Genomic DNA, 144,179 nt, shown 5'->3' with positions numbered 1-144,179 from the left:
TCATTTAGTGATTGTGTACACTTCTTCTTTCATAACCTAAGGAAATTAACTTTTAATATCATATTAAACAATCAGCTTTCATTCTAGTGTTCAATAGCAACTTATTCTAGATTATTATTTATCAATAATATTGCTGAAGCAAATGTTAATTTCCAAAGAAGCCTTTGGTAATTTTTCTGTAGAAAAAAGTCATCCAGCTAAAAGAAACTGTAGTCATTTTCAGATTGATCTGGACTGTGAAAAAATTATTAATGCACATCATAAGAACATTTGTATAAATTTTTTCTAAATGACCTACTATTTCACAAGTATTTATAGCTGTTCAGTTTCAACAAGCAGCAAAAACCATCATTCAGATCTTCACAGGTTCCAGAATTGATGACACTGCCTTTCAGGACTGCATCTACTAAAAGTACAGAATAGGAGTATTCACTTCTCTATGAACAGGGGCTTAGAAATGAGAAATAATAGGATATTCTTGTGGTTTCATAACATCAGTGATTGCTATAAGGTAGAAGAAATAGAACATTTTAAGCATCTAGTCTGCAGTGCCATCTTCTGTGCTTTAATGCAACATAACTATTGATTTCCATTTCCCCTTTTTAATAAATTATTACTATCTGTGACAAGTCACCTTCTCTCAGTGTTAATACTTGTTTGCAGTCTTCATTTCAGATAATATCTTTAGATTTCTGTGTCATTTGTAGAAACAAGTCTGCTGCAAGTTTACTCCCGTGTGATCCAATGTAGTACAAGCTACACTATTTCAAAAAGTCTTGTTGCTGATTTGATCTCTGACTAAAATCTTCCATGGTGTTCAACACACTCCTCTTGAAATCAACCAATTATTTCACCAGTTTTGGTGCATTGGCAATAGTTGATGGCATATAAGCATCCCACTCCACTGATGGGCAAATCACCCTTTCAGAAGTCCTGTAGGGAGGCCTCTCTGCTGAAGTGTTAATTATCCATTAGAATGCTAACATTACCCTAGAATTGTAGGTTCACAATGTTTGACAACAATATTCAACAACAAGTAGAGTCAGATGCTATATATGGGCTAGAATGATAACTGTGCCTTTCAAGACTATTTTCACAGCCTCAAATTTGTACCTAAACTACTCCACTAAAAGGGAAAATTCACTGAGAAGTATGGATGCTCAGCCATAAAAGACAAAACAGAACTCTATTTTGAAATAGAAAAGGAAACTCAGAAAGGAAATGGAAGATCCAGGCCCATGCAATGGATCCTGGGCTTGAAAGCAAAGTGGGAAAAATATGAGACTTGACTCTAAATATGTTTGAAGATGTACATGGTGAGGAAATTCTTTCTACTGTCTGGTTTTAGACACTTTCAGCACTAAGGCAAGCTAGATGGGCATAATGGAGAGCAAAGTACATGACCAAGATGCCTAATTTCAGCTCTGTGCAACATATATGGGAACAAATTTGTTTGTTTCCAAATTTCAGCAACTGTGTTTGGAAATTATTATTACAGACTCCACATAAGAATGGATACACTGTAAGGGAATTATAAGCACCTGGTGATGAAGAAGAAATTTCATACAGCTGACATGGTCACAATTTGTTGAGATGCATCACATAAATGGCACATGAAACTCACACAATTTGTTTTCTAATGGTATAATGGATGATGGGATTATAGAAGCTGAACTCCCCATTAAAAGTACTGCTATGTGTTTAAATGTTATTGGTGATTCAAAACCCAGGGATCACGCAGGCACATAGATCAATGTTCCACTTAACATATCTTACAAAGAGAACCTGCCACTGACTTAACTGGCCTCTGAATTATGAGAATGTGTTTGTTCCTAAGTATCTGCTGATTATGTGCAAGAAAAATCAAGCTGTTACAGGAACTTGAAATTGAAAAATGAAGTCTGGTGATTTCATATAGCTGGTGGTAAAACTTCTAAACAATCCCTAGAAATATGCATGGTGATTTTATAATGCACAAGAAATTACAGAAAAAGAAAAGAATGATAACTTTGGACTTAATTCTGACAGATAAAGCAGAATAACCGTGGTATTGGAAGTTAGCAGTTGCCTAGAAACTGCAGATCATGACCTTACATTAAATAAGACCGAACACTGCCCCATACATAGATATATAAAGAAAATGCATAATACTCCAAACTAGCTTATATTCAGAATCTGAATAAACTAATGAAAATACTGATTATAAGGAAAAATGCTGACAGGCAAAGAAATTAATAAAAACCCCTGGAATTTCCAAGTGTTGCTGCTAAGAATGGGAATGAATTAGCTAGAATCTTGTCTTCATTCACTGGCAAGGACAAAAGTACAACATTTTAAGGAAAATATGTGGAAAAAATGTGAAATCATGAACAAAATAGGAGCTATGAATTGCCAAAAGTAGCTTAGAGCAGCAGTTATACAAACTATCAGAATTAAAGACATTCTAAAAAAATATTGAAAGTGTACTACGAACAAAATAAATTACAGAAAGGTCTATTAACAAATGCAGATTGTAAAATTGTCAATAATGACATAGAAAGAACAGAAGTTTTTAATAAGTACTATGTCTCTATATTTGGAAAGAAACAGAGTGCTGCATTCATACCATATGAGGACAGGGAGGCAATTTCTAGGCTATTAATAAGCCTTAGGAAGAAGTTAGACAACATGTACTTAGGATAAACATTTTTGAATCAGGAGGCCTAAACATTTGCATCAAAAGGTCATAAAATGGTTGGTTAAGAAAATTTGTGGCTCATTGATATTAAATTATAATAAAGATTGCATATATTATCTATTCATACCTACATTTATAAAATGCTAAGAAGCCTCAAAATAGCTAAGACAATTATAAAAAAAATAATAAAGAAGAGTGATATAACTAAAACCTGATTAAGTGGTTGGTCTTAAGTCTCAGCAGATATCCTAAAATATCTGACTGAGGATTTAACAAATTAAAATGACTGTGTGAAAAAAAAAATCTGTTTGCAATTCATCCAACTTTCAAAATGTTAACATTTGATTGATAAAGGCCACGTGCAGAGATTACATCCTTACCTATCCCTAATTGCCAATGAGTCAGTAATGCCCCACCTTAACGTGTTCAAGTACCAGAGTTGCAGGAATGCACCTGTACAGTTCCCCAGCCATGCTGACCAGCTTCCCTCCCAGCAAGGCTAACCAGCCAAGGCACAGCACCATTCTGCCTTGTTTCCCTGAGGCCAGCTTGCTGGATTAAGGAGGTCCTTACCCCATCACACCACATTATTGCTCACTTAGCTTCTGTAGCCATATTGAAGTGTATGTCACTCAGCCAAAATATTAACATGATGCAGAACAACACCAGCAACACCTGCTAAATTAATTAATATTAAGTTCATTTAGGATTAATTGTTGACAAGTGTCAGTGCACAGTTGCTGGCAAGAAAAAGCCATCAAAGGCTTTTATTTCATCAAGGCTCCACCTGGAGTGTGGAGGACATTAGGGATCCTCTTCAGTAAAGGTCTCAAAGACACTGAAAGACTTGGTTATAAAAATACGTTGACAATTTCCATACAATGTTTCAAATTTCTGTAAATGAGATGGCAAGATGCTAAAGTAAGAGCTAGCTGAATTTCTTGGGGAATTACCTTCATAACTATTTTCTTTATTTTATTTTTTTTTAATAGAATTCAAAGTTGAAAAGCAACTGGGAAAAAAACATACACTTATAGAATAAGGGGCTCCAACCTATATCTCATGAGAGAGAAAATAATTGAGATTAACAATCCAATGCAAATTCTCCTTAAAATGTTATTATAAATAGATGATATGACTCAGGAAAAATAGAAATTATGAACACTTTATTTCTGTGAGTGAGATATTTAAGCTCTGCAAAAACAGTGTGTGGAGTAAAACTGGTAGTAGATACAATCACTAGATAAGATAATCTCATATTCATAATCACAGGATTTTTAAAGCTGAAGAGTGTTCAAAAAAGCTATGAATATTTTTGAGAACTGTAGAAATAGTCACTTATTGAAAGATTCAAGGAAAGAAGATTGAGAAAATACTTGAGGACCAAGCTTTAGAAGACAATTATGAATGTTACCAGGCTCTTAATTTTAACAAAGAAAGATGTAAAAGAATTGATGTGGTAAACTTAGGCAAAATGAAATTGGAGGGTGAAGAGTGGATGATATAAATTAGGATGGATAACAGGCCAACCATTGTGATGGATTTTATTAATACTTTTCTTAATATTTTCAATTAAATATAAGATGCCGTTCTTAAATAAATAAATAAATAAATAAATAAATAAATAAATAAATAAATAAATGAGAAATAATGTAAACTAAAAAACCCAAACAAATTAGGTGAGGAAAACTGCCAGTAGCAGTTCAAAATACTTGATCTGATGGCTCACTCTGGCCTTAAATCTTTGCAAACACATGAAATTATTCACTGATTCTCAGGACTTACATAACAGCAACCATCAGTAAAAAGCTTTCTTTCCAGCTGGCTAAAAGAGTGTTTCCTGGAAGGCAGTGACCTGGCCTCGCTTATTCATGCTTTTGTCATTTCTCATTTAGACTGCAGTGATTCAGCGTTCAATATAAATGGTCATACTGTTCCAGTGCTTACAGAAATTCAGCTCTTGAAGAGGGCTACATTTCAACAGTGCAGTCCACTGGCAACAGGTCATGTGTATCTGCCAGGCTTTTTCTTACCTTTCCATAGACTACCCAAGGAAGTTCAAGGTCCTGATTCCTTTCCTTAGGATACACCATAGCTGAAGCTCAGAAATGAGAAGATCTTCATAAAGTTTTATGATGAAAACAAATTTTCTCTAATATAATGGACTCTCTACCCCTTGCCCATAACTATATCTAATTAACATTTTATGGGCCAGACCAAGCTGCTTCTGTACATGCTCCTACCCTGTAAAGACTGCAGCCCATTGTGATCCACCTTATTATTATGTTTGGATATTGTTGTATTTATGTTTGTAGAATGGTTTAAGCTAGAAGGTACCTGAGAAGGTCGTCTAGTACAACTTCAAGTCAAATTTTATCCAGGCTGAAATTTGTGTCCACGGTTCACCTCTTGCCCAGCCAAATTCTGTGTCTCTCCAAGGACAAATATTGCAAAACCCTTCTGTGCTACCTAGTTGAGTCTTTGACCACTCATGGTGATTTCTTATCACTAGATAGTACTTAACTTTTTGAAATTTTTAACTGCTGAGTCTCATAATTTCATTGTATAAGCCTCTGAGAAAATTTACTCCACCTTCTCTGTACCCACGCAATTAGTTTAGCTAAACACAGCACAGTTACATTTTCCCCACAGTCTTCTCTAAGTGGGTCAAACCCAGCCTCCTCACCCTCTTCAGCATCTAATGATAGGCAGCCCCAAATCAGACAAAGTAATTCAGGTGCAACCTGATAAAGGCTGGATAGATAACAGGGAATAATCACCTTCCTGGACTGTATTCTCTCTAGTGCAGCCCATGCACTGTCTGCCTTAAGTTCTACAACGCTCACCCTTGACTTATGTTCCACTTCTTGCCCACAGCTCCTTTTCTACAAGATTTCTTTATTTAATGTATCCCATCTGATCTGGGGGATCCCACTCATACCTGGTCTCAATTTATTATGCAGGCAATTCTGTGTCAGAGTCAAGTTTTCTTGGGAAGGGAGTAATCTGAGAAGATGGCATATAGGGCCAAAGTCTGGGCTTTTATAAACCTAGCTGCTGTATTCAGCATGTGAAGCATAAGCCTCAAACTATCATTACACCAGTGTGAAGAAACATCAATGCTAACAGAGAATCAAAAAGCCCTCAAAACACCTCCTCACTAAGAAACTTCCCCTTTCTCCCCCCTTCCACTAAAAAAAATTACTTAACAAAACAAGCCTCTGAACACACTTTCCCTGATGCAGAGTAAATATAAACTGCTCAGAACAGATGTTCAAAGGCTGACAGCCATGTTTTTCACTGCACTGGAAAATATATGAATACTTTAGTGCTGAGCCCACAGCAACAAAGAAAATGAGAAGGAAAGAGTATTCTTGCTACTTACCTTTTTTTTTTTTTTTCTTTTTGGCAACTTACATTATTACGAAGGTAAAAAAGTATGATTATCGTTATGACAAATGATCTAAATATGACTAATGTTATCAGCCAGATTATGAAAAAAGCTTACTCTCAGAGTGTTACAGTTAAGGGCAAAAAGCACAACAGGATCTGTCATTCTGAGTAAAACAATCCATAAAACCTCATTCAGTAATTTCCATGTTCAGTGCCAGCTATATGCAACTTGAATTAGCATGCGTGTTTGGACATGTGCCACCTTACTTGACAACATGAAGAAAGAAAAAATCTACATGTCCATTGGCAAGCTGCCCTGATAGTTAAGCACATTCTCGATTTAAAAATATGCACATTATTTTCAGCCTACATTACTTTACCTTTAATTTTCATCTGTTTAGAGTACATTTACTGTCTGTGACTGCAGGGTCAAACAGCCTCCTACTAACTGATACCCTATCCTCATGGAGGCACTTTGTATTTGTAATTAACTGCCTCTTAAATACCTCTTGTGCAAGCTAAATAAATGGAGGGATTTTTACTATAAAATATTTTTGTAAGTCTTTTATTGAGAACATGAATTACCTTTAAAAATATATTTTCTTTAGAGCAATGAATTGAAAGCAGGATGTAACAGCAATATATTACACTCATAAATATTTTGCTTAGCTCCTGTTATTTTATCACCTCAGGACCCTTAGTTAAAACTTTCTCACTGTGCATCCAAGGATAATACTAATAAAAACAAAAAACTAAGAAAAAATAATAACAATAGGCCCCCCACCCCCTCAAAACCCAAACAAAAATCCCAAACAAACAAACAAAAAAAAATCCCAATTCTCACTGTGCTGCTAGAGTTGTCATGTTCTCCAGATCCACTGAAAAACATGCATGCACACCACCCCTTTAGAGTGTTACAGCATGACTTCATTCATATGCTCCAGCTGAACTTCATAGTGCTGTAGAAATCACCAATACTTTTAATTTTGGGTGAGATTAAGAAATTAGGTTGTTCTCCATACCCTCATTACATTGTCCCCAGTGTCTGGACTTGAGAGCCTTCTGAGAGGGACCAAAAGTGTCAACGTAGTTAAACAGTAACACAGCAGGCATAAAAACAACCATGGAGCCACATTCAGATAGATCTAGTATTTCTTGACATTAGTGGGAATATTTCCATTGGCTTCAATGAGTACAGAATTGCCAAAAACCAATAGATTTTTTGTGGTTGTTTTTGCATTTCAACAAGCTGGATTTAAATTCATTAACATTCCAAATGAGATCGATAATGAATAGTTCAGTAATAATTACCAGGACTGCACAGAAAACTCTATAAATTATGTCATGAGCTGTACACTGCATGTGCCAATTTTCCATAAACAAGGGATTATTGCACTCTCTGTTTTCTAACAATAAGCACATTTGGTAATTGTAACTAGAACTGTACATTATTCATCTGAATTTAAAGCTTTGCTCATTTATCCCCTTGCCCAAATTATCCTTCCACTCCAATAACAGGTCTGTAAGAAACAGATTCTACTGAGGTTTCCTCCAAGGCAGAGATGTTCTCCTGAACATCTGAATTTGAGCTGAAAATTCATGTTCTAATAAATTTGCCGAGGTTAAATGCGTGTGATCCACCAATGCCTAAACCAAGTTACTGCAAGATAACTGGGCTGCAGAATAGAACAATTTCTTTGCATATCTCATAGTGCTGTAGTGTTTATCCTAAGAGTCAAGCTCCTAGAGTAAAGTGACTATCTAAAAATCTCCTTTAAATAAATAAATAAAAATAAATAAATTATTAGACTTTCTGGTCATGGAGAATGCTTCAAATCTGAGGGTAGAGAAGGCCATGGTAAAGGCTTTGATTTTAGAAATTACTTTTCATCCCATTTCATTAATGCATAATGCTTGGCTACAATATTTGTCTGCATTGCAAATTAAAATCAATGATTAAGTCAGAAATCAAAACTGAAAAGGAAGAGATTTTTAGAAAGATACTTTTAAATTGTGTAGAGAAATTGCCAATTGTGAATTTATTGGTGTGTTTTACTTGGTGAACACTGAATTCTCAGCAGTTAGTAAAACACGGAAAGAATTTACTGTTAAGCACAATTAAAAAATCATATTTACAGAGGTTGTAACTGTATTTCCAAAATAATTACATGGAACTATAAACTTTACTGTAGAAACTGGTGGTTTGAGTCTAAATGTGGAAGATTATTCAACATATTCCCTCACAATTTAGCCTTAAAATATTCATATGCTGACCAATTGTTTTAATATCCAATACCATGGAGCTGAAAACTGAAAGAACTCATTCAGTCAACTTAATCCAGACATGTTTGCAGGTACCAATCTTAACTGTGTTATCCTAGACATTATTTCACCATTTTAAACCCAATGTTTACCTTCTGTCCAGTACTCCAAATGGATATCTGCTTCATACGGACATTCATTCTAGTAGAGAGTAGAAAAAAACCTCTTAGAATTTTCACCTTTTGTGAAAATTATGTTCATGGCCACTATCTGAACTTAATTGTTTTTATACCAATACCATTCTTCACTGAATATACATCTTTTACTTCTCTGATGTGCATTATTTTGGGCAAACCTCTTGTGAACTTAAATGACCAAACCTCCTTTAATCTTTTTTTTTTCCTAACTAAATTCTGAAGTTCCTTGGTTATCCCAGTGTGTCTTACTTGCAGAGTCTATGAATGTGACTTTCCTGACTATAGCGACCAGAAGCATTTAATTTAAATTAATGAATTAATTTCCCTGATATGGCCATCTGTACTGGTAAATAAGCTGTATGTGAGGGACATTCGTTGATGTGGCATGCCTCACATCTTCACAGACAAGCACTCCCCTGGCTTTCAGTGCCATCCTGAGAATGGTTCCCAGGCCACATCCTTCCCTGGGCTGTGCTCAGGCACTGCCTGCAAATTCCTAAAGGGCCTAAACCAAAACCAGGCAAGGGCTGCACTAACACTTTAAAGTAGGGATGGCCATGCACTGCTGATTGGCCCATGTCTAGGTCCTGTTTGATTTATTTGCATAATTGCAGTATGTGATTAATACTACATTGGTAAAAATGTTTCTCAGTTATTCCTGGAATTACTTTTCCCAGCATATCCTAGATCTGACTTTGCACACCTGACCCTCATAGATCACATCCTCCCTGAAGTCAGTTTCTGTACTTGCATTTTTCTCAATCTAATTACAGTAATCTTCCAGGATTTTACCAAGGCAAAATATTTGGGATTGTCTAACTCTGACATTTACAATTTTGTTCAATTCTCCAAAGGGTCTCCAAGATTTTCAAGACTGAAAATATTGCATGTCTACACTGTAAGCTAGTAAATCAGACAAATTGTAATGGACATGGAAAAAGGAAATTAACAACATGATATAGTGAAAAAGGGGGATTTTGCATACAAAAGATTACAGGATTTACTTGATTAGAGAGTGCATGAGTCACCAAAATAAACACAAACATTGGGGTTTTTTTCAGGTACTGCTATTCACTGATAGTCATATGACAATAAATTCCCCCATTTTCTAAATCTCATTCCAAGGTTGCATCTATTAATAGAACATCCTGAGAGATTTCATGTGAATCTGTGAAAACAATACCCAGGGAAATTTCATGTGCATTATATGACATTAAAATCTCAGTCTATGCATGTTTATCTAGCTTTCATTTGGAGAGTAAATGTGAACACTCATATTCCTCATCCCCAGGAAGTATATAACCAAATCAGCTTTAGTACTCCCTTCACTCAAATCCTTGATAAAAACCCCAAAGCATTCTGGTAAAATTCAAATGCAACACAAATAAAAGCAACACAGACTTTGACTTTTTATTTCTTAAATGTCTTATCTCTTAGCCACCAGAGGAAACTTATTGAGGCTATGAATAGTTGAAATAAGTGATTGATAATGAAGAGGGGGAAAAGTTAATTAAAGATTTAAAATGAGAATTTTGATACCCTATGTGTTCAAACAAAGTGCCTTTCTTAGATCCTACAAAGCCTTACCCATATGTTAATTTCATGGAAATGAGGTTTATTATACTCTGTGGATTTTTCATTAAACAAGCAGAGACATAACCATATATACTCTTCTCTTCCTACCCCAAGCTCTCACACATTCTGTGAAAGGTGTGATAGCTACTTTCTTTTTATCAGTTTTTATCCCTTGTCAACTTGTCTTTGTTGAATCAACATAAAAGAGACCATTCCTCAAACTGTATAAGATGGATCCCCAGCCTGCCTGAACTCAGCATTTCTAATGATCTACCCCAGCTCTGTGCATTTCCCCTGATCTGTAAATTGCAAACTTTCCACATACAAACTGCTTGCTTGGAACAGTGTCCATCTCAGAATATCTATTAGACCATGCCAGGCACTGGGCTTAATATTGAGTTCAAAACAATCCAATTCCCAAGGCTGCTGTTTTGCAGATATTTTCATCCTGTATCCACACTTCAGATTCAGAAGATTTTCTCAGATCTTTCTCTGTTTCTCTGGGCTCTTTTCCTGAAAAAATTGCCTCCTCTTTCCTCCTTCAGAGGCTTCCACCAGGCCCAGAGTGCATCCACCAGGACAGGAATATGCAGATAGTTCTTTCTTTTTTCCCCTCCTAACCACAGCCCTATTAACAGTGTATATCACATACTGTATTTATGCATGTAGTCTTTGCTAAAGGGGAAAAAGAGCCAGCTCAAATTTTAGTTGTCAGGAATAAACACCATCTCAAGCCCATCCACAGACCTCAGAAAGTTAAATTAAACTACCTCAAAAATCTTTCAGACTTAATGGTGATTACAATTGCTTGGGCAACACCTTCATACTATTTTCTGAAGTAGCCTTCTATTCATAGCTATTCATAATACCATGCCTCTGAACACACTTTACATCTGAAAGAAAAAAAATGTTGCTCAAATTCTCCAGTCTTCTCTGCTGCATTTACTCTCTCCAATCTTTGCCCAAAAGATTAATAGCTTAGCTGGCTTTTCTACATGTCATCCAATACTTAGATCTCACCAACATCACAGGGAAGGTTAAATTCTGAATATCCAGCATCAATGTCATGCAAAAAAATCACATTGTTAAAAGCATGTATCGTTAGCTAAATAAAATTATGGGGTTTTTTTGGTGAATATTCTGCACGGTTAAAGAAGGCTAGAGAACCATTTATGCTACTTATTATTTGTTCAATCATGTTAGAGGCTAAGTTTCTTTTGAAATCTGAGGAAGTCATTCTACTTGTTCCAGCCATGGGTCTGTAAAGATATATAATTCTTTCATATCTGTATGTTTTCTGTTTTCCTCATTTTACCAACAGGTATAGCAGGACACAAAGGACTCAATTACATTTTTCAGTTATACTTAGTATGGTGTGTATAGATAGATAGATAGGATATAATTACCCTAAATGTAACTTAATATCTATTATATGTCATTTGTAGTGTCCTACATATCCTCCAGTTCCTGGTTGAGAAGCGTTTCCTGGTTTCATCTATGTTTCTGCCACTTGTGCAGAGCCCATATGTATTTTCTATATCCCAAGGTTTCTTGTCTTGGTTTGGAAAGACAGGTATCTGTCAGGGAAAACTGGAGTTTCCCTTGGATTGGAGAATGTAAAGCCCCCTCACTCCAAATTATTATAATTTTGCAGTTAGGAGCTTTCAGGCAAAAATATGGGAAAAGAAGTAACAGTTCTTTACTAGGAATATTAAAAAAAACAAATGCCGTAATACAAAAACAAACCCAAGCAAGCAAACAAAAGTCCTAGAAAACCCTGACGGCGTCAGGAATATGACCTGACATCCTGTTGGGCAGGGTGTTGGAAACAGTCCAAATAAGTCCTCCTGGAGTGACAGATGTTCAGTGGTGGTGAGATGGGTCCAGACTTCCTCTGGGAATCCAGTGGAAAAGAGCATGTCTGGGGTTCCTGTGTCCCCATTTTTATCTTGGTAGGAATGGTTGGTTCCTCCCCACTGGGTGGAGCATCTCACAATGGGATGGTGTCATGTGTCATGTCACTGGTGAGCCTCAATGGCCCATTAACAGAAGATATCCCCCGGAGGGTGGACAGTTGGTGAAAGAGATAAGAAACACTGCCCCACCTGGTTTTAACAGCTATTATCAGAAGGCATCCACGACCCTCCCCCCTGGAGTTACAAGAGATAAAGAAAAAAGAAACCATCCCCCAACTGCTTTCTACAGATGAAATAGAATACACTTTTTTTCTGGTTACATAACCCAAGAGACTTCTGAAGAAACAGACATTTATGTTTAGGCACCTTAATCCAGCTCAAAGTGTTGTAATATAGGCATTTAACTCTTTTGGAGAATTCTTTGACTAAAAATTCTCATTCAACAACAACATGACTATTTTTCATGCTACTTCTTTCCACCAAACTCAGGCTCTCTAAAAATTATATAAAGAATGCAAATTTCAGGAATTCAGCAATTCCTTGATATCAGAGATTTTCATCCTCTTTTTTGTGCTCTTTGTCAGATATTTTATAGTTAAGGGGTTTGGTTTTTCTATTCAAGAAATGTGTTGAATTTCAGAGGAGTTTTGTGGTCTAGACACCTCTTGGATATCCTGTTGTGATGTTCTAGTAGGTTGGAGATTGGAGATTTTTCTAACCTAGACATTTAGTATGTTGTTATATGGGAACTGGTGAAGTGTGTGCTTCCTTTCAATGATATTCTTGTTTAAAAAAAAATGCCTTGTCGGCTTTTAAAAATTATTTTCATGAGAAATAAAGATTTTGAAACCAATGTTCAGTTTTGTTTGCTCTGAAACTTAAAAGATTCTCCCTACATGCTTCTTGAGGCATGTAAGGTGTAAGCTGTAGCACTGTAAGCAAAATAAATTATCAACAGTAAGAATGAAATGTGGGATCTCTGCATCCAAACACACATATTTCTACTGACAGTGCAGAGGGGCTCTATTCCACAGCAAGGGGCTGTGGCAAGGTCATCAACTTTTCTTTGCACAAAAGAGGGATACAATGCTGCCTTCAAATGATGAAAAAAAAAGTTTCATTGTTTCCTGCTGAAGTGCACTTGTTTTGATCTCATTTCTTAGAATCAAAAAATGTGACTACTTTTAGCAGCATTACAGTGAAAGCTTTACATATTCTACTGAGGTCAGGAATTTCCTTTGTAACTATATCAATTTAAATTACAGTGGGATGCATAGAAAGCTAATTAAGAAGCAACACTTGGCTTCCCAGAACAAATAATTATGCCAGCTAATAATTCAAAAATAACGGGCAAATTATTAACCTCACTACATGGCACCCCATCTAGTAATAAGATATATGTTCATTTTTCCAAGTTTAGAACTTGGAAACGTAAAGGCTTATGACTAGTTAAAGGACTCCTGAGAAGAAAAGATAGCATCCTCCTCAGAACAGGGTTAGGGAAACAGACTGAAGGGTTAAGTAGAGGAAGAAAGAAACAGATTCTATAGAAAGAGTCTAAGATGTTGGTGCCTTTCCAGAACAAGGGAATAGCAAGCTGTAAGAGGGAAGCTTCATATAAATATCTGCTACATTTAGTGGTTTAACTGTTTAATGTTTTCTTTGATGCTTTACTTCTAAATAAATTACACTTCTAGAAGGCTTTCAGTCAGCTTTTTGTGTGAATACCACTTTGAGGGAGCTGATGCTGCCCCTCTATTCTGCTCTAGCAAGATCCTACCTGGAATTCTGAGTGCAGCCCTGAGTTCTCAGTACAGGAAGGACCTTGACATAACAGAGTGAGTCCAGAGGAGGGCCATCAAGTTATTTAGAGAGATACAGCACCTCTCCTATGAGGATAGTCTGAGAGAATTGGGATTGTTGAGCCCAGAGAGGAGAAGACTTTGGGGTGACTTAACTGTAACCTTCCAGTTCCTGGAGAGAGCCTACAAGAAAAATGAAAAGGGACATTTTACAAGGACACATAGTGACAGGACAAGGGAGAGTAGCTTCAAACTGAAAGAGAATAAGTTTAGATAAGATATTATTGAAAATTGTTTACTGTGAGGGTGGTGAGGCATTGGCACAGGTTGTCCAGAGAAGCTGTGGATGGTCCATCTCTAAAAGTGTCCAAGGCCATGTTGGATGGGGCTCTGAGCAACCTGGTCTCGTGAAAGAGGGATTGGAATGAGATGATCTTTAAGGTTCCTTCTGAACCAGGCCACTCTAAGATTCTATCATGTATTACCTTGGTATGCTGCAGGCAAAAGGAGCATCAGGGTCCGATGTTATTTGAGATCCAGCACCTGCCTGGGAGGACTGCAAGCCAGGCTACAGTGAATGACCCAGAAACAACTACATTCATTCAGCCTACAGGGGCCACAGCATTTTGCCTTTGCCAAAATAAGAAAAAATCCCTAAGCTCTGTGTTTTGTTTTAGCTAATATTTTACATTCTAACTGTCCTCATCTTTACTTTTCCTAATATACATCTTTCAGGAATAATTCTCAAGAGCAAATCTTCTTTTTCCTGTTGATAAGGGAACTCTTTCTTCCTTATACCATCCAGCTCTTCCTCTGCTTGTGGATCACCTTTAGCTGTGTTTTGACCCATTTTGGTCAGAGTGGAACTGTGCTACTGTTCTAAGACAATGCATGAAGAGGATGTGACAGCTTTATGACTTGGGTGATAGCACAGTGAACAGGCACATTACAAAAATGGCAGTTACTGTAGTCTTTGTGATGTTATTTACCATACTTACTTTGCTAATATGTGTAGCATTGTAAAAATGTTAGTTGTTAACACTGCTAAAATGTAATGCCAGAGTTTCCTGCAGCACAAGAGGCTGGTATGCTGATAAATGACACTGCATGAAATGGTGGCCATGAAAAGCAAATTCACAGTGAATCACCCTCAACACCAGATTGGAGTAAGGGCATTGCAAAGCTGATTTGTGGGTTGATGTTGCCATTTAATGTGGTTTCCATCAAACTGTTCATAAAATTCATAGCTGCAGCTAACCTCCATTACTGTGTCCTTGCACATTCTTCTTGAAAATAACTTGTTTATGAAGCTTCAGCAATGCAGAAGGACATTGTATGATCTGAAGGAAATGGAGAAGTTTCATGTAAACATCACCCCAAGCATGGGCCAGAAGACACTTTCCTTTTATGGGCTTCAGATTCTTACTTGCATGTTATGATTCTGTCCAGCAGTCTTTGCAATTATCTCTGCCATGTGTGTTGAGGCCAGTTTACACCCAGATTCAGGTCCACAGCCCATAGATACCTATGGAGATACCTAATTTATGACTCTGAATCTGGATCTGAACTGCACCCACTGTCGCTTCAGCAACTCTCCGTTATTCTCACAGACCAAAGGTGTGATCCTGAAGAAACATGAGCACTGTTCAAGAACCATGGAGATGTCCAGAATGTTACTGCCTTCAGCTCCCTGGAGAATCCCTGATATAGATGCCAAAAAGATGTAGCACCTAAACAATTTTCTATTAACATCAAAACAATTTTGATGAAAACATTCTATTTTTATCTTTAAATTGATGACTTCATGCAATGTTTTCCCCTGTGTTGATAAATCTCACCAATTTCATGATCAGCTTTGTGTGATTCAATGTTCCATTTCTCCAGCCCTTTTAAATTACTTAGATTTGTGATAGAAAATATCAATGTCATAAGTGTAGAAAATATGACAATAAGATTGAAAATCAACCTGTCTGTTGAAATTCTGAGAGGTAATTTTTTGTTTTCCCTGCTTATAGTAATATAATTTTTCTTTGTTACAGTGTTTTTGTTGTTTTGTGGAGGGGTTTTGTTTGGTTGGTTGGTTTTTTACTGTGGAGTATACATAATTTATATAGAAAATATTGTGATTTTTAAGCTGTGGAACAAACAAGATTCAAATTTATTTTTAAAATGTCACTATAGCAAAGATAAGGCATATATCCTTTGATGCCAGAATCAGGGAAAGGTTTGTAAAAAGAACATCTATTGTCAAGGTGTACACTTCAGCAGTTTTTGGTTCATATTTCAAGTACAGATTTACACCATAGGTTCAGTATTTGGAGGAGAGTTTTTAACAGCCCAAGAACAACTTAACCCTTCCTCTGATTTTCTATAGAAAAGAGCTTTAAATGCTTTTCAAATCTGATTGTATGACTTGTGTAAAGGAAAATCAAACTGGAAAGTGGAGTTGCCTTAAAGCTGAATAGGATTTTAACAAAGCAAGCCCTGGAATGACTGTGTCTACTATGATACTTTTGATGATAGATCATGCAGTCAGTAGCACCCTAGTACGTGAATTCTGAAAATCTCAGTAGTTTTTCCATGTTCGGTAAAAGCAAAAATTAAATATTACTTGTATTGTTAGTGCCCAATGAGAACTGATTATAATGCTGAAGTTATAATATATGTTCATAAATATCCTAGGCTTAGTCAGACAGGAAAGTATTTGGAATGTTTCAATGAGATCCAAGCTTGCACTTCCCTGGCAAAAATGCTCAGCCTATTAGCTTGAAAAGGCAAAATACAAAGGGCAAGATTTCAACCACTGATTAGAGAAGTGAGAGAGTCATTTTGCATTTCCTTAAAAGGGGCCTGATTTTCATAAAATACAGAGAAGCCTTGAACCACCTAAAGCTGAGCACCCCAAGCTAAACCAGCTAAATTTACAAGTCATTTTTGCCTGTCTCCAGCAAGTGGTATATTTAAATTCAGTCTCATGAAAAGAAAATATCAAAGAGACAAATCCAATTTGATCATGAGAATCAAGTCCTACTAACTTCAGTTATTGATAAAATAGATCAAACCCAGGAAGGATGCAAACACTGCTGACATCTCTCACTTTCGCTCCTTGTTTGGGCTACCAGGGAAGCAGCCTGAACCAGCTCACAACATCGTGTTGCACTCTGAAACTGAAAACAAACAACAGCCTCTGCTCTGCAAAGTCCTCACCCGCAGCCAGAACTACAACAGCTAATTGGATTAAGAAATGGATTATGACACCCAGCATAGTTTGAATTGGTTAATTGGATTAAAATAGATTGAACTGGCCATTTGGATTAAGGCATAATCAAACTTCTCCACAGACAAAAGATCTGAGCAGCATGTTAAGGGGAAAAAAAAAAAAAAAGAGAAAGAAAAAGAAAAGATAAGGGACAAGAAATGCTTGTTAAGGGGGGTATGCTACTCTTCTCTTCCTAGCTATTTTTAATGAAGGGCACATTATCTCCTTGCCTAGCAGCTGAAATAACATTGTGTAATGGAAATGGGCTCAGCAAAAGGGCTGTACTCATTATAAAAGATAAAAATCCCTAGAAGTCTGTTTAAATGTTAATAAATATTAAAGGATAAAATAAGAAATTAAACATTTTAATACAATGTTACCCCCTATGCAAAACCTCCCGGTCTGCATTCATTGTCCACCACATTATTGATTTTTAAATTACATTGTCTTTTTATTTCTTTTCTCTAAATCTGTCACTGTAAGAACTGACACAAAATCTAATCAAACCATAAGGAAACCATCAATTTTATCTAGTTATTCAGCTGGCTTCTGAATAACATCACAGCCTCTGGTCCTGCTCATAGTAATGAAATCAAGTCCTGACCTGTGCTTTCTTATTTTAAAGGTTTTTCCTTGGAAAAACTACACAACTAAGAGGAACACCTCCTTGGGAATGATGTGGCACAGCCTAAGAGTACAGACTGTCACAAGCCATTGGCCAAAATATTTCTGTATCTTTCACTGACAGATATATAGAGATAGACATGCTTTTTAATACTTTCTCACTGATGTGCAAGCCTTGCAAATTTTTTTTCAGAAGTTTGTAGAGCAAAAGACACCATTCTATCAGTGCCATCCCACTGAACATCACATGGGCACACACAAGAAAATTAGCTGCTGCAAAGATCCTTGAGCCATTGCCACTAAAAATAAGTTTCAAATCAAGAGCAGCAATTCATTCCCATTCAGGGGCTGCAGAAAGCCCATGGTGCTGGCAGCAGCATCTGCTTAACTTCTGAGCCCTTTGGGAGAGCCATGGACTTGCAGAGGCTCCAGCAGGGTTGAGTCTCTGCTTTATCATCCAGGTCTCCATTTCAAAGCCAGTGCTAGCCTACGCTGGTGGGAGGAAGGGACAGGGAGAGACACGAGGGAAAAAAAGTGAGGGAGACAATCAGCTAGATCACAGCAGTCATTGGGCTCCTCTTTAGTTTTCCCCTATAGTCCCTGTGATGTCTTAAGTTTTAGCTTTCATATTTTCCAGATTCTGTACTGCACTGGTGTGTAACTCTGAACTTCATATGAAGTGTTAGCAAGTTCTCCTCACAGTTTGGACAAAACAATCCTTTCCCAGCCTGAGAACCAAGGACACCTTTTCAGCTTCAGGCCCAAAAATTGAGGAGAATTGAGGAGAGAAATCTGGGAGGATGGGACTTCATAACCTGAAGCTGTAATTGGACAATTAACCCCAATATGGAAAAGGACCAAAACTTATAAAAGTGTGAAAACTTGTGATCCTTGGTCCATCTTGGGTGTAGCCGTGGCCAGACTCTTGCACTGCCCAAGGTGAATCCTTTGAAGGCCTTTTAATAAACACCTACTCTATTCCTTTAACACTGTCTAGCTCTGTTCCAGTTAGCCTCCCAAAGCACCACCTGTGACCCATGCAAGCAGCAGGGAAATGAGTAAGTGAGTCTTTGCACTTCCAGCTCGTGTTGTCCTCTGTGCCAAGCAAGAGAGGACAGTTGTTTCTTTTCAGGTCTTCTTGCCCAGAGCTCAATCACTCTGACATTGCTCAAGTGCACTGAGTGCACCCTTCAGTAAACAACAGTACAGAAAGGGTTGTGAAAACAGACAATGCTTGAGGTCAGAGATGGAGTTAAATGTCATAGAAGTTCAAGACTATGTGAGAAATTTTCCCAGATGTGAAGAAAAAGAATCTATATTCAGCAGCAACACGATATGTGCTAACTTAGTGTGAAAATTCTACCTTCAATCTCAACCTTTGCAGCCCCATCAAAGCCCAAGTAACATTGCTGAATAATACATGACTTAAATTAGCAGATTACTGGAGACAAGAAATAACCATAAACTGTAGTCATAATTCAGTGGGCATTAAACTTTCCAATCACTCTCTCTAAATCACTTTGGTTCTGTCCACATTTTCTTCTTTCTCTAGAAATGAACAGGAAATAATAAAATCCTGGTAATTTATTAACGTAAGAAAAAAATCTGAGGATGGGATGATATACATTCATTGAAAGTCTCATTTCCCTCCATCATTCAGAAAATAAATTTCCTGGTCTTGGTTTGCTTTGGTTTGGTTTCAATCAGAGAGCACACTAGGGATATTTGCAAAATTACAACAGGACTTTTACTTTAATATCAAATAGAAGACACCTATACTGCCCTGTAAAAAATTATAAAACAAAATTTTTTCAAGTATTACAGAAGTATAGGCACAATGCTGCTTCATGATCTGGAGTTGGTCAGATCATGCCTTGAATGCTGTTTTTTGCGTATAACTATCTTTGTCCTATTTGTTGAACAGCCAGGACTTCTTTTCTGTATCAACATGATCATCACATGGAGGAGCAAAGACCCTTTATAGACAACTGTGGAAAGCTTGTACCTTCATCCAAAATCCAGAACCAACGTGCCTGGGGCCTTGGGATTCAACCAGTACAATTATCTGCTGCTTACAGTGATGGCAATCTAGGGGATCTAGAGCATATGAACCTTAGGACACAGATCCCACTGAGTCATCTATATTAACAAATTTCTTAATCAGCTCAAGAGCTTGAAAGTTTTGCTGGGGGGTCTGTTATCAGGGAGAACCTAAATCCCAGAAGCTGTGACCCAGCTGCACTCAGCTGTGCTGGTCTAGCTAGGAGCATCACAGCTGGGCCAACATTACCAAACTAAATGAGATAAGGTTCCTCTAGCAGCAGAGTGATTTCCAAGCCAGTGCCCCAAGAAGTAATTCATAGAGGAATATCAGCTTTGACACACCCTCTCTTGCCTCCTCTCCTCATCAGTGAACCTGTCTGTCAATCTGCAGCTTCAAGGTGTCAGAAATATGCTTCTTCATGCTGAAGTAACCAATTAAGTTTTATTGCTTTATTGATGCCAGATATATAAAATGACTATGTAGAGCATCTGTCATAAAATGCTTGCTTAAGAATCTGTTGCTGGAGACATCAGTACTGCAGTAGAAAGATGAAAGGAAGATTTAAAAAGCGTGATGTGGATATGTGTTAGAAGCTAATTACATGCAGTGGGAACAGATACAAGGGTGGCTTGCCATCAGCTGTGGATTGCATTGAAGATGTGGTTATCAGTGCTAAAATGTTTTCATAAAACAATCTTATGTGCTGTTGAGCTAGTCATTTTTCTATCATGAATTGTTCCTTCTAGTGATTTTTTTTTCCTAAGAATAGGAAAACAGTATTGGTTTTTTCTTCTACTGTACAAAGTGGATTCTTTTACGAGGAGCTCACAAGTACACACAAAACATTAAATGCTGGCCCTGAACAGTGAAGTCTATTGTCAGGAGCTGTCTCTTATAGCAATGGCACTAATTTATAGAAATATAAAGAATAAATTCAGCATGAAGAATCTATGACCATATAAATCTATCGTGCATCAGTTCAGATGAAAGCTGTTGAAAGGAACTGGACTGCCAGTATATTCATGTAACTGCCTGTGACAGAGGAAGTTTACAAAAGAAAAAAAGAAATGCAAGCAATAAAAATGGAAAGGTGTCTTTCTTCTACCATATCCTTTTATCCTTGATATATGCCCTGCTTCTGCATTTTTCATATGAAAGCTTAAGAGAGTATTGAAATTCTTTAAGAAAGAAAGGAAAAGGAGAAGCAGTGCCTATTGCCTATCAGATATAGTCACGGAGGCAGTTGACTCAGATATACAGATTAGGGAATCTTTTATGCTTTGGCAGCATTGGCCCCTGCTTTGTTCTGTGTAGCCCATAGCAAAATTATCTTCTTGATTTGTTATTTTATAAATATTTTGAGCACCGAAACCTTTAAAAGCCCCAGAACAAAATAAAAAAAAAAGAAAAAAAGCCAAACAGCATCACTATTGTCAGTTTTAAAATGGCAAACTCAAATTCCTAGCAGGTTCCTTTGAAAAGGGAAATTGTGTATGAGGATCATGTGCATAGGGACGTTATCAATTCTGAACGATTTTCAAGATGTAGTCTTGCCTGCTGCTAACATATTATACAGTGCTGCAAATCGCATGTACCCTTAAGAAAGGTCAAAAGAAAGAGATTTTAAATACCAAGGGATTCTTTCTCTTTTTATACAAAAGGCCATGCTTTATTGAAGAGGTTAGGAAATCTGGTATTGTAAAATCCACAGTGGAGATCAATTTTGTGGCACCGAAATAGGAGGCTATGTTATTTACTACATATGTAAATGTTAAAGAATTGAAAACCTGTTCTCACTTAACATTAAAACACATTTTTCAGTGGTCTGGGCATGTATCTAATAAATTCACCATCTTATTCAGGAAAATAAGGAGATAGAAGCAAGTATTAAACCTGTCCAATGAAATATTCACTGGTTGTTTTCATTCCCTATTCCGTTTCCACCCTAATTTCCTTTCTGCCTTTTTTTCCTTTTCTTGGCTATATAAATAGATATTTTTTCAGGGTCAGGAAGGATGTTTTGTGGCTTGAGGAGGAAAGATTCCTTTAAAAAAAAAATACTCCTGTTTGTTTCATTCATGTATCAAGACAGAAATAGTATTAAATAACCTCTAGAATATTGAAATTCAAGATAATGAGAAAATTTCAATATTTTTGACCTGACTTGATCAACTGTCATTGCAGCACCACCCAAGCATTCAACATTTCTTTCAGTCAAGCTATATGGCTAAAAGATTGATGAAGAAATATTTGTTTTGCTACTTGACCAAGTCCTAAAATCATTGTAAGATTAATAATTTTTTTGTGTTTATTTATTGGTCCTGACACAAATCCCATCTCTTATTGATTCAGTGAGCTTTGTGACCATTACACATCTTCAAAAGTGAGAAGGAGGAAACCAAAGCACTGCTTCTTTACAGAATGTGTTTCCTGCCTTGACATTTCAAGAGTCAAATGCAGATGATATATGTCTGCATGTGGTTTAACCCCATCCTGTCAGATAAGATCAGGTAAATCAAGATGTACCAGGACCAGTCTTTGTAGCAGTAATAGAAAAAGATAACTGTTATGGGAAAGTGCACAGAAATGCTGCAATGTCACCATCCCCCACTCCCCTCTGTCCAAGACCATATCACTCACCATTACCAGACATGCCTGTGTGCGCTCTCTCTGCAGTTACACTAACTTGGAGACAAAAACCTAATTATACATGAACCTCTGCTTGAAAAAATGCCTCTGTTGAAATATCCAATGGTCTCAAAAGTTATCAAATAATTTGCAATTATTTGTTTATGCATAGTCGCTGCTATAGAATTATTTTTGTATTGCAGATTTTATTCAAATTAAAATGATCCATAAAAATGGAAAGTCTTCTTTCATTAGTGTTTTACACTCTCTAAATCATAAGATTCAAGTCACAGCAGAGAAATAGAGTGTCCATTATAAATATTTCACGTACAAGATGTCTGGTCCTGAGATAGCTTCCATCCAGGATCTATGTCATCATTATTAGAGTGTGTTAGTCAGGTTGCACACATGCAGGCTGAATTCCTAGGCCAATCAAAGGAGACATTGGAAAGATAAGTTAATCCACCCTGTTCCATCGTTCCTTATCTCAAAAACGTGAAAAATTATTTTCTCTCCCAAAGGAGTAGAGGAAGTACAAATCTATTAATGGTTGGGTAAGCTTGGATATTACAGTGCTGAGGACCATAGCAAGAAACCTTTGTAACTATATTTTCTTCCAACTTCTTAATGTTCCTTAGTCCCCACCCTCTGGGAATTCCTACAAATACTCCTTCATCTCATCTTGCCCCTTTGTATAGCATATGCTGGTCCACCACCATGGAATCCAGCAGTAGCTAGGGTCAGGCTGTCAAGCTATGAAACTTGGAGTGTAATCACATGGTTTTAATATGGATCAACCACCTCCTGAACCCTTCCTGTAATGGTAGTCTATCTTAAGACATGCATTAGTGAAGAAAATCAATTAAATTACCACTACTTAATGAACTATTGCTTGTTGGCCAGTCAAATACGTGACTATGTTACCACAATTGAAAAAAATAGGCCATAAAAGACATAAAGTAGATGCATTTCATATCTGAGTGAAGCACATATTCAGATAGCAATGAAAAGTATTGATTCATTTTCTTTGTAGTGAGTCTTCTCCTGTGGCCAAACAACAAGTCACAAACTACAACTGATAACAAAATCCCTTCTTTGGCATCTCCCTGCAGCAAAGACCTAATCTTCTCCCATTGCTCTTCCCATCTCTGAACTACATGTCTTGCTTTGGACTACACCTTAGCAGGAATTCTTGGCAGAATGTTTAAGACAAGGAATTGAATCCCTGCATGAATACAGGTACAGTCAATTGTTTATTCAGTTCAGGTTAAGCTACACAGTGTATTTCTCAGTCCATTAAGGATGATCCGGTGTTTATACTCATGCAAGGATTAGCATTTAGCTTGGAAACTTCTGGGCTTTTAACTTCACAATTTTTAGTACATGCAAGGTTTCAAGCCCTAAGATATTTGCAATCATGCAGTTGTTTGTAGCTCACACTGCAGTGTCAGCAGTGAGTGTCTTGCACAGCTTTACACAGGAAATGGCCATAAATGATCTGGACCAAATTTCCCCTATTCCCTCAAGAGGACTTCCAGGGTCAGAGTTAAGGTCATTAACAGGATGGTGTGGGGAAACTCACACTGCAGCTATCTCTCATGTTTGCAGCTCATGGATAAACAACGGACCTCACTCTAAAATATTTCAGTCCATTAATCTTCAAAAATACAAATATTTATAATGCAGTAAGAATGTATTAGCCCAGTGCACAGTGTCTGCCTGATTTTCCTCCCTTTGTGCAGTTCATTAGCTGTTTTAATACAGGCTTCAGTTCTAAGGTGTGTTGTGCTCACTCTTCATCCATCCGTCCATGCACAGACTATCTGGGAATGTAGGGGTCATCTTCCTGCTTGTGCATTTTGTTATGGTGTTCAGGAGAACTTAATCTTTCCAACTCTACTCTCTCCCTCTGAGGCTGACAAGGCCATGAGAAAGGAGGCACTTCCTCCAATTGCTTTGAAACTGTAAGCAATTTCACAAAGCATTGAAAAAGCAATCCCATTAAAGTGGTTTTTATAGTTTGTTCCCAAATTGTGCCAAGCACTCTTCAAAAAAAGGTGCTGTTCCAGAAGAATAGTATTTTCAGAATAGTCTTTCTTTCTTTGGTTATTTTAATTTTATAATATTTAATTAGATAAATAAATGTTTCATTCTGCTCCATCAATGCAAATGGGTCTCAGTACAGCAATATACTTCCACCCCCCCATAATGAGATCTATGCTTTGTGTCCTGCACTTACCTTTCAAAAACAGGTTCAGCACTTAGACCTGCAAAGGAAGATTTTCACAATACAGTGCAGTAATAACAAGACAGTTTCTCTTGTAGAGCTACTAGGACTGACATAATATCATATCTAATGGGCCACTGTCAACAATGAATGGTCCATAAAAGAGCACATTCAGTGCTGCCACTTTCTAGGTAATTAGTTTCACCATTTAAATTATTACACTTCCAGTAATATTATGGCAGTGACATATACACATCAAGAAAAAAATTGTATTCTGGCCATCCTTCACCCATGCTAATTGCTTGCAGACCTGTGGAAAAGACAATAAAAGGCAATAGAATGAAAAGGGAAAAAAAAAAAAAAAAAAAAGAGAGAGACAGAGAGAGAGAAGAAGTCAAAACAACTCTGACAAGTTATGAGTCCCTCATGAAAATGACTTATCAACATTAATTGTACATTATATGTTGTCAATTTATGGCTACATAGGTGTTGTTTTCGTTGTTTTCACAATTACTTGCTTAGTTAGATTCCTAGTTTCAAAGCACGAGCTCTAATGGGTCAAAATCACTTAGTACATCTTTTTTCTTTCATATTTCAAACATAGAAAAATAGTTCTGTTTACTGGCTCATTTTACTAACAGAATGCAGTGTCTATACAGAGCTAAGCTTTGCATTTTGCTATGCCCAGGCACCAGTGCAAATCAGCAGGACCATACACCTCATGCTTTAGTACAGGATTTTTCCAATAAACAGTTAGATTTTTGCTCCAGCCAGTTATATGAACTGGGTAGAGTGTGAGTGCACTCCAGACCATCTAGCAAAAACACAATGCAACTCAGTCTTCTTCTCCAAGTACAGGCTAAAATGGGAACATGAAATGACTAAACTGGAAAAGAATTCAAAATATTGGCACCATGTCTCTTTTTTGATACAGGTGAAAAAGTGCTGTAAGGATCATTTGTAAATATATACCTCTTTGTCAAATGGGGATTTGTGCTGTCATAGCAGAAGTAATTTCTTATATTTCAAGGCAAATGGAATAGAATATGTAATCTTACTGATGATTGATGCCTCTACAGAAGTGGATTAAAAAGCAAAGTAATTTCTTAAGTGTAGGCTTCTGCTTTAACCTTACTTGAAAGCACCAACTGAGGCAAAAACCAAGTGTATCCTGAGAACCAGGATGGTTTTAACAGTGATTTATTTACTGGCCATAGAGAAGCCACCTCATCCTGGTTTTCAGTGACTTCATATGCACAATGGAAAAAATAATTATTTTAAAGGATTGTCGAGAAAATAAATCATTGCACAATTACTGGTTGTTCTGAAAGCATGACCAAAGCTGAAGCAACTATTTCCTTCCTATTAATACTATAATAAGGCAGCTTCCAGACAGAAGCTTAAACTTTTAAAGAGAAATGAAGAACCAAAACCTGGAAAGAAGAAAAAAAAATGTTATTATATTAGTGAGAGAAGCTCTGCTGGTTTTGCTTTACCTTGGGTAAGAAGGTGAGCTCCTCAGATGGTATAAATTACACTCCTTTTATGCTTCCCTCAAATGATGCCCTTTCACACTGACTGTGTTTTCTAGCAGTTCTGACCTTGAAAATCCCTTTGCTTGGAGAAGTTTTATGGAAGCTCGCCTTCAAAACATTTATTTTTGAAAAACAGAGGCACTCAAAGAAGTTTTTTCATTAAATGACAAATAATTGCTAACTTTGCTATGTAGCATTAGAATCACAGAATCGCAGAATCACAGAATCGCAGAATCACCAAATCACAGAATAAACTGAGTTGGAAGCATCCACAAGGATCAAATCCAACCCTGCACAGCACCATCCCCATGAGTCACACCCTGTGCCTTACAAAATTGTCCAAATGTTTCTTGCCCTCTGTCAAGCTTGGTGCTGTGACCACTTCCCTGGGGAGTCCATTCCAGTGCCCAGCCACCCTTTGGGTGAAGAACCTTTTTCCTGGTAGCCAACCCAAACCTCCCTGACACAACTTCAAGCCATAACACAATTAGCCTGACTTTATAAATTCTGTTGTCTGGGTTCATGTTTTAATTTTCTTCTCATCAAATGACTTGTTCTTTTCTATCATCTCATCAGTGCAATCTTGCTTGTAATTTCTGAAAGATTTTGGGGATGGTTTATAAGACTTCCTCGGTAATCTGGTAATTTTTGGAGTGATTTTTAAGTGTCTGTAAACTTGAGAGGATCAAGGAAACATTATAAGCAAGTGGTTTGAATCTAAAAATATTAAAACTGTTATTTCAGACATAATTCAATAAATATATTGCCCTGGTTTATTAAAGCACAATGTTTACTTTTCAAGTGGTCTTTTTATTGCTTTTCTCCCTTTACCTGAAAGAAGGAATTTCTTTAAATGTCTGCTTAAGTCTCATACTATCCTCTCTTTTCCAAGCAATTCTTGTTTCTTTCCATCATATCTTCTATAAAAAAGCTAACTTTTGGAATACCTACTCTTAAACCTGAAAGCAATTAAATTCTCTCCACTACTTTACTAATTCATTTGTATACCATTATATAATACCTGTGAAACACTGACAGAAGAGACCACATTTCTGATTTTTCAACCTCTCCAAAGACACACAGGCAACTTCCAGGTCTGAGGGATTTTCTCTTCCTGGCTTCTCTTAGTCCCCGTAATATTCAGGCTAAATGTTTCCATCTGCAGGGTGTAACCTCAAAATATAGAGCTCTCAGCTGATTCCTGGGCCAACACATAGCTTGATAGAGATGTATACCCCACACCAGGTTGCCAGTGAGGAATGCACATCCATACTCTGCCTCCCAGGCAAACACAGCCTCAGCAGGGCTCCCTCCAGCACCGGGTTCTTCCCAGGGGTGGCATGTCCCCACAGCCACTCCCTCCCCAAGGACTCTGAGCCCAAGCACACCTAATGGAATTCTCATTCCAGGTCCCACTAGGGAGCCGTGTGGACACCACAGAGCTTGGGCCCACGAACAAACCACAGCAGAAGGGGAGCAGTGCAACCCACAGGACAGGACTGTGCTCCTGCCACCCCTGCATGGACTGATGGGAGGACTTGACCTAGAACCTCAAGGAGACCCACAGTGTCAGTCAATTACAGGCACACTGTTTTACTCAAATGTACTTTTAAGAGCAGTGTTTGGAAATATTTTTACATCTGACTGCATACGTTATTTAGCCACCTGCATTGGCTATTCCATACATAAGGACAAATTTCTGTTGGCTTCCTGACATGAGTTTAAAATATGTTTGTGAACACAGCAATGTGGGAAATTATTTGAAACTGGGCCTTCTTCCATTCTGCTGGAGCAATCCCTATGGCTTCAGGGTAAACCAAATGGAAGGCATTTTATTTGGGATCTGGCAAGTGTCCATACTTAAATTTTTCACAAAATCGTGATGCGCTTATGCTGAAAAAGTTGATACTTATGAAACCTTTGTGCAGCAAAATGTCATACTAACAATAAAGCAAATGGACTAAGGTTTAGGCGTAGTTTTTTTTTATCGTGCCAAATTCCCCCACAGGATGAACTGCAGAGAAATTATCTCTTGAAAAACAGACTGATTATTCCTGGTCTCATTAACAAGCTGTCAGTGTCTCCCTCTAAAAGACCCACATATGCAAATACTGGTCTTCTTATATTTAGATTTTTCTCTATCACCTTAAAACTATCCTATCTCACTGCAGCTGTGTCCTTTCCAAGCTGTCAGATTCGCATATTAACTGATATTTCATCAATTTGGCCTGAGCTGCATTTGTAACTGAGTCCCAAGAGGAAAAGCTAATGCATTAAACAGAACATTAGCCTCCTGGATGTCGTATTTCCTTCAGAAGCAAAGAAGCCTTCCTCAGCTGAGCTGTACAAACCAGAAGTATCAAGATGGCGTGGAGAAACTCATATTGTTCCTCGTGAATTTTTCATGAGGTTTCTGCCCATGCATCTCTAACATCCAGCTATACATCACCGACCTCTACTTATCCTCATCCTCATAGTAAAGATGGGAAAGGTAAAAATGACCTGGGCCTCCACACTTTTGGGTATATTTGATACAGAATTGAGGATATCAGGGAGTATTTGGAGCTGGGGATGGGAATCAGGTTGGATGAATGTTAGCTTGCTAGTCCATAGCCCAATGTCTACAGAATCATGCAGTGCCAGAGGTAGTTAGTTTGTAGCTGTACAGATGGTCATGGATGATAAGATTTGCCTCAGGCAGGAGAGCTGTTCTTGCTTATTCCACTGTAATGCAGCCTTAGATATTTGTAGCTAAATTGCTTTGATTTTTTTTTTTATTGTAAACTCCTCGAGTTAAAAGGGTGAAGCTCAATTTATGAACAAGATATCAGAAGGCAAAGTTTAAAATGCAAGCATCCCTTAACCTAGCTTAAATACAAATTTCAGAAACAATTTCATTTGAAATACATTAACTTGCAAGCTTACCAATCGCATCATTTCCCATACAGTTCAAATCAAGGCTCGGCAGAACTTTCTCATTAATGCATCAAATAATGCAGATGTCCTTTTCTTGCCCCCTTTGAAGTGACATATGCTTCAATTTATTTTTAATCTTCTTAGTGATGTTGTAAGTAAAGCTGCCCTGTGTGACATATGAAGTTACTATTTTCTTCATTGCTATGAATCTGGAGAACTCAGGCAGCAGTGGCTAAATGCAGATTGAATCAGGCTGTTTAACCTAAACGCCAAGGAATGAAAGCCAGCATTTAATTGTGAGGACATACAAAAAGGCAAATGCAATGAATTTGCCCCTTGCACTAAGACAGAGAATACACTAAACACTTAAAACCCCACATCTGCACTTCTCCTTTCAAGGACCATTTCCAGAGCCAGATGGAGTTTTTTGGCCGTAGCTGTGTGGAACAACAGTGGCATCCAGTGGTCACTTGGCTAACCACATGCTGCCCTTCCCTCCGGGCTGCCCAAAGCCTGCATGCCAAGCTTGCCGCATTGCTCCAAAGACGGCAGCCTGAAAAGGAGCTGGCATGAGCAGCCCCCGGCACCACCCCTGGAAGGAATATTCCTTGTACCAGAACTGCCCTCTGCACCCTCCGTGCCGGGAAAGATCAGGTTCCATCAGGAGCCTGCCCTCTGGGGACAAAGCAGAACAAGCATCTGCTATGGACAAGGCCATTTCCATGTATGATTTTAGAATCTGACTCTGGGATGCTTTTAAGAAGAGCACACAGCCAAAGGAAGCCCAGATAATGAAACACTTGGCTACCCTCCCCTGGCTTCTGGCATTCACAGTCCGGGAGCCTCCCGAACCAGAGGCAGCGCCTCCGTGCCCTGAGCCTGACAGGCAGTTTGTCCAGTTGCTCAGTAAAGGTTTGACCCTTCTGTGTGCAAGGTTATATGTACTTTGCAGGGAAAAAATATCTCTTGCCTACATTGATTCCACCAACAGTCTTTTTCATTCTTTCACTGGCAGAGGAAATGAATAATCTATTTTGATACACTTTTTCCAGGCCACCACAAAGCCAGATCTTCCTTCATCCCCCTTTCCAGTTGCCAGACTTGTGTTTGATCACAAGAGCCACTCTACATCTTTGAGTTTCTTTGACCTTCTCTGTGCTGCTACAAGCTCTGAAATTTCCTTTTTGAGACAGAGAGTCATGTCTGAAGATAATATTCAAGAGTAAAGATGGCATTTTTGGCAAAGCTGAAACTTTCACTCTCAATAAAAGAAAGTCAAAATTACTAATAGATTTTTCTTTCATTTAAATAACATAAAGATCTTTGCTGGTACTAAAATAAATTGATTTGGCTTTATTGTTTTCATCTATTTTCCTCTGACCTAAGGATTAAATATTAATATTATCCTCTATATAACATATCTAGAGTATTTAATATTTTATACTATGATTTGCCATGGTCTAAATGAAATCTTCTAATATTACTGAACTGAAACTTTCTGACAGTCTCAAAATAAAATGCAATAAGTGCTCTGATGTTTCCAAACTGAGGAAAATAATTAAAAATAAAGGATTCAGTCTGTCATAAAATTCAAATTTTCCATTTTAGGTTGGCATGAGATGTTTTAAAGAAAATATAATGGGAAAACAGTTTTATCTTCCCAAGTTTAGCTGCAAGAGTTCTCCAGATGGGAAATGATGCAGCTTCTCATGGGAATGTAATGCTTTCTGTGTATTTTGTTAAAGAATTGCATATGATCACTTTGGAAAAGATACATTAAACTTAAGATTTATGCTTTGTTTACAAGAAAAATATGATGCTAGGGAAAAATAAAACAAAGTACATCTTAGAAGATGTTATCTTTTTGACTAAAAAGATTTTTTTCTGATATTCTATTCTTTTTCAAAGCTTAATTTTCCTTTCTCTTGAACAATATATTTAAAAGAAATTGAATAGTTTCAGAGTCCAAGACCCCTCTGCCTCCTTTTGTCCATGCAGACTCATTATTTTACTGCAGGAGAGCACTGGAGATAAGGAATTTCATAAAAGAACATAAGTGATTTAAGCACAATTAGATATGTGCTCTTAAACCTGCTAGGTGCATTTAAAAGTCTCCCTAGACAGGTTATGACCAGTTATATCCTCATTTATATGGCCTGCCAGGGCTACTTCTTTAAATTAGCTTGAAACAGGCCAGATAAACCCAGAAGGAAGTCAGTTGTCTTTTCTTTTGGCATATAGATAGCCATTGCTCTGCTTTCAAGGCTAACAACCAATAAGATGAGGGTAGAGATAAAGAGGACAAAGACTAAACCATCTTCTTCCTTAAGAGTTCACCATGCAAGCACCAAAATGTCAAGACAGGATGAAACAGTAAACCCCAACAGGAACAATACATCTTTTGAAAAGAAAGGCTGCCAGATAGCCTGAAAACTTTCCTTGGCTAGATTACCTCTTCCCCAGCAAAGCTCATGAAATCATAATGCTAAGCAATCACGGATAAAATGATGGGGCAATTATGAAGGTTTAAGCAATAATACTTGGACTTGGCAAAAAAGCAAGGTAAAAGCTCTCTGTTCATTAGTGTTATTAGGCTTCAGTTTGTGCTGAAAATCTGTGATACTTTAAGGAACCTGGGTGCATACCTCAGCTTCAAGAGTAGTTTCTGAAAGAGCCTAGTATTAAAGAAGAGGGAAGCAAGCACGATAGCATCTCTGCCCGTCTGAGTGGAACGGGGTGCTGGGGGCTAGGAGGAGGCCAGAGGAGGTAGTAAAATGCTCCTCAAAAGGTAGCACTGCTGAGGAAGTTTTGGGCAACATGTGTTGAGAATCTGAAGGAAGAAGGCAGGTTTTATTTGAAAGTAACCTTCAGAAATCACAAGCAGAATATGATCACTGACCTCTGCCTACAGCAGGAAGAGAAAGTTGAATGTTCCTGAGGGGAGAATGGGGTCACATCTACAGATGCAGCCCATATGTCTTTTTATTCTGATTTTAGTGAAACTATCTAACACTGATGTCGTTTTTTATTTAACATACTGTTTTGTTTGGGGTTTTTTGCTGTTTCTGGGCTTGGGGTTTTTTGTTTCTTTACAATTTGGCAGGGCTTGCATAGGTGCGTATAGCTGCAACTGTCTCATGGTAGAGTATATATATACACATATGTTCAAGTTTCATCTGAAATAAGTTTCTTAGCTTCTGAGGAGAAAGAAGTAGAAGAGGGACAGTAAAGTATTTAGCTACCTGAACAGTGGTGTACAAAAAATTCCTACTGTGGATGGGGAGAGAAAAAGAAAGTTTATTCACAGCAAGTGAGAGGCTGAAACAGACAATGACCAACCTCAGCTTCAAAGAATCTTGAAAAAATATTGCCAGTATATATATAACAAAGTATGTATGTATACATAGAGGGTTAAATCCAATGTCTGAAGTGATGGAGTGAATTTAACCTCTGGTTCGCAATGCACAGTTCCTGTCAACACAACTCTCTGCCAGTCCTTCACAGCCAAACCACAGCTTGCCCAGGCTGCAGGCTGCTGGGTGGAGGTCCCCTAATTCTCTTGGGCTTACCTAAGAACCTGAGGAGACCCCTCCACTGCCTCTGAGGGGTAGCAGATGTATCCCCTCCTCGCCCCTCCACGCTGCTCCGAAGGTTCAATACAACCACGCTTCCGAGAGCAGAGAGGCAGCTGAGTGATAACACTTTATTCCCATCCTGTGGAAAGTGAAATACTCCAGACCCCCACAATTGCAGCTGTAATTCCATTGAGGTTTTCTGGTGACATTAGCCAAATCCTCAAGTCTTTCTCTTGATGGAATTAGAGACCTTCTCTGGTCTGTGGGATAGACATCAATGCTGATGTCATTAGCATCAGCAGTGGCTCTGCCTGAACAGGCTGAAGCACTGAAAAGCAGCTTCTGAAAGTAAGAGCCATTTGAAATATTGTTTTAATGGGAAGACAAAGAGCTCATGTAGCAGAGCTCAATGTAGCTTTCAAAATAACAATAGGTAAAAGATTTAACAATATACAGAGAAATCTAATGTGCTATTTACATTATATATTTTAGTACAGTACCTCCTTGTTTTTCACCTTGCTTGTACCAATATCAACTGAAATAGCATAACTGAAGGCAGTGGGATCACATTGCATAAACCCATCTGATGTGAAGTCATGATCAAGCTTTAAATATAAATCTATTATTAATTCTAGGATTGCAACGAGACAATGGTGCAAATCCTCATTACCTAAGGGGCAGTTTTGTGCCTGGAGCTCTGTTTGCACAGGGCTTCACCTTCTATAGAAGGCTGCCTAACTGGTTTCTGCACTTTGTCATCTAAGTGGCCTAAAAATATGCTGACAATAAAAGCTTTTTTTGACAGCTGTGTAGAGGCCTCTAGTGGGGAGATAAACAGAGAGTGGAGGTTATTCATCCTTGTCCCTCCCCCACCCAGCCTAACTCTCCACCCAAGTTAGCAGAGCCAAAAATGTGTCCACCGCAGAAGCTTTCTGTTATTTTTGAAAGTTAATCTCCTCCAGAACTGGATTACCACTGGCTAATCCCTTTAACCACAGGCACATAATGCTGGAAATGGATAACTTGCTTAGAAACCTGCTCAGAGCGCAGATGTTTCAGACAGGTCCAGAGCCTTTGGCTGCTTGGCATCTCGGCTGTTAGAGCAGAGCCTGCCGCTGCTCTGTGCTGGCTCCTGCCTTGCTCAAGAGCCTGTCACTCCCTTCCTCCACACATCACCTGGGAGGGGGTTTTACTGAGCTGCTGTGCACTACCCTCCACATTATGCTGGAGCTCTGCTATTCCACCTCTTGCTTCCTCAGAATGTGTTTTATATTTTAGCCAGGGAGCTGTAGTAAGGATTTTAAATGAGTGGTTTCTGCTCATTACACAAGCTTGCTGCCCTATTAAACAGATAGATGTTGTGCTTCTCATTCTGCCAGAGTGTTCTGCAGCAGTTTGTGTACTGAGTCCCACACTACACTGCTTTTTATTTACATTTCAAAACACCTGTCTAGAGACGTGCATGCAGCACAAAAATTAAAATTACAGCCTAGTGCTGGAAATATGCTAAATATTTCTGCCTGGTTGGTACTGCATTGGAATGTGGGAGAGGGAAAATGGAAAAAAAAAAGCATTATTATTTCATTCAGAAATAATATGAAGAATCAAAGCTTTTTTTGATCAGTGTTGTGAAGCTCAAAAGTGAGTTATGGTACAGGAGTGATAACACATCTTGGTTGATGAGTCAGCACTGAGCCAGGAGGCAGTGACATTGTTTTTCACTCTGAAAACTGCTGGTATTTGTTCCACAATCAGATGGGATCTGGGGTATTAAGCATAGATAGTAATATTGGTTATAGTCTAATCATGTCATTGGAAGACAGCTTCTAAACATATAATTACTTATACAGAAATTCATCTGTGCTGAATTACCATACAAAAAATAATATTATTAATATTCTGCCCTGACACATCAGGGAAGATAATGATGGTACAGTATATTCCAAGTCTCACATTAAAGACTAATCCAATGCTACACAGTGATTGAGGGTGTCAAGTCAGAGCAGTCAAACACAGTCTTACCCACCTGATAACCTTCAGTGTTCATAACCTCTTGATGTAAAATAGAAGAGGAATTTTACTCTTTCAGCATCAACAAAGCTCAAATTTACAGATAGTTACAAAATGGTCATTGCATTTTGCCTGCTGACTCCCTGCAGTACCAGCTTCTAATCTGATTATGTATTTTCACTATGTATAATGTCTAGAAATTCATTCTGAGTTACCTACGATTAGAGAGTTGAAAGACGGTTTGAAGATAAACTATCATAAAATGAAATAAGGCCCTGTCTAAATAAAACACTGATAATGAAGAGCAAAGGCATTGTTTCTAATTTCATTTTAATATTGACCAACACTGGCGTAACCAAATAAGTAGAGCTAGCTTCAGAGATTCCTACTGCATTGGGAACAGAAGTAACAGTATGCAGGATGCTGCATGTGCACCACTTCTGTCTCCCAGGAATAAGAGGGAAGCAGTTTATCATTATAGTGCACCCAACAAGTTCCCATATATCAGACAGTCCATCATATGTTTGTGCCTCCATTTCAACAGCAGGTACAAAATGTCATGCCTGTATTTACTACTTCTGAGTTCTGCTGATGCAGGTCCTCAAAAGCCTCTGTTCTACAAAAGCCGATCGTTCACCAGAGAAGACATGAAAAAATGCACAAAGACTGTGCCAAGGTATGTGTCTACATTGGGTGGGCTGCTGTTGGCAGAAATCCAAGGTCTAGGTAAACTGTTTTGGAAGGGGTTCAGATGCTCAGACAAAGTCTAGACTACAACCAGCACAGGAACTTCACCTGCTGTCAGGAGATTTCCAAGGAGACAGCTGGCAAGTGAGTAAGTCCATCAGCCTGTTGAGGCTCAGACATGATGCTGCCTTTTTTCATGCTTCAGCCACAGCCTGGGGATGGTCTTCATCTCTGGAAGAGCAACTACCACTGTAACACTGAACTTGTTTCAGTCCTGTCAAAGGGAAATGGGTTTTCCATATGCCAAAGGTTTGTTGTTTTATTTATGATTTTGTGACAGTTTACTGTAATGAAAGAATGCAATATCGGCATCTCATTGAAACAGGGAACAGAAATTTATCTTCATTTATTAAGATAGTCAAGACTTCAAATACTGTTAATTTCTTAAAAATCATTTTTAAATGAGAAAACTGAATCTATACAAGATATTTGCTTCCACTCTGCGGAGGCTGACTCTCAATGCTGCAGTGACTAAGAAGTGCTCAGATATCTCTGATGACAGAGACTGCATAGATGTTTCAACTAATTATGTACAGAGAAATTCTGTAGCTTTTAATTTTAGTTTCCCTCCATTTCCTATAAAATTCAAAGGTCCTTTCATTAATTGAAAGACCTGTTGGTGATGTAAGATTTATAGGTAATTTGTATTACTTGGGATAATCCAAAGCATATTCTTGGTTTGATAAAAATGTGTGTCCCAAAATGCTGAATTCAGGTATTTTTCATGTACCTCTTGGGAAAGCAGAGACTGCTACCCCAGAACAGGGTACAGGTCTGAGCTACATCTGATGCTGAGCTGCTGTTAAATTCTTAGCACAGTCGTGAGAATGTTTAATGGACTAATACAAAATAATTCTCTTTCCAGGAGGAGAGCAGATGACTCAAGAAGCTGTAAAGACCTCTTCTCTGTTATCAGACACTGTTTACCACTCCAAAAAACACTATTTGATATATTCAACTTTCAACTCTGGGGCTTTGCAAAGGTTCCTGAACTGTAACTTTGAATTGTACAAGCTATAGACAGATCTTTCAACAACTGCAACACCCAGGTGAAGTCTCTGCCTCACTGTCTCCAACAGCTGTGTCCATTCTCTGCAAGCCAGGCTGGATCAGCTCAGAATTCACAAATCTTCCTGTGCAGAGTTTGTCCCAGAGAAAAAATTGTCCTGCTTATCAAAGCACAAAAAAATTTCCTAATCTGAAGAAAAATCTTATTGTTGCATTACCCTATAAGGGCTATTAAAATGTTGCTAATTTATGCACTGAACCCAAGCATTGTGGCATCTCGTGCTTACCTTCAATAGACAAGAAGAAATGAAGCAAAAGCTTCATTGCAAGCATTTAGTACAATGAGTTCATAATTTTAAATTAATGAATTGCAAATAAACAGGCCTGTAATATGTGATGAACCTGAACATAAGTGCCAAGCAGTTTTTATGTCCATTATACCCTCACCTTAGCAAATCAAAATGATTTAAAATTACCTTGGTAGCAAAAAAAGAATTTGTTTACTGTGGAAGGGAAGATACTACTGCTTAAAAAACAGTATTTGTCTCACAGTAATAAATGAACTTTGTCCAATTTACACATTTCAGCCATCAGGGTGTTTTTTTGTAATGAAGCAATGGAAAATGTACAGTTGGGAAAAGACCTTGTATTTTTTAAATTTAAGTCTTCTACACTGGACATCTGACATAATGCAGATGAGAATGGATTAAGAGAACATGCTGGTGAGGCACTTGGATGAAGTCAGCCTAGCCAAGATTTTATTAAACTGAGGAAAATAAAAGGTTACACAAATAAGTGTAACAACAGAAAGATGACAAGGTGCACTTTTTCAATCCAGAATACACACTCAGCCTCTGTGTGATTAGTTGTGTACTGACACATCTGACGCATTTCAATGAATTTGCAACAAAATTACAGGCTACTCCAGCAATACGTTTCTCAAAATATGTAAACTCCCTTGGGGCTAAATTGTGGTGCAACTTCCAGAGCCATGCAAGAGAACAATAGGATTCAGACACTCCATAAAAAAAAATTATACTGTGAGTGACACAGCTTGCCTTGTAGCCCGCTGCTGAGGCATTGGAACATTATCCAGCCCTTTGCATGGGTTTCACAGAAAACCCACAATTTGGCCTCAAAAGAATAAATCTTCATGCTTATATGATGCCTAAATTGTCAGCATTGTCACTGCAGCATTAACATACCAATGGTTACTTTTGGAAGGTGCATGGTGCTGATGATTATTACAATGGTCAAGTATATGTAAAGTGGGAACTCTTAACATTGCAGCAGAATATTTATAATTTAGGTTTCTCAAGGCCGTATTCAGTATCACTATTGGTTTCAGAGTGGTGGCACAGTCTGTCTTGGGGCTGTGAGGAGGAAGAGAAAAACAGGAAAGGGAGGTTTAAGGGGGCAAAAATTTCAATGAAGGGAGCCTAAAAAAGAGGGTATTGAAGGGAAAAAAAAACCCCAAAACAACAACAACAACAAAAAACCCAAAAAAACCCCACCACCAGCACCACCTGTGGTGGAAAGGAAAAGCAGCAGAAGGTTGTAAGTGGAGATGCTTTCCATTCCTGGTGCTTCAGAGGTGTGAACAGAGGCAGCAGCTCCACGTGGGTGGGAGCAGTGCTTGAGCAGGAACTGCTGCACCCTCCTGTGGCGGCCGGAGCTGGGGAGTGTACAAGGTGGAATATTCTGTCCCAGGGCAGCTGCCCGCTGTCACCAAGCCTCGAGCAGTCCGCAGATGCCCTGCCTGCACCCCGCCCCTGGCAGGCAGCCGGAGCCCCGGTGCCCTCGCAGCGCCCTCGCAGCCCCGGTGCGCCCAGCACGGCCGCGCAGCCCTGCTGCACAGACACACACACACACAAAGAGTGCCCCTCTGAGAAGGTTACAGTAACCAGAGGTTATAATTTTGCTTAATCCTTTATGACGTTTTTAATTAAAAAGGCTTTAGTGCTCTTCTAGCGTGACATTTGATCGCGCTCCAGATAATGCACCCTTGCCGATTCTGGCAGCAGTAAAGCGCTCAGAAAATGTATGAAATATTTTTATAAGGAGTTCTGTCTGATCTGTCTTCAGTGGGAAACACAATGATTTCAAACCATGTGTATTCTTTTCAATAAAACAATAATATGTGCCAGAACAAGATAACTGAGGAAAATTACCCTGTCCAAATTACTGCCCATTCTAAACTGTTTTTATTCTTACTGCTTGGAGTCACTCTTTTTTTTCATATAAGAATTAACTGAAATTTGTTGCACCATTTTGAGGTACTGACTGAAATGAAACTTACTACAAGAGGTTTCTAGCCTGACTGAAATGAAATCTACTACAAGAGGTTTCTAGCCTGACTGAAATGAAACCTACTACAAGAGATTTCTAGCCTGTCTGTAAAAACCTGGGTCTGATTTTCTTGTCATCCACACCGTTTTAATTTACTTGACTTAATCCTTATTTTCATCTAAAGCAGAATCATAGTGCCTCATTCCTCAGAAACTGTCAGAATTATGCTGTATTTTTACTTTTATCACTATTATGTATACCCTTTTGATTTATTCACATGTATTCCTTTATCCACTTTGGTCAGCAATAATCACACTTTGCTTAAACATGGTACCTTGTTAATCTCTGACACTGAGCTGTAATGCTATGCTCTTCCCTGGATTTATGCAAATCTGAAACCAGAAATGCTGCTACTAAGGACTTCACATACTTTGATGGCAGGGATGCATTTACAAGATCAAAGAAAAAAATTCTAGTCCTGCTGTAGTCATTTGAAGCCATTGACAAAAAGAGCTCCTAGATTTTTCTCAGAATAACAGATCTCTTAGAGAATTATTTGGCTGGTCATTTTGGTGGGTTTTTTTTTCCGACTAAAAAAAGCTTTTGATGTTTGAAATTGACAATCGAAGGAAAAAATATTTTTTATTAATTCTGAGGGGAAAAGAAAACCTGTATACAGCAAAGTTGTCTTTTTTAAAAAAATGTATTTTTTTACAGTTTGTTGCAAAAACTGTGTATGTTTTGTGCTGAAAATAAAAATTCAGTGGAATATTCCTGAAGAAAGCTTCAGTCATGGGAGACAAATTAGTCATTTCATGACAAATTTGTCTATAGGCTCATCACAGCAGTATATAAATGCTTCCCAAATTGATTTGTCCTCATAACATCCTTATGACTTTAATAGTTCTTCCCCTTCTCTGTTACAGATGATGCAAAATGCACATCAAAACCACCTCCTCATTTGTTAAATCCTGATTTTAAATGCCACCCCCCTGATTTTTCAAACTGTGTTGTTAAAATGTGCTTTATTTATAGTAGAGCGTTTCATTTACCCTGAGTATAATTCCCAGTGACTCTGACTCTCCCTGAAAGCTCAGCCCTGCTGCCAGCCAGGCACCAGGTGTCCCCTGGCAGGCATTGCAGCCAGGAGCACACACACACACTCGAGTTATCACCTGTGTCCAAACAGTGACCTGTGCCACTTGCTCAGGGACACAGGGTGACCTGACTGGACCTGCCCCAGCCTTGGCCCACCTGCCTGAACAAAGGGAAGGATGGAGGTGACTGGCAGAGGACAAGGTGTATGTGTGTTGCAGGAAGGAGGTGGCTCCTCAGGGGACAGCTCTGGAGACTCTGTGTTATCTAGGCAGATTGCTTCGACTTTGATATATACTTGAAAAAATCAGACCCACACTGGATCTGCTGTTAGATTGTTTTCTTAGAGGGGCTGGTGAGGAAATTGTTATGCCCTCATTGAGGATGGCAAAAGGCTTCCCAGTCAGAGGACACGCTACTTCAGTGACCCATCTGACCTTCCTGCAGCTGCAAGGCCTTCACTGCTTTCCATTTTTGTGGTGAGATGAAGGTCCTTTTTAACAAGGCATTGCTAAAACCCCACCTTGAGCCATTTCCTGAATCCCATCCACGTGCTATAGTGTGTGGAGACAGGGAAGAAAACATTTTGTCAGACTGAATCTGGTGAATCCCATCTCACTCACCAGCACAGAGCCTCACACAGTGTGATCTGCCCTTTGGCTGCACAGAGTGGTCCTCTGTTGTGCATATTCAAGTGCTGAGCTCCTTGCTTTTGGGTCATCCCAAACTTTCTGATTCTCATGGAGCTCTTCTTCCCAGTGAACTGGGAGAGCTGGTGGGAGCAGCCCTGTGTCTGCGTAATGCCCAGTGCTGGATGTGGGTGATGAGGCTGCAGGGAGAGCTCTGCTCAGCTCTGCAGCCTGTGGTCACCAGCTGGAGGCTCAGGTTTCTTTAACAGCCCTGCTGTCACTGCAGTGCAGACAGAGGCTTACCACTTGCCCAGATGCTGTATGCTTTGGGTTGAGGTTTTTTGTGAGTGCTTTCCCTGTGTTTCTGATACCTAGTCAGGAGTGGGTCATAACCCAGGTTTCTGCTGCAGTGCAGACTATGGAGATGAGAGTCCTTCAACCAAATGGTGGCCAAAACTCTGTAAAATGGGTGAAGCAGCTTGTCTTTTCCTACGTGCCATGCTGGGAAATCAGTGTACTGGTTTTGCAATGTTTCTCATGAATGTTTTGACAACATTTTTCCAAAAAGCATTAATTCTGAGGCAGGCACAATGCAAGCAATATTTCAACTCTGAAAAACTGGCAATGTTATAAGAAACTAAAAAGTGTGTCTCAAAAGAACACACTTCAAACAACATTCACCATAAATACCACTATTTATAAAGTTTACAAAAGGCATGGACTTACACAGTACCTGTAATTTTTCAGGCACTACAACTAATTTTTCAACACTAAATCTTTCCCTTACTTTAAAATCAAAATTCAATACAGCCTTACCTATGGAGCTTATATTTTATGCCTACAGTGAAATAGAACTGGCTGGATGTCCAGTCAGAGAGTGGTGGTGCACAGAGTTACATCCAGCTGGTAGCCAGTCACTAGTGATGTTCCCCAGGGCTCACTTTTGGGGACAGTCCTGTTTAATATCAATGAGCTGACAGGGGGTAGAGGGCACACTCAGTCAGTTAGCAGATGACACCAAGTTGTGCAGGTGTGTGCAGGAGAGTAGGGAAGCTGCACAGTGGTGATGGGCCAGTGGTAAGAAACTCAGCAAGGCCAGGTGCTGCTTGGTCCTGCTCTTGGATCACAACAACTGCAGGCTTGGGGCAGAGCAGCTGAAAAGCTGGCTGGTGGAAAAGCATCTGGGGAGGCTGAGAACTGGCTTGAACACGAGCCAGCCAGATGGCCAAGAAGGTCAATCCTGGATTGTATCAGCAACAGGGTGGCCAGCAGGAGCAGGACAGTGATTGTCCTGCTGTACTCAGCACTGATGAGACTGCACCTCGAGTCCTGTGCCCTCACTAAAAGAAAGACATTGGGGGGCTGGAGAGAGTCCAGAGGAGGGAAACAGAGCTGGTGAAGGGCCTGGAGAGTAAATCACATAAGGCAGAGCTGGGGAAGCAGGGGGTGTTTGGCCTGGACTAAAAGGAGGTTCAAGGATGACCTCTTTGCTCTCTACGACCTGAAAGGAGGTTGTAGCCAGATGGGGGTTGGCCTTTTCTGACAGTTCACTAGTGATAGACAAGAGGAAAATGCTTCAGGTTGTGCCAGGAAGGGTTTAGATTGGATATATTCACAGAAGGGGTTTTTTCCAGCATTGGTACATGACATGGAAGTTGAGTCACCACACCTAAAGATATTCAAAAGATGTGTAGATGTGACTTGGGGACATGGTCTAGTGGTGGACTTGTATGTTTAGATTAAAGGCTGGGCTCAATGGTCTTAGAAGTCTTTTCCAGCCTAAGTGATGCTATGATATTTAACACCAGTAATGCCTATTACTCCTACCATTATGTGTGGCCTTAGAGACATCAGGAGAAGGACAGGGATGAATCCGTATTTTAGAACCATTTTTCTATGGAATGCAGTCCCCTTTTCCTTAATAGCCCAATTTGGCTTAAAGAATGCTTCAAGGCATGCTTTAAAAGCAGCAGGTTCTCAACTACATATGTCAGGTTGCAGCCAATAATGAAATTTTATAATTCATTGAAAAATATGATCTGAGATGGAAAAATTTGACACAACCTTAATTATTGCATCCTGAATGAACCCAGTACAATAAAGGAAACTGATAAAACTCAGGAGACACAAAAGTCATGTCTGTAACAGCAAGACAGACCAATGCTGTGTGTGTTATGCAGCAGAGTTCTGGAGATCTTGATTTTTTAATCAGAATGCCTGGCTTGTAGCCTCAGCAGCATGCTTTCTGCATGGCTGCATGGAAAACCAGCCCAGGATGTCCTTGAACAAAAAATAACGTCGTGAAAGTCCCAGTTATCTTATGCTAGTTGTAACAACCAAAGCCCCCAATCCCCAGGTCCCTGAAACATATAACCTTACACTCTTTAATGCCTTCTTTAGAGCAGGATCAGTTTCTCTGTGAGGGAAAGAAGCTGAAGCTCAAGCACATAGAGCAAATGGGGCATAGGGGAAATAGGACTACAGTATTATTTACATATTTGAGTTCTGCTGTTTTTTGGAGTGTTAAGTTTCCTTATTATCAATGAAGATCTGGCTCTGAGTGATTTGCACACAGCCATACAAGGGAGAAATGACAGAAAAGTAAACCTTGCTTCAGCAGTGCTGTTGTAAAAATACAGTATTGTGTTTAAATTCTGTGCAACTGAGGGTCATTTTAATCACTTTATTTAATGTTCTATTTTTGCCTTTCTCTTAGAGGAATGATATAAAATACTTGTAATAGTGACCTCTTTATGCCATTTGGCAGATTATACAGTTTAGCCAGTGTTGATTATATAAAGAAATCAAGAAGTAGGGAAAAAAAACCCAACAAAACAAAAATAAACAAAGAAAAATACCCAACCAAAACAGTGTGGATTATAAAAAGAAATCAAGAATTAGGAAAAAACCAAATAAACCAAACAAAGAAAACGAAAACCAAAAAACACCAACACCTACCACACGCATCAAAACGGGTTTTAAAATTTCTTTGGGGTTTCTACATCTGAAGGCAATGACACGCCTTCTGAGCCACCCCTCCTCTCCTCCTGGCTCTTTATGATTTCTGTTTCTGTCACTCTGGAGCTCAGACTGCCTTACTCAGTGCTCTCGCTCCCTCTGGTGGCTCTGTGCTCTGCACACACCGACTCCAAGAGATTGCTCCCACACAAACGCTCAGAGCAGGCAGCATTCGTCTGACCTGCTGCAGACTTCCCTTGAGCACAAGCGTACTGGATAGACTGGATTAACAAAGCAGATAAAGAAAAGAAACTGAAAGAAAGGCAGCTGGCATCCCAACTGGTTTAGGCACACCAGTGGAGTGAGATAGGTGGGCTGCAGCCCACCATCTGATCTGCAGTTTTCCCTTTTGATGGAATTTACGGCACGGTGCATTTGGAAATCAAACTGCTCACACAGCTCGTGCCAGATCTGCTCCCTGTGTGGGGAAATCTGGGCAAGCATCAGGAAAGTCTGCAAGGTTCCCTCCACGAGCCTTCCAGCAGATTGTTTTGTCAGATGTTGGCCATCCTGCAGATAAAGCCTCAGGCTCTGTAGATCTCTGAGAGTGCCTGCCAAAACCCAGTCACCTCCTGTGTCTCCTGGGGCTCTGCCCTCCCTTCCCACCTCCTCACAGACTTTGTGCAGCAGAATCCAGTTCCCTGCATCTCCCTTTGGGCCCCCATGGTCCTGCAAGGAGAGGATTTCACAGTACAGAGCCTGCCTCAGGCAAATTTCACTCTAAAAACCCTTATCCCAGGGGTCAAAACAGAGGATCCTAATGCCAAGAGGCACTGTTCCTTTCTGTGCAAGTCTCTGCACACATCACGCTGGACATCAGTAGGTCAGGCATGCAGGCAGAGAGCCAGTGATGGAAAAAGCATGCAATCTGAGATCTCTGCTTCTGTCTGTGATGGGCAGACAGGCCTTACAAAGGACAATGTTTGACAAAATAATTGTCTAAACAAAATGCTGTTCCTTCCATGTTCCTTCATTTTATACTACAGAACAGATAGATTACGAGGAGGGGAAGTCCTTTGAAATTCTCTTACGTATTTCCCACATGGCTCTGTTGCTTCATGTATTTGATTCCTCATACAGAAGTATTTGAAAATGAGTACATCTTGAGGGTCTACATCCCTTTTACTGTCTGAAAGAGAGCGAGACACTTTCTCACCACTGACCAGCATGCAGGACCTGCTAGCCCAAGTCTCAGCATGTACACAGCTCCTGTTAAAGACTGGGGCTTAGTGCCCAGGCCTTTCCACATCTGAATATTAGATTCCAAATCCACCATGTGGATCCTGTTAACTCCACACTGAGAAAGAATACCAGAGCTCAGAGTGATAATCTGTAATGAGCCTAACCCAAAATCCCCAGCCAGAGCAGCTGTGACCTCTGAAGGAGCTCAGACCCAGATCCAGACTTCTGTGACTTACCCCAGCTCCACAGGCTGTGCATGCAACATTAGCACAACTCCAGTCCCAGGGGACAAAAGCAAACCACAGACTTGGTGATGCCCCAGCTGTGCTTGATTTACTGAAACTAGATTACAGGCTTTCCCTATCACAACTGGCTGTAGCACTGGCATGGCTGGAAGCAAAGGACATGATTGTTTTCTCCTGCAGTGTGCTAGTATGTTCCTGCTTATTTTGATACTGTAAACAAAAGTGAAGCAAGGTTTGATATTTAGGCAAAAGCTGTTTCTGTGCAGAGTGGGAATGAGAGCAAAGAGTTTGATTACAGAAATCTCTCCATTTCTCCCTTACAGAATCACAGAATTACTAGGTTGGAAGAGACCTCTAGGATCATTGAGTCCAATATATGCCCTAAGACCTCAACTAGACTATGGCACTGAGTGCCACATCCAGTTTTTGTTTAAACACATCCAGGGATGGTGATTCCACCACCTCCCTGGGCAGACCATTCCACTACTTTATCACCCTTTCTGTAAAAAACTTTTTCCTAATATCCAGCCTATATTTCCCTTGCTGCAGCTTAAGACTGTGTCCTCTCGTTCTGTTAGCTGCTGCATGAAGAAAGACAGGAACCCCCACCTGACTACAACCACCTTTCAGGAAGTTGTAGAAAGCGATAAGATTGCCCCTGAGTCTCCTTTTCTCCAGGCTAAACAACCCCAGCTCCCTCAGCCATTCCTCACAGGGTTTGTGCTCCAAGCCCCTCACCAGCCTCGTTGCCTCTTCTGGACGCACTCAAGCGTCTCAATGTCCTTCCTGAACTGAGGGGCCAGAGCTGGACACAGCACTCAATGTCCTTCCTGAACTGAGGGGCCAGAGCTGGACACAGCACTCAATGTCCTTCCTGAACTGAGGGGCCAGAGCTGGACACAGCACTCGAGGTGTGGCCTCACCAGTGCCCAGTACAGGGGAAGAATGACCTCCCTGCTCCTGCTGGACACACTATTCTTGATCCAGGCCTGGATGCCCTCGGCCTTCTTGGCCACCAGGGCACACTGATGGCTCATGTTCAGCTGCTGTCACCTGAACACTCAGGTCCCTTTCTGCCTGGGCACTGTCCAGCCACACCGTCCCCAGCCTAGAGTGCTGCAGGGGGTTATTGTGGCCAAAGTGCAGGAGTCAGCACTTGAACTTATTAAACTTCTTCCTACTGGACTCTGCCATCCATCCAACTGCTCCAGGTCTCTCTGCAGAGCCCTCCTACCCTTCAACAGATCAACACAAGCTCCCAGCTTAGTGTCATCTGCAAATTTACTAATGAAAGCCTCAATACCTTCATCCATGTCGTCAGTAAAAATATTGAACAGAGCTGGCCCCAGCACAGACCTCTGAGGGACGCCCCTGGTCACTGGCTGTCAGCTGGATGCAGCACCATTCACCACCACTCTCTGGGCCCAGCCATCCAGCCAGTTCCTAACCCAGCAAAGAGGGTTCCTGTCCAAGCCATGGGCAGCTTTGCCAGCTTCCCACAGGTCATCTCCTCACCCCTTCTTATGTCAATACGTCCAATTCTGCAGCTATTTTCTGCTCCTTAACCTGGCAATGGGAAATGCTAAAATCACTTACCTCTTCAACTTTTTCCTGCAGGATATGAATCAACACTATCTACAATATATTCATGTTTCTCTCAGAGTAAGTACAGCTGTGAGGAAGAGAACAAAACAAAAATAAACCCTGTAACAGAGGTGAAACAATGGTGAGAATGAGCCTCCTGCAAAGCTTTCAAGCCTGGTGTGTTTTTATTGATACATACCCCTTCTGTGACCAGGATATCTTACTGCTTGAGCATTTATAGTCTTGGGTGAAAACAAGAAGAGATAGAGAACGTTCACTTCAGAATCATCTTGATCAGTTTCTTTGGCTACAATTTTGTTTTAAGAGTTTTAATTTTGTCCAGAATACATCTCCCATGCCTATTGCTGACGTTCTCTGAAATCTAATCAACACATCATTTTTTTTTTTGCTGTCTACGAAAGATGAAGTCAGAAATTGGAATAGATATCTGCATTTTATATGCAGAATGTAGACTTTGATCAAGGAACTCATTACAGAAATTATGCACAGCTTAATGGTCTCCAAAAATATCAAAGTGGAAAGACTGAGAAGACCCACATTAGATCCTCCTCACCATCAGATGCACCACTCACATCTGCCCAGGAGCACAATCTTACTTTGGTGTTACCCTTCCAGTGAAAAGCCTGTCCAGGGCTCACCCACCTATCTTGAAGGAACAGGAACAGAAATGCTTTCCCTGTATACAAATGATTGACACAATACACTCCAAGAAGACATTAACCACAGGTTATGTGCCTTCAAAGAGTCAATCCCTTGTCTCTTTTCTCTCGTAAGATTCAGGCTGAAATTGCTTTGGGAATAAGAGAATTTTTGCTCTTGTAACCCTGTGGGGAAAAGGTCAGGAAATCTCAAGTCTTGTCTTTTGTATGTGAAAGTCATGCTTTATTAATGGATGACAGTGCTTTCTTAGGAAGACATGCAGTGGTTTTAGAAGTGTGCTAGATGGCATTGAGGGGTAGAGAGCCAAATTGATGTATGCAGATCATTGCACCCACCGGAGCATCCCTTGCATGGATCAGGTTATGCATGGATCATCTCTCCCCACTGTTAAGCTATACAGGGGGAGGCAGCCCAGGGAATTAAACTTTCAGGCAGGAGGCACTTGAAACAAAATACTCATCATATAACAAAGCCATGTATTACAGACAGATGTAAATTCCCTATGTCTTCCCACAGGACATGTGTGTGCACACATACAGAGGTACACATGTGCACAGTTCAGGATGGTGTGCATTCAGTTCAGCCTTGCATCTTTGCATCCTTTCAATTTTGCATCAGTGTGATCCTGTCCTAAATGATAAGTTTTTGAAACAAAAAGGAGTCTACTTTTGCAATTTCTTAATTTTTTTCCCATTACTGATTTTGTATGGGATATTTATTGTGCTTTGTTTGGCACAGCCTTTCAGGAGGGATATGTATGTACCTTTGAGCCTGCCTTTTGTTAGAATACTACTCATTTTTCCTGTCCCATTCTTTTTCCTCTCTCATTCTTTATAATGGCATGGGCTGAGCACCGTGCTTGTTGGTTCCCCTGTAACTCAGATCTCCCCTCTGCCTGGTGAGCTGCAAACTTGGAGCAGCTCCCAGGTTGTTTTGTTTCTGTTGGGAGACTTTTCCTGTTTGCCTTTGTCCTCCTCAAGGGGCTTTCTGCAGCCTCCTGCAATCTTGTTTGATTTGGTTTCTAAGGCAGTGCCCCAGGGTTCTGTGGGCGGGCTGGTGAATTTATGTGTACAACTGGCTGCAGACCATTCTGCTTCAATCTCTGGGACAGTTCTACAGCTGCTCTTTTGTTTTGCCCTGAAAAATGAGGGTAACAACATCTGTCTCTTCTGATAATTGTGAAATTGCCCTGAAAATCCACCCTGTAGATCCAGCGCTTCTGGAGATTTACATGAACAATGTTTTCTCCCAACAGAATTAGATCTATAGGAAAACCTTTGTAAAAAACAAAGAAATTCCTTTCTAAGGTCCAATACATTGAGAAAGTGAATGTATTTTGGGGGATTGCTGGCAAAGCTACATATAGGTGCTTCCTTTGAACTGCAGCTGCTGCTAACTAAGTCCTAATTTCCTATAAAGAGCCCACATTTAGATAATTTCTGAGCTGTCTGCTCAGTGAAACTCCCACATAGAAAAAAGGAGAGGCTTTTCACGGTAACTTGAGAGCAGTTGCTGCACAGATGATGCATCCTCTGAGAAGGCAGCTGTAATTGTAGAGCAGATGAGTTCCAGAGCTGAACTCTTTGCTGTCTTCCCAGGGTCATATGGGAATGATGCTTGGAGCTCAGCTGCGCTGCCACGGGGAAGCAGTCACACCCACTACAAGGCTTCTGCTCTTAAATACCACAGTTAAACCTAACAACAGTTCAGAGGCTGTGAACATCCAAATAAAAGCTAACTGTAAGTACTCTCCCTTTACTAAAATAACCTATGTTCCATTTACCAAATAAATCTCATGTGGAAATTGGAAAAGCAGAGCAAACCTCATATTGTTTGGGCAATACATATACATAGTACACAAACATGATACACAAACTATATTACCAAGGAATGTCTATATGGCTCATTTGACACTTAGGTAATCAACTCTAGTAAAATATTTTTGTAGAGTGAATCAATTTTTCAAAACAAAATATGAGTGCAGATATTTTTGCCAACCTGACGCAGAAGGGTTGCATCCCATTTTGGAAGAAAACAAGTCTTAAGATGTTTGAGGATTTCTCTTTTGGAGAGACAAGGTTGGTACCAGGCATGTCTGAAGCTTGGGATGCCACCACTTTGGAACACAGGAGGGAAGGGCAAGTTTCTGGTAGCTACTGTCATGAACTGGAGTATTCACCCCAAAAGTTTGCTTTCTGGGAGCAAGGAATATGTGGAGCTGGATGCAAACCAAACTTCAGAGACAGTAGCAGCACAATATTCTCTGTATGTCAGTATTACAAAATCTGCTTCCATCAGCTGATGAGACTCCTTAGTCTGGTGCATTGTTACCATTCCAAACTCCTCCAAGTCTGACCAACACCAGAGTCAAGGAAGACTTACTTGGAAATGGTCAAAGAATCACAGAATCATAGGATTGTTTAGGTTGGAAAAGACCTCTAGGATTGTCAAGTCCAGCTGTTAATCCAACACTGCCAAGCCCACCACCAAATATCACATGTACACATTTTTTAAATACCTCCAGGGATGCCCTCCACTTCCCTGAGCAGCCTGTTACAATGCTGGACAAACCTTTCCATTAAGAATTTTTTTCTAATATCAAATCTAAACCTTTCCTGGCACAACTTGAAGCCATTTTCTCTTGTCCTATTGCTTTATTATCTGGAAGAAAAGACCAACCTTCACCTCAATACAACCTCTTCTCAGGCAGTTGTAGATAGTGATAAGATCTCCACCAAGCCTCCTTTTCTCCCTCAGCCACTCCTCATAGGATTCGTGGTCTAGACTTTTCACCAGTTTTGATGTTTTTCTTTGGACACACTCTGACACCTCAATGCCTTTCTTGTAGTGAGGGTTCTCGAGCACAGTACTCGAGGTGTGGCATTTGTATCACCAACAAAAGCCTCAGCACCGGCTCAGGAGATTTACAGATGTGGGATGTGTCTGAAACTTCTGTAAAATTAGTGTCTTCTGTCTTCTCTAGGAAAGCTGTGCCTACTTGGTTACAAAATCTTTCATAAAATAAAACTGAAAGCCCAAGCAATTCTGCAGCCTGTTCTAAGCTTTCACCAGTGTAGCTGGTGCCAGTGAGGGCAGAGCAGCAGAAAAAAAAAATGCCCTACTGGAATTTACTCTGTACTTGCCACATGCTTGAAGTGCAGCTTTTCTTTCCAGGTATTTTCATAAGCAATAAGGTTGCAGATATAGCATTTTTAATCATATTTCCCCTGCTTTGGAGTATGACATGCACTGTCTTTATGGCTGAATAAAAGGTCATGACTGGCCAGCTGGTAACACAAAATGCATTTTTACACTAATAGCAAGGTATTCTAGTTTTGATTTCATATTGCACTGACTGCATATTTACATAAACCTTACATCTGTTTGGTTAAGTTAAGCCAGAGGGTGATGATCTTTGTCTTTACAAAAGAACTGATTTAATTTTACTGAACAAAGCTTTCTATTTAAAAGATCAAAGCCATTGCGGCCCCCTGCAGCAACAACTTAAAAGTTTCTTCAACTACTCACATTAATAAAATAGGATAACTGGGACTGAACAAGCAGGAAAAAAAAAAGAGGAAAAATGAAAATAAAAACTCCTCAGGGTGTTTGTTTATCCTGAACTTTGAGAGAAACATTTTCCCTTTCATCAAAGCCTCGTTGAGTGTCCTGACTCTCCTGCCTCTGAAAAGGGAGGAATTGATAGCAGAGGCAGCATGCACAGTTTTAGACAAATTTCTATGAAGCTGCTAATGCTGTGGGGAAAAGACACAGTACAGTGAAAAAAACCTAGTGAAGAACTGGCTTCTCTATAGCTTCCATGTGCGACTTCCAGGCACTAGTGAACTCCTACTTGACAAAATTTCAATTTGTATATAAAATTGCTTGGTAACTCCATGGAAAATAATGGTAAAAATCATGAGTTTGAAACTGTAGCTGTAGTGGAGATAGACATTTCCTGTCTTTGGAGAGAGCCTGCATGTCACCTCCTAGCATCTGACTTTGGGGAAATTGTCTTGCAAACTTAATTTTGGGGAGGAGAATTTGGGAGGGGAAAACACTTGTCTTACATTTCACTGCTGAAGTTTGGTATTTGCCTGCAAGTAGCTTCCTCACCTCCCAGACTGACAGCAGCACTCACTCCTGCTACCCTGGGTGAGCTCTATGGCTACACATGCTATGGCAGAATGGGGTCAAACACACCAAAATTCACTTTTTGCACCTGTCCAGAGGTTATATCTGGCAGAAAGCCCAGGAACATGGACCAAAAAGAGCTGTAGTATGTTCCAAGTTTGCCCTCAATTAGGAGAATGATGAAACTGGCACCAAAGTCTGTTTTGACTCCAAGGAAACATTTCCAAGAGATCTATGTTGCCTCTACATCTCTTGTACATAATACATCAACCTTAGCACTTCAGCTTGGATCAGGACAGTGCTGTGGCAGCTTTCCTCCTGATCACCCATCCTTGCCATGCTTTCCTTCACGTGCTGAAAGAGTCGTGGCATCTATCAGCTGGATTCCATCCAGATAAAGCTAAACAAAAAAAATTTTTGCTGTAGGAGCGCACCTACTGCACCACAGCTGCTAACGTGAAGCCAGTCAATGTGACCAGATCAGAGCTGGTCTAAAATAAATCTCTGAAATACAGGGAAGGCACACTCTGGGTCCCCTGTGCCAGCTCCTCTGTGCTACAGATCATTCCTGCTTGTTCCAGGCCACCTGCTAATGTAGACACAACCCAAAGAGGCTGCACTGCTGCCTTGTAACCCTCTCAGTGTTTAAATGGGTGAATAGTGCCATTTTAGGCACCATATGGTATCCCTGCAGGCCTCCAGCTGCCACTCTGCAGATCAACAGCTCAACCAAATGTCTCGTGTCATATCTGGCAGCCCCATGCAGACATCTCAGATACCTCAGGGAGACTAACTGCTGGGGATGTCTATGTTTAGACAACTGAATATCATTTTATTTTAGCATCTATTCCCCTCTAGACCAAAAAAATTGAAGCAAATGAGATTAAAAATGAGAAAGGAGATGTTTGAAATACTATGGTGTGTTCTATGAAATCAAATACAGAATATAGAGTAAATAAAATAATTAAAATAGATCTTCTTGAAAACTTCATTTAAGTCTCTTTTTCTTTTTAAATAAACTAAAAAGTATACAAAACTGAAGCTGACAATAACAGAAGTAATTTTTTTTCTTCAAGAAACAGCTGAATTTTACAAATTGCATTTATTATTCAGTAAGGGCTGCATTCACTGTCTTTAACAGAATAATTGCAAAGCTTGAGATTCAGTTTTTGTGTAATTTACTGGCCTAATGCCCTGGACGTTTTGAGGACTGCATCATCAGAGTCTTTGCAGGACCATATCCCAAAGCTAGTAAATCAATACATTATCAAATTACTGATTTTGCTGGGATAGTAATAAATGAAACAAGCTTTGTATGTTTTCTGTCCTGAGGGTGACTGCCAGAGAGCAGCCCCTCTCTGTTAGCAGCAGACTCGTGGTGCCCAGCATGGGCTGGCTGCAGGTCAGCAGGGATGCTCTCCGGGCTGGCCACACCCAGCACTGCCTGGCACAGGCTGGTGGCCACGGGCCAGCGCTGTGTCATGGCCCAACCTCCCTACACAGGAGGTCTTACACAGCGAGCACCCTCCAAAGCTGCAGAAAAACACTTTTACCTGCTGAGGAACAGCCTAAGGTTCTGAATCTGCATGGAAGTACGTGGAGATTACAGGCCCTTCAAACACTTAAACAAAAATCCTGACCTCTTGTGGCCAGCAAACTGTCCAAAGTTTCTGTCAGTTTGTAGCCCAGGGGATGCTCTTGCTGGGTGCAGGATGGCCATTTGTGTATTCCTGCTGCTCCTCTCCCAGACCTGCCTGTGTACCAGGAGTCATTGACAAACCTCACATTTGAACATCTCTGTGGGTCCAGAGGAGGCCAAAAATGTGATCAGAGGGCTGGAGCACCTCTCCTACAAAGGCAGGCTGACAGAGCTGGGACTGTTCAGCCAGGAGAAGTGAATGCTTTGGGGAGACCTTAAAACAGCCTTCCAACACCTAAAAGGGTCTTATAGACAAGAGGGAAGAGTGACTTTTCACATGGGCAGTGACAAGACAAAGTGAAACAGTTTTAAACTAAAAGAAGAGAAATTCAGATTAGATAATTGGAAGAATTTTTTTACTGTGAGGCTGTTGAGGCACTGGTTTCCCTGAGAAGTTGAGGATGTCTCATTCTGGGATGTGTTCAAGTCCAGATTTAATGGGCCTCTGACAAACCTGCTCTAGTGGGTGTTATCCCAGCCCACAGCAGGGGGTTTGGAACTAGATGATCCTTAATGTCCCTTCTAACCTAAGCCATTTTCTTGATTTTGTGATTTGTCCTAAATGTAACTGAAGTGCAGTCTTCTTAGACACTGTGGACAAAATTCTGGCAGAAATGCCACAGAAATGTAAAGTATGGGAGTGGTTCTGGACATTAACATCCTGCATGTGACACATAGCTTCTTGCAGACCTTTAATTCTAACAAAGAGTTTTTTGTCTACCTTGCTTTGCTGTTCTCCTAGTCTGCATCAGCAGCTTTGGGTTATAGAAAAATTTAGACCATGAATATATTCTGTATGTGTGTAATTAATAAGGTCTGACGTCAATTTTTGCAGATATATATTATCAGCACCATTTCAAATACGAACCTACCCTTCTAAAAACCCAGCATCAAAACCCAGAAAGTCTGGCTTCATGGGCAAGTTTGTGTAAGGAGAAAGGGCAAATGGAGTTTCTCAGGCTGAGTGACCTTCCCCCTGGAAAAGCTAAGGCTACACAATATTTAGGACAGGCATATATTCGCACCCTGGTCATTCATATGCAGTAGTGTCTTTTATACAAGAATTTCCTCTATCCAGGACTGAACACTTGAATGCTTTACAATTTCTAAAATAATTGGAGCACATACAAGTAGACGTTTTCAGTCTGCATACATGGCAAATCCAAAGGCTGCTGAAATACAAATAATATACCAAACAAAACAGCATTTATTTCTAGAATTTATAAATTTATAGAATGTATAAATGATATAATATATTAATAATATACTCTGAACCATTAAACAGTGTATGAATAAAATGTATTTTTACAAGTTTTTCTTTCTATCATCTGGCATATACAGACTGGATATAGGAACTACATTATTAAGTATATTTTTATTTAGAGGACAGATTCACTGATAATTGCACTTGAAGTTTTTCTTTTTATCACCTGCTATATATAGACTGGATATAGGAACTACACTATTGAGTATATTTTTATTTAAAGGACAGATTCATTGATAATTGCACTTGCTTAAAACAGAAAAGTAAGTAAAAGTGTTTTAAATCAATTTTACATTTTAAGATTTTTTTTTTCTGGAACTGCGGCATTTTTTCTGACCTCACAAAGGCTTATCCATATGTTCAGTTTTACACTTAGAGGTAACAATGGTTAAACTAATGTACATAAAAATAAGCCTTTGCAGACCTGAAGTCTTGATGTATCCTGCTTTCACATTACACCTGTTCAAACACCCACACAAGAAAGACAAAACGAACTGAAAAGGTGCAATCATTCCTATTGCTCAGAATATCTGCAATTTTCATTTTGCATTCTCTAAAAAGAATACTAGTTCTCATTAACAAATATTGATAAGATAGAGACAAAGTTTTTTTAAAAATCTTTTAGTGATCATTTATAAGTTTTTAATTTTGGGTACTCCTCAGGTCTCTGTTTCTCATTTGCTGGCATTGTCTGGTTTTCCTCTGAAAATAATTGATATTTCAGTTGCATATATAAACAGGCTTGGACTTTATTACTTAGGAGCCCTTGGTGCTTACTGGCACTCATTTACAACATGTATTTTTCCGGGATGCCCATCACAGCAACAGGTGTTCTTATTCCATTCAAAATAAAAACAAAACTGGGCACTGGATTTTTTGTTCCTAAATGTTATCATCATTTTATTGTTTTAGTGCTGATGATATTTCAGCCTCTCCTTGGGCATCTAATGCTCCTGATGCAGTGCAGCAAATTTTGGTACATAATGGATTGGGGAACAGGTTCTCCTGGTGATGAAGATGCAACATAACAGCATCTCAAAATGTCCTGGTGTCAGAGAGCACTCTGAGGTACTTCATGTATGACTGTAGTGTGTTTGTTTCTTTACTAAGAATGCTGAAAGACATGAGTAGCATCTTGCCTTATGCAGAAAAGTACAGTAGCAACCACAAAACAAATAACCTGCACAGATTACTTGGCAGAATAAAACCGTGTTCAGTATTTCTGTGAGACAAAACACATCACTGTGCATTTTCAGGTACCAAAACCACTGGGGCAATAAAAAGTATCTTTTAAGTGCTACTTGAAAAACTTTTGTGTAGTAGCACAAAAGCTGCTTTCAAAAAGTACAGTGTTTCCTAATTAGTTGTAGAACAGTCTCAACAACCTCTTCCTTGGACGGGCTGGCATCAACCTCTTGGCATGCAGGATTCACCATCCTTCTGTATGACTCTTCAACTCTAAAAGCAAAACAAGAGAAATTAAACTTCAAAATGCAGGGATATGAAATGAAGTTAGTCATCAGTCTCAGAAGGCAGTGCTTGCACTGCAGAGGCAGAGGATACAAAATCTAATATGAAGCTAAGAATGAAATCTACTGCAAAGAGTAATAAACCATTAGGAACAATTACAATGTAAATCTCAAAGCACACAGTTTCCTTGACATTGATTCCCAGAGCTCCAGTCATATTAACATGGCATGGCATAAAGTGTTTCTTTCTTTATGGCTTATCACTGGATAAAGTCTGGTATAGCAGTAGAGTGGACAGTCTGCTTCTAGCATGTGGATTAATTTTTTTTCAGTTTCTGCTAAGGTATGTCTGAACTATGTGGCATTGCATTGTGTAGCTGTGTTCATTGACTGATCTCAGCTTTCACTCACTGGATTACAGAGCTGACATATCATTCAATCCCTTCCTCTGATCAACAAACCAGATGAATAACAGGATAAAACACAGGATGAAAACCCCTTCACTTAGGCTATAATCATAATGCAGAACTCTCCCATATTTAGTCTTTGGGGGTGTGGATGAGGATACCAATATTATTGTCTATGTTCTCATAATGTCATTCAGGACAGAAGTCACAAGACAAATCAAGGAAGATTCTGGATGTTCTCATATTCAGATTGACATAACTAACAAGTAGAAATAACTAAAGGCTTTCTGACACAAATATGAAGTAACAGAATTAAACTGAAAACATTCTTAAATGGTAGTATACTCCCTAGTTAACTCATCCCTCTGCAGGTCCCACTATAGGAGCTGTGTGTCCACACAGAGTTTCTGTCAAAATTAAACAACCAGAAAATCACAGAATCATAAAATATTAAGGGTCTGGAATGAACTTTAAAGATCATCTAGTCCCAGTCTCCCTACCAGGTGCAGGGACACCTCCCACCAGATCAGGTTGTTTAAGGCCTTATCCAACCTGACTTTGAACAGTTGGGGCATCCATAGCATCTCTGGGCAACCTATTTCAGTATCTCACCACCCTCACAGTTAAAAATTTCTTCCTAATAGCTAACCTAAATGTCCCCTCTTTCTATCTGTATCCATTAATCCCTGTTCTACCTCTACAGTTCCTGATGAAGACTCCCTCTCTGGCTTCCCTGAAGACCCCTTCACATGCTGGAAGGGTGCTATGAGGTGTCCACTCAACCTTTTCTTTTCCAGGCTGAACAGCCCCCGTTTCAGTCTGTCTTCATAGAGGAGGTGCTCCAGTTCTCTCATCAACTTTGTGACCTTCCTCTGCGCTTGCTCCAACAGCTCCATGTCCTTCTTATGTTGGGGACACCAAAACTGGACTCAGCACTCCAGGTGGGGTTTCGCAAGAGCAGTGTATACGAGGAGAATCCCCTCCTTCATCTTGCTGGCCATGGTGCTTTTGATGCAGCCCAGGGCACAGCTGGCATTCTGGACTGAACATTGCCAACTCATGATGAGTTTTTCAACCATCACCCTCAAGTCTTTCTCTGCAGTGCACTCTCAATCACTTCTCTATCCAATCTGTAGATGTGCTTGGGATTGCCAAGACCCAGATATAGGACACTGCACTTCCCTCTGTTGAATTTCATGAGGTTTGCACAGGCCCACCTCTCAAGCCTGTCCAGGTTCCCCTGAATGGTGTCCCTCCCCTCCAGTATGTCCACTGCACCACACAGCTTGGTCTGGTCAGCAAATCTGCTGAGGGCGCACTCGCTTCCACTGTCCACGTCACCAAAGAGATGCTGGAGAGCATCAGCCCCAGTAGTGGCCCCAGGGGACACCACTTGTCACTGGTTCCCATAAGGACAAATAAGCTGTTGAGCACAACTCTTTGTGTGATGCCAATTCTTCATTCACTGAATGGTCCATCCACCAAATCCATGTCTCTCCAATCAGAAGATGAGCATGTCACTGTCAAATACTTTGCAGAAGTCCAGGCAGATGTCATCAGTTGCTCTGCCCTATCCACCAACGTTGAATTTGTCAGGTAAAATCTCCCCTTTGTAAAGCCACTTTGACTGTTGCCAGTGACTATTTTTAAGATATATCTTTACCAGAAATTTAAAAGCATGAAAGTAGATTTAGCTTTGCTTGTAGATATGAAAACCAATATTCAGGTGTCTCTGCTGAGGTATCTACACAAACAGTATTTCAGTTTCCACCTTAGACAAAGATGATCTAATCAGTACATTTTGCAGAGCCTAGACAACAGTTCAGCACACCCTGAAGCAGGATACCTAGGATGTCATTCAGTTGCTTAAATTAATGTACCTGGTACTGCTTGAGATGCTCTGGACTATCTCATTTAGCTTCCAGTTCCTAGCCCAGAAAGTGTCCACAGGTTCTGCATCACGTGTCATATAAAAGGCTTTAGATTCTTAAGTTTAGATCACCGAGCTCCAAAGGAGGGGTGAGATGAATCACTTTGAAGCTCCACTGACTGTATTGACTATACTGGAACCTGAGACACTTTGCACAACTAAAGACATCTACAAGAGGATGTTTAAATTTTATTCTATTAAACTGGAGCTCAAGTCCAGAATTTCCTGGGGAAGCTGTGTGTTTCAACTTCTTGCTCCCCAGTCCTGGAACTCTTAAGTCCATCTCCTTCATGACCTCGCTAAGAAAGATACTAAAATAAAAGCAGAAAAGCAAAATAGGAATATTTTAACTCAAAGCTCCTTTACAGGACAATTAAATTATACATCTGCATCTTCCAAACGCTTTCAATTAGAAGTGACAGAATTTACCCTCCCTGATGGCCATGCATTCTTTCAAAAAAAAACCAAAACCAAAAAAAAAGCTTATACAAAGGCTATTCTTGTTCCAATAATGTGAGAGGCACATTTGTTATTGATCTCACAGGAGCCAACACTGCCTCCAGCCTCTTATTCCCCATCAAAAGGTACCTTTGGCGAAACAAGCTGTTAGCTTCCAGCTCAGCCTCCTCCTTTGTTTTCTCCAGCCCCCGATGCTGAAGCCTCCGGACTCGTTCTTCAGGGTCAACAGTCAGGAGAAGAACAAGATCAGGTTTAAGCAGATCTTCAGGCCACTGATACACCTCATCTTGAGCTGGTGGAAGATCCTGGACTCTCCCACTTGTTTCAGTGGCAATTGTGTAGGCAGCTGTGCTGTGCCAGTATCTGTCAGGAAAATACAAAATGGAGGGAGAGAATTTTTAAAGAGAACATAAATTCTTCAGTAATATGGGAGACAGTTGGCATTACAACAACAAGCCAGTAATGATGAGATAGGTGACACCACGGCTTTGAAGGGAAATCCAAGTAACAGTTCTGTGCTATCCATTATTTCTTTACAATGATAATAATGTACTATTGAGAGTTAGTGTGAACTATCAATTAAAACATTATGTCATAATTAAAACATTATGACTTTCAGGTACTCCTACCAAAAGAAAGTCTCTCCATATATTGAGACAGGTCAAAGAAGAGTTACAATACATCTCAAAATCCTTTACTCTGAGTCCCCTTTTTTGTTGTCCCCATCCTAGTTAATGCAATAGATTTGGTAGAGTGAAAATAGCACTCACATGCACACAACATGTGTGTGTGTGTGTTGTAGCAGGAGGTTACAGTACACATAATGAAATAAGGCAGAGGGTTCAAAGTACATCAACATTTTTTTTTAAACAGTAATACTGTAAGCTGCCTACACAGCTAGTGAAAACCAGAAATAACATGAACAAACCCCCAAAGTGGGAAGCATTTCTCTGGCTTAAAATTCACAAAGTCTACCTAAAACTCAGTCATTCCAATCCACCCCCATCTCAGACACATCTTAGAGACAGCCATGACCAGCAGCCCACAGTCTCCTCTGGTTTCTCAGAAAACACTGGTCTAGCTCAGGATGCACTATCTGTGCCTCCACTTTCCTAACTGGAGATGTAACGATTTTCATGTGTCCTAAGTTCCCTATTTTACTGTTATCATAACTATTACTCTTTAGAGGCTATAATATTTATCTAACTCTCTGCAGAGTGCTTTCAAACAACCCCTTAAACAAACTACAAAACAAAACAATACCCCTTAAGAAACACAGACACAATCACTGACTGCTTATAACACTGAGCAACACTATGGTGGCACTGATAAGAGGGCTTCTTAAAGACACAAACCTGTCTATGATCACAGGTGCCTGAGTGGATGCCTTCGCTATCTCTGAAGCCAGAATGTAGTTGCCCGCAGCATAAAATGCTCTTTTAATGGGTGTTGGCTCATCATCAAACACAGTCCTCCACTGGCTGATGCAAGCTGGTGGGGACCGCAGCAGGATGCCCTTCAGGGAGTCCTTAACAGCCTGGGTCACCGTGGTTTTGCCTACATTGCATTTACAGAAGGAAACAGCTGTTATATTATTTACCAGATACACCTGAGTTTTAAAAACTGAAAAACCCTCCTGACTGTTCACGTGGAGCACAGGTTCTGACATCTGAATATGTCACCTGAGCATCTTGTCATGCAGTTTCCAGCAGAAAATGATTCAGAGTCTGGTTGCAGGAATTATTACTCCCCTTCCTGGTCTCTGGGCCTTCCAGCCCTTCCTTTAGCCAGCTTTCAAGTCTTCACTCCCTTAAATGCATTAAGTGCATGGCAATTTCTCTATGTATTCATGGTGATTTCCCTATATATTCATTTATAATATTTTTCTGGGTTGTAATTTATGTGAATGTTGCCATGCTGGTAATCCAGTTCCTTCTTTTTATGGGGATTTTCAGTTTTCTTTAACTGACAAGTCAGAAAACAAAGCTAGTCAGAGGCAAGTAATATTTCTCTGTCAGACAAACTGCTAGCAGTTTCCTAGACTACCACTATTTTAGTTCATTTATTTGAAAACTCTCCAGTAAAAGTATGTTTCATCATCTGCCCAAGAAATTTAATTTTCAGTGCTCCACTCTGTATTCTTTCATTTGCATAGGTAAGGAATTAAACCACTGAATGTAAATTAGCATACACTAATCTTTTACAAGTAAGAGAAGACAGATTGGCATTTGTAAATATTAATTCCTTATCACAGGTTTCTGAGATTTTTAAATTTTATTTTAAAGACTTAATAAAAAGCATAGCAGTTGCTCCTTCTAACAATTTCTCATCTGTGGTTCTTCAACCACACATTGCTCTTACCTGTGGCATCCAGCCCCTCAAAAACTATAACAGGAAAATCTCCCTTTTTTTGGTGCTCTGGGCATTTCTCCAGCAGGTCGAGTACCGCTTCAGCCTCTGGGATCCGCTCTGCACACTGCAAGGAGAGATCACAGAAGGTGTTGGGTCGGAAGGGGCTTGTAAAGCCCATCTAGTCCAACCCCCATGCAGTGCACTGGACCATCCTGAACTGGATGGAGTCTCTTAGAGCCCTGTCCAACCTGACCTGGAGTGTTTCAAGAGATGGGACATCCATCACCTCTGGGCAACCTATGCCAGTGTGTCACCACCCTCATAGTAAAAAACTTCTTCCTCACATCTGGTCACAATCCGCCCTGCTTTCGTTTAGAACGATCACCCCTCGTCCCCTCGGCATCCGCCCGCCCCACGGCGCCGAAGAGCCAAAGGCGGCCCCGTGCCCGCGGCGCTGACCTGGCGCAGGCGCTGGCGGAGGGCGCTGGCGGAGGGCGGCAGGGCACGGAGCACGGGCCGGCGGCGCGGGGACCCCGGGGCGCAGCGCCCCAGCATCGCGGAGCGCAGCCGGGAGCCGGGAGCAGGGAGCAGAGAGCCGGGAGCAGAGAGCCGGGAGCAGGGAGCCGGGAGCAGGGAGGAGGGAGCCGGGAGGAGGGAGCCGGGAGCAGGGAGCCGGGAGCAGGGAGCCGGGAGCAGGGAGGAGGGAGCCGGGAGGAGGGAGCCGGGAGCAGGGAGCCGGGAGCAGGGAGCCGGGAGCAGGGAGGAGGGAGCCGGGAGCAGGGAGCCGGGAGCAGGGAGGAGGGAGCCGGGAGGAGGGAGCCGGGAGCAGGGAGCCGGGAGCAGGGAGCCGGGAGCCGGGAGCAGAGAGCCGGGAGCAGGGAGCCGGGAGCAGGGAGAAGGAGGCCGGAGCCGGGAGGAGGGAGCCGGGAGGAGGGAGCAGAGAGCCTGGAGCAGAGAGCCCGGAGCCGAAAGCCAGGAGCAGAGAACCGGGAGCCTGGAGCAGAGAACCGGGAGCCAGGAGCAGAGAGCCGGGCCAGCGGCAGAACGGAGGGAGGCGGGCGGAGGAGGAGCCAGCGGGAAACGAAACTGGCCCTGCCGGCAGGGAAAGCGCCGGTGTGCGGGGACCCGCCCGGAGCAAGAGGCAGCTCCTCGGAGCCTTCCCCGCCCCGCGCCGGTGGCACCGGGGTGAACGGGTTCGGTCCCTGGGGAGTGGCTCTGTGCGCGGATGGGCGCCAGCAGTCAGGGGTGTAAGGTCCCAGCCTCGGGATCCGGCCTGCCCGACCGCCAGCAGCAAAGGGTCACATTCCCACGGGCTCTCGTGGCTGAATCCTGGTGAACTTCTAAAAAAGAAAAAAGAAAGAGGGGGAAAAAAAAAAAAGAAAAAAAAAAGAAAAAAAAAAGAAAAAAAAAAAAAAAAAAAAAAAAAAAAAGGAAGTGCAAATATGTTCCGCTGCTTAGGACTGCCCAAAATGACAAGTCCTAACCCAAACTGACCTACTTCGTTGAGTTGCAGTGCCCAAGCAGCACTGAGCTGTCAAGCATATCAGTAACTTGACCCCATTATTTGGTTATTCAGTGCCTTGATAAAAAGACCAATAGGCATAAATAATTTTGGGAGTAAACTGGACTTTTACAACCCTGTTTTCATAATTTCGCAATGGGTGATTTCAGCTTTCATCAGCTCAGTGGTAGGAGCCAAAAACACTGCAAATAGCAATAGCACTGACTTAGTCTCGTGATAGGTGCTGTGAGTAACACTGCCCAAAATGTAGTTTTTGAGATTTCAGATGTAACCTAAAATATTGGAGAACCTGCATCTCTGTAGAAAACTTCTCCTCTTTTTCAATAGTTGGAGAACTGCCACTTAGAGATATCTAAAGTTAAACTTCTGGTGTGTTTTCTGAACTAATATACTCTACAAGAAATTCTTTGGAAACTTGTCTTCCTCTGGTCCTCTCAAACACCTGCACAAATACCTTTTACTCAGTGTAACTGCAGGGAGAGGGGAGGAGCTGGTACCAGTTGCAAATCATCTGTACTAGCTGGAAATTGCCCGTCTGGCAGAATGATGTGCTGTACATATGCCTGGTTTATCCAAAGTTTTTCCTCCTAGTCCTTGTGCTCCTCCAGCCTCCACAGTCACCGGATTAGGAATGTTAAACTGTACATCCTCATCTTTCCCTTTCAGCACCTGTCATGGACCCTTGCTCATGGAGTTGCCTAAATCTCTTTTTGACTCTGATGCAATCCACCTCCACAAATCCCTATGGTCTCCAATTCCAGCAATGCTACTGTTGCATAAAAATTTTATAAGTTTTAAACTCACATCCTACTTATTTCAACAAGTGCCCCCTTCTAATAATATTACTGATTTGGGTGAATAGCAGTTCAACATTCAGTTTTTTATTACCTACAGGATTTTTTAAGGGTCACTCAGATTTCCCCTTCAGCTTTTTTCATGTCAGAAATGACAGCCTCCATCCCTTGGTAAGGTAACTGTTTCATCTCCTTAATCATTTAGAAACAAGGATAACTTCTCTAACTGTAAGGTCCTGCCAAGATGTGGAGACCTGAACTGGACCGCTAGCCAGGGTTTGGTTAAACTTACCAAAGTTTCACAGACCAGCTGAATAATGCAATCTACCTTGTTTCTGGGTGGTACTAAGGTTTAAGTTGACATTTTTCTCTGCTGCCTCCCACATTGATTTCAGAGGAGAAGCAACAGTGACTAAGATCTTCTTCATGGGCACAAGTGCCACTGCTGAGCTCAGCATCAGGTACACAAGGTTTCAATGACTTTTGGATCTACACTGCCTCACCTTTATCTAGACTGAAACTGTTCTGCCACTTTTCTGTTCATTTGTTTGCTTGAGGTCCAACTGATTCGCAGCCAAGTTTCATTTCAAAAGCACTTGTAAAGCTGGCCATTTCCCTCACTGACCTCCTGGTTTCTTTCTCTTCTGGGTGTTTTTGTTGTTTGTTTTTTTTGAGTTTTTTTCCCCAATGCTACTCCTGCCTTTCCCCACTCTGCTGAACAAATGGAAAGCACTTACTTCCCTTTTCCCTTTTCTCGTCTCACTGCCTTGATATAACCTCATGACAACCATTCCTAAGCCAAGTTGGTGGTGATTCTTTTCATTTATAATAAACTTATGAGATCATTCATAATAGGCATGTGATGCCTATTCTCCTGCCTAATTACTTAAAAGTACACTCTTGCAGGATTCAAGTAAAAATATTGATTCTCTTTTTGCTCAAGTTGTCTTTTATGCCCAATATGTTTGTTGTATTTAAAATCAGTGGAGACAGTATGACTCAGTTTTGAAATTAACCTATGTTAAGCATTTTTCAGCCTCTTTACAAGGACCTTTATAATTTTGTCCTCTGTATAATATGAAGCAATGCTGAAGAACAAATGTCCTAATTATGTACAAAACATTTTTCAGGAGTGTGTGTTTCCACTGTGCTTACACACAGCTATAGGAATAAGATACAGAGACAAGAGGCCACAAAGTGATCTACACAAAGTGGAAAAAGAGAAAAAAACCTCACCACCACCACCACCAAAAGACTCCCCAAACCCTGGAAATTTATTAACCTGTAACTTAAAAATATATCTAAGTGTACAGTCCTGTAAACAGCTGTCAGATACACAGACAGGAAAAACTTAAGTTGAAGGCCCATAAAATGTATAGGTACATAGAATACATGCAAATAAAACTGCTCTTTTAATGTAGAATAACCTTTAAAGAATATCAGTAAAGGGACCTCCAGTAAAGAAAAGGATTTGGGGGTAAGGCTATAAGAACCTAGAAGTCAGTGTAGTGTCAGGCTAAGATTCCTCTTCTGCCCATGACAGCGGCCGCTGCCAGATGTTTGAGAAGGACTATGGAAAGGACACAGAAGGATTTTTCTCTTAACATATTTTTGCCAAGAAAGGACCTGATGATCCTTGAGGTCCCTCCCAACCTGGTATCCTATCATTCTACAATTCTATGATCTCTTCCTAGATCATAGAAACTAACTTTTTAAAGACTTCCTGAATGGGAAATCACATATATACTATTAAGGGCCCCTGGTGGACTTCTTTCAAATGTGTTTAATCTGTATCTATATTATATTGCATGTTTTATATGTCTTTCGTAACTTAATTGCATGTGGGTTTAAGTTTTCTGTTTGGTAATTTCCCCTTGGATTTCTGCATCCCGAGGAGAGCTGAGTCACTCTAAGTACAGGGTCCTTGACAGAGTTGCATTTATAGTGGCACAGATGTAATGAGAAAGAGATAATTTCCAGGTGAGACTAGAGTAAGAAGTAATACATTTATCAAATGCTAAAATTGCATCTGCCATTGCATGATTTGGCATGATTTTCCTGGTGGCCCTTGGACGATTTCTGGTCCTCCCAGGTGATGTGACTCCTCCTTTAACCTTTCTTATCTTACTGGTTTGTATCAGTAGTTTGGTTTGCCTAGCAAGATACTGTTTGACTGGAACTGCCAAATAGCCACTCTGGAGAAAGCAATATATTTATTTAAAATAAAAATTACATCAATTAGATAAATATAATATAGTTTTGCTTTCCTAGCAACTAGCCAAAAAAAGCATTATCTATGTTTATCGATTAGGATTCTTCCATGCTAGTTGTGTGCTTATTTATTATCTAGTGCACCATTAATAACATTATACAATAATTTTTGAAAAATTATATTAACCTTTAAATGGGTTTTAGATACAGATTTGGAGAATGGAAACATTTTTATTACTGGGATTCCATTATGCCACTGTAAGATGGCTTCTGTAGGAAGACAGAGGAAGGAGTCATACTTCCTAAAATTTTCAAAGAACATTTATGCTTGCTTTTCTGAGAATCTTTCAGAAGGCATCGAGACAGAAAATTTCATTACAGTTCTTGCTTGCAATATTTCTTGTAAATTCAAAGCTTGTATATAAAAATGCACATTTGTGTTTCCTTGAAGGTCTCACCATAGAGACTATGAGCTAAGGTAGTTTGAGATGTAAAATGTGAATGTCATTCTTGATGCTGCTGGGACTTGTACATATGTAGGGGGTGCATCCTGGTCTGAGTTTACTTTGTGAGGCTTTACAGTAATGCAGAGAGTGTCATCTGAGAACGTGCTTAGTTGAGGCAAAAAGTAAAAAGAACTGTAATTGCCATTTTCTAAGAAAGCACTGACAGAATTACAAAGAACAGGAAGCCTTAAGTATGCTTGGATGCAAAGTTCTCTGCATGTTTTGTTCCTTGAAACAGAGATCTGTGTTTTCAAAGAAAAACAGTCCAAAAATGGTAATGTTTTCATTTTCTCATTCATTGAGCAATATTTTTCTGACATGTTTTTGGAGTGTTTGGGTATCAGATGGAAGTCTTGTGTTGAGAGAAATTTATAATCGTCAAGGATTTTTAACCAACTTTGGAAATTAAGTATTTTGAACCAATTTTTCAAGGCAGCTGAGCTGCTAGGCAACAAGCTCTGGGCTAGTGACGAGCCTTCCATCTCAAAGAAGAGAGAAAGGCTGTAGTCCCTACACCTGCATTGGCTTAACTTGACATGAACAAGGGATATGAATGAGGACAGAAAGGAACTTGAACTGGGGCCAGAGAAGATCAGAAATGCAATGGGGTTCCTACCATGCAAAAGAAGGGATGTATGGAGTGAGGAGATAACAGGGCATATCAGAATTCTCCAAATTAATTGAAACATTTGAAGCTACCAATTACCAACTCCAGTGTCAGATTTCAGTTTAAATTTGCAATGTCGTCTCCACCTGCCTTTCCCATTGTATTTTCAAGTTTGTGATCAACTAATCTTTATTTATTAGAATATCTTGCTTTTATCCTTAAGCTTGTGTCTTACACAAACCTCAAGGAACTGGAAGGACACATGGTTAACTCCTGCTGGAATAATCTCTGCTGACAGCCTCTGAGACCATTTTGGAAAGCCTCAGAAGTGAGATATTTCCCGTCATGGTGCAGCAACACCTTTGTGAGGTGGCATTACTGGAGCCAGACACAGCAAGAAGTCTCCTATCCTGCCCTACCAGTATGGACCTGCTCCAGCAAGAAACAGCCGATAGAGACAATAAAAACCATTCAAACAATAAAAACTCTTCAAACTGGTTTTCGCTGATCCAGACAGTATTCAACCAGCAGATCACCTTCAGGAAAGTGAAAGAAGGACGATGGGAATTGATGATAGCAAATGACAGACCTAGTTAACACTTCTTATTCAAAAGCAGGTTTTGTTTCCCATGAAAATTGCACAGCATGAAGATAGTTCTACCCTTTTTTTGGAAGGAAAAAAAAAAAGAGAAATAAAAAGAAGGGAACATGAAGGCAAGACTACTTGGCTACATCAGCAGTTCTGACTGGTCAATGGAAGCGAGAGAAGCTCCATTTTAGGCCATTGACAACATGGAGTTGGGAGATGTTAAGATTTGAGTACGACTCTGTAGCTTGGCAGTAGTGACAACATTAAACGGCCCATGCAAGAGTGAGGACAGGCTGACTGAAGACATAGTGAGGATGAAAATTCGTGATGAACCTGTTTGGTTTGTCTGGACACATTGGAAGACTGAAGATCACAACTGGTGTTATGATAGAGGGCCTCCTTCTCCAGCAATACCTGTTGTACCACCAAGGAATTGAGGAATATGGAAACTGGCAGCTTGGTCTCTCCTGGTCTCTCCTGGTGTTGCCATGAGTGGGCAGCCACCAGTGTTTCACCTCAGGCTGCCACCTGTTCCTGCTGTTAAGGCTAACCATGTGCTCAGCTTGGTGCAGTAGCTTTGCTTTAGGTGTATTATTGGAGACCAAGAATCAAAGAACCTGCAGTTATTTTCTTTTCATGTATCTGAAGTCATCAGGCTCCCTAACTTGGGTTGCTCTTCCATGCAGAACTGTTTAATCTTACAGGAGCTCTTGAATATCTGACAAAGTGCAGTGCAGTTCAGTTATACAAGCTCAGTTTCCCCCCTGCTTCACGAGTTTAAGGACAAGAGCCAAAGTCACTGAGCCCTCACACACCAAAAGGGGTTCCAGGCGCTAGACCCGCTCACATCCAGGGGTGCTCAGACCCGCTCCTTGCCCCGGGCAGCCGGCGGGCTCGGCAGCGGCCGTGGCCGAGAAGCGCCTCTGGGGCGTGGGGACACTGGGGTGGGGCAGGGAGAGAGCAGGAAAACACCGCGCCTCCGTGCCAAGTTTCGCTTCTGGAAGAACGGAAAACGAAACCGAGCGGTTCCCCGCGGCCAGGCACGGCGGGGCGGGACGGGCGGGGAGGGGAGGCGGTCACCGCGTATTTAAGTGCGGAGCGCCGGACACCGCTCTGCAGCCTGCGAGCCGGGCCGGGTCCGATTGAACTGAACCGAGAGCAGCCGAACCCACCCCAGCCGAACCAAGTCCAGTCGAACTGTGCCCAGGCAGGTCCAAAACCGCAGCGCATCCCGCCGGGGCCGAGCCGAGCCGAGCCGAGCCATGCATCTGGCGCTGCTGGCCCGGCTGCTGTCCGTCGGGCGGGCGGTGCTGGCGGCGCTGCGAGGGCGCCTGGGCGCGCTGTGCTGGAGCCTGGCTCCCCTGCCCCTGCCCCTGCCCCTGCCCCTGCCCGGCTGGCGGCACTCGGCCCCCTGGCCGCGGCGGGAGCAGGAATGGGACGACACGGCCCCGACCCCCACCAGCGTCAATTACCACTTCACCCGGCAGTGCAACTACAAGTGCGGCTTCTGCTTCCACACGGCCAAGACCTCCTTCGTGCTGCCCCTGGAGGAGGCCAAGCGGGGGCTGGCCATGCTCAAGGAAGCAGGTGAGCCCAGGGAAGGTGGGACTGGAACCGGGGAGCGGGGACCCCGCAGGACCAAGTGCCGTGGAAAAAGTTATCCCGGGGATGTCCCTTGTCCCACTGCCGTGGGACATTCATAGCACTGAGCAGGAGAAGCAGGAGACGGGCAGCAGAGGTTCATAGCATCTTTCTTTCGTCCTTCTCTAGGCATGGAGAAAATCAATTTCTCGGGAGGAGAACCGTTTATTCAGGACAGAGGCGAATTCTTAGGCAAACTGGTCCAGTTCTGCAAGCAGGAGTTGGAGCTCCCGAGTGTCAGCATCGTTAGCAATGGCAGCCTGATCAGAAAGCAGTGGTTCGAGAAGTACGGTGAGGAGGGACACCGGGCACCGCTGCACCGCAGGGCTGGGGAGCCTCCGTGGGCAGCTCACCCAGAGCTGGGCTCGGGGGCCAGTGGGAGATGGTTTCATGGTGGTTCACTTACAGTAAATGCAAACCACATGTAAATACCGGGGAAACAGTGTTGATTATGTGTTCTAAACGCACGCATTATACCACAAAAGCTTTTTGGTTCAATGGTGTAACAAAACAATAGTTCTGCCTGTCTCCATAATGCTGGGGGCACACACACACACAGACGATGTGTTTTGATGCTGCTGTTGACGTGGCTTTTGTGGTTGATGGGATGACTCCACAGAACTGCATTTACATGGCAATTTGTGACAGATAACAAGGAAGTGAAAGCAAGAAGAGTCCTGACAGCTTTTAGCTGATGGACTGGATATTAATCAAATTTTAACACTTGTTTTCAGGTGAATTTTTAGATATTCTGGCAATTTCATGTGATAGTTTTGATGAAGATGTCAATGTTTTAATTGGCCGTCGTCAAGGAAAGAAGAACCATGTGGAAAATCTGCATAAACTGAGACAGTGGTGCCGAGACTATGCTGTTGCTTTTAAAATAAATTCAGTCATCAACAGATTTAATGTTGAGGAAGATATGAATGAGCAGATCAAGGCGCTCAACCCTGTGCGCTGGAAGGTAAGAAGGTAGAATTTACCACATGTTTCCTGTTCAAAGAGAAGTAAAAATGAAGTGAAGTCCTGGAGTTGTCTGGACCTCTACTGACCTGAGTCTTACCTCCAGATCCAGCTTGGTCTGGTATTAGTAGCCTTCTTGTCCATGTTGCATGGTGATAGGTTCTATCTTATCCTGCACTTAAATGGAGCCCAGTAGGTCAAGAACCTTTTTTTGGTTATGTACAGAAAATACTATTTGAGATCTAGGTTGTTTTAGTATATTAAAATTAACACAGAAAGCCTTTAACATGTGAAAATATGGTATACAGAAAATTAGGAACAATTACTGGAAATTATACATTAAAGTAAATATGCTGTTAGCAAATATACATGTATATTTGTTTTCTCTCATAGAGTATTAGAGTTGGTGTACACATATGATCTTTTTACTAGAAATAAGTTTGAAAATGGGTAGAGATAATGTGACATAAATATGGGAGAACTTGTGGAATAATTTCTCATTATTTGCCTCATGGATATTGTTATACACATGGAATTACTCAGAAAAAAAACAAACACTGAAAAACACTGTAAGTGAAATCTCAGATAATAAGCAAAGTCATCATTTATAACATTTAGAACTCTGTAATGTTAATTTACAAAAAAATAAATCTGCTCCATGCGTTTTGTGGAGTATTCAGTTACCCCAAGTTGGGTCATTTTGGGTCCACTGACAGAAATATTAAAGACATTGCTACGGAGACTGAACTCTCTTATCCTCAAGGCAAGTGAAAACATAAAGTCTTAACCAGGTGCTTTCTTCGTTCAGGTATTCCAGTGCCTGCTTATTGAAGGGGAGAACAGTGGTGAGGATGCCCTAAGAGAGGCAGAAAAATTTGTTATCAGTGATGAAGACTTTGATCGATTCCTGGATCGCCACAAAGGTGTCTCCTGTTTGGTACCTGAATCTAATCAGAAGGTAAAAATTAAACTGTCCCTTTGTAACTTTATTTTTAAATAATGCTAGAATATTTAAAAGGAACAAGAAACTTTCATGGCAATTAATACTTTCTTTACTAATAGTGGCTTAGAAGAGGTGCAGTACCACTTTATCAGCAACTGTTTTTTTTGTGGTAGAAGCCAAGATTTTTAATTTTCTTTAAGCCTTCTAATTGACAACAAAGTTATTAGCAGAAGAATAAAAACCCAGTGTTCCCAGTCCTGTGGACACCAGTGGGAGTACTCTTCCTGGCTTGGGCACAAGATCCTGGAAAGGTTCAAAGTTAATGTAAACAAACTTTATAGCCTAAGTATAGTCTCCTAATAGGGATTGACTGTGATGTCACATTATGCCACTGTCATCAACCTAAATAAGTAAGACAACATCCCAACCAGCATTGTACTGGGTACTGAGGAACAGTACCCAAATAATAGCATTTTTGGGTAATCCCTCTCACAATAAAGTTGCATTTTTAACATTTTCTGTCTGAACTCTTTGGATTGCACACTCAGGCTGTTTATTCAGGAGAAGACTCCTTGTGCTCCTGCAGAGCCTGCCAGTTAACTTGATCAGCTGTCATCCAGCTTACATTAACCACTAAAGGACTTTGGTGCCCAAGGGTGGAGCTCAGGCCATTTTGTAAATGCCTACAAACCCTGAACAAGGGATAGGGAGAGTTAGAAGACTCACAGTTAGGAAAGTTTATGAACTAAGTGGAGAAACAGCAAGTTGCACCAATTTCAGGAATGCTTTAAATCTCCCATTTTGTGTTCCTTTTCCTCTCTAAGATTCAGACTCCATTTACAGTTCACTTCTTAATGTATATAGAGGTCAAGTGAGCAGACTGGGTTGCCTTTGCTATGTAAGACATAAAAGTGGGGCTGTGCAGTTAGCATTTAAGGCATTTGGTGGGAGGGAGCACTCATCAGAGAAAGGGTTAAGACGAGAACTCAGAACTGTTTCTGTGGGGTTTTTTGGGGTGGTTTTTGGGGGTTTTTTTTGGTTTTTTTTTTGTCATAATAGATGTCCTATAAAAAAAGGCTTCCCATGGTAGGTTTGGTTCCAGAAGACTGTTTCTGATTTCAGGGAAACCTGTGTGAAAAGTGGACACTAAATTGATCAGATTTCCTATTCTACATAGCAGCAAGCTCCAGATACCCAGAGAATTTTAAGGAAGGTTTAGGACATGCCCATTTAGCTAAGCAAACCTGTCTTATTTCAGCTGTTGGCATATTTCTTTGTGTAGACCTGAGAGGTTTTTTACCTCTGAGCTGGGAGAACACCTTTGTTTAGTGAGGTAATAATTAAACACCCTAGTTTATGTCATTTGTTTGGAAAATGGAATGATCATTTCAGCATGCAAAATTCTAAGTTCCTCTGCTGTAGAATTTAATAGAAAGTTTGGATATTATTTAAAACACCTTTATCCAGTTGGGGACTCATATTTCAGTTAGACACTGGAGAAGTCATATTCTAGGAATTACTAGTTTATTCATATATGAAGTTATTCTAGTAATTCTGTCATTTATTTCTATAAAGTCTATTCAGGCTCACTGAAATAGTGGTGATACAGCAACTGTTTTGAAGATTTGTATCAGACTTTGAATGAATAGTTGTTTGTTTCGCCCTCATTTTTCTGTAAAATGGAATTTTGATTTGTGTATTAATTTAGTTTTTTCTTTTTATCTATTACAGATGAGGGATTCATACCTCATTCTAGATGAATATGTAAGTCTTTTTTTTTTGATATGTGGTATTTGTATGCTAATATATGTACGTATACAATAGTGACCACCAGTTAAGTTTACTCTACATCCTATAAAACAATTTTACCATGTAATACAAGGAACAGATGTGATTTATTCCCATCAGACATATTGTGAACTATAATATAATATGACCTAAGGAGAAGTTGCCATCAATCTGCATGCATAATCCTTGCATCACAAATCTTAAAGTGTAAATGTGTATTTTTGCAGGACACCTTTGCTTTTTTTTTCTTTAATATAAAAATAAAGACCTCACCCTGAAACTTAAGTTTCAGAGTGCCCACTTAGTTTACATGTAACTGAAGAGCCAACATTTAATCTTCAAGAATTACGATATTGCTTAGTTCCTGCTAAGATATGTCACATGTCTAACCATGAGCTTCTGAGCCTTCTAAGGACTAGAGTGAACCTCTTCATGCACTTACAAAGGCTTTTGTGAAATTACAGTGCAACATGCTTAAGTCTGTAGAAAAAATAAGCTTTTGCAAATTGACTTTCTAACATCTTTTCTATCTTACATTCCAGATGCGTTTCCTAAACTGCAGAAATGGACGGAAAGAACCTTCCAAGTCTATCCTGGATGTCGGTGTAGAAGCAGCTATAAAATTCAGTGGATTTGATGAGAAGATGTTCCTAAGAAGAGGAGGAAAGTATGTGTGGAGTAAAGCCGATATGAAACTGGACTGGTGACTCAATATACTGAGTTAGGGCAGTGCATTCTGTAAAAGCAGGTGTATATTAATAGGTGAGTGTATACTTGTATCTAATGCTTTTAACTACACTTGGTATTTTACACAGACTGAAGTTCAGTATAACTCTGTGAATAGTTTACATGTTTTTAAAATGCAGTTTACATTGTCTATTATTTTCCAGAGCATGACCAAATACTTTCAGAGCTTTCACATGAACAGATCTCTGAAATAAGTGTTCTAGTCCATTGCACCAAGGACTTAAAGGAAAACTGTTTTTATAAAATACTACATGGGTGTGCATGCCAGATAACAAACCAAAAGACACCCCAATCTCTAATTCACTCTAAATAGCTATAATGATGAAGTCAAAATTCTTATCAGGGAATGCATTCTGCCTGTTTCTTGGGGAAAGAGGAATTGCAGTTCCTGGGTGGATCACTGGAGGGCCAGCTGGCAGGCCTCTGGAAGAACCCTCTGCTTTTTTCAGGGGTAATAGAGTCAGAATGTAGGTATCATTAAGTAATAATGTATTTAAAAGGAAAACAAGGTGAAAAAATTGGCAATTTTTATCCTTTAGGACTTAATTGTAACAGCATCTTTTTCCTCTCCTCTGTATACACACATGATATTTGCAAAAACATGTTGGGGAATGTAATTTTCTGTGAAAACATATTTTTAGTCATGAAAATATGTTGTATTCATTCATCCTAAAACCTAGACGTACATTTTACATAATGAAAAACAACATCATATTTCACTTTGGCAATGTCCTTAGTTCTAACAAATATTTACAGTGAAACATTGTTTTAATTGTGTTAATATCTCTATTTTCCTCTCATCTGCAAATATTGATTTATTATTTTAAATTATTTTTGAAGTGTGGGCATACAGTTCTGATGAAGATTCCTTCTCAAATTAACTAATACCATGTAGAACAACCTAACATATATCTTCTGTTGCATACTAGCTTTTTATCTTGCTAAGCTAACTATAAACAACAAAGTTCATATTATCAAGCAGCCTTGTTTTAAACCTTTTTTTAACCTGCAGACATTAAATGAAACTAATTTGGTTTTGTGAGAGCTGCCTTTAAGAGCAAGTAGCATCAATATAAAATACAAAAATACAAAAAAAATTCCTCAAAACCTGAAAAATAATCTAAAATACTGCCCTCATTCTTGGTTTTCTGGCAATTGTTATGGCTTTTTAATCCAGGTTTTCAAATTTAACTAATCCCATGCTCCCTCTGTCTGAAGGGCACAGGGATAGACATTGCACAGAGCAGGAGTGAATGGCACTACTCATGCATGCTGTCCACTGAACTCAATGTCTGCACTGTCTCACACATTTAAACATTTGCAGCAGTTGGGAGCCAGCATGCATTAAATGTACCACGTAGAGAAAATGACACCTTCTTTCATTTTTTGGAAATGCTAGTTGATTTTTAAGAAGCTTTTGAAAAAAATGTTTTGCATTCACCTAATGTGTCTTCAAAGTTGAAGGGGGAAAATACTTAAGTAGGAGCTGTTTTTCTGTGTAAAGGAAAGCAGTCTTCTAAACACACTGTGAAAATATTTCCATTTATAATTCCTTCAGTTTCTATTTTTACTGTCCTAACGGTAAAAGAGCACTCAGTGGTGCTCTTTTGTTCCTTTGTATTTTGCATTTTGCAATCACAACACTTCCTAGACACTGACATTTCAGTATTTTTTTTTCTTGTATTAACTAAGTGACATTTAAAATGTGGCCCACACACAGTAACCCCACAGTCCTTTGGCAGCTGTTTCACTGACCTTGGCTGGAGTTCTCCCTGGCTCTATGGGCAGTGCAAATTTATGTAACTGGGGTTTGACTTCCCCTGCTCAAATATTAAATCTAGTCTTCCTCAGTACCTACACCACACTGATAGAAAAGAAGCATTTTCCTTTGCTGCTGGCTCAGTCCCAGCATAGGGAAAGATTTAGTGCATCAATGTACCAAAAAAATCTACCACCCTGCAGCTTCTGCAGAAAATGCCAGCTGTAGCACAGCACACAGATATGACGTACACAAACTCCTGTTCAGATCCAGAAATCTCACCATTCTTGCTTTGCATTTTACTCAGTAAATGGCTATTCTTTTGCTTCCTCTGTGCCTACAGAGGAAGCTGCAGGAGAAACAAGGAGATGAAAATGTCAAAATCCAGTAAATAATGCACAGACATTTAAGATGGGTTTTGTTAGAAGGCTCTATGCTACCTTCTTAAAATGTTAGGGATTTGACATCACCTCTTATTATCATACATAATTAGTAAAACGTTTCTGCTCTATGTGATACTCTTTTTCAAAGGAAATAGGAGTTGTGTACATTGGAAATGAAGAATCTCACACTACAGTTTGGGAGTCATTTAAGTTAATGAACAGCTATTGGTATTTTTATATGCTAAATTTATTGTTGTGTAAAACAACAAAAAAATTGCTGCAGTTGATGAATGTAGTTTATTTAAAAAAATAATTGTAAAAACAGTTCATATTGGACCAAAAGTGGACTTCAGGCTTTCATTATATAGTAGGGGCTACCTTTCAGTATGGGACCAGAAAAATAAAACTGAATTCAACAGGGTTACTCCCAGGCTTAGTGATTACAGGTCAGGTGTATTGTGATTGTAAAAAGTCAGAATTAAATTTAAGTCTTATAAGCATGGATATGCTTAATTGTGTATTTGTATAGTATCATACTATTGCAGCTACACACTTGCTAAAAATGCTGGACTGGGAAGGAACTGACACTGCATTCTACTAAAATTATACAATTGTATCCATTTGTAAGATATTTAGAGAATGAGTGTTTGGGAGGATGACTTCTGATAAAATTGTGGCTATACCTTGGGTAATGAGTAAAATTGTCACTTAAGATGCACTTTAGGATACCCTCTTTTTCAGTGTGAAGGACACTGATACATTTGAATGTTACAAATGATGAATTTTGGAGTAATAGTATCAAATAATTAGTGCTAAGTATTTCACTAGCATGTTGCACCTTTCAATAAATGTTTTTATTTTCCTAAGCTGGTCTGTAATTATATATTTTTTTCTGTTATATAAGCCATACTAGCAGAATGTGTGGCTGCATTCACAAGAGATCTGTAATTGTGGATGCATTTAGTCTGTATTTAGCAGGGGGGGTGGGGGGTGGGTTTCTTGCACAGTGCCAAGGGCAGCATCTAGGCCGAAATGGAGAACAATGGTGCTGATTCTCCTCCTGATGAAAGGCACTTGTTCCAAGCCTGAGTGGACTGGTCTGTGCTGGGAGAAGACAGTTCAAATACCTTGTGCTGTTCAGATGACAGCCGACACGAAAGGCGCAGCTATCCATAAATATCCGAGGACAAAAATAAGATTATCTTCTGTTATGGTAAATAAGAGAGAAAAGCCAGTCTATTTAGAAGGCTGAAAACAAGCAGCTTCTCAAGCTCATCTTCCATCTTCAGGCTCGGTGTAAACTCTTGTACTAGACAACCTCAAATTGAGCTTTTCGCATTATTTGGCTGTGTGTGAGAGGATGCTCAGCATTTTACCCCCCTCTGCCATCGCCCCACACACTGCGGTGTTGTGAGGGTGCCCAGCAGCAGTGCCGCGGTGAGATGCTGAGTGCCCCATGCCCGGGGCTGCTGGGGGGCTCTGTGTGTGTGTGTGTGTGTGTGTGTCAGTGTCACCCCGGGCTGGTTACTGTGCTCTGTCTGTGTGTCTCTGTGTGTCAGTGTCCTCCCGGGCTGGCTGCAGGTCTCTGTGTGTCAGTGTCCCCCCAGGCTGGCTGCTGGGCTCTGTCTGTGTGTCTGTCTCTGTGTGTGTCAGTGTCACCCCGGGCTGGTTACTGTGCTCTGTCTGTGTGTCTGTCTCTGTGTGTCAGTGTCCCCCCGGGCTGGCTGCTGGGCTCTGTCTGTGTGTCTGTCTCTGTGTGTGTCTGTGTCACCCCGGGCTGGCTGCTGTGCTCTGTGTGTGTGTGTGTGTGTGTGTGTCAGTGTCACCCCGGGCTGGTTACTGTGCTCTGTCTGTGTGTCTGTCTCTGTGTGTCAGTGTCCCCCCGGGCTGGCTGCGGGGCTCTGTGTGTCAGTGTCCCCCCGGGCTGGCTGCGGGGCTCTGTGTGTCAGTGTCCCCCCGGGCTGGCTGCTGGGCTCTGTCTGTGTGTCTGTCTCTGTGTGTCAGTGTCACCCCGGGCTGGTTACTGTGCTCTGTCTGTGTGTCTGTCTCTGTGTGTCAGTGTCACCCCGGGCTGGCTGCGGGGCTCTGTGTGTCAGTGTCCCCCCGGGCTGGCTGCGGGGCTCTGTGTGTCAGTGTCACCGCGGGTGGCGCCGAGGGCTGGGCTGCGCCGGACGGATCCGCCACGCAGCTCCCACCGCCGCCCCTCGCCGCAGGTTCCTGCCTGCCGCAGGAGGAGCGGCCCCTGCTCCGCACAGACACCGTGAGCAGGGCCGCTGGAACAGCTCCCTCAGAACAGCCGTGCCCGTCATGGTTCCCGTGCCTTGCCCTCCATCCTTCCCTGGCAGGAAGGACAAACCCCCGCCTCCCCTGCACAACCAGCCCCGTTGTTCTCTATGCCGCTGACGGACCTGCCGGGCCCGGCCCAGCACGCTCAGGCAACCCGAGGCGCTATTGCTTGAGGCAGATGAAAAGCCCCGCGGTAGAACCGGCGGCGCGGCCGGGCTCGGCCGGGCTCGGCACGCCCGGGCCGGCGGCGCTGCCAGGCGGGAAATCCCGGGATCCCCGCGCCCGGGACCGGGCGGCGCCTCCCGCCGCCGCCAGGGGGCGCCGCTGTGCCCGGCGCGGCCGCTTTAAAGTGGGCGGCGGCGCGAGCGCGGCCGTTAATGGCGCCCGCCCCCGCCCGCCCTCGCCGCACCCTCCTCCTCCCCCGCCCGGGAAAAGACCGGGAGCGGCGCCCGCCGCGCACACTCCGGCTCCGCGGGGGGTGGAGACCATGGCTGGGGCGGCGGCGTGCTGCCGCGGCTCCGCGGGATAGCGCCGGACAGCGCCGCGCACCGCCCGCGGGCCGCCCCGCGCCGGCGGGGGCTGCAGCGGCACGGTAAGGCGGCGGGAGCGGGGGCGCCTCCCGGGGCGGTGGGAAGGCGCCGCTCCCCACGGCGGGGCTGTGGGGCGGCGGGAGGCGGCGCCGGAGCGCGGGGCACCCACGACCCCTTTACGTGTAGGGCTGTGCCGGGCGCTCCCCGCGGCGGCGGCATCGCTATCGCTGCTGCCCGCCGGGAGCCCCCGGCCGGCGGCGCGCTGTGTCGGGAGCGGTGCCTGCCGGCGGGAAGCGCCGCCGAGCGCCGCGGTGGGGCCGTAATGACAGCGGCTCCGCAGCCCCGCGTGTGCTCTGGCTTGGGGGTTCCATTAACGAGGTGAACGTCTCGGAAGAGCCCGGTGCCCGGGAGTGCATTCCTCGCGGAGAGCGAAACACTGGGTCTGGGGGTCCGCGGAGTGCCGCCCCCAGGCTGCGTTCTCGGTACAAGCGGAGTGTGCAGCCTGCGGAGAAACCAGATCCTTGGGGTTTGCAGGGGTGGAAGAAGTAAGAGCAAGGCTCGCGTTTTCCTTCCCTGAGCTGAAATGGTGTTAGCGTTGACTTCTTTTGAGCTGTTGGAAGAACCCATAGGTATGGTAATGAGGTGGTCCCCCCACCCGCTGGATCAAGGTTATCTTGTTCCTAAACAGATCGGGCCCTGCATCATGTGTTTATTGCTTCTGTAGAGCTGGAATAGAGTGTCAGCGGGGCAGGCTGATGGAAGAAGATACCAGCTCTTTGAATTTTTGCTGTATTCTTGGAAATACTGTCACTTCTGGCCCGGAACATAACATTCCTGTTCTACAGCAAGCATAAATGATGATTTATAAATAGATCCATGTGTTTATATTGCTCCCTGTGTAGCCAAACAACTGTTTACATAGGAAAATGGATTGCTTCATTTCACATTAGCTTATCAGTGCTAGCCCAGGAGTGGCTAAACTGAAGTTACATGTTCTTGGAAGAGTGCTACTGGAGAGATTACATCAGTAGTTTAAACTTCTGGTGACTGGCCTGTCTGCTTGTGTGTGCTTCTCTCACAGGCACCAGAGGCTAGTGAACGGGTGACTGGGGTACAAGAGTGTGTGGGGTTGTAGTATGGTTAGGGGAAGATTTGTGCCTTTAATGAAAATGCTTAGTTTATGCTTTAGTGACACTTTACAGTGTGGGAAAACTTGGATTATTTTTTCCTGTCAGTGAGGTATGTGAGTGAAAAAATACGATTTTTTTTTTTGTCCTGACAGTGAGCATGTCAAGGTGTCCTGACATGAAATTCGTTAAATACCCAAGAGAGTCAAGATCAAGCGAGAAGAGTGGTGGTAGAAGGGAAAAATGGTTCCTTTTGTTTAGGAGTGTCTTGAAAAAGACATGATTTCCCCCACCACCGTCCTTGCCCCTGGGATGAAGTGTTATTTCTTTACTCCCCCCCTTTCCCTGGCCATGATGTCTCATTATCATTATCCTCTTGTGCAATCTGTGTATTATGAGGGGGAGAAACCATCTGTGATTGAAATAATACTACAATGCTGGGTGTTTCAGTTTGATATAACTACTTTCAATAAGCCGTCCTTTATGTAAAACAGAGGGTCGATTACCCCTCATATCTAAATCACCATGATTCAAACGTATCCAAGGAGCTGCTAGATCAAATCATGTGTTTGCTGTCTGTAGTTATTGTAGATTTTTGCCCTTGAAGCACAGTATTAAAAGTTACACTTTTACACTATTAAAAGTAACACTTACAGACTGTTTGATTTTGGTATTTTAAAGCAATAATTTGTAGGGGAAAAAAGACTATATAGTTGCTTAACTTTTTTGGTTTAAAGTGTGGGTTGTTTTTTTTTTTTTTTCCAATATTACATTCCAAGTATTTGTCAGATTTCATGTGGGTTTTTTTTTTTTTTATAACTTCTGACAACTTTTCTTTCAATTAAGCCAAAGGACAAAGCTTCTGTCTTAAACAGGAGTTTTGGCTGCAGTGTCATACAGTGGGTATGAATGGCTTCAGTGTATCTGCTTATTTTCAAGAATGCTCTCACAGGCTGGCAGAAAACTCTTATTTGCCCTCACAGTGCTGAATCAGGGAAAAATAATGGCTCTGGTCATCCTGCAGCCTGCTCGGGGAGCACAGACCTTTCCTCTCCTAGAGACCTGATGCAGCAGGAGAACTGGAACCTCTTATACTTACCACCATATGTGCATTAGTATCAATAGTTATGGGGTTGAGTTGTAGTCTGTAGTTTGATTAGAAGACTTGCTTTTCATCGTGTTCCTTTTTACATCTTGAGTTACAAAAGGGAAATGGATAACAATTACAAACTAACCCAGCACTCGTTTTGAATGGTGTAGTGATTCTGCTGTGTCTAACTTAGGCTGTGGTCAGCTGTTCTTTTTATAAGGCAGTATCCTTTTCTGTACTGCTTTGCAGAAACAAGCTCATAAAATCCATCTTTCCCTGACCTTTTGAAAGAGATCAGACAAAAAGATCATAATGATAATGTTTGTTTTTCACTTCTGATGGCTGGGAGGAACTGTTGAAAATATACTTGTTCTTTTGGCTGCTTGCTGCAAAGTGATAGGAATGTTTTTTATATTTTCTAATCAGCTGGGATCAGAAATGCTTACAGTTTTTCTGCATATGCAGTCAGCAAATTCTGGAGCTGGCAGTGATAGTATAATACAGATTTTCAAGTAGCTTGGTTGTTTGCTGATGGTGCCATTTATAGTGGTAACACCAGTAAGTGTCTTCTCGAAAAGACTGAAGAAAATGAGGAACAGAGAAAGTGAATTAGTATGTCTGGTTACTTTTCATTTATTGTGAAGACAGAATAACTTGTTAGATGGTTCTAGATTTGGCATGACAATCTCTTTTCCTTATTACAGCAGTATTTTCACCTTTTGATTCAAAGCATGTCAAGTGAGTGGTAGCTTTTTGCATTGAAACACCTTGCTGTTATCCTCCAGGTACCAGTATGACAGTTTAATACAACTTCATCCTGTTTATATTGAATGGAAATGACTTGTGATTGAAAAAATGCACTAAAGATTATTAAATACAACCTTTTTCTTCTTCATGATGTCCAGTGGATCATCTGAAATACTTCACTTCAGAATGTGGATGGGTCTTGCAGGATGTCTGGAAAATAAAGTTCTATCTTACCAGGTTCAGGCGTAATTTTTTTCATTACGTGCAAATGTGCAGCTTTGTTTGCACTGATCACTGCTTTGCTTGTGACCAGCCAGACTGCATAGTTTTGGAGTTTTTATTTTTTGAATTTCACTTGGAAGTTTTACTGACTGTTCTGTTTCTGGAGTATTTGGGTTATTTCCTGTAACCATAAAAGTCCACTATGATCTACAAGCTATGAAAGCTATCACTATGGTTCTTGGAGGCAGTTTCAGCTGACCAGCCTTTTCCACTCTCTAATAAATAGATCATATATAGGATAAGGATTGTATACTGTTCTACAAGTCCAGTCTTTGTAGAGGACTCTTATATTTAGCCAGGAATATGAAAATGAATTAGGAAAATATATTAAGGCAAAAATCCATTATTAGCCCTTGATAATCTGGTACATGATCTGATTCTTCCTATGCTTATTATTTCTGTCACTGCTGTTCAGCAGTTGATTTGCTTCATGCTTGATTGCTGATGAGGATCTGTGTGTGGATTTTATAATCTCACAGATATTCATTTCCTTCTGTATATACATTTTTATGTGTATGTATATAAAATATATGCTATATACAACATTTTGTGCTATATATAGATATATATATAAATATATCTTTTTTACTTTTCATTACTTTTTTCATTTCTCTAAATGGCATCTGATGGGGGCAGATCTGACAGAAGCATCAGAGGTGGTTGCATTCTGTCCTCCTACACAGTGTTTTCAGTCAGGGCTGCCTCCCTGCAGTGGCCACACGGGATGGTTGTGGTGATAGGGGTGAGCAGAGTCTGTTCCTCGCCCGAATGCCCCTTCCCTGAGGTGACAGGAGGGGTCTTGCTGCATTCTGTAAAGTAACTCCATTTTTCTGGTCCTGGTGCTTCAAACAGTGTTTGTCCTCCTAGGAGGAAAATGAATGTTTTTTAAGTCTGAGTTTCCTTCTATTACTACTTAAGGGAAACAGTTTTCCCTTCATCTCTATTCCCGTATGAAGAAACACATCCATCCAGACAGAATGAGAGCAATGCTCTGTGACTTGTGTGGTCAGGCTCATGTCTCCAGTGCAGTCTTCTAACAGAAACTTCAAGTTCAAGACAAAGCTATGTGCAGTCAGTGTATATATATTTTTAGCCTGGTTTTCTGAGAAACTAGAGATTGCATGCAATGCTCTGCAAATGCCTGACTTTCATTTGTGCTCTTGATTTCTAAACCTTTTGGGCAATCCCAGTTGCATTTGTAAGAGAGTGGTGTCTTATCTCCATAAACCTACACCTTTTCTGGCAGTAGGCATCCTTGGCAGATGGAAAGATGCCTCCTGAAGGACATACTGAAGTCGGAACTCTTCCTGCAGCTTTGGTATACATTCCTAAGACACTGGGTTTTACTGGCTCAGTTGCTTACAAGTCAACTTATGTTGTGTTCCTGATTTTTGACACAGTTTCAAATGATACTGTTCCTTCATTTCTGAATATTTTTACAACAGTTTTGAATATGAGGAAGAGCAAGTGTTTAATTTTTAGCCCCAAGCAGCTTTATAATATGGCAAAACATGCATGATGAGAAAAGAAAGATTCATTGGTTTTTTTAAGAGATTTTATTCAGTTATTGTTCTTCATACGTCCTGCTTATGTGAATTCCTGTTTGTTAAAATAATTATTTTAACTCTTGTCTTTTATTAATTTTGCTTTGTAATAGCAATTCTTTAGACACCCAGGAACTTTTTTTTTGTAGTTGTATAAAGATTGTTCCCCAAATGGAACAAGACTAAATAGACTGCAAACTGAAACAGTTCAGTCTTATTTTTGTGTTTCTCCTCAGTATTTGTTTTCTGTAAACAGACTCTGTGTGAACCTTTCAGTTAGCTGATCACTTTTGCACACTGCTATCTGTTGAATACATCTTGTGGTCTTTGTTTGCCTTGTCATGCTGACTTGATTAATGTTGTACCATCATCTTCCTTCATGAATAATGTATTTCCTGTCATGCAGTTGGAGCCCAGAGGAGAAAACACCTACACCTACTTTCTTAGATTAATTATGCATTACTTTTACCTTTGATGTGTACTGTCCTTACTTTTGTGGAAAAAGTGCTGACCAAAAGATACGTGTTGAGGGTGTATAAGGTGTGTTAGATTTGTGGAAAGGCAGACCATATTTAAATTTAAGAAACCAAAACAACCAAACCAAGCCCCAGCTTTTATTAGAGCTTTCCATTTTTTTTTTCTTTGTACTCCTGATATTTATTGACATCTTGTATTTTGAAAGGTTTGCTGGTTTCTCTCTGCTTTAAATCACCAGGTTTTGCTGGTGTCAGTTACTGTTTCTTAGGGGGGTGTGTGTGTGTCTAACTTTCTAGCAAAGTTGTGACTGAATTCTTAGGTCTCACTGTTGCTGGAAAGCTGTGAGAGGTCGGATAACCAGTCACAGCTGTAGGATGCATGTGCCAGCTCAGGTGGGCTGTTGATGGTTATTCCATCTTGTTGTTTGGTCTCATTGATCCTCAGGACCACACTTGGAGCTGCTAGGCTCTGGCTTGCTCCAAAGACTGAGCTGAGGTTGTCAGCTTTGTGCCTTAGGCAGAACAGAGCAGTTGTCTCTTCCTGTTAATCACTAAGAAGTGAAACCAATACAGGTTAAGCACAACATGGTGGTGAACCTTGTAGCTGCTACAGGAACTACAGGAAGCCAACTGCTTCCTAAGGGTGCAGTGTGTATTATCTGTGGTTCTGATGGTAAGCACTTAAAAACCTTTGTAGTTTATGGATGCTCATCCATTCATAGTCATCTGCAGGATGTAAGTGCATCTCAAGGCTACAAGCTCGTTTCTCTTTACAATGTGATGTGACAGTCCCTGGCCTTGGGGAAGGTTGTGCTGGAAGAATTGGTGCTGTGTGAAGCTTGCTGAAAGCAGTGCTGCTGACCCTGGCACCTCTCCATGCTGTTGTTGGCTCTGCTCTGTGTATTTGGTTGTGCCCTGTAGTTTGGATCCTTGTGGCTCTGAGGGAGCCATTCTCTGCAGTGGGAGTTCATCCTTCTCTCCACTGTAGTTTTCACCTCCACTGCTTGTTGAAGCAAACAGCTTGGCTCCATCAAACTGCTGTCACTGGGCATCAGCTGTGGTGGTGTTCAGAGTAGGTAACCTCATGTCACCTATCTCCTTTCTTGCATGATGTGATGTCCCACTGGAGCAGCAGCACTGGCTCTTCGCATGGATTTATGTCTGAAAATCCATTCTTAAAGGTTTTACCATGGCTTTTATTGAGGGTGAAACATAATTGTTCTTAGTGGTTTTACTGTCTTAACCCCTTTGCATCTGTAGAGTCACTAGGAGTGTGATAAGCCACTTGTCTGTCTTCTCTTTTGTTCTAGCTTGTCATTGTCATAAAAATAAAATTTCACTTCAGAGGGAGCAACAGGGTAGTTCTAACTTCAGTTCGTGTTACATATTTAGTCAAAAATCAAGGTATGACAAATTCATAGACAACTCATGAATCCAAGGAATGTGATAGTCTTTTTAGCAAACTGTCAGTTAGTGCTAAATATTTGCATCAGTCACTTCACATTTCCATTAGCTCCTTAAAAAGCTGAAGTTCACAGATTTGAATGAAATATGTTTGACTGTGTTCCCTGCTTTTCAATTTAGACTACTGCTGTGAAGCTTTCTTACAGTTTCAGATAAATGTGTTTTCAGGAGCTGCTCGCTTTTGGAAGGTTTGCTGTTTTGCTCCATCTTCTTTAAAAGGTCTACATGGGTTTTTGGGGGGCTTCTTTGGTTTGATTTTATTTCCTGTCCTCCATGAGTCTACTGTATTGGACTCCAGACCAACACAGACATGTCCTTGTAACTTTTATTAATAGGAGTAGTTGCTTTTGGATGGGATGATTCACCACAGCTGCCAATATAAGGAAGAGTCAAACCATCGTGCCCCTTCGTTGTGCTAATAATAGTGATGTACCATTTTGCTGGCTGGCAGCTCTGCTGTTAGTGGCAGCTTCAGGAGGGATTGCTGCAAGGGCAATGAGGATCTCTGCTCTTTCCCTTTCGCCTTGGTATCTTTTCTTGTGCAGCTTCCTTTCTCACCCTATGAGACTGAATCCATCCTTTGCATTGAAATAACAGTGTATTTTCACTGTGCTGTCAACCAATTCTGAGCTTGAACCTGTGGAAGGGCAAAGATGGTGCTATTTTGGGAGGGGAAAAGACTCACAAAAAACCCTGCAAAACAAAACAGTTTTTGTGCTGTGCTGGACAGGATGTTACTAAAACTATAACCTAGAGAGTTCCAGGGTAAAACAATATGTGCAAATAAGGATATCCTATCAAAGTCACCTCAACTAATGTGAAAATCCACTTGTTTTCTCAATGACAAGGGACTTTCTATGTGATTGCCTTAATGTGGGACTTACCCATCCCTGCTGGTTATGAAGAATTCACAGAATCAGGAGCTTTACAGCATGAGAGGAAACCATTCTCTTAAAAAAAAATCTCTATGGTCAAAGAAACCTAAAACAAGCAGGTTTAAATGAAAGGCAGTGTGTGTTTGAGCTCTTGGAAATTGCCAACAGGCTGCAGAAAGTAAGTATCGGACCATCAGCAAGCGAGTCTTCCTAGAAATGTGTAGGAAATGCTCTTTGTGAGAGCTGTAAACCTGATCTCAGGTATTTCATATCAGCTGAAGTCTTTGTGTTTGCTGTCCAACTGTTTCAGTACTTGAGTGGGAGAAAATCAGAGGTTGCTCAAGGAGATTGTTCCCAGACATTCATTAGGCTTTGATTTTTTCATTCAGTGAAAATGTGTACAACTCCACATATGAAAACAGTAAATGCTGTAACAAGAAAATAAAGAATAATTTTGAGGACTTGTGTTCCTCTTTTATATGGGAATATTATTCTTCATTTTGGAATATGTGCATCAGATAAAGCACATCATGTTTTAATGCATTTATTGAATGCTCAAAAGGGCTTTGTAACAGAACCTTCTGTGATTGCATCATGACATTCTTGGGGAGTCTAAGTGCCAAATTGACTTTCTCTTTAATTGAGGTGGCTCCTGACATTTAAAACTATTACATACCAACAGCGATGGAAAGTCTGCAGGGATCAGAAAAGATTCCCTCATTTAGCAGAGAACTTTTTTTCCATAATATGCTGTTTCCATATTTCTTTAGAACAAGTTACTTTTCATAATAATAATACGAACAGCCTCCTCCAGTTTCTACTCCTCCATATTCTTCTTCCTACTCAGTAGCCATTCAGCACGTAGAAATAAGGAAATGAGAATATTTTGAAATACATTTGCATAAATTATTTCCAAAAATATTTGCTGGATTTGAATGATGACATTTTTGTGGATGTTAACAGCTAATGAGTATAATGAAACTGTCAAAGAAAAAAAGATATGAACTCCTCAAAAAACAATAAAGTAAATACAAAGGTTTTCCTCTCAATGCAGTGTACTTTTGTTGATGTCATTTATTCCAGGGAAGTACCACATATGCAAAGCAGGTAGATGCAAAGAGTGGCCTTGGGGCAGTGTGCCCCAATGTGAACCAATGTTGGGCACCTGGTGGTACATCTTAAACTGTATGAACTGTAATGTGTGAAGGCTTGACGTGCCCACCAATGAGTGAGCAGTGCTGTGTGATAGGAAAGATGTGAATTATTTGAAAACTCTCTCAAAGGATTGTCTGGTGTTAGCCATGAAGGCATCCACTTTGAATGGGCCTTTGGCTACTGTGGTGTTATGAACTGCAGCATTGCATGCCTTGTCACAAATGAGCACACAGGGAAGGGGCTGTGTGCTCTGTATGTCGAGCTCTATTTTCCTTCCTGACAATTCCTATTTGGATCTTTCCCCTCTTTTCACACACTGTCCCTGTGTTCTGTATGTGTTAGAAGGGAGGTGTTGGTTGGTTGACTTAGTTTTGAGACTCCATGGGAAACTTGAGGCAGAAAACTGAAGATAATTTGAATGTAATTCCTTTTTCCATGCAAGAACCATAATCTTCTCCTAACTGATAGAGTGTCTTTGGCAAATGTCTGATATGGCACAAGACGTAGAAGAATACTGACAGTCACCTTGAGACAGCTGTTATCCAACAGGCATAGGGAGACTATTCCCAAAACTTCCAGGGTTACAGGGAGCATATGCTTTGGGATAATGCCCTTATATCAATTTCTCCTTGCCTTGTGTTTTGCCTTTATTTGGCTGTGCACCTCACTCCCAGTCACAGTGATGGAGCGGTTGCTGAGTCAGTCCCTCTGACTTAGCTGATGCCAAATGCAGTTGTACCTCAGTTCACATCTGTGCCTCTTCCTTGTGTTAGTGGCCACTTTGTAGCCCAGAGTTGCCTGGTGTGTTTCTCTTCACCAGGTCCGTCTCCCCTGTGGTCAAGTTTCAAGAGGGAAGGAATATGAATCTAGGGCCTTCAACATGAAAGAGAATGTTTCCTTTTTTTTCTTTCAGTCAAATACCTTGTGTGTTTCAATGTATCTGAGATTATGGACAATTACTTTGGTCCATTTGTAATTGACTGACAAAATGAGGTCAGGTTAAGTCTGTGTCGATTTCTAGGTCAGTCTGAACCTTAGACCCTTTTTAGTTTAATTTCTCTCTAGTACTTGTAAGTGAACAATAACTTAAAAATATTTACAAATGAAGGAATTTAAAATGGGTTTATGTTCTCATACAATTATGAGAAAGTTGCAAAATTCAGACTGTTTTTACACCACACTCAGATCCCAATTGTGGTCAAATTATTTTAATATTTTTCCCTTGGGAATTAGACTAGCTTTTGGGAAATGCTTTTTTTTCCCTACACAATTATATTATTTTTTTAAATGGTGTGATATGCCTACCTCTATCTTTTTATAGGAAAACATACAATATTTAGTCAACTTTACTGCCTTTCAGGGTCTTCTGGAATGCTTAGAAAAGCTCATCCAGTAAAATGAATGTGAAATCATGATTTCATTATTTTAACCAAAGGTTTTGATAGTTTGTTCTTCATTGAAGGGAAAATAAATACAGGGAAGACATTTTCCAGCTTTTTAATAAGCAGGTGTGTATGTGGTGAGGAATTGTCTTCTCACAAAGGCTTAATTCTGCATGCTTTTCTATTATGTATATTATAATAAACCTGGTAGTTAAATTCAACCATCTCTTCTTAAAAATCTAAAATGACAAAGCTTCTTTAGAAGTGCATCCAAGAGTTAGTAGAGTAGTAATAGCTGTCAGGTTCAAAGCAAAGCTAGCAATTAAATCTTCTGGCCTATCATGCTAGGAATGTATTATATCTCCCTGTTTTCAGCACACAGCATCTCCTGTATTAGTATGAATGGATCTGTTAAAATGCCTTTTATCACTGTGCTTTGAGCTTTTCTGTCTTTATGAAATCATGTAGCTGCTTTCTCTAAAAAGCCTTTAAAGATCTTCCCACATCTGATCTGATGAAAAGCACCTCTGTTGGGAACCAGCCAGTCAAATAGCTGTTCAGCCATGGTAATCTGAATAGCACTTGTCAAGAGAAAATGTTGTGGGATATGTAAACCAGGGGGAAGGAGAAGGACTGTGGTAGGTGGGCAGCTTCCTACTCTGCTTCAGGGAATCCATGGGAATTTCATCTCCTGGCTTGAGCAATAGCAGACTTAAGCTGGCACTGTCCAGCAAGGAGCTTTACCCAGAGTTCATAAGTGCTTCTCTGCACTCTAAGCTGTACACTTAAATTTTGCTTAAGCTTCCAGGATGTAACTCTGTGTCTCTTTGGCACAGGGCTTCAATTTGTTTGTGGCCTGTAAGTACCTGGCACAGCAGAATTTCCCTTTGACCAATGTGTTGTGCCCCTGGCCGCTGCGGGGGCTGGCACTGCTGGGGGATCTCATCTTTCACCCCACGTCCCTTCCCCCTGTGAGTGGGGCTGACAGTGTAGGACTGTATGAAATGCTGTCTCCTGACAAAGCTTAAGGAGGCTGGTTTTGGACATGTTTTGCATAATTACGAGTTGTCACCACTATAAGTAAAGTGAGAATCCAAAGCTGAAATTCCTTCTTGTGCATATAAGCTGTCAAACCTCATCCTCTTTCCTGTGTGCCCTTTAGCGTTTGTCCTTGGATCCTGTGGCTGCCGGGCTGTGAGCTGCATCATAAGCTCTGACAGGATGAAGTGGAGAGAGATGAGTTCACGGCCATTTGTGCCTCCTGGCTACTCTTGGCTGACACAAAAAACAGATGATGGGCTGTCACACAAATATAGAGTTGATCCCACAGCCTTTCTTTCCACATCTGCCACTGGTCCTGCGCTGAGACTGACACAGGTTTCTTAATTCTTCTGCCTGTCAGCTTGTGCCTCTGTACAATACAGCTTACAACCATTACAGCACATCAGGAAAAGCCTGGCAGGTGAATGGAGCAGTAGCTGACTGTAAAATATAAACAAGAAATTAGGCATCTGTGGGAATTAAACTGAGAATCAAGGTATTCCAGGACTGGGCCTAGGAACACCATTTAACGTTTTCACTTCTAAGACAGAAGTTTAAAAAAAAAATCCAATTATGCTGTTTACCAGACTGTAATAACAGGTAAGTAGCCACAAAGAATGATTTATTTCTTTTTGATGAGTAAAACCAAAGGTATATGTACAGGATGTAGCTGTTCAAGTTTCTTGGTGAAAAGTTTTCAAGGCATGAAGCATGAGGGACTGCATCCTGGAAAACAGCAACTCTGCAGAAGTGTAGGGCTCAAGCTGGATACAGAACTCTTAAGGTATCAGTGCACCTTATAGGAAGAGAAGAGAGGGCTAATTTAATCCTTGGTTTCTTGGTATTTATAACATAAGCATTTTTCTCCTGGCATGGTAGAGGTATTACTAATGACAATAACACTCAAATTCTGCATCTGATCCTAGTTTTTACATCTTCTAAAGGTCTTTTGAAAACCTCTGTATGGTATAGAAAGAGCAACAATAATTATTAGTGGTGAAAAAATTCCTGGAAGTGATGTAATATGGAAAGGGTGGAGTGTGAGCAGCTGCGGTTTTTTTCCACCTGCATTTTTATTAGTAGTTACTGGATTCCTGTGTGGATAATTTTAATATGGACTTCACGTCATCCAAAGACAAATGTCTAAAAATGTTGAATAGATTGATTAGTCAGCTCATCTCTGTGAGATAAATTGCTTTATTGCTGACGGACAATAAGACACTAGTAACAAATTATTAAGAGAAAAGGCTGAGAAAACTGAGAAGGTTATGGAAATTATGGGAAAAGCATTTTTGGGGAGAGTTTACATGAATTAAATAGCAATAAAATAGTCCAGTGGCATGTGCAGGAGATGACCATTGCTTATGTCCTTTTAGAAATTCTTGAAGTTGGATTCACTTGGTTGAAGCCTGAGAAAAGGACGAAGATATTTCAGGATAAAAGGATACCATTTATATTCCAGCATAACCATTTTAGTCATCTAAGAGATCAGAAAAAAGACTGCATTTTCTGTACATTATATGCATGTTCTTTCTACAGGATTTAAATATACCACTTCTTGATGAATATAATGATCAGTCTGCAGGCTGGGGGACTGGCAGGATGCTGGCTATTTAATAAGAGCCTCTTGGGAAAGTTTGTATGGGAGGGGAGGTAAGCGGTTTGCCCATCTGTATAGAGCTTAACCTAATAGCTGGATAACTCCAAGGAAATGCCAGAGAGAAGGGTTGAAATTGCCAGTTTGTATAAGGAGAGAGAGAGAGTTGGGAGTAGAAGGTAAATCTGTGAGGTCCTTCTATAGAGAGGATAAACTGAATTTTTGTGGTTGGAAGAGATTGCCCAGGAGCAAACACAAGGAGTGACAAACACTGCTGATAAAGAGCTATTTGTTTCCTCAGGATCCCTCCTGCCTTTCCAAGACAAAAGTGGGAGAGAGGGTCCCAGGAAGGTGGTAGAGCGGGTCCCAGGTAGAGCGGTTAGTGAAGTGCTGAGCAAGGTGCTGCCAAGGGCAAGGTTTTAAGAGGAAGAAAAACATTAGGAGATGCATAAGTCAGATGAAGCTGATGCAATGACTAAGGGTGCTGGCCCAGGACAAGTTGTGTGCTAAAAAGGAGGAGAGCTGGCAGAAGAGATGAAAAACATCTGTTGTAGAGCTTTAGGAAATGAGCTTGAAAGTAGCTTCAACACTAACCACAGCCTGACTATACAAGAGACTGAACATCTTAGCTACCTTGACAAGAAAGTGTGTTGTACTCAATTTTTTTACTTTCCTTTTTAAATTTATTTTCCTCCTCCCATTTAGAGAGTGATAAGCATAACTAGAAACACTGTCGGAAGACCCAAATGGAAAGGTAAACAGCTGTAGCTCTTCAAACCAGTAAATTGCCCTTCCTGTCATTAGAGAAAGTGGTGAATCTCTGGAGGTTTCCAGCCCAAGGCAGGTTGTATGCCCAGGCAGTACTTGTTATCCATGTAAAAGCTACTTCTCTTGCTGTTGGGATACTTGGATAATGTGTAATCATTTTTAGTGTTCAGGTTAACAGTCTGATACATCCCATGGACCTTCTGACCCCCAGGTACAGGAAAGAGTTTTCTTATTTTACAAGTAGATACACCATAATGAAAATAGATTTTGATTTTCCTCCTGAAAGGTCAAGATAATTTAGGAAGAGGACACTAACAATTTTTGTCAGTTTTCCTAATTTTCAAACAAGATTTGTTTTAGATAAGTAGGAGGGGAAGGTTGAAGTGAGGAGGATGTGGAAGAAGTGAGAGGGGGAACCTGGTTTTGGTGACACAGCTGTTAGCTGAATAACTGATCAGTAGCCTAGAATTTTGGAGTACATGTATCTGAGCTTTTTTCGAGCAGTGGTTGCCTGAGTAACAGTAATTACTGTTTGTTTTTTCTAGAAGTATGGTAGATATTTTTCCCATATCACATCTCCCTCTAAATGGAAATCAGTGGAGGATGAGAATGTTGCAGGAATTAAATGCTTACTTTAAGGAATTTTAAATGTTAAGGCATACTTCAATCATTACAAATATTTTCAAATAGCATGTTGTTTAATACTTAGGATGAATAAGGAAGATGAGGACTTTGTGTGTTTGGCTATAAACTCATTCCTAGCTGCATTTTTTTATATTTGGTAACAAAAGTCAGGTTTTATGTTTAAAATCTACATACTCAGTTTGAGTAAATAAGTTTTATGAGTATTTGATGGTGTATTTCTGAGAAAAATCACTGTTGGATAAATCTGAAAAATGGGAAATAGCTTGCAGTGAAAGTAGGACTCTGCCAAATTGCTGTTTCCTGAATTAATAGAATGGTAAAATTATTGAGTTGAAAAAGACCTCTAAGATTATCAAGTCCAGCTGTTAACCCTGCACTGCCAAGTACACCACGAAATTTTGTCTGCTAAGACTGTGATATGACACAATTTTAAAAGCTGCTTGGCAAAATGGAACTCTTAGTTCTGGTTTTATATGGTCAGTTGAAATACAGTGTGACTCTTATCTTTTTGTCTTTCAGACTTGTCTAACACAACCAAAATCGTAGACTGGTTGGTGATTTCTCATGGGATCCCTGTGACGGACAAAGGAGAGATTGTTGTGGTAGGTGTTTGCCTTGACTGTCTTGATAACACTTGGCTGGGGCACAGACAGATGCAATTTCCAATGCAGCCACACTTTTATAGAACTCTGATGCCAACAGAAGCTGTGGGAGGGGAAAAATACACCTGAGAAATGGGTTTTACAGTCTTTGGAATTGCTCTTGTGGTTCCCCATAAAAGTGGAAGCCACATAGCCTGGGGTAGTATAAGAGGAGAGAATTTGTCAAAGTTTGCTTTTAATTATGGAGCTCTAACATGAAAAGGGTTGGTTCATTTACCAAACAAATGTAGGAAAATACCCAAATCTGCATTTTAATTAGCTTCCTAGCAAAATCCAAGTCACAGAGACTTGTTTGATAGCAATCCTCAAAGCCAGGTTTAATGGTACAACCTAAAATGGGCTCACTAGGCTTTCATTTTTAAAACTCTACATACAGTATATATGTGCATATGTATATACACACATGTATAAAACACTTATAAAAATATATCTTCATCTCTGTAACAGAGCCTGTTGTGCTTTCATATATGGTTTTTGATTTAATAGTTATGTTTCCCATGTACTCCATATGTTCCCACTCCAAATAAGGGAGTGAGATAATAAAGTGATTTCCTTTTTAAGATAGCTACAGTTCTATATGTACTCCATAGCAAATTATTGATATAATTGGTAAATGTATCTCCAGTCAAACAAAATACATAGCACATATTTATCTTCATATCTTTTAGAAGGCAGCAGAACTTGTGTTTAAATAATGAAAACCTATCTATTTCTCTGTGGTTTGGAAAAGTCATCCTGTGAATATCACTAGAGCTGCAAGTTCTGCATTATGCTTGCTCCAATATATGTCTACATGCAGAAATAATGGTATTTTTAGATTTTTTATTTGCCTGAGCTTGTGACTTGCTGTTGGTATCTTTCCATTTTTCCAAGCAATGCTGCTTTTGCACACATTCATTTTCTGGAAATTGTACTAAACTTACTGACTAGCAGACTATACAATTTTTTTCCCTACTTTTCTTTGAAAGTCATGTTCTTGGCTTAGTTATCAAAGTGTAGTGGTGTTCTTACTTGCCTCTTTTGATTACAAGAAAAACCTATTGTGAAAACAATCATACCCTCATTGGCTTATATTTAAGTATTGGAGATTTAATGTAACAATAGGTATTCTCTGCTTGAGTAACATATCTTAATATAAAGAAGTGCTTCTTAATTATATAGCTAGTTGAAATATTTTTCATCTGTTTCTTCTTTTTTTTTGCTCCATTTTTTAGTTCTAAGTAGAAAAATCTATATTTTCACATCCTTTTTACATGCAGAAAATCTCAATGGGAGGGGGAGTTAACTCTCTTCTTAAGAGAGTTAACATTTATTTTAAAACCAAAATGCCTGCCACGGTCTTTCATATCGCATGCTTAAAAAGAAGTTAGAGTTGAAAAAATAAATCTACAGTTTTATTCTTTTCTTCTTTAACAGGTTGATTTAAAATTTAAATACAAAGAAGCAGAAAGAGGGTTTTTTGGTCTCTCACAGTGCTATAGTTAATTCCTTTCATAAACTTTCAGCTTAAAAGTAATCAGCATTTTTCCTACTTTTAGAAAGCTATGCTAGGAACATATCATTCATTCCTGATGCTTAGAAACTTGAAGAAAATCCTTATAAAAAGTGGGAAATGTCAAGTTTATACATGTCTGTCCTTAGGGTCAATGATTTCTTGAAATAGTTCCTTTCTCATTTAGTGATGTACTTTACCCTGCATCATGGGCATTCAGGGAGTGATCATATTCTCTTCTTGATTTCCATGTGGGAAGCTAAATGAGCCAAGGTTTCTCAGCCTCTCTCTCCCTTCCTTCAGCTCTCCATCCCTCTCCTGGAGTCCCATGCCTTCAGGTGTACTGGTCTGCCTCTGCACCCATTCACCACTGTGTTCTTTCAGCAGTGCAGCTTGTGTCTGTTCTCACCTTATTGTTTTAGTCTTCTGCTGAGGTGCCTCTAAAGACCCTCAAACTTCTCCAGGCACCATATCCCATTTTCTGGAACACGAGGGGAAAAATGTGTGTAATGCACTCTCAGGAGCTGTGTCCATTGTCTTGGAAAAAGCATGCATAACTGGTCAGTGTTTTTTTCATTTTCTCAAACAAGTGGAAACCTAAGTTGAATGTGATATGTTCGGGCAAAAGTCAAACAACCGTGACTGTGAACTTCTGTGATCTTTCCTGGTCTTCAATCAGTGTGAGGGTAGCTCTGACATCTTGTGAACATAACACAGTTAAAATGTGCCTTGAGGTCTTGAATCTTTCTGCTTCCTTCCAACCCTGTTTCACTGAAATGGCTCTAAGGAATTATTGAAATGGAGCATGTCCTGGCAGAGATCTGTATTGGAAAATATTTGTGGCATACAGATGATCATGAGGTATTTGTGTAAAGACCAAGAACATACCATACATAGCTCAGATGATTAATACAAAGCAGAGAAGCATTGCCCTCTGATTTTCCTCGTCTGGCAGGCAAGACCCTGTCTGTGTGATTGTGAACATGGGAAGACAGCTCATTGATCCTTCTTAAGCATCTAGAGAGGCTTGTGCTCTTGTCATCTTTAGACATGCTTTCATAGCCTGCTCCTGCTCATTAGTAGGGAGAGAAGGGAGCAGATGGGGAAAGTCAGAGTTTGCCAGTAAAATGCGAAATTCTTCTCTAATGATCTAGTGTTGGCTTGAAATTGTCAGATTTTCTATTAGAGTTGGTAATTTCTGTCTCGTTGTTTATAACCTTAAAATAGTTCGAATGTTTCTTTTCCCTGTGCAAGGAAACAATCACAATAAAAATATTTATTTATCTGAAGTTTTGCTTCAGATAAAGATGTTTTCTAAGTAGCTGTCTGTAACCTTAATGACAGCTGAGACCTATATAAACTAAATCATTTTACCATAATTTAGTGACAAGTGGGTGATCAAGATCTAGTGATACATTAATAATTTGAATTATTATTATCATAATCATCATTATCATGTTATGTCTTATAGCAGTAGCCAAAGGCACAACTTGGCTCAGTCCAACATAGGAAACTGGTAACTAAAATAAAATTTATTCAAGATGTAAATATCTGTCCACAAAAGTCAAAGTGTTTTTTCAGCCTGTGACATGAAGATAGAGTTGCATTGTGGAGGTGGCAAACTCATTCTGTGATGTCAGCCACAAGGTAAATTTATTTTTAATTATAGTTCATGAGACAAGATGAAAAATTAAATGTATTTATTGACTTCAGTCACAAAAAATCTTCCCCACTAATAAAGAAGGGTTTAAGATGGGAAATACTTACCAGTATCCAAAATTTTTAAAAGTAAATTATCTCTGCTTCTTCTAAAGCCATCTGTATTTCTTTGTTTACATGTTTGGGTCTGGCTCTAGCTCAGATCAACATGGAGGTGATTCTGACCAGGCAAGGCCTTCTCAGCCTTTATGATTTTTAATTCTTAGTTTTGAGTGCCCCTCTGGTGCTGAAGAAGAACTTAGCATCCTATTGAAATAAATAGCCATAAATTGCATTTCTGAGGCTTTATTTCAAATGTTGAAGGGTTTTTTTTTCTTTCTATATTTTTGTTGTTTTGTCACAGGCTGGTATTTTTTTAAACCATTATTACCTTCTAACATAGGAATGTTTTGGGGTTGTACCATATACCAAAACCTGATCAGGGGTTATTTCTGACCTCTTTTGAAGTTTGTAGAATTAAGTCTGGCTGTGAATGTTAAATTTTTGAATGGCTGCTATGTGTATATACAACATTGCCTTTTTGTAGTTTGTTCAAGGTTCTGTAAAATTAATCACCTTTCTGTTAAGAGGGGATTGCAAGAGTTAGTGGAGTTGGGGATAGTTAATTTTCTCCAGCTCAATGTGTGAGAAAGGAAAGACACTGTGTCTTGTGTGAGAAAGGAGGGCACTGGCTACAGCAAATGTACAAAGTATTAAATGTGCTGGAATGTACTGGCAGTGTATGAAGCAGGGGAAGAGGCACAAGTCAAGACACTTGTCTGCTCTTGTGTATTTTGACCTTTATTAAGTTAAGCAACCACTGCACAACATACAGCAATTTTGTCTTGTGCAAGAATCTTGTTGCTGCATAACAGTCTGTTCCTAAGCTTTCACAAGCTTTCTTCCACATTTTTTATTTTTTTAATGCAGTGTACATAACTCCATTACAGCAGTACTTGAGAAATTTTCTTGTCCCTAGATTCAGATATTAAAGTGGAGCCTCTAATTTTCTCTGATCAGGTTCCCATTCTCCTTTTCGTTATTGATCCTAACAAGGATCGATAGCTCTTTGTGTTTCCTGTCATGTCAGTATTACTAAATCTTCCTCCCATCCCCAGCAGTTACAAATTCAGCTCTTCCTGCTTTCTTCTGGCTTGCATCTTGCATGTCTCAATCCAGTTTCACTTTTCTATAAAATTTGCAGGTTGGCTTGAAGTAACACTGCAGAGTAAGAACTGCCAATGGGAGTGAAGCTGCTAGAGAGATCTGGATCTCAGAGAGGGAAACTGCCCACTTCATCCCTTTCCTTTACAGCTTGCCATATTATTCAGCAGTCCTTTTAATGTCTCTGTTATAGGCTGAGGTGCTGGTTCCCCTTTCTGTCAAGCCTTGAGCTCAGGGCTGGGGAGGAAGCAGGTTTTGGTTGGTCTGTCAGGCATAAGCTGAGTTGCACAAGCAAGCTGGTTTTCTGAGAGGCTATGGAAAGAACTTCTCCAAGCACTTGGGAGCCCTCTCAAACCTCAGCACTCACTGTTCCAAGGCCAACAGCTACTTTTCAACACTGCTTTCTTTAACCAAACAGCAAAACCGTTCTCCACAGAAGAAAACATCTCATTTTGAGAAATAGTTGGGGAGGCAGGAGAGAGCACAAACTGTGTCACAGGATAATTATATTGTCTTATACACTACATACCACTTAGCCTGCTTTTTCCATCTGCTAACTCTGACCACTGCTGTCTTTGCAAGAGCCCAGACCTGCTGGTTATTTCAGGTCACTAGCAGGTATTGTAGCATCCTCTTCAAGCCAGCTCAGGTGATTCAGATCTGTAGTTAGAAGTTAAGCGCAGTTTATTGCTCAGTGTTAAAGAGTTGTGCCTAAGTGTGAGAGCCTGTATTGCTGTTCAACACCTGGGTGAAGAGGTCTCTGCATAGCCCTCTGACTTCTTACTCTAGTGCCGTTTATCTGTGTCTATAATTGGTTCCTTTTATAGTGCTTCAATTACTTTTTATACTTTAAGTCTTTATTAGCTATTTTCACAAATGGTTGGTTACTTCTATTGGTTTCTAACAACCACATGGTTAGAAGCCCCTTGTGGTCAGCTTTTGCTTTATATGTTTTTAAATCTAATATTTGGATGATTCCTGGTCTACATATCCTTCTCATTTTCACCATCTCCCATGGGTCTTCTTCAGTGGGGTTTGGGTTTTTTTGTTCTTTTCAAGTACAGATAGATTATGAATGTGCTGGGAGTTACTGGCCTGGTTGTTTTGTCAGTCATATTCCCAAACGCCTCATTAACTCCAACTACATGACTTCAGCTATTAGACTTCACAGGTTTAGAGTTTATATAGCACTGCCTTGGCTTACAGCTGGTCCACTATGTCTGATGCTAAATCCTCCCTATTCTCCATCTAGAACAGAGTTTGGTGTAGCTGAAAAAAACCCTGAATTTATTCTGTTGCATTATGGGGTCTTCCTACACTGCTCTGCTATAGCCTTTCCCAGCTAAGTGAGTTCTGAAGCCCACCAAGCATGTTGGTTCAAGTTGTGATGCTCTTGCTCCCATCTGTGCTCATCAGTATAAAGAAGATGCACTGCTTTGTGTCTTCAGTTTTTAAAGGAATGGTTTGTTCCAACTTTTTTGGAGAAGCATCTAGTTCCTGTGCTGCTCCCTCTTGTTTGTTTTTTAAAGTAGCACTACTTTGCTCTTGAATCTATTTAATTGGTTTCCTGCTGAAAGAAACTCAAGGGCTGCCTTTGCCAATTAACTAGGACAAAATACTCGGTTAGCAGACAATGTAGGTTACCCAAGGATTTCAGAAAAGAAATGTGGGATACCTTTGATGGTTAAGCAGTTGTTGTTTGGTGGTGGGTTCTTGTCATGAAACATGAAATGGGAATTCAAAGATATTCCAAGTTTGGTTCCTTCCTGAAAGCTTTTTTTTCTGTGTAGTTTTAATATTGACAAACTATTTAATCCTAATAACATATCAAACTTTTAAGTCCCTGTCAAGCATTTACTTTCTTTTGATCAAACAAAAAAAACCCCTCCAAAACCCCAGCAAAACCTAGAGAATTACTTAAGGCCTTTGACACAGCTCAGTCATATAGTAAACTATATTTAAGAACATTAATAGCCATATTTAAAATGAAATTTCTATTATTTGCCTTCTTAATTGCTAGGTGCAATAATTTCAGCCAAGAAAGAGCAATCAGATTGAGTTTGTTACTAGGAATATATAAAAACCAACCACAAAACCTACTTTTAAACAGTGGGTTGTAATCCATGCTGTTTGGTTTAGAACCCCTGCAGCAGTTCCTTTCCAAATGTCTATTTTAAACTGGTATGTCAGACCTCTGGCTTTTTTTTTTTTTTTCACAATGTCCCAAACATAAAACACTATAATGACCATTAAAGTAAATAGGAAAAAGTAACAACTAAAGAACATAAAAAAAAAATAATAATACAGTGCATTCCCTTGAAATAGAGAGGTATGTTTGAAGAGGTGGGTGGTGATGTGTGTACCATGTTACTTGGTTGGGACCATAATGAGCAACCTCATCTGTGATCTTCCCAGCAGCTGGAAAGAGGGCAGGCTTCTGGTGGTCTGTGTCTTGTTTGGTTTGGGAAAGCACGAGTTGAACTTGGAAAGTTTCCTACTATCTGAAATGGACACTCGACCTCTGAGAAGTGTAGAGTATCTACAATTTTTAATTCAGCCTTTTAGTCATAACTTTTTCAAGAAAAAAGGCTTTTTTCTTTATTACTTATTTCAGTGTTAACTTGACTTGATTGGTCTGCTGTTTTTGGGTTTCATACAAAGGGATGAAAGCTACAGGAATCAGAACTGCTCAGACAAATACTGTATCAGGATACTGCCTGATGCCCAAACAGCTCTGCAGAAAATGGTTGCTCACTAAATTCAGCTATTCATGTTTTTCTGAGGCAGGGAATTTACTACCAAGACTGTTGATACTAGTTGAATTGTCTTACAGCTTATTTGTATTGATGTAAAGTTCTGTAACCTCTGTCCCACTGCAGTGCTCACCAAGCAAATATAAGAGAATCTTTTTCCCTCAGAGGAATTTGCAGTTGATTTCTGTTCATAAACTAGGACTGTTCTGTGTTTTCAAGCTCCTGAAAAGGTTTCTATCAGACATAACTGATGTCCAGGGTAAAAGGCCCGACACAGATATTTTACTAAGGAAGAAGCATGTTTTCAAAGAACTATTAGCCTTTTTCTGGATCTTGTTTTGGTGGGACAAGCTTTAGTTACCTTTTTAGTTACCTTTTAGGTAATGGACATAGGCTTATCATTTGTACCTGTGGAAGGAGCTTGTTTTCTGAAGTGGCTGAGAGAATATACTGTGTATGTAAATGCTTTAAATATAAGTATCACTGCTTTATTTTATTTCCTTCTTTGGGAAATAAAAATGCTTTTGTCCTTACCAGAATAAGTCTATGCAAATTTCAGTCACTTTATGCAGCAAACCTCTCTGCTGGGAAACTGAAGAATAAGTAGGTGTTTTCTCTCCCTGTGCCCAGTGTGCTTTCTGCTGGTAAGCAGGTCAGCACTATGACACACAAGATGTGCAGTGAGGGCTGTTTCAGCATCCTTCCTGCCCGTGTGCGTGAGCACATGGAAGTTACACGTTGAGCAGGATGCAGGTGGTTTGTACAGGTACAAAATCCAAAAGTGCTACAATGCATGTTCAGCATGAGGTGTATCCTGAACACCAGGACCAGTTGCAACATTTGTGTTAATTTGGGGAGGGGTTTAATATAATCTAGGAGTGCTAGGAGATGATGCAAAATGGTAGCAGGCAGTTTCTTGGCTAGGCTGCCTTAGTCACTGCATGTCAAATCTACAGCACTTATATTTAAAGCATTTATATACACAATTTATATATTTCCTACGCCACTTCATAAAACAAGCTCCTTCCACAGGTACAAATGATGAGCCTATGTCCATTACCTAAAAGGTAACTAAAAAGGTAACTAAAGCTTGTCCAAAGCTTAACCAAAACAAGATCCAGGAAAAGGCTAATAGTTCTTTGAAAGTATGCTTCTCCCTATGTCAATTATCTGTGTCAAGCCTTTTACTTTGGACATCAGTTATGCCTGAAAAAAAACAGTTCTTGAATTTTTCCAGTGAAGGAGACTCTCCAACCTCTCTGGGAAACCTGTTCCTGTGCAGTTACCTCCACAGTAAAGAAGTTCTTCCTCATATTTAGGTGGAACCTTCTGTTCATTAGTTTCTGCCTTCTGCCTCTTGTCCTTGCTAAATGAATTAATTGGTAGGGAAAGTGATTTGCCACTGTAGAACTTCCAGTAGCTTGTTCTTAACGTTTTGCTTTAAATGAGTAAGGAAACTATAGTTCAAGTGTCAAAATTTAATTTTTAATCTTAATTTACTACATTTATTCATGAGTAAAAAAACCCTAGAAGTAATAAACCAGAGACCAGCACCTATAAATTTTTGAGCTGTCCTCAAGTGTACAAAGTGGTACAGAGGAAATCCCAAAAGCATTTCTCTGCATGTGTTCCCAAAATCAAGAGGTCTGTAACTGTATTTGTTGCCTAGCCAAGAAGAGCCCTGAAGGGAGCATTTGTCACGGTGGTGACTCTGTGCTCTTTGTTCCTTCCCTGTTATGTTTTCAGTTATTTCTTGCATGCCCTCAGTGCTTCAGCCTTTGGTTTTGGTATCTCTGCCTGTGTGGTTGTGTTAGGCACGGTCTCTGCCATGTGCTGCTGTTTTCTGCAGTAAACAAGGGTTATATATATGTGTTGTACTGCAAATGTTTTAAGATGGGGAGGGAGGAAAAAAACCAGCAACAAAGCTGGAAGCATTACTGTGCAACAGTAGTATTTGTTGTGAAGGATTAGAGCTGGGGCTGGTGTCGAGGCTAATATATTATACCTCTGAGAATACTGTTACATGCTGATTCTCTGCAGAGGGAGAAGTACAGGAAAAAATGTACTCAGGCAGCTAATGCACTACTCATCCCCCATCCCCTGCTCAGCCCGTGTGCTGTGGTTGGGACCAGCTGATGTGTCTGTCTGACTAAGCTGCGTGAGCTGTTCAGTTATGCAGTAAGTTTGGGATGGGTTATCAGTTGTTCCTTATATCTCAGGTGATGTTCTAATCATCAAATTCTTTTTTTTTTTTGGTGCATGCAATCTTAGTGGTTCACACTGGCATAAGAACTTTCCCTTGATTGTATTTGTTGGAAGTCTTGCAAGGGCTGTGCTAAATGACTTCACCAGACCATCACTTAGAAGAGAGCAAATAAGCATCTGTCCCTAATCCAAGTGCTGTTGTATATTAAACATCTGTCTTTAAGTTCTCTGGACAGTGTGAGTGACATACCTGTGCACGTGCATGTGCTGGCTGTCACACAAAGACATGGAGATGAAGAGTTGGAACATGGAATTTTGGATGTGCGAGATGAAACTTGGAAACAAGCTCCACCTTTATTCATAAGGCTAGCATGGCTGAAATATTAACATAGACCAAAATATAATTAAATTTTGTAATGCTATGGTTAGAGGCAAAATGCCCTTTTCCCAGAGAGTAAAGGTGCAGACAGTTGCCTAGTAGGACAGGGAGAGTGAAGAACTGGGTTGTGCTATAGATGATATGATGGCAAGAGGGCAGGCTGCTTCAAGCAGGAGGAAATTAGAACAGGAGACAAAAAGACAAAACTTCTAAGGGGATGCTGAGGAATAATCAATTGGATTTGAACTGTGCCAAAAGGGAGATTTGAATCCAGAGTCATCAAGTTTGTCAGGCCAGAGATTTGTTATAAAATGTCCTAGCTGATAGTTGCAATTTTTATCTTGTAAAGCATCAGATGATATGAATAATGATAAAAATATTTTCTTCTCTTATCTATTTTTAAATTTAGGACAGCTAGTAAGAAAAACAGTGAGTAGCAGCTAGTGTTGATTGGACTAGATCTTGTCTGCAGGATGTACTGAGCAGGCTGTAATCAGTTTTTTCAGTATTTGACAGTGTGGGGGGAAAGGAACTGATATGTAATTCAGCCTATTGAATAGCTCAAGCCATTTGGTTTATTATTAGGAGACAGAATTCTTAGAGAAACGTGTGGTAGTTTATTTGGGTTTTTTTTTCCTGTTTGGATGGGTTTTTTCCCCTTTGGCTGAGGTGCTTGGTATTAGAAACACTGCCTTCCTCTGAAGGTCTTCAGAACCACTTTCCTTCCTCTCTCTGAATAAGCAGTGTACACAGTCATCTGAAGAACTTCTTTAGGCACCAGCAGTAGCATAACTACCTTGGGCAATCTCTAAATCCAATCCTAAGTTTTTCCTTATATTTAGTCCTGTGTGTCACACTAGCATGTTGAATGAGCGTGTGTACCATGTCACCTAGTTCACAGGGTGGAATGGTATAACAGAAGCTGGTGGTTTGGGAGAGAAGCTGTCTGACTTTTTGCTAGAGTTTCTGGTGGTGGTGGTGTTTTTTTGGGTGTGTGTTTTTGTTTGTTTGTTTGTTCGTTGTTTTTTTCTTTTCTATGAAGAATCTTTTTCTTTTCCTGTGTTTGGCAATACATTCTTTCTATTCCTATTGATTAATTGTGCTCTCTTGGTTCTTCTTCCTCTTAATACTGTTTGTGGAAGATAACCCCTCAGAACAAGGGAAACCTTCACTCTAATCTCTGAGGGGTAGATCTGGGACATGAGACCTGGAGCTTGTCCACACTGAGAGCTGTGAAGGATGCTGTCTCTTACCAATATCTACCTGGAATTTCGTGATTGTTACTGAGTCAAAAGATCAAAAAGCTGCAGGGAAGTTAACCAGACTTCACCTGACTCTAAGTGCTGCTTTCAGCCACGGCATATCTGCTTTGCATTTCAGATCTAGCATAGGAAGGGCTGGTGCTTAGATACGTTGTCTTACAGCTAATGTGGGAGCTGTCGTTCAAACCTGAGCTCCACTGTTAGTATGCAAAAGGACACCTTGAGAGGGTTTGTGGTGGGTTTTTCAATTCCATGTACTCTGTTCCTCATTTGAGACTTGCAAAGCACAATGGAGATACAACCTGCCCTAAGCATGCACTTTGTCATAGTTGCAAGTAAAAGAACAGTTTTGATTTCCTTTTGAGAGGTGGTCTAGGTGTCTGAGAACTAGGGCTCCATTCCCCTTGCTCATGTTTTCAGTTTCACAATAACCTTGCATAGCTTTAAGTGTGATTTCTAGCTTTAAGCTTCTAAGGCTTTTCTCTTCCCTCCCAGAAAGAAAGCTCTTACAGAGCTCAAACTTGGTGTAATTTGGACTTTGTGTAAACATAGCTCTTATTTTTCTAAGAGAGTCATCTGTGGAGAAGGAAAAAGCTTGTGGTATGTCAAAGCTTCAAACTGCTCCTTACTGATTTATTGCTACTGTGGAGACAGCACAGAGTGCATTAATTCATCAATTCTTGTAAGCAGAGAGGAGGGAAAGAATAGGAGGAAACAAGAAAGGGAGTGGAAGGGAAAAGAGATAGGAAAGAGAAAATAAAAACATGAGGCAATATAAGGGATGAGAGGAATACAATATTTTTTCCAGAAATTCCTAGACCACCCACTCAAAAACAAAGCAGTTGTTTTTGAGTGGGTGGTCTAGGAATTTCTGGAAAATAGTAAGGTGCTTCCCTAGAGAGCAGTGAAATTGTCTGTGACCATATTACTGTGGTCTTTACAGGCTAGGACACTTCAGTCTCGGGTGACTTCTGGCTGCCAGATAATGTTGATGCATTTTTGCAGTTGTGCTTAGGTTACAAAAATTACTTTAAGACCAGTGTCTTTTAGATTGGCTTCATCTTGGCTCACTTTAAGACCTCTTCTGTGTGCAGCTGATATTCCCTTCTCTAAAATACTCAGAGCTTAAACATGTTGACTGTTAGTGATTTAACCTGTGGCCTCCCACACTTTTGTACAGATTTAGTTGTTGCCACAGTAATTCACAGATGGTGCCTTGGTGTTGGCCCCAGTATTCAAAGGCAGTGGTTGACTGCAGTAAAGTTTATGGAAGTTTCTAGTAAGGATCTAATAGGTTCATGACTCTTAAAGCAAGAAAATGAGACAGGCTCATTCTCTCCAGACCAAAATGTGTTGCACTCCTGCCAGTTTTAGGTCCAGTTGATAAACCAGATCTACAGTGTCCTGGCTTTTCTCCTATATAAATGTGGGCTGGAGTTTTTCCATCCAGCAGAGATGAGGATGTGTTTAAAATGTGTATCATCTTGACCTTGCTGTTCAAATTATCTTAAGCCTTGTGCCTCTGGCTGTTGAGAGTGCTCTGAGGTGAGCAGAGGATCTGGGACTCTGATACTGGGAAATGGCATGGTGCAAGGACTTCCCAGCTTTTGCCTGAGGTCATCTGTGCTACAATGCTTTTATAATCTTTTGGATCACAAACATTGATTAGACACATGAATTCTGAGCAGTATTCTTTAGTAGTACACACCAGTTCTTTTGTTCATGTGGTCTTTTGGGAGTATTGAATGTTTGGGCCATATTGCAGTGGGATTCCACTTCAATTGTCATTTTACTCTGCATAACAAAGTACACTACTTCTGGGAGGAGACGGGAAATTGGTCTGTTTCAGCTATTTTGTCCAGGTTTCTCCCATCTTTGCTATGTTTTTTATTACTTACTTATACTTACTTATTACACCATTTTTCTTTTATTAAATTTCTTTTTTCTTACCTTTGACTCTTCCAGTTCTTTCCCTTCTGCCTGCCTGCCTTTCCCATCTTCAGTTTCTTTCAGATGAAATTAAGTAATTTTCTTTCTTTCTTTGAAATGTTTTCACCCTTGCATACAGGATCTGAATAACGGCCTCACCCAGTTTATTTCAGGTTGCTGCTGTTTGGCAGTGCTACAAGAAGCCACAGTGGCACCAGTGCTGGTAACAAACATAGGAAAATGCAAGGTCAGGAGAGTCTTTGCCTCTGTCACATTCAGTGGCTGTAATTTTTGCACTATGTGCAAGAATCTAGCTCTCTGGTTCACTTCTGCATGGACAGTTTATGGCATGTCTGTTTGCAGTATTCTTTTGAAGGAGGAGTTTTAACAATCTCTGATTTTGTGTGTTTGTCACCATGATATCTTTACCTCTCTACCCACCATGTATGTGATAGGCAGTATTCTCATATCCATAGATCTAGAAACTGTCCATTGCTTTTCTAATCTTTAAAATCTTTCATTGTCTGTGCAGTAACCAAAGGGGTGGTTGCCATATATAATACACTAATTTCTCTAGAAAAGAAACAAGAAAAAAAATTACCCAGCTATTTACACAGAAACTGGTGTGGTGGTTTTTTTCTTCTTTTAACATGCCCTAAGGGTGATTTGTCCCTAGAGCAATCCACTAGGTTTATTTTGTTTTGTACTCAATGTTACTGTTCAGATACCTTTTATCAGTGGAAAAGATACATTCTTTTTTATTATTATTTGGAATTGGAATGTTTCAATTTAATCTTAATATATGTGTATATTTATAAAGCTATATCTATACACATATATACAAATACATATGTGTGTGTATTTTGTTTTCTATTTATATTTAAAATACAGGATTTTTATCAGTCAGGGAGGTAAAGCAAAGAAACATAGTGGCTACTTTTGAGTGGACTGAATTCGCTGGAATAATTGCTTCGACTCAGAGTAAGAGCTTGTGTCCCATGTGGTTTATTGTCCAGGAGTCTGAAGTTGCTGACAGTGTTCTAAAGCTTGTACATGGTCTTTTATCTCTTCTGGGCTTGGGCCTTGAATAGCTTGAAGATAAGGACCTGGAGAGGTTGAAGCTGGTGGTTAGTTTGTGTAGGGGCTTAAAGGGTTCGTCAGAAGAGTTCACAATAGATAATGTGTTGACAAGACCTTCTGTACTACTGTAAGCTGAAATTTCCTACATGGTGAAAAGAGTTATGCCTATAAACAGCAGCCTGTTATACTGCTGGGATGAAGAATGTGCTTTATTAGTTGGGATTGTCTGGAATTTAAAGGATGATGCCTATCTGCTAGACTTGTGCAGTTGATTGTGGATCAGATTTATGAGTGAGCCTGGAGACTTAGGTAGGCATTTGACAGGTTGTCAGGATTTAAGAATCCAAGGAAGGCAGACATCAAAACTCTGAAGTTAGTCATCTCTAAACATCCATGTGAATCAGTCTTGTGGTAATGTGACTGACACCTATCAGAGGGAGGGATTCTGCTTTACCAGGCAGTTAGTTCTGTGGAGATGAACACTTGGAGACACAGTTACTGCAGTGATGGATGCCAGTAACTAACTGTGATTGATAAGTGAGAGATACTAAGTCTGCCTGCTAGTTTGTGTTGTTGTAAAATTTACCTGGTGGTTGAATGTAGTAATGAATTTGTTTTATGAAGCAAATGACTTTATCAGTGATACAGTTGCGTAACAAAAACTGGTGCCACCAATACAGAACAGTTGCAAAGTGGTCAATTGTGTCATATAGGTTTCTTTCATATGATCCTTTGGAGCATCTTTGGAAAAGCCTAGGAGCAATGAAAAATGGCATCAAGTTCCAACTCTGACAGAGCAATAATGCAAGTTCCAGGACTGTTGCTGAATGCCCTTAGCCACCAGCCTGGCTCACGGGGGGCTGTCCCTGTGGCCATGAGGGTACGGCTCCTAGCTGTGGGATCATGTGCAATGAGCTGCAGCTGCAGAGGAATGCTCAAAGTCAAAAATATTGACTTAAAAGATGTGGCAGGCAGTGCCAGTTCCGGGGTGCAGTGAAGTAGCCTTTCTACAGATGGCTGCACTGTGGGCTGCTTCCATGTAAGTAAAAGTCCGTAGATTTTTGTATAGATTTATATTTTTATAAATGTTAGTTGTATAAATATCTAGTATAGAAACATACTTCATATTTATATGCATTAAATAAATGCATATAATTGTACAGACAGATGTTTGACTTTATATAGGAGGAAATGTAGTCTGTATTAGATACTTTTTAAATCTATAAATACATATACACAATACTAAAACTGTACTCTAGCATATGTCTGATTTCATCTAGTAGCCTATATTACTTTAATTAGAGTTATTTTGTTAAAAAAGGACAAGAAGATTGAGACCAAATTTTAAATCCCATTTAAGCCCCTTCCTTTGATTTCTGAAAGAGCTGCTTTTCATCATGTCAATAAATTCAGATTAAGTTAACTTCTTAACTTAAGGCAGATGACTTAAGTGTACTTGATTAACTATCTGTCTGGTAGGAGAGGGGACTAAAGCCCTTAATTTAGAAATTGAATTCATCCCTGACCTAAAGCTGAAATTGAGATTCTGCTGAAGTCTCTATTTTGAGTCTTCCTTGGTGGAAAAGACCCACCAGCTAGTGTGCTGCATATGACTTCTATTCGACCCTATTTTCTAGTCACTCTTCTCACATAGGCAGTATCCTAAGTGTTGATGATGCAATTGCAGTTTAAATGTACAATGCTCTGAAATACTCGATAGCCTTCAATAGGAAAAATCATATTATTTTATGATTTCTTGAATGACTTATATGTAAGAAAGTTACATTATTTCCTGCTCTCATAGCAGTTTTCACAGTATTCTGCTTCACTGTTTTCTGCAACGCTTTGAGGCCTGAAAAGAATTGTTCTATTCTTGACTTACTAGAGGTCATCAGCCACTTGTTCTCACTAGAAAATGTAGTCTCTGTAGGTGGACCAATAACTGAAGGATTACTGTTCAGAAATACAGTTCATGTTCACTTAATTCATTAGTTGTTCTTCAGAAATAATGAAAGTTTCCTTTTCATTCCATGCACATGTCTGGGAATGCCTAAGAGTTGCATTCATATATATTGTGTTATTACAGTAAGAAGACTTCAATCACTTCTCTCTTTATGTACAGGTTCCGTGTCAGTGTGGACATGCGCATGACTGAAGAATTAAACAGTCATTAGTCAGGTTGTCAACTATTTATGACAAGACTGCTCTGAACAAACTCTTACTAAAGCTATTTCCTATGCTTCTGACTTCCAGTTTTCTTTGGGATACTGTCCCAGAAAATCATGTGCTGTCTTATCATATATGTTACAAATTCAATATCCCCAGATATGAATGACAGCCATCAAAAATACGTAAATGAGATTGATCTTGACTGCAGTAAAATTGGGAGTCTGAACTGATGACCAGTTTTTCTTCTGATTTTCTGTGCCTCTCATTTGGTGTATCTGCTGTCAATGTTGATGTTTGGACTGAGTTTGGCAAGCAACACAATCTCCAGTGAACTATGTATTTGGTGTGCTAAGGTCTACTGAACTGTGGTTCAGTACCTTCACTAGCTGTATTTCGTGGGACTTCCTAGTAAATAGACAAACCATGGGGAAAAATTTTCTACTGGCTATTTGTGCAACTAGTGCTGTCATTAAACACAATGACACACCAAGATGTTTTTCAGTATCTTGTTCTATATTGTATTGTAGAAATCCTTTTAGTTACCTTGTCTTTCTTGTGATTACTTACCATTCTCCCTGAAGTATTGCATATAGAAAGCATGAGAATGCAATCTGAAGCCATAAGAGGCCACAGTTGTGGAACCAGTAGGAGTTTTAATCTGGTTTTGACAGAAGGTGTTTGTTTTTTTGCTTTTCTCTTACAAGTTTGTTGTTTGGTTTTATGCATTTTTAAAGCTTTTTAAAGCTTTGGGATGTAAACACAGAAGCTTATTATTTAGTTGCAGCAGTGTTCTGGATGATCATGAAATAAGACCTAGTCTATGCTCTTTATTAAAAGAAGGTGTTTGGCAAGGAGGGGAGAGCAGGAATGGCTCTGCTACCATTTGAGGCTGAATTCAGATTTTGCTCAGTTATCACCATGGCTGAATTCAGCATGGATTACATGCCAGTTGTATAGGGCACCTAATTTCTGCTGATCTGTTGAAAGCCAACTTGAAAGGGATTTTAATTTGATTCATTCTTGTTTTGCAGAAGACAAAGAGGAGAAATATTTCCCAGTCAGATGTTATTGCAGTATAGTTCTGCAAAAGCTGAATCACCACAGTGATACCAGTAAGCCTCTGTTGAATATCCTAGAAAACAAGGCTGAGCCTTGGGACTGAAAGCCTGATATTTTCCCTTTGTTGTCACTTATTGACCCACACTGCATATATATATATCTAAATTTAATTCTTTTTTCTGAATTGAACCATGTCATATGTTTGGTGAGCTTTAGTCTGCATTGTCAGATTCTACATCTTATCCATAACATTTGCTATGATTTTGGTCTGCCTGATGTATGCAAGTGCATTCTTAACATAAATCTGTCCTTCATTATTCATTCCCTAGTTTCATCTACTTGCAGCCATAAGTATCAGATATGCAATAAACTAGGCAGGACAAGCAAATAACTAATAGCAGACAGTTCAGATGTGTTTGGTCACTACTTCTCAAATACCTCATGAATCTGTCTGTAAATGTCAGATAAACCAAATTTGTAAGAAGAAAATTGGTTTTGCTAGTAATTTGTAATTAGAAATGAAAAGGTAGTGGTGAAGTAATGGAGCAGACTAGTAGCCTTAGAAATCATGGGTTGCATTCATATCACCATGTTGGAGTTCTACATTGAGGACTCTGAAAAGACTGCCCAGCATAAGTTGTATTTTGTGAGGTGGAGCCATTATTCGTGTGCTGTTCTGTGGGGCTGTTCCTTCTGTTTCCTTTGAAACAGTGGAGTTTGTGGGCTCTCAGAGGAAGTGCTCTAGAGCAGCCCTGGAAATGGGGTTGCTTAACCTTTATTCTCTCCCCTCGTCTTCTCCCTTCTGTTATAGAATAAAATCTTTTGGTGGTATTTATGTACATCAAAAAAAAGCATTTTCTAATGAGTTGGAGTGAATGGGAGGGCTGACAAAATCCTAACTTTGTTTCAGAAATGTTAGGGACCTTGGTGGAGTCATGCCCACAACCAATAGAATATCAAAGACTTAGGACTTCAAAGAAATGTTTGTAAAGTCTGCATATGATTTCTTGAGGCACAAAAAGCACATTTTTCTTGAATATTTGCCTAAGTCTAGTCTAGTAAGCATTAGTTTGTTGCAGTTCTGGAAGTCTTGCAAAGTTCTCAGATCTGACTTAAAAATTAGCAGTTCTTGCATGGGATAGTAGAGGCAGAGGGGAAAAAAGAAAAAAAAACATGAAAAAACTGTAACTATAATTTGAGTAATGTAACTGCTGGTGTGATGATGGTAAGGAATCACCTAATTTTGGAAAGGAGGAAGGCATAATAATGTGAACTTCTCAGCACTTTGGGATGTGAATTTTCTACACTTGGAAGGTCAATGCCTCAGTGATAAAACATTATTAGTAAACATGTTGTGAGGATTTGATGTATTCCATAAGTTACCCTAGATGTTTTGGGGGAGTGTGTGGGTTTTTGTTTTGTTTTTCTTCATGTAAAATTCATAAATTAGCTTTCCTCTTTGTGAGAATACATCTCTTATGTGCAAGGTTTTCTTTCTGCTTAGTCAGTTGACAGCACACCATCTGGGCCCTGAAGCCTAGGATAAAGATGCTCTTCATGATCCTATCCTATCACTGTCTTGAGGGTGATATGTAGGTTATTATAGCCTCTTCTTATAGCTCACTTTGTGCTCTTATTTGCCCCAGTTGGTTGTTGCTACAACAAAGTTGTGCTCTCAGCATATCGAAAGGGTTGGAGGAAAATGCAGGCTAAATTTTGCAGTGTACTCAAAATGTTTATTGTTCTTGCTAAAATTAACAGCAAACTGATTGATCTGTCATGCTCCTGGGAACAAAAATATCTGGCTCTGAGTTGAAATATCATGCTGGAAAAGGGCATAATAAATGCCTGGCTTATGAAAGACCTTTTGAGTCTTGCCTGGGTTAAGGAAATGTCATGAGTAAATTTTAATGTTGGTGAGAGAAAGCTGGTAACTAGTGATAAAAATCACAGGAACTGGAAATGAGATTTTGGCATTTGTAATATGCAACAGAAGCCTGTGACCTAAGGGTATTCCTGCTTGCCTTCATATGTTTAGTGTATTATGTGTGGGGTCATTTCTCCTTCTGCTTTCTATATGCAAGTTCTATCAGGCAGGGGATATAAAAGGGAATGTAAATACTGGCACTGTTAAATTAACTCTTGTTGGTTAGTTAGGTCATTGGAAAAAACAAACCCAACAGGCAATAACTGACAATGTGATTTCCAATGGCAGAGATGTGCTGAGTATCAATATAAGAAAGTAATGAAGTGTCTTTACTTTTTGTGATGTTCCTCAGACTGCTCTGCAATGACTACAGCAAGATACAGGCCTACCTGGGACTTGGTACTTGACCCATTAGTGTCCTGTAAGCTCTGCCTTGGTGAATACCCTGTGGAACAGATGACAACGATAGCACAATGCCAATGCATCTTCTGTACCCTGGTGAGTTTGTGTTCTTTATTAGACATAAAAATACAAGACATAGGTTTAACTGCAGAAATAGCATGTTTCTGCTGGGTGTGACTTACCCTGAAGTATTGATCTTGCAGTGGAAATAAATACTGTTGCTGTGTACTTGACACAAAAGCTAGGAAGTAAACCTTTGTTTTCCTGTAATAAAAAGAAAATAAATTATTTAGCACTTCAATATACTATATAGTTATCACATTACCAAGGTTATTCACACTTTCCCTTTTATCTGTCAGTGGCTTGGATCTGGGGGTGGTTTGGTGCCCCTTATGTACCTTATAAAAACATCTTCTAATGAGTTGAACTGAATGGGAGAGCTGACAAAATCTTCAATTCCTTTAGGAAATGTTAGAGACCTTGGTGGAGTCATGGCCACAATTAATTGAATATCAAAGACTAGTGGAGGTGGTTTTATGATTGATTGGATTTTTTGGGGGTGCTGAGGTGTTTGTGATTTTATTGGGTTTTTTCCTGTTGGTTTTGTGATTTTTTTTTTTTTTTTTTTTTTTAAATTTTAGAAGAGAATAGAGTCTTTCAGTTGAAAGGGATCACTGCAACCATGATTTGTGGTCCAACTGCCTGCTCACTTCATGGCGTATCAAAAGCTAAGGCATTGTCCAAATACTGCATGGACACTGCTCCAGGAAGCTGGTTCCAGTGTTTGGTCACCCTCCCTGTAAAGAAATGCTTCTTTATATCCAGTCAGAACCTTCCCTGGTGCAGCTACGAGCCATGCCCATGAGTCTTGTCAATGGATATTGGGGAGAAGAGCTCCCTTTCTACTTTCCTCCCTCAGGAAGTTTTAGAGAGCAATGAGGTCACCCCTCAATCTCATTCTCTCCAAACTAGACAAATGTAAGGTTCTCAGCCACTCCTTCCAGCCCTTTCACCAGCTTTGCTGTCCTCTGGAGATGCATCCAAAGACCTTCACATCCTTCCTAAATGGTGGGGCCCAGAGCTCCACGCAGTGCTGAAGGTGAGGCTGCACCATCTCTGAACACAGCAGGACAATCACCCCTTCTGCCCAGCTGGTGATGCTGGGTTTGGTGATCCCAGGATGGGCTCTGCCCTCCTGGCTGCTGGGCACTGCTGACTCACATGGAGCCTGCTGTCACCCAGCACCCCAGATCCCTTTCTGCAGGGCTGCTCTCCCAGCCACTCCTCTCCTGATTCATACTTGTGCCTGGTGTTTCTCCATACCGGTTGCAGAGTCTGGCTATTCAACTTATTAAATTCCATGCCATTAATCACTGCCCTGCTCCAATTTATCTAGATATCTCTGCAAGCATCTTGCCCCTCAACAGAATCAGCAGCAGTTCTCAGTTTTGTACCATCATCACACATGCTAATGGTACATTTGATTCTTGGGTCCAAACAGTTGATAAACACATTGAACACAACTGACACTAGAGCTGAGCTCTGAGGAGCAGTGCTGGTGACTGATTGCCAAGCAAATGTAGTCCCATTCACTACAATCCCTGGAGCCACATTTTTCACTCAGAGCTCATCTCACAGCTGGACAGCTTGTGCAGAAGGATGCTAAGAGAGGGGCAGTATGAAAAGCCTTCCTAAAATCCAGAGAAACTACATCCACTGCCTAATCCTTAATTGCAGGTGGGTGACCTTGTCGTAGAAGGTTATCAAGTTAGTTGAACAGTTTTTCTCTTTTTGCTCCCATGTTGATGTGCCTGATGATTGCGTTGTTGTTTAAATGCCTTTCAATAGTACCCAGCACAGCCATGCACACACTTGTAACCAGAAAAGTATTTAATGTATTACAGATTCTAATTTCATGGATTCGTAACAGGTTTCCATTCCCATATTGTACAAATGCCTACCTGGAATAACAAGAATCTTGTCAGTTAAATACAAAACACTGGGGAATGTGTAGTATTTGACAAAGAACATCATCATCACAGTTAATGGATATTGCTAATTTAGGAACAGAGGAAACTACTAGTCAGTTTTCATCCATAATACTGAATTTAAATTAAAATTTTAGTTCATGAAATTTTGCAGTGGGTGCAATTACACTGAAAACCTTGTAATGATGGTTCAGCAGAGGAGAAATTGGAATATTATCAATAAGAATATAACTTGTGGGATACAGGATGTTCAGACTTTAATTTCCCAAGGCTTTATGATATGGTTTTATAGACTCAGACATGGGTTTGAGTGACTTTTTTTTTTAATTTGAAAGTCCTTTCCAGCAAAGTTTTCTTGGTGTGTGTTTTTGTTATTTAAGAGCAAGGATTTCAGTTAGTTTATTTTCTTTTTCTTCATGGAAACACTACCATTTGTTTAATAGTAGATTTCATTTTTCTTGATGGTTATTGAGGATGTAGGAGGCAGCTAATGGAGCAGGTAGATCTGCTGTGAAAGAAATGTTTGCTCAAGCATGCAAAAGCACACAAAATTATAGGCTTCATGAAAAAGGAGTAATAGGCTTCATGAAAACTGTTCTCTTCTGTTCTGGTACTTACAACTCACTGTTGTGTTTCTCCCTAGTGCTTGAATGCAGAGAATATTTAAATGTCAGTTTTCAGTAATATTTCCATGGCAGCAGAAAGACTGGGTTACCAAATACAATTTTTCATCTTCACCTTGTTCCTTCTGGTGTTTACTGCCATCCCATATCTTCTATTCTTTTTGTTAGAATGTGGTTGCTGACTTACTGCTGTTTCGAAAGATATAGCCAGTTACAGACATCATATATGTAACCTTTACCTGTTCTTAGCAGCTGATACAGTAATCTGACTGGAGACATGGAATTTGTGTTTTGAACTCTGTTCAGGTGGAATCATCAGCCTGATTTTACTGCTTGCATTTGGTTGTCTTGAATAGTTCATTCAGCTTTCTCCTGTATAAAGAAATTTTTGTAGTTTGTCTGCATCTTGTTTGCTGCTTAGAAGCTTTATACAGTGACATTTGAGTGCTCTAAAAAAATTATTTTCAAAAACCCTAAAGTTTTCCCATGAATTAACAGGTTGTACTACCCTTGCTTTCCTTGTTGATGGTGAGGGAAGTATTAAGAATCAATTCCAATAAATGCAAGAGGCAATAGCTATAAACCTGTTACAGCCCAGGCCTTCATATCTACCTTTGGGCCAGTCTGAAGGTTGATAAATTGGCAAAGAAAATACTCCCATGAGTTTGGCAAGATTGTTTGGCCTATTGACAGTCGTTAGGAAAGAGTGTGATAGGTGTGTGCAGAATCCTCCACTGGTGTTCCTTCAGCAATGACTTCCAGAAACACTAGGGACACTGCATAGGAGCTGTGCTTTGTAAATTGCCAGACAATCAAAAAGAGTAGCCTTTTTACTCAAGATTTTGCATGGAGTCTATGTACAGTAGATGCAGTTCATTTCTGCTTTGTTCTTGTTTACTAATATATAGTTTTGTTCAGGCCTCTTTTTTGTAAATGAACAGAGAACTGATGGTCTTTCCAGCAATATGAGCAAAAAAGAAAAAGGGATGTTCATGTAAGTGTGAGGACTATTTTTGCTACAGCTTTTACCACTAGCTCTAGCCCTTCTGTCTAAATCACAGCAAGCTGAAACAACATGAGTATGTTTTACATTACTTGAAAGAGATCTTTCAAGTGCAGTATTACTGCTATGTTGGGAGCATTTGGATCAGTGTACAGGTCTCTTAATCCTACATTTCTCTCTGCAAGTCTTGACTCTTTATAATCATAAAAGTGCTGTAGTAAAGATACCATGAAGGATTGTCTCTTCCTGACACTTGTACAGTAGTGCAGCATTTCTGTTCAGAAGGATAGAATGGGGACACTGTTTCCATTTGCTTTCTGGCAGAGCCTGTGCATGGATTAAATAGAGCAGACTGCCACTCCTCTGCTGATAAGGCACAGGCACTACAATTTCCCATAGTATTCTTTTGCCAGTTAGTACAATACTCCATTATTGTTTTTATCATTGTGATCATTAATGCCCAGACAATGCTGTGAGCTCTCAAGTTTTGTATATCTCATCCATTAGGAATGTTATAAGAATGTGTTTTCTCTGATACCTCAAGCAAATCCATTGTTGGATTGCTTGAGGACCAGAGGAACAAAAGTCTAAAGTGTAGAGAGAAAAACAAGATACCTGCTGTTAGCTTTTTGTTTGTTTTTCTGAGTATTATCAAGGGGCAAACCAGCATGTCTCTTCTTAGAATCATGTTAACAATAGGACCAATCTTAAGTGTGCTTGTGTAATTTTGGACCAAAACACCTAAATATCTTTTCATTAAAGTTTTCCCCACTTAAATAGCACACAGTACATGGCTAATAATCTTAAATTTTAAGATAGTCACTTAGCAGTTGCTTGCCTCAGAAGAAGTAATTTGTTTTGCATGTTTTCTTCAGAAAGCTTTACACTTAGGGAAGGAAAAAGAGTAAAGCAGAGAACACCACTTCTTTTTTCTTTTTTTTTTTTTTGTATCATTTACTGCACTAAGTTTTTTTCACTTGCTACTTAGCTTTTGCTTTTTTAAGGGGATTACAGGAGATAAGCAGGGAGCAATTTTATCCAGTTCATGTCTGAAATTCTGATTATTTTGTAATCTGTGATGAAGTTCACAGGTGTCTTAATGGATAGGAGGTTTTTTCCATGTATTACCAATTGTATATGTGTGGAAGTTACCATAGGGTTTTTTGCAGTTGATATTCTTGCATGGGAGTCAAGTGGTTAGTCCCTTGAATGTATTCTGGTTCAGGATTTACAAGTATGTCTGTGTCCATAAATACTGTGTAATTTATATATACATAAAACACACACATAGTGTCAATGCGTTCTAAGTGCAGTGATGCCTCTATTACTCAAGACAGACCAACCTCCTTTTGACCTCACATTAGATTATTCAGTTCCCTTCAAGATGTTAGTCATTACTGATCTTTCTGATACCAGCAGATTCATTGCTTAGTTTTCTCAAATTTAAAACAAAACTCTCACACAGACAGTCCAAGTAAGCAAATGTCTAAAAGAAATATGAAACATGACAGAAAACTTGTCTTTGACAATAATTTGATTACTCCTCTCTACCTTGTTACTGATAGAAGGAGAAACTGTAGTCAAGTACATGAAATCGAGGGTCACCAACAGTTAGAAAATAATAAAACTAAGGTTTAGACCTGCCTTCTGCTTCATGTTTGTACTTTCTTTTTGGTCAGATATGCACATGTGGATCAACTTTGGTGTTTGATCTAACACTGCTTTGTAGATACTCATACTCTGAAAGCATGTCTTCCTTAAACATTTGAGCCAGCTGGTTAATCTTACCTGGACCTTTAGCTGTCCTTCAGAGTTTGTTGTATTCTATCCCAAGTAGCCTGACAGTAGGATAGTGACAGACTTCTGTTATCATTAGCCTTTTTAAACAGATTACTGGATTTGCCTAATTACAACTAGTTATATACATTTGCTTAATTCAAATTATTCTGCTATTTGAGCTTCCTTATAGGCTGATGATCAGTAAGACAAATATTATCCTGCCTATAACTAGTATCAGCACCCCTTTTTTTTTTTCTTGTTGTCATGCTTGACTGGAAGCACATGGAGCTTCTTTGAGTTGAAGCACAGAAGAACAAGTGCTTTACTTAGTGTTAACCCTCATTCCAAAGGAAGCAGAGGCAGCATCAGCCTCTCCTTCCCCCAGGGCAAAGCAGACACCAAGAGCAGCGTGGATGGAAACAGGTGGGCTTGGCTGCCCTCCTGATCCTGTGTAGTTTTTCTCTGCTTGCCAAAAGAAGCCTACCTTAGCAGGGCAGCACTGTGCTGATGCTGGGCTGTTCCTCACCTCTACCAAGGGAGAGGTACTTGCTTGGAGACAGGAGGGATGGGGACACCTCTTGGCTGGTGAGGTTTTATAGAGTTCACAGTCCTTCTTAGCAGCTGTAACATTTCCCACCACCAAAGCTTAGAGCTTGCTGCTGGAACCAGCTTTAGCAGAGAACTGGTACTAATCTTGACACGTGATGTGTCCGTAGAGGCTTCAGGGTTATATTACTGTGTGTTTGTGTAGCAGTTCACATGGTGAGCTGCATTCTCACTTGTCTTATAGGTGGTGGGATGACAGAACTCCATGCTTTAATAAGCAGGAACCACGAAACCCTGGGTGAAAACTAAACTTGATCCAGAGCCTTCAGCTCTTCTCTCCTGTGTGATGTCACTAAATGAGGTTAATGTTATCTGTCTTCATCAGGGTGTTGAGAAAACGAGTTCATTTTGATTTGCATAGGGTTTTGGCTGTGAAAAGGGGAAGCACCTTTGTTTGCTGCAGGTGTATTTTCTTCCCACTCAGAATTGCTATTTCTGTTCTGAAATAGAATAAACTTTTCTCAAACTGATTTTTTTTTGTGGTGTTTTTGCCTTCTGAATATTTATTTTTCATCCCACATATGTTGGCATTTGAGAATAAATTTATTTTTGTAAAGTTTACTCTGTGTGTTTTTACCAGTTGCAGCCTAAATACGTGAGAACAAAAAGTTATGCAAGGTAATGGAGGGATAAAAATCCATAATGAAAAATTTATATGTATATCCACTTGAAATACCTATTCAAAGATGTATCACAAGGTGTTATCCTTGTCTCATTTGGCCGTCTTCTGCTGTCTACTGCTGTGTTTGATTCTTAGGAAGAAAAATTGTACAACTTCTATAAATTTTATAGTACACAACCATAAATAAGTGTGTACATGAAAAAAGAAGCCCACCACTTCAAAGGCTAGGCAGCTGTAAGTCTGTGTTGCCTTCTCTTTGAAGATACTCAGCTGGAAAAAGGCACTTGTTTTTGCAGTGCTTTTAGTTCTGGATGCTTGGTGTTGCTTGTGGTTTCTGCAGCCATTGGTTGCTGTGTCTCAAAGGCTGTTTGCCATGTCCTGACATTGCTCCAGATGAGGCAGTCCTCAGGGCTCCTCCTTCTGCATTAGTGATAATACATTTCTTCTTGCCTGCCTTCATCGTTTGTGGCCTGATGGCCTGATGGTGCTGTTCCCTGTACTCAAACTGGCGCAGTCTCACGTGGAGGATTTGGAGGCAGGACTCAGAGGGGCAATGCTCCTCATCCCTGATATGAACATTTTGTATGTGCGTTGTTGTTTGCATTCATTAAGAAGCCTGTACCAGGGACTGCTGTGATATTTGGGTGTACTGTCAGAAGGCATTTGGACACAGGTAGAACCAACACAGCAGATTCTGCCCTGCTATCCACAGGATGAGTCAATGGCCATCACTGCACTTACCACAGCAGCTTTTGCACTGGGTGAGTGCCTGCTTCTGCCACGATGCGGCCAGTCCCCATAGGAAGACTACCCCAGCTGCTGGGAACATAAGGACTCTTGGACAACAATAATTTTTACAGCTCAGGAAAAAATGCTCAGATGGTTTGTCCTCAAACATGGAAACACATGGGTTGTGTTTATCTTTCTCAGCCCTCATCCTGTTTGGCCATCATCCACAGGCAAGATGATGTGATTGCATTTAGACTGGCAATCTATAACAGGGCTACAGAACAGCTGATGGAGTCTTTAAACATTGGCAGCATGCTGTGGAAAAAGAGACATTTACCCTTGTCAATTTTCAAAAGAAATATCTTAAAAATAGGCCAAACTTTGCGAAGAGAAAGGCAGGAAACCTGTCAAACAGAGGTCTTCCAAATTGCTTGCCACTTTGGGTAAAATGTGTATCAGCTGTGGTGTTATCTATCTCTGGTTCTGACCAAAGTCTCTCTCTGAGTGTATCTTCTTGTTCACAGCATAAGGCTCTAGATATTTCCCTGTTGTGGAGCTCTGGAGTGCCTTGCAAGTGCTTGTCTTGGAGTCAAGGGTTTTTGTCTCTGTAACAAAATAAAGGATGTAAAGGATAAACTTGTAAGATAGTTCTCTGTTCCTGCTTTCAGATTTGAAGTACTGCATGTCAAGATAAGTGATTTTTTTCTTCCTGTGATTTATTCTTAAGATGATAAATTAGGGTTAATAAAAATTTGAGTTCTAATAGTGAAGATTTCTTTGCAAGTAGATAATTGTTTCTGAAAAGATGTCTATAGAAGTGTATGTTATTTAATTTCATAGTATTACCACAAACATTAAACACTTCTGATGTACATCTGTCTCAGATCTAGGTGGTTTGTGAAGTTGAATATAGCTTGTGCTTGTGGATTTGGTCAGTATAGCTGACAGTTTATCTAGTAAAGAAAAAAATCACTCCCACAGTCATGCATATGACTCAAACAGATCTCTGTGATTAAGTGTGCATAGATATTTTCCACTAAGTCGCTTGTCAACTAAGTAGGATTAGGGTGATATTAAAAAGCTGCATGGTAGATCTACTGTAGTGAATTGGGCATACTGGAGCAGCAGTGCAAGAGTGGTTCCAAGTTGAGCCTGTTATTAAACAACATTAGATTTGAGGCAGGATTATAATTACACAAAAAGCCATGTAGTAAGTTTGAAAGAAGCTTAAAACCCCTCTGAGGAACCTACCATTTTTTTCTTTTCTCACATATGTTTTCTTGTGTGCTGTAAGTACACCATGGAAATTTCTTAGAAAGTAGTTTTCTTTTTGTATAAAGCACTAGGTTTAAAATAATACTGCTCTTATGACTGGAGTGTTGGAATGAAAGGATTACAGGCTCTTTAGGAAGGACAGACAGAAGAAAGGGGTCACCCTGTATGTCAGTAACCAGCTGGAGGATGTAGAGCTACACTTGGGAGTGGATAAGGAGATGATCAAAAGCTTATGGGTCAGGGTGAAAGGGAGGGCAGGGACAGGTAACTTTATGCTGGCTACAAGGGGTTTGTTGCTACAAGGGGTGTCCAACCAGGAGGCCATACAAGAAAATTGGAGGAACTTTATTTATAAAGGCATGTAGTGATTGGACAAGTGGGAAGGGCTTCAAACTGAAAAAGAGTTGCTTTAGATACTAGGATGGAATTCTTTACTATGATGATGGTGAGGCACTGGACAGGTTACCCAGAGAACAGAACCTGGGACAGGTTGCCCCATCCCTGCAAGTGCTCAAGGCCAGTTTGGATAGAGCTTGGAGCAACCTGGTCTAGTAGAAATTGTTACTGCCTATGGCAAAAGGATTGTAACTAGATGATCTTTAAGGTCTGTCCCAACATAAGCCATGCTATGATTCTATGATTTGTCCTATTACAGATGAGCATTCCTGTTGCTTTAAGAAGTATGCACCAAAATGTTTTAAAAGGGTAACATATGATAGTTATATATGGCTACAAGAATCTGTCTTTCAGGAACAGGGAAGGCTCTAGCCTTGTTGTGTTATTCTTCTTTCTTCTTCAGAGAACACCCCAGATGCAGGCTGCTTGTTTTAGGGGAGGTTTTCTTGAAATTGTTCAGATTTGTCTAAATGGAAAATATTTCTAGAAAATGACGTTCAGGTAAAAGCTCTCTACCACAGTAAATTTCCTCTTTGGACAAAAGGAAGGGGTGCTATTATTCTAAGAGTATTAGTCTTCACCTGAGACATAGACACTCAGATTTTTTTGTAGCGAAAGAAATTCACTCAGACTCACACATGCTGTCTCCCCCTGCCCCAGTGAGTATTGCACTCTGCATCACTGTGCTGTTGTAATCTGAAGCTAAAATAGGACATTACAGCACGCTACCTGAAAGATTTACAGGCAGTTTGTCTACGAGTATAAATTCTACATATTCACCAGACTGACTGCAGAATTGCCTTAGGAGAATTAGCACAGAACACTAGAATAAACTTGGTACCGCACTGTCTTATGGAAGGAAATCATTGTCTTAGAATTCATTTTAAAGCAATGTAAAGAAAAAATCCCAATACGCAGAGCATAAAAATACTACAAAATACTACCAAATGTAGTTGATAATGTAGTAATTTTGGTCATCTGTGTAGCCAGCCCCATCTCATGAATTTTGAGCTTTGGCTTAGTATCCTGCTAGCATAAAAGCAACACATAGACCAAACTGTAAATTTTTAGCTACATGAAAGAAGACATAAGTGCTTCTCACTCAATATCCTTTCATATTCTTCATCCAGAAGAATCTTCTTATCCCAGAATATAATGTCCAAAGGGATCTTTGCATGTACCTACCCTGATGTCACTTGTAACATGGATTACAAAATACCGACCAGCTTTTTCTGAGTCATGTGCTTGAATGCAAGTTTATGTAATTATATATGCGTGTGTATTTATGTATGTATATTTTTAGATGTTCATCTAATCTTGGTTTGCAGATGATATAGAATTTGAGACTGGCAATTTAGTCTACATGTTAATAATTATCCTATTTGAAAACATTTTCAGCTTGAGCTTTAAAAAAATCTCCCTTGTTGAAAAGCATATCAGTCCTTCCTTGTGTTTCTGAAGTGCAGTGTAAACTCCTAATGATTGTCTGCCCAGAGTGCAGGGTTATGTCCAAGGTTAATATTTGTGCACAATAGCAATTGCCTTTGACTACCTTTAATATTTATTGCTACTAAATACATTGTAAAAAACTAATTTCCTTTCTTTCTTAGAACTTGGTAAATCTTAGATTTCTTCTTTTTGTTTTCCTCCCCTTTCAATTTTATTGGTGCATGTGTTTTTGTTTTTAAAAATTGTTTTCCAATACCAGCATGTGATGATTCTGCATGTAGCACACACTTCATTTGGTGATAGCTGTGGCCTAGTGCCAGCACTAAAATACATTTGAAGTTCTAAGAAATAAATCAAGTGATGTAGTGATGATGTGCGTGGCTCTTCTCATGTGTTTTTGGCCTTTCCAAATCCATGGACTTATTTAAAAATTTCCCATGTGATTTGGCACTTGCATCTGCAGCATTAGTGTAGTCAGAAGTCTACATTTTAACAAAGTCCACTTAGGAGCTGTTAAGAAAATAATGCAGGATGATCTTTTTGTCTGCCTAACTCAAAAGGTTGCATCTTGAAAAATCATTCCTTGTTGGCTGCAATAGTAGCAATAGCATGTTCTTAAAAATAAATTATTTATGACTTTCCCAGACCATCTCCAAGTGTTTTTAATTACATGCATTTTGTATTATAAAATGACCTCAGGCACCAAGTGCACACATTTTATTTGTCAGAGTAGATGGTAGATAAGTGTTACCCCCCATGTAAACAATGAAAGTCAAGATTCCTTTTTTGGAATTATGGTGGGGTTTATTTGGAATTTGATGTCAGGAGAAATAAATCAAAGCACCAACATCAGAAGTAAGCATGATTATTCTTGGAACTGTTTTAAAAGAAAAGGACAAGCCAAAGATTTTTCTGTGTCCTGTGCAGGTTTGTTAGAGCTAAATGCAGCAGAGCAAGATTATGTGTTATGGTTCTGAAATTAGGCAAAAAATTAGCATTTTGATTCCTATATAAGGTATGTTGATCTTTATAACATTAAACAAAAAGATATGCAGCTCTAAAGCCATGGCTCATCAGTGGTTGCTGTACATACCTCCCTGTGTGGCACAATCCTTGATGTATTGAGGTTAGAAGTACGACACATCTTGCTGAGCTTTAAATACTACACTGTGCTTGGCAGCTTCAGAAAGGAAGTCATCCCTTTATTAGTCATCTGTCTCTGAGGCAACAGAAGAAAAAGTGTTCCAAATTTATACAGGCTTATAGTAAAACTGCTGCTGAATTGGGCTCTCAGTTGATCTTTGTGAGGGAATGGATTTGGGCCAAAACTCCTCAAAATGGATGTTCTCTGCCCTTTGTCATGGGGACAGCAAATGCCCATAGGATTCATGGATTAGCAGGTGACAGAAAAAGTTATGCATACGTCAGAAAGGACAACAGTGATGGAAAGAGGACAGAACAGGGATCCACAAGGAGTATGCATGCACAGTGAGCAATACAGGAGTAGTGCTCAGGGGAGCTAACTGGTCTCTTTTGACCTGCATCCATTAGAGGAATAATAAAGATGTTCCTTAGCATATTAGTTTTATATGGGTCAGTGTACTCTTGTGACCTTACTCCAGTCTCAGGCCTTAGGTATCTAATTTCAGCTCCTGTTTTCTCTGAGAAAAGTTATGCAGTGCACTTCATTTTGAATGTTCTTTGGGGTGGCCTACACTCCCACGTTTTTTGTTCATGCTATAGAGTACTTTATTGCCTTAATGGAAGGACTATGAAGATACTTTCTTCCAGCATTGGATCAAATTGCATAGAAAACTCACAAAAGTTTCCCATCTTTTTGTAATTGTTTTACAATGAATTTTTCATAGTATATGATTGAAAACCTAACACTGCTTTGTTGTGTTGGTTGTGTGCTGCCGCATTTCCGCTACTGTAGCCAGTCTTACACGAGTTGCGTGTCTTGTGTCTGCTCTCAAGCGAAGCCACAGGTACCCTGTGCATCAAATTCTCTTGCAACCGCTTTGGGTTCCTCTTTCTCCACCCAAGAAGTCTCAGGAGTCTTGAGCGGATAGTGTGTTTTATCCTCTGCCTATTTTCCAGCAATATTTAGTAGCCTTGAGGCATTTCTCGGAAGGTGAAGCATGAGGAGTGCACTTGACTGTGCTGATTTTGAGAAGGCAGCGGCCAATGCCCCATCAGGGGAAGGGAAAGGCCATGGACACTGCTAGTGACAGGGATGAACTGTGTCATTTCTTGGAAAATGAGAGGAAAGGGAAGCAAATTGAATAGGCTTTGGCAATAGTCCTAAACAGGTTGAGGACGAGAATTAGCCACATTAATGATTAATGATAGCAAAGCTCATTCAGCTTGAAAAGTACTTTCTATAAGTGCTAAGTGCTGGCATTAAAAATGTATGCATTTTCATTTTAATCCTCCTTTGGCGTCTGCAAATGGAGAGGAAAGGGAAGAGCTAGCAGTGTCATTATAGTAGCAGTAATACCTCACTACAGCTGAAATCACAGCTTGCCAAGGCACACAGCCTAGGGTCTGGGTCTTGCAGAGCTCAGCCTGTCGAGGTTAGTGATACAGGTTCTCGTGAAGTGTTCCACCACCTGCCATGCAGAGCTCCAGGTGAAGGCTTGGAAACCTTCTGCAAGTCAAACATCTACTAAATGAACAGTTGTCCTCATTAAATCCCTGCTGAGGAAGACAGAGACTAATTGTAGTCTGTCACACATGAATTTCTTTGCAGTTAAAAAATATTTATAAATATCAATTATCTCATCTCAGTTTTGTTTGTTAGTTGTTTTTTTTTTCCATAAATTGATCTACTTTCTCTAATGCTTGGGAGGCACAGAGAAATGGAGCTCTAACAGAAATGATTTGTTGTGCAATCAAGGTGGTGGCAAGTTGCCACCAGAAATGCTGTGGACCAGAACAGCAGAGACTGTGTGGGCAAGAAGTACAGTCTTTGCTGCAATCAAGCTATAAGAGGTAAAATCTAGAATAATTTGTTAATAGAGGTGTCTGGAAGGAGCTGAAGCGAGAGGCAGAAGAGAAAGAGAAGAGGTTTGAAATCTGAACTGTAGCAGCTACAAGCCACATGAGTGGGGGTTAGGCTGGAAGGTGCTTGTTGATGGGCTATTTGATTTCACAGGGTGAAGGAAGAAGCAGTTTGGGAGAAGCAGTTTTTTGCTCTGACCCGAAGTTAGGCACAACAGCCTTGGCACAGTCAATGCACCCTTTGCCTTCCCAGGCTGGTGGTGAGTCAGCAGCTGCATACCTTTTGTAAATGTCTGGAAATGGTAACTGAAATCCTTGTTTTGCCAGTTTGCTGCAGAGTGTACAGTCCTTCTGCCTCCCACACAGCTGTATGCTGAGCTGGTTTCATATCTTCATTTCACTCTGCTGTTGGTCTAGCCTCACTCTTTATCCACACATCTGCAAATACAGAGTTAGGCACCTTGTTCTGTAGTTGTCTCCAGTTTGCTTATGCCAGCTGAGCACACGGGCAGGGTGAGAACATCACAGGGTGCCTCATCCACTGGGAAGCAGACCCTCATCTGCTCTTTCTGTGTCGTGTTGGCCTGGTGGGAGCTGCATGGTAGCAGCAGAGAGCAGGGTCTCTTCATCACTCCCTTGTCTTCCCAACAGACAATTACGCATTTGCTCTCAACTTGATGTAGGAAGGGTGGAGGTGGAGGAGAGTTGTTGCTCATCAAGAATAACAAGGTTTAATCTTAATTTGCCCTTGGTCAAAAATATCCACTTTTCTTCTCTGTTTTGTTAATAGTCGTGCTGTGCACTGTTGTGTTAGAGGCTACATGTGCAGTTTTAAGTTGGGCAAAATGCTGTGGTTGCTAGGGGAGAAAAGTATTAGTATTACCAATATTTATTATATGGTCCCCATGGAAACTATAGTTATTCGGAGAGTCCTAATTCTCACATTTTTTCTTTTTATGGAAAAGTTACTTCTTTAATCATGAAACTCAGATAGTTATTTTCCAAGAATAGATGGCAAGATACACAACTCCCTTTGTGTTCTAGTATGCTTGCTATGTCTGCCTATGGAGAATTACTGCTTACTAAGCTATGTTGTGACTTCCAGTCACACAAAGATCTTTAGAGTGTGGTTAAGCTAATTGTATCATGGAGGTGTTTTGTTATTTTTTGTCCCTCTGCTTCTTCTTTGATTTGTACTTTCCTCCATTGTTATTTTTTAATTTGCTGCATATTTTAAATTGATGAAGAGCTATTTGGTTAATTTTGGTTTAAGTGATCTTAGAGGTTTTTTCAACCTAGATGATTCTATGATTTGATGGGGAAATAAGTTTGCTGTTTTCTTCTTAGGGATGTAACTGTGGCAAAAGCTCTGAATGTGGCTCATGGCTGTAAAAGAGACACAATAGTAGCTGTTTTTTCGAAGTTTGGGTTATACAGATTTTCAGATGAAAGCTGTTAAAATACTGAGTGATTTATCCTTGGCAGAATCGTTAACTCATTATTTGGCTCTCTTTCAGTGCCTAAAACAGTATGTGGAACTTCTGATCAAAGAAGGTCTAGAAACAGCAATCAGCTGCCCTGATGCTGCCTGCCCAAAGCGGGGTCATCTGCAAGAAAATGAGGTACACTCTTCCTGCAAAGAGAGTGTTTTCCTTACAGGATGTTAAAATGTGTCTTGTTTTTCATGTTACAGCTTCCATTTTTGACAACGTATGTTTTTATTAATTCTTCAGAGGTTAAATAATCTGTCTCTGTTTAAAATTACTTAGATTATTACTGTTCCTAACTGGAATTTTTTCTTCTTTTCCTTGTTTCAACAGATTGAGTGCATGGTTGCATCAGAAATCATGCAAAGGTATAAGAAGCTACAGTTTGAAAGAGGTAACACATATAACACTACCCACTGAAGACTGTGAGAATGGGTTTGTTCCAGAGCAATCCTATAAATCAGTCTCTGCATGTTCTTGCTGTAGCATTGTGCGTTATTTGCTTGGTCATCAGAAAGGAAAACCCCAAAACCTAAAAAATAATTGCTTCTCTTCTTGCCTGCATGATTCCCAGAACTGCAGCATTCTGGGAATAAACTAAGGAAAGAAAATTGCTATGTTTTTAAATAACTAAGGGAGGGAGTGACTTCTATTTTGAGATTTGCTGTTTAACTTGACTACTAGTATTGTAGGGGCCAGAGAGGAATACGGACATCTTTCACAGAGCCAAGATTATCCCCTTGATCAGCATTTGGTGCAGAATTAATGGGCAGTTCTGTGTGTAATGATACAAACACATTAAGAATATAAGCTGACTGTGTGCCTATGGAGATGTGGAATGGTGTGGCCATAGAGAACTTAAAGTTTTGCTAAGGGCAGGACCCAGCCTAGAAACCACTGCAGTCATTTGTGATTCAATGGGCTTTGAAACATGAAGTGACGTAGCCATAAGGAGCCTCCAAGAAAGGGCTGAAACTGTATTTTATGCTGTTGTTAATCATGTGGTTACGTTAGAGTAGAAGTCAACTTGAAATAAGTTCTTAGTGGGCAAGGCATTGTAAAAACATTTTCTGGTGGGTTTTACTGCATAGTATACACTGTATTTAACTTCAAGCACAACTGAAAAAAATACATCTTCTCAGAACAAATTTAGTTCAGTGAATGAAAGTGGGCAATTAATTGAGACTCGTGAAACTCACTTTGGTTTGCTGCCTGTTTGCAAAGCAGGCCAGATTTATGTTAATGTGGGTCGCATAAATTAAAAAGCTCTTTTTTAAAGTTTGTGTCTTCAAATGCCCTGCCAGACAACCTCAGCTGAAATGCATTGTTATGGAAGGCTGATCTTGTACCCGCCTTTGAATTTGGTTCTTTTCTGTCCCTTTGCAGAAGTGCTTTTGGATCCATGCCGGACTTGGTGTCCATCCTCTACTTGCCAGGCAGTTTGCCAGCTCCAGGAATCAAGCCCACAGGACCCTCAGCTGGTCCAGTGCAAAGTGTGTGACATTGAGTTCTGCTCTGCTTGCAAATCTAATTGGCATCCGGGTCAAGGCTGTCAAGAGAACATGCCAATCTCTTTTCTTCCAGGAGAAACAAGGTAAGATATTGCAAAAGATTAAGTGTTTAGAAGCTAAATACTCAAAGAGGCATTTTCCTGATGTTTTGTTCTAAAGCTGTTTCCTTCACTTAGTCATTCCTTTTCTTTTACTGCTGTATTCTAAAACTGAACAGCTCTTGGCTGCCTCACTCTTTGCCAGCATTCCCAGCAAAGCACAGAGGAGCTGCTTGAGCCTTTGGCCTTTTGCCCCAGTGGGAAAAATATGCCATCCAGGCAGCTCATCAGCTTCCCTTGAGAGATGATCTTGTTACTGCTGCTCTTCTGGACAATGTGAGAGTTGGTAACATCATGCCAGACAGTGATTTTTAGGATACCCTGTCAATCATCCCCTCTGCCTCACACTTGGCCTATGATCTTAAGTTCTGTTTCAAGTGGTCTCTGGTGGCAAACTGCAGCCACTGAATAAGAAAGGCCATTGTGTATGTGTTCCACTTCATGTCAAGGCTTTTTCAAAGATTGTGTTGCCCTCCAAGGCATCATTAAAGCCCTGCCCAACTTTGGACTTACTTAGTCATACCTTGTCTTCTTTCAAACTTTGCTGTAACAGATGACTAGCTAGGATGATGTCATAATGAGTTCCTGATCAAATACACTGACTTTTGCACATGCTTTTGTTTCTGCTTAACAAGAACTGAAAGTTGCTTGGCAAAAATTTCATGGCAAGGTAACAAACTTCATCTATTTTTGCTTAGTGTTTTGGTTGCTTCTAGGGTTTTTTTCCACACTTAATTTTTTTGCTCCACTGAGTAAAAGTAAAAATTGTTTTTTCATTATTCTGAAGCATAATGTGCCTGTTAGCAGAGTGTGGATTTTCATATACATTTTATGAATACAAACCATTTTTTCTAGTACAGTTACCCCTAGTGTTAGTAATTAGTGTGTGTCCTTTTATCCTGCTATTTGGCAATTAATCAACCAATCATGAGTCCTGTTTTCCAGCAAATTGTTGCTTTCATCAGTCATTCTTGTATCAAACACTGGCAGTAGTGGCAGGAATCATCATTTAAGGTACATTTTGGTTGTTAGTGAGCATTAAGCCTGAATACAGTAGAAATCTGTACAAGGGAAATAAAAGTTGTTCCACTGTTTCAACATTCCTCTGTGTTGTGCCCATTATACGAGGGGACACCTGTGGTTTTGCACACTTGTGCAAGAACAGTCAGTGCTGACCCTAACTCATGAAGAGTGACTTGTTAGGACTCTGTCAACAGAGACCAAGTTTAACTGAAAGAACAACTTGCACCAAAACCTCATTGGTTTTGATTTGGAGGGAAACTCCTAGGGAGGATCCTCAAGGAGGGCACAGACAAGTAATCTATCCCTGGTGCCCCAGTCCAGAGGAATGTGGTCTGGGGTTATTGTGCAATTAAGGGATTGTTTCTGGATCTGAGAAAAAGGGAGAGAAAAGAAAAATAATCTAGATGTGCAAAATATTTAGGTGTGAGCTACCTGCTGCTCACCTGGTACATTACAGGAGAAAACTAATATCTATCAGTATCAGTAGATAGCAGAAACAGCTGTATTTTACATGGTGAAGAAAATATCCAAACTTTTATGTAGACACTGTGGTCATTAAACACCTTTTTGTAGATATATGTTTGTAAAGTAATGTACACGCATAATATCCAAATAATAAAATCACTTGAATTCCTGAATCTCTAGGAATTCCTCTTTTTTTAAGGAAAAAAGCAGGCTTGCCTTCACAGCACAATTCTTAAGCATTCATCTCTAAACTGACATGGTCACACTTTTTACTAATTTCTCACTCTCTCCCACAGTTCTGTTTTCAAAATGGAAGATGATGATGCTCCAATCAAACGCTGTCCAAAGTGTAAAGTTTACATTGAACGAGATGAAGGCTGTGCCCAAATGATGTGTAAGAATTGCAAACATGCCTTTTGCTGGTACTGTCTGGAATCTCTTGATGTGAGTACATGCCATGCACTCTGGCTCTCAGAAGCTTAGAAGTTCATTGCCTTGCCATCCAGCTATCTCTTTAATCAGTTACATAAATAGCTCACTAGCTTCTGGCCACAACTCACCAGAGCTGGTGCTGGGAATTTGATAGGATTTGTATCCTCTGTTTTACTTGTCTGACCTGTGTGAATGTAGCATTTGGTCTGAGTCAGTAAATAATTATTAAAAAGTAAATTTTTATTGCAATAATCTATTTACAATCTTTACATGGCAGCTAACATGGGGAAGGGTGTTGCTTTTTTTTTTCCAGTGCTGATTTTCAATGTTGCCTTTCTCGAAGGCGGTACAGTATGAGACTAGCAATGCTCTCAGTCTGAGGATGTTTGACAAACTAGATGTGGTATGTCACTAGCAGTCAAATTTGTTCACCATTCATTGTATTCTGTGGGACTAGAAATAGATCTGACACAGAAGAAAGAATACAATGTTCTCCCAGCAGCAGGAATGTGTTGGTCTATAAGCTGCTGCTGTCATATGTTTATATTTTTTTTAAATCAGCCTGTTATCATGTCCACGGATCAGAGTATATACAATACACAACATCTGTTTCCATGTCATCATTTGTACTTTATAACATTGTTAACAATAGCAAAGGAAATTACGTTCCTGAAAGCTACTCCAACTATTCAAATCCCGTGGTTGTCCCATTTGAATACTTTACTAACAATCCTGAAGTTACAGACTCCTCACATGCTCTCACAGATAAAAAAGCAGTGTTGCCTTAGAACTAGGCCTGCTGTCTTGTCTGGTTTGTAAGAGGCTGACAGGATTGATAGGGACATAATATCTCAAAAATCTGTTTTGTCTTTCTGTTCTTCAGCTAGATAAAGGAAGCAACTTTGGGAAGTCTGTAGCACAAGTACTGATTTTTCTTTGCTCTTTCTATGTATGTGTAAAATACATGCAGTGGTCAGTTTATCTTCTTGGATTCTTTTGCTAAACTTCATGCTGGCATTTAAATATGCAGCTTGAGACCCTTTGGGAGAAGAATTTGTTATATATCTTGTAACTTATGTATCTTATAACACACGCCCAACAAACCGGTTTATGAAGACACCTAACTGTAAACAAAGCACTTTGGAAAGGTTGGACGTGGCCATATCCGCTTGCTTTTATCTTCCTGTGTGATTCCTGGCTTTAAGTTGTCAGGGTATAATGTTTTGTAACTTGCAGAACTTCTGTTTATTGCCTGCCTTCTCATTTAATACTTGCAGGATGATTTTCTCCTTATACATTACGACAAAGGACCGTGTCGAAACAAGCTGGGACACTCCAGGGCATCTGTTATCTGGCACAGGACACAGGTAAAGCTCAGATTTTTGGAAGGTCTCTGCAGGTCTACTACTGTCATAGTGCCTCATTTTAACATGTTAGGGTAAAATTGTGTGCCAAATGGTAACTGATTTTTGTAGGAGATAAAAAGAGGGCAGTAGCTTGGAGTGGAACAATTAGCTCTCCTAGAGAAGATCCTCCTTGGCAAAATGCCACTGAGAACCAGAAAAGGTATGTTTGCAGAGCCAGTTCAGTGCCAGTCCAGATAGGTTCTCACTGAACTTGGAGGATGAATTAGGTTGCCAACCTCAGTATTATTTACAAGGAAGCTCTTCCTGCAAGGCATTTTTAGCTCTGGATCCAGAACTGGAAAGGAATCAACCTGAATACAGACATTATCTTGCTATGGACTCTGACTCCTTCCTGTTGGTTGGATAGAAAGCAACCCTGAAGGTTTATCAGTAGTTTCAAAGATTCAAATTGACAGCTGCAGAGAATGTGAGAATACCTCTTGTAGTCTAGGTTCAGTCTTGCTAGACTCAGCAAGAATGCTGGTAATAAAAGAGCTCTCTGCAGCACTTTGCTGCACACAGTATAAATGCTAATGTGTGACTTTGTCCAATCTATCGCCTTCACAGTCACTTCAGAGATATGGGGACATCTGCATATCTGAGTCATCTCTTCCTAAATAGCCCCTGTGCCTGGAAAAAGTTACCTTAGCTTGACATGAGGCTCTTTTCTTGAAGTACAGGTTTCTTTCCATGTGAGCATAAACCCTAGGTCTATAGAATAATCATCAAGTCTGGATAAACAGCTAAGCTGAAATAAAAGAAGGATCTCACCCCTCTCTTTCCATCCATACCACTGGGTGTCTGAGCTGTGGACTGGATTTTGCTTGGGTTAGCCAATGGTATCTCAGAAAGTGTGTGAGTACATTAAGTTTACTTGATAAACCTGTACTATGAGGTGATTAATGTGATATTTGGAATCTGTTCTAAGCCACTGCAGTTTGTGCAAATGTGTTTAATATATGGAATGTTTGATGATCTGGTCATTGTTGAGAAAGAAGGTGATAATTTACTACTAGTCAGGATATAATTCTGCTAAACCAACCGAAGCCAAATCAACACTCCAATTGTTTCCTTATGTTAACTTTGCATAAGTTGTTAAGGTTCTCCTTAGATTTATCCAAAGCAAATTGAGGTGAGTCTTTGGTTTGTTGTTTGTGGGTTTAAAAAAATATTTGTTTTGGATTGATGCCTAGTAGAGCAGCAATTTCTTCAGAAGAAAAAGAACCAAGGAAAAAGTAAATAAATAATACTCAGCAGGCAGTTTTACTTAAAAGTAAACAACACACACACATAAAACCACAAAAAACCAAAAACAGCAAAACAAAAATCTGAAATTTGGTGATTCCTTTGATGGCATATTGAGGCTGAAAGGAAGGTGTAAATAGATGTTTTCTATTAATTACCAGTAGTCAGTCTGGTCCACTAAATTGCCAGCTTCTAGCTTGGCTCTGTCTGACCAGTGCACTCAGCCTGGGCTGAAAAGAGCAGCATGGCAATAGTTTGCAGTTCATGTTGTTTAAAGATGAGAATTTAACTTTGGTTTCTGGGAAATAAACGCAAAGATTAGTAGAAGTTGCATCAGATTGTCAGCCGCACCAAAAAAAAAAAAAAAAAAAAGAGAGAGAGATGAAACGTGCCCACCTGGGAAGCTGAGAAAGAAATTAAGAAATTGCTGCTGCGAGGAAGCGCAGTGGTGGGGCGCGGCAGCGCGGGTCCTGCAGGGTGGCTGTGTGTGTGTGTGTGTGTGTCTGTCTGTGTGTGTGTGTGTCTGTCTGTGTGTGTGTGTGTCTGTCTGTGTGTGTGTGTGTCTGTCTGTGTGTGTGTGTCTGTCTGTGTGTGTGTGTCTGTCTGTGTGTGTGTGTCTGTCTGTGTGTGTGTGTGTCTGTGTGTGTGTCTGTCTGTGTGTGTGTCTGTCTGTGTGTGTGTCTGTCTGTGTGTGTCTGTCTGTGTGTGTGTGTGTGTGTCTGTCTGTGTGTGTGTGTCTGTCTGTGTGTGTGTGTGTGTCTGTGTGTGTGTCTGTGTGTGTGTCTGTGTGTGTGTGTGTGTGTCTGTCTGTGTGTGTGTCTGTCTGTGTGTGTGTCTGTGTGTGTGTGTGTCTGTCTGTGTGTGTGTGTGTGTGTCTGTCTGTGTGTCTGTCTGTGTGTGTCTCTGTGTGTGTGTGTCTGTCTGTCTGTCTGTGTGTGTGTGTGCGTGCCCGGAGCGCTGTCGCACAGCGCCACCTCCCGCGGCTGCCCGGCGCTGCCGCCGCCGCAGAGCCGCCTGCAGCAGCGTCACTGCCGCGCTACCCGCACCGTCCCACCTATACCATCGCTAATTGCATATTTGACAGCTAACTGAAGTGGCATATCTAGCCCTGACTAGAAGAATCCTTAATGAGTGATGCACTCTAATTACATTTTGCCTTCTGCTGTGAGGTTTTGCTATTGCATTAGCATTCCACTCTTGCCATCGTTATTCAAAATTATTTACAGACACTCTCGTGAATAAATATAAATTAGTCTCTCAAATACTTGTGGGCATATCGTTGCAGCATCACTCTTATAGTTAGTTGCCTATGGCAAATGGGAAACTTGCTCAGGCAATGAAGCTCAACTTGATTGTTTTAAAAATAATTTTCCAAGTTCAAGTTCTGTAGAAATTACTACTTTGTCACACTGACTAGGTAGGGAAGTCTATGGTCCTCTGCTCATGCTGGGAGGGAGGTGATCAATAAATACAAGATTCACTTAGAGTTAGATCTTGTCCCCTGAAGCAGCAGATGAGCCCAGGTCTGACTCCAAAAAGCCATTGCATATGCAAAGTCCTCCTGTAGTCCATGCTGTCAGTAATCTGTGATTGAAATTCCCAAGCTTGAGTTCCTGCTGGTGGGACATTGTGGGATTCTTCACAGATTCTCTGAACACCATCAACAGCTTGACTAATTCTTCTTGAAGCTTTCTCCAGAAAAAAAGGGAGCATATGAAATTGAGAGTCTTTCCTATAGCCTTGATTTCAATCTTAATATTTAGGTTTGATCAAGAAAAAAAGTAGTGATTTGCTTCATTAGTTGTTTGAGATACAAGAAAACTCAAAAAGGCAAATAGACTTCTGCATCATTTTCTGTGATAAAACAGAGTTCTGTAACACAGTTCTGACTGGAGCCATAAAATATGAACGGTCACGCTAATTTCACATTCACTCACATTTACTGGACACAGGAGCTGACTGTAGTATACACATGGAAGAGTCCTGGCTCTGATAAGGTCAGTGGCATTTGCTGAGGTCTTTTTGATGGACACAGATGATGTAGCAGACACAGAATCTAGGCAATGCTATCTCTGACAAAATGTTATCCCTTTCTCTTACAGGTAGTAGGCATTTTTGCAGGATTTGGTCTTCTACTTTTGGTGGCCTCCCCTTTCCTTCTACTTGCTACACCATTTGTTCTGTGCTGCAAGTGCAAATGTAATAAAGGAGATGATGACCCTCTACCTACCTAGACTGAGAGAAGATTGGACTCATCACAACATATTTTGATTTTACTGTTGCTGTTGTTTCCCTCTTGCACTTACATTGCTGTAGCCTTACTTGCCCGTTCTGCTTTTTGTTGACACGGTCTTGATTCCAGGAACTGTTGTTACTGCTGTTGTACAGACCACTTGATAACAACAGACAAGGAGGGTAATAGAAGGCAAGTTTGGTGCTAAAGGGAGACCACAGACCTGGGTAGCTATCTGAAATTAAGAGGTGATACTGCTAAAAATAATACAGAAGGTCGGTTCTGCCCTGCTGGTGGACTGGGAACTGTACTGAATGACATCAGCAAACCAAGCTGAAAAAGCCTACAAACTTCTGCATATCTGTTTGCTTCCGAATTTGGTGTCTTATTCCTGCATATGTTTGAGTTGCCTGTCATCTAAATCAGATAGTCAACTTTGTTGACATCATCTACACATCTGTTTTTGTGAAAGCCATCACAATGTCCTTTTTAGTACCTATTTTTTCCCAAGTGTAACAAAATTAGTAAGGTGCATATAGGCCATCCTATGCCTTTCTTGAAATTTGGGAAGGATCAGAGGGCCAAAGTTGGTCCTCCTGCCTTCCACGAATTTTATAAAGTCTTACAAGAAATCTGTTTGATTAAAAGCTACATTTTAAAATAAATTGATGAAGCTGTAAGATTGAGTGGCAACACAAACCTGCTATTTAATCAAGTTTCTTTTAAAAAATCATTGATGGTATTGGTTATCCCTGGACCACTAGTATTTCTCTGAATTGTTATTTTTTGCTTTTGTTTAGGGTTCAACTACACTTATAGGGCTATGTAACTTCTAATCCAGGTATCTTAATCTTTTTATAGATACATAGATATATATAATCCTATTTAAACCAAATGTGTAAATAGCTGTGCTATTGAAATATTTTGGAAATTCAGGATAGCTTGCTTCTGTCTTTAGGACAATTATTAAAAAACACAGGACTAACTTTACTGTTTAGCAGACTCTTGGGTTATCAATGAGTCTTTCCTTTTAAATACAAAAATACATCATGGTTATCCCTGTAGTTATTATGAAAATGGCTGGGATATTTGTGGAAGTGTTGTGCTTTGCATTTAAACTGCCCATTAAACTTAGCATTAAACTTAGCCCATTTTCAGAGATAATATTGTATGATATGTGGTGTATTGTGTTAATAACAATACTGTGACAAGGTAAGTTTTTATTTGAAAACTAATCACTTGATCGTTTTGCAGAATTCAGTGCTGTGTTTTCAGGGTAGTAAAGTGTGCTATTCAACATACTTCATAACTGAGATTTCTCTGTAGAAATATTTTTTTGAAAACCATTTTGCTCTGATTTTAAAGCCAACAAGAATTTGACTAATAACTTCTCGGCATGAAATATGAAGCACCTGAAACAATGTGTATGTCTGTAATAAGAAGGAAAACATTCTTTTGAATGGCTTGTGAACTTAAGTTTTGCTGCATTTTTTCCTCATCACTTATTTCTGTTATCATCACTGTACTGGGATGGATGAATATCTTGAAAACAGGATAACTTTACACTGAAAATGTCTTAGGATCCTTAAATGCATCTGCTTCTGGCTGCTGTCACAGGCTGGGAATATGTATTCATAGCTCAACCATAAAAAATTACTCTTTATTGGCTTTTGGTTGGGTTACACTGTCTATCTGTTATATTGTACGGCACAGTTTTGAAAAGGGCCAATTTCTTTTAAAAAACTATTCTCCTCTCTTATGTTCCAAGCTTAGTGCTATCCAGTTTCAAACCGTATCTAACCAGAGATTTTAGCTCTGGGAGCTGGAGATTATCTGCAATTTACTTACTTGGCTTTATTTTAATGAGTTCAGCCTCTGTAATGTGAATAAAAAGAATAGCTGGTTTCCAGCAAATCTGAACAAATCGTGATACATCTTCAGATTGTTTATGGCAGTGCACAGTTCAGATCTTTTGTTGTCTGAGTATCTTGAGTATTTTAGCTGTCTTTGTTATTAAAAATTGCTTAGTTGCTCAAAAACATCCGTAGGGAAGTGTGGGTAGTGCATTTGATCCCTGTTTGCCAGTTCCCAGGGCAGTGTGAAGCACTGCTGAATTCAGCAGGCAGGGAAGTGCTTCTCTGGCATCGGCTCAGGCCATCTCCCAGAGGGATCCCAAGCCCTGAGTTGTCCTCAGTCCCTGCTTCATGGTCCAGAATTAGTGGAAACCCTTCTGCAAGGGACAGCTTCCTGAAGGTTAGCTTGAACTATGGCCTTTCCTCCTTGGCCCTGTAATTCTGTTTAACGGGAGAAAAATCCCTGGACAATAGGATGTAGAGACTTCCTGGGTTATTAATTTTCTGGCTGGGGCACTGAGGAGTTTTGCTGTATTGTGGCTGTGACTGATGACCAGTTCTCCTACTGGGAGAACAGTAAACAGGAACATAGTAAACAGGAGAGATTCACTGGCCTGTGAACAGTAATGAGTGTCCTGATATGAGGAGATTTATTTTCTCTGTGCCTTTCTTAGAGAATTTATGCTAAAATATAGCAAAATTTGACTTTTCCAAAGTGCTGTGACGCCAGTTAATAATCAAAGTCAGAATTAATGCATTTCCAGATTCAAAAGAAAAAAGAAAGAAAAATAAGTTCTTTGCAAATAGAGACATTTTAAAATTATAATTGATACTCACAGGTAACATTATATATAATCAGAAAGCTGTGTCAGTATATCTCTGATCTCAACATACTTGAATTGCTACTGGTGATTTTTTTGACACCGTGCTTGTTTCACATCCTGCCTGTTGGAATAGACTACTTGCCTACATACATTTACCAAATACCTACCCATTCTTTTCAGGTTTGCTAAATGTCATTCCGTCTGTATTCTCGGGGATTTTTTGTTTGTTTTTATTGTTGTTAATATTATTGTTGCTGTTACTATTTTTAATGCTGATTTGGTTCCAAAGTAGCAACTTTTGGTGGTGATGTATTAAGTTCAGGGTGCTTTTATGTTACAGCTTATGTTGATATTGTGACATTTAATACCCCAAAACTGAATTGTAAATACATAATTTTAAACTCTGACATTTAAAACCCCTGCTATGGGAAAGGGAACGTTTGTTTCTTCGTCTTTTCAAATGAAAATCTGTTACAACAGCTATGACTTTCTGGATTTACACCAGAAAAATAAGTATCACGGCATGATTTCTGCTGCCTTTTTATGGTTATGCTATTATTTAGGGCGTTTATATTCACACAGAATCGTAGAGTATTCTGATTTGAGAGGACCCACAAGGATCAAGTGCAGCTCTTGAGTGAATGGTCTGTTGGTAAATGCCATTTAATAGAGCTGGTGACAGTACATCATCTGCGTGTTCTTCTGGGGTGTCACATCGTGTCATGTCTGTCGAGTGTGGAGTCCCAGCTCCACAGGCTGTGCATCTCCCTGGGCTTGCCTTTAGTTGGGCTGAAGCCAGTCCCGAGGGAGATCAGGAGTACAGCCCACTTCATCTTCAATGGTGGTAGCATTGGGTTTTCCCTGTGACATTGGACAAGTCACTTACTGCCTTTTATCTCAATTTAATCATCTTTTAAGTGAATGGACTGGTGTTTACCTCAGGAGGGCTGTGAGGGCAAATTCATTGGTTTTTGAGGCTCTTCAAAAGTTTGTGATGAACAATTATATATAGAAGGTTACTGTAGTTTTATGTTAATATTTCAGTTTTATTCATGTTGGCATTCATCCTCAAGCCTACCACTACTGACTTGAGCATGTCAAGAATTTAGGATACCTTCCCCCACGTACTATGAAGCATGATTTTTCCTCAGATACTCTGGTGCATAAATTAGGCAAAATCCCAAACAGCAGAGTAGATAAACTCTCAGTTTACAACTGAGCTCCTAACATGCAGAAAACAATCAAAATTAGTGAATAGCTCTCATTCATGGAGCTGACAGGATAAAATATCCCATAGGTCAGAAAAATATGAAAGCGTTTTTTTAAAAACAATGTTATGGGCAGAAAGATTAGAATGAAGTTCTGTGCATTTCATCTGTAGACCTTTTACTGTATAGGAATAAATATTTTTAATGCAGACCATTATCATTCCAGTGAGGTGCAGCATGCATAATAAACCTTTGTGCAGGTTTGCTTTTTTAAAACCAAAGTTTGTACGTTTCATGTACAGAATCTAAAAGCCTGAGGAAGACAAGTGAATTACTGTTGTTGATGACAGTGATACTAAGGACATCAAAAAACCTGCATCAGCCCTTAATTGCTAATGCACTTGTACTAAGTAAGGCATGCTGTTTGTGTTTAGAGCCCTGTGGTCTTCATGATTGCTTTGATTCGTGTATATCTTATAAGAATTCCAGGAACATTAGGTACAGGTACATGGTACATAACTGAACCTTTCTTCATCATTTTATTATGATGTATTTTAAACTTGTATAGGGATAAGCATGAAGGAGTCATGCGTATGTATAAATAATGTATTTGACCAGTGTAAAAATAGTTCTGTTGATGTATTTGAAATGTAAGTGCATTTTGTGCCACTAACACTGTGATGTATAAAGGAGCTGTTGAATGCCTTTTAATGTGGTGTTTTGTACTTTGAATCATATTGGAGAGTTTAATTTGTAATTTCAATAGATATTTTAAATGAATGTGTTTCCTGTGATTCTTCATAGTGAGTTTTCCCTGTGCTTCTCTGCCTCTCAGTCCTTTGGAGAAAGCACAGCCTGAAGACCTCCTGCCACGATTCTGGACATAATTGTGGTTTGTGACTCAGCATCTCCCAGCTTAGTTAAAAGAAGGAATCTGGATATCTCTAGAAATAATTTGGTGCAGAGCTGCATCCTTGAACCAGCTCCTGTTGTAGTCCATGGATGGATGCTCTAGGCAGGTGAATGTGCTGCCCAAGGATCACTCTGAGGTGTGTTTATGCTCTTGCACCATGGGTTCAGGTCTGGTGCAGGTGGCTGCAAGCAGCTTGCACTCCCTTCAGGTTGGTGTGGAAGACAAACTTCAGAGCAAAGCCCAGTCTCCTGAATAACTGAGCATATTTAACTCTATGACAGTGGTAATGAGTTCTCATGTTCTTGACTCCATCTCCACAAGTACTTTACATTTTACCTAAACTGCAACTGAGAATGTAGAGTTTTCTTTAGTTCCCACAGTTGATTTCGCACTTGTTAGGAAGCAATTTGTCTATACCTATAAAAAAATCACAGGCACAATTTCTTTAAAAAATGGTGTGCATAAAGTATATGCATCTATGTGCATATTTCTACCTGACTACTTCAGAAAAGGCCATATAATAGCTGCTACTAACTCATTTCTTCTTTCATTTTCATGGAGCATAATGATTTTTCTCCATAAGAGTAAGAGGAAGTTAGATTTTTTTATTTAATTAATTTGGCAGAAAATAGTGTCTAAAAGCCACAAGAGGTTTTGACCTCTTCTAGAAGCAGGTATTGTTAACAAAGGGATCTTTCTGTTTGCTTCTGCTATTCCCACACTGTGTTGCTTCCAATTAATGGATGTTTGGTATTTCAGTTTTCTCTTGGAGAGTGGGATTATTTCTCAGTCATGTGCAAAAACCGTGTAGTTTAATGACCTTTAGCTTCTGGGCAGTCCCTCTGTTTCTCTACCAGGTTCAGCTTCCCTTGCCGTGGAAGGATTTTCTAACCTGTGCCTTTTAGCTGTGTGACCAGTTTCTGCACAACAAGTCTGTCTCGTCAGAGAATCAAGCACTGCAGAAATAAAGTGGAGTTACAGTCATCTGTATAAAATTAGAAAATTTAAGTTGAATTCTTAAGTGGCAAACTTATAGCACATGTATGTTCTAGTAAATAGTGCCCAGGATCATTCAGTTGCCAGAGCTGAACCACATCATAGCAGTGAGTTCTCTTAGGAGGGACTGCAGCCCCAGAATAATTCCTGAAGTGTGCCTGGGCATTGGATGGAGGAATTCTGCTCAAAATCATGTCAGTAACTGTCCTGTAAGAACTGAAAGACTGAGACACAGGAGAAATGCATGAGCTTGTGCAAAATTGCATTTAAAATTGCTTCGGCAGATGAGCAGAGTGCAACATGTCTTTGTTTTCATGCCTTAGAAATTATTAGTGGTCTCATTTTGTTGAAGTCCCATGTTACTGTTATGAGGGGTACAGGTCGAGTGAGGGATTCCTGAGTTGGAATAGGGATAAACTCTTCCAGCTGCCTTAGCAAAGTCCCTGGGATGTGTGTTCCGGGCAGTGAGCGGTGCTGCCGCGAGCCAGCAGGGAGCAGCCGCTGCTCGCTGCGGCTCAGCGTGGGCTGCCTCGCAGGAGAAATCCCTGGGAAGCAGATTTCTACCTCGAGCTTGTAAAGTCTGCGTATCAAAGCCTCCGCAGAGCTAATTGTAAAGATAGGGCTAAAAATAACCGTGTTATGATGGGCCTGCTCACACTGCTGGGGCTGCTGTAGTCTCTGATATTAACATAAATTATTGCTCCTGTTCTCTGAGAGTGTATAAAGCTTTTCTGACAGGGAAAAAGCCCAAGTGTTGAACTTGCAAAAGCTAATATAGACATGTTTCACTCTACAAATGTAAAATAAAAGGTGCAAACCAGGGGTCTCTTTCAAAATGCCAAATTCAAAAAACACTGATTTCACTGGGAGAAGAGGGGGGAAACACTAAAATCAGTTAGTTACAAACAGTAGGATTTGGCTAATAACACTATATCTTCTCAATATTTTATAATGGATGGATATTGTAGCTCAGCCAAATTATTCTTTTCTCTCTTCCTACCCACGCTTGCTGTTGTATCTGTGTTCTTTAGTACAGATGTTCAGCAGAAACAATACAACTGTCCAAACAATAACTCCAGTCATCCATTCAGCAGTCAACATGTTTGGCAGGGGAGGCAAGCTGCAATGGGAAGTTGCTGTAAGTCCTTCTGCCTTTACTTCTCTATTTATATACATTCCAAAATTTGTGTATCTTCTTACCCCTGCCCAGCCACCAAGTACATCTGAGTAGAGCAAAGTGAAAAGCTGGTTTCTCATATTTTTTGTGGACTAGAGGTTTCTTTCAATATTCTACCAATACTAACTCAAACTTGAAGGTTTTTTTACAAAAGATAAAATGTGCAGTCCTTGCTGCCACCGTCTCCCTGACAAAAATTTCAGGGACTCCTGTGAAACTTTTAGTCCATGCCAATTACAGCCTGTTAGGAATGGGTTTGGAGCATGTTTTTGAGCTGAATCTGTTTTTCCTTTTCAGAACCTTGAAATTGTCTCAGGTGAAACAGAGCAATTAAAGGATTAGGGTAGCGCAGTGTCTCTTACCAGACCACTAACACTTTCCTCCCACCATATCCATGCATTTTGCTCAGCAAATTTTCCCAGCCTTCAACATCAGTCAGGGGTCTACAGACTGAGAATCTTCACAGTTCAGGATACCTCCAGCCTTTCAGTATTCCTTATAGCTTTTCCTGGCTTCCCAGGGGCATGGTGGTGTTTCTAGGTGTAGAGTATTGAAGAACAGCCCTTGAAAGATGCAAATCAGGGTGGAGGGGGTGTGTGTGCTATCTTGCTATTTGCCACAACTGGAATCAGAAAGCAGAGGCATCCTGAGCAGCAGAAGGAAGAGGCTCTGAGAAATTACACCTTTCTCTCTGTTGCCTCTACCTCTGCTGTGACTAAAATGTACATTGGTGCTCAGTGCCATCGTCCTTACCAGCAATTTTTATCCTTTCACTTGTGATCTCATAATGTGCTGCACTGCAGGTTCTGCAGTCAATTCCTAGCATTTCCTTACAGCTAAGACTTGGTAAGGGAGGCAGAGGATGGTTGTGACTGGTTGAAATGTGAGTGCCTTATGTAAGAGCTGACCCTCTGACTCAGCTTCTCCTGTGCCCCTGAGGGACTTACCCAGATACTTTCTCTGCCATTGTGCTGTGGAAATAAACTAAGTGTGAAAAGCTATAGTGCCTGCAAACAACATCCTTTGTCCTTCTAGAAACATCCCAGGGCTCCTTAAACCTAAAGAGTTCTGGGTGCAACTATTTCTCTTCCATGGCTTTTAACATTAAGCCTGAGAAATGTAGGCTTCTGAGCCACAGGGTCTTGTGAGAAGCTGAAGGGAAGAGCTGTGGCTGTGAGGGAAAGGAAACTGAGAAATGCTTGAGGCTGTAGCAATGTTTGTTTTAAACCACAGGATAACCTAATGACCCTTCAGGACACTCAGTACTTAAAGTCTTTGAAGTCTTTGGTGGCAACCTCAGATATGCAGCTTATCAGCACAGCTGGTAAGGTTCACCTGGAGAGAGTATGACTTCCCTTAC

The 144,179-nt window shown here is 40.2% G+C and overlaps 3 protein-coding genes across 3 annotated transcripts; 2 read left to right on the top strand and 1 right to left on the bottom strand.

The window, feature by feature from the left end:
* Positions 1 to 54,095: 54,095 nt before the first annotated feature.
* On the bottom strand, positions 54,096 to 62,071 carry CMPK2 (cytidine/uridine monophosphate kinase 2). Its single transcript, XM_063425285.1, has 5 exons — positions 61,292 to 62,071; positions 60,842 to 60,956; positions 59,836 to 60,037; positions 58,610 to 58,843; positions 54,096 to 55,673 (listed from the first exon to the last, which is right to left on the bottom strand). The coding sequence occupies exons 1-5, from the start codon at positions 61,385 to 61,387 to the stop codon at positions 55,553 to 55,555; spliced, it is 768 nt and encodes a 255-aa protein (XP_063281355.1). The 5' UTR covers positions 61,388 to 62,071; the 3' UTR covers positions 54,096 to 55,552.
* Positions 62,072 to 68,137: 6,066 nt separating this feature from the next.
* RSAD2 (radical S-adenosyl methionine domain containing 2) lies at positions 68,138 to 76,151 on the top strand. The gene is made up of 6 exons (XM_063425276.1): positions 68,138 to 68,648; positions 68,832 to 68,993; positions 69,437 to 69,666; positions 70,474 to 70,623; positions 72,340 to 72,372; positions 72,939 to 76,151. Exons 1-6 carry the CDS (start codon positions 68,324 to 68,326, stop codon positions 73,101 to 73,103), a joined length of 1,065 nt encoding a protein of 354 aa, XP_063281346.1. The 5' UTR covers positions 68,138 to 68,323; the 3' UTR covers positions 73,104 to 76,151.
* Positions 76,152 to 78,003: 1,852 nt separating this feature from the next.
* Positions 78,004 to 140,513, top strand: RNF144A (ring finger protein 144A). The gene is made up of 9 exons (XM_063425265.1): positions 78,004 to 78,163; positions 92,814 to 92,896; positions 112,426 to 112,571; positions 127,466 to 127,570; positions 127,769 to 127,829; positions 128,822 to 129,029; positions 130,829 to 130,976; positions 132,242 to 132,331; positions 135,718 to 140,513. Exons 3-9 carry the CDS (start codon positions 112,437 to 112,439, stop codon positions 135,847 to 135,849), a joined length of 879 nt encoding a protein of 292 aa, XP_063281335.1. The 5' UTR covers positions 78,004 to 78,163; positions 92,814 to 92,896; positions 112,426 to 112,436; the 3' UTR covers positions 135,850 to 140,513.
* Positions 140,514 to 144,179: the final 3,666 nt, after the last annotated feature.

Source organism: Prinia subflava, chromosome 2 (genome assembly GCF_021018805.1).
Source record: "Prinia subflava isolate CZ2003 ecotype Zambia chromosome 2, Cam_Psub_1.2, whole genome shotgun sequence".
In the NCBI taxonomy this organism is placed as follows: domain Eukaryota; kingdom Metazoa; phylum Chordata; class Aves; order Passeriformes; family Cisticolidae; genus Prinia; species Prinia subflava.
This window is presented reverse-complemented; position numbering and strand designations above follow the sequence as displayed.

What these genes read in the sequence shown, in the direction of transcription:
- RNF144A (XM_063425265.1), top strand. Translation starts at nt 112,437, where the DNA reads ATGACTACAGCAAGATACAGGCCTACCTGGGACTTGGTACTTGACCCA. An exon ending in GAAGCTACAGTTTGAAAGAG is followed by an intron (nt 127,830 to 128,821) that starts GTAACACATATA and finishes GTCCCTTTGCAG; the next exon opens with AAGTGCTTTTGGATCCATGC. An exon ending in TTATCTGGCACAGGACACAG is followed by an intron (nt 132,332 to 135,717) that starts GTAAAGCTCAGA and finishes TTTCTCTTACAG; the next exon opens with GTAGTAGGCATTTTTGCAGG.
- RSAD2 (XM_063425276.1), top strand. Translation starts at nt 68,324, where the DNA reads ATGCATCTGGCGCTGCTGGCCCGGCTGCTGTCCGTCGGGCGGGCGGTG. An exon ending in GCAGTGGTTCGAGAAGTACG is followed by an intron (nt 68,994 to 69,436) that starts GTGAGGAGGGAC and finishes ACTTGTTTTCAG; the next exon opens with GTGAATTTTTAGATATTCTG. An exon ending in ACCTCATTCTAGATGAATAT is followed by an intron (nt 72,373 to 72,938) that starts GTAAGTCTTTTT and finishes CTTACATTCCAG; the next exon opens with ATGCGTTTCCTAAACTGCAG.
- CMPK2 (XM_063425285.1), bottom strand. Translation starts at nt 61,387, where the DNA reads ATGCTGGGGCGCTGCGCCCCGGGGTCCCCGCGCCGCCGGCCCGTGCTC. An exon ending in GCACCTGTGATCATAGACAG is followed by an intron (nt 58,844 to 59,835) that starts GTTTGTGTCTTT and finishes TTTTCCTGACAG; the next exon opens with ATACTGGCACAGCACAGCTG. An exon ending in AACAGCTTGTTTCGCCAAAG is followed by an intron (nt 55,674 to 58,609) that starts GTACCTTTTGAT and finishes TTTTGCTTTTAG; the next exon opens with AGTTGAAGAGTCATACAGAA.